At 44.0% G+C, this 144,179-nt stretch overlaps 1 protein-coding gene and 1 long non-coding RNA gene across 5 annotated transcripts; one reads left to right on the forward strand and one right to left on the reverse strand.

Annotated features, from left to right (window-relative positions):
- Positions 1–5,245: 5,245 nt before the first annotated feature.
- On the reverse strand, positions 5,246–74,458 carry bub1b (BUB1 mitotic checkpoint serine/threonine kinase B). Of its 4 annotated transcripts, none has more exons than XM_033026792.1 (25): positions 74,407–74,458; positions 59,120–59,286; positions 56,627–56,686; positions 54,882–55,026; positions 52,856–53,052; positions 51,658–51,833; positions 50,147–50,340; positions 46,512–46,618; positions 45,610–45,830; positions 40,860–40,978; positions 37,840–38,054; positions 36,827–36,879; positions 35,704–35,820; positions 33,767–33,901; positions 32,827–32,941; positions 32,062–32,164; positions 30,805–31,064; positions 27,626–27,795; positions 23,640–23,771; positions 18,549–18,649; positions 16,285–16,446; positions 13,050–13,192; positions 12,231–12,402; positions 7,320–7,426; positions 5,246–5,513 (listed from the first exon to the last, which is right to left on the reverse strand). In XM_033026792.1, exons 2-25 carry the CDS (start codon positions 59,251–59,253, stop codon positions 5,387–5,389), a joined length of 3,465 nt encoding a protein of 1,154 aa, XP_032882683.1. In that variant the 5' UTR covers positions 59,254–59,286; positions 74,407–74,458; the 3' UTR covers positions 5,246–5,386. The 4 variants fall into 4 exon arrangements, with proteins under 4 accessions (XP_032882683.1, XP_032882682.1, XP_032882685.1 ...); XM_033026791.1 differs by having other exon boundaries at positions 59,120–59,288; positions 74,366–74,454; XM_033026794.1 differs by having other exon boundaries at positions 74,322–74,444.
- A 54,843-nt stretch (positions 74,459–129,301) lies between these two features.
- On the forward strand, positions 129,302–137,970 carry LOC116977317. Its single transcript, XR_004413173.1, has 3 exons — positions 129,302–129,428; positions 137,459–137,462; positions 137,958–137,970. It is a non-coding gene; the product is annotated as an uncharacterized LOC116977317 (long non-coding RNA).
- The last annotated feature ends 6,209 nt before the right edge of the window (positions 137,971–144,179 follow it).

The raw sequence follows: 144,179 nt of genomic DNA on the forward strand, positions 1-144,179 counted from the left end.
AAGCACACTGCGTAACCCACGGTGCAGAGACCTCATCCAATGTATTGTTATACTTTACAGTCTGCTCCTTCAAGTCAACTTGCAGGAAGTAGTCTTTCATTTTGTCCATTTGGATGCAATACCATCTAAATTATTCACAGTTCTTTGGTGAGATTTCTTCCTATTGATTTACCCCTGTAGTTTTATATGTTAACTAGACCAAGTGCAGACTGGTCCCACAATGCAAGATTCCACCACTCACCCGTTCCCAAACGCAATATTGCACCACTCAAACATAGCCCCCAACTGCGCAGACCCGGCTCATTTCTCCTCACCCCCCCCCCTTCAATCCCAAGGGAGGGAAGGGAGAGGGGTAGAGCGAGGGAGGGGGGAATAGAGGGAGGGGTAGAGGTGGGGGAGGGTGGTAGTGAAGGTAGATAAGGAGGGGGCATATCCCTCCTCCAACACCTCCCCCCATCCTCCCTCTACCACCCCACTCCCCGACCCATCTCCCGCCTCTTAATTTCCCTCATCCTCCTCCCCTCACTCCCATTCCCTGCCCCAGGACCTATTCGGGTCATAGAGCAGCGCCATGGCCTGGAACTCAGCCTGGTTCTCGTACTCGGACCGGCCCTGGCTGTAGACTCCAGCCGTCAGCTCGGCCGCCACCTAGGCTCCAGTGTAGGCCCCAACTTCATCTCCAGGCTCGTCCTTGGTTCCAACGGCGGCTTATTTCTCGGCCCCGATCATGGCCCCATCCCCGGCTCATTCCAGCTCGAGCACAGGCTCGGCTCCAGCCAGGGCCCGCAGCACCACCCTGTGTCGGGCGCCGGCAGCCACCGCCATGAGCGCTGGTGTGTCCCGCCCTGCCTTGCAAGTGCATTGTGACGTCACTCTGGGTTTTTTTCCCGAAATGGGTGAGTTTTTAATTTTTTAAAGAGTAATAGCATCGGAAATATGACGGGAAGATGTTTATCGCCACAACGGGAAAAATGTGAGTAGGAGATGTGAAAATGGGAAGGCTGCGGCCTAGCGTTTGGAAGAAGATAGCAAAAGTAGATTGACACATGGTCAGCACAAACAGAAAAGTTTTACTTTTTGGAAGAGTTTAGTATTATAGAGATTTGATTGTCAGGTGGCACAATGGTAGAGTTTCTGCCTTTCAGACCACGGGTGCTGTCTGTAGTTTGTATGTTCTTCCCGTGACCTGCGTGGGTTTACTCTGGAGCTCTGGTTTCCTCCCAAACTTCAAAGATGTACAGGTTTATAGACTAATTGGCTTGGTAAAATTGTCCCAAGTGTACCATAGTGGTAGTATGTGGGGATCACTGGTCGGTGTGGACTCAGTGGACCGAAGGGCCTGTTGTCTCTGAACTAAAAAGAAATGTAAAAATTATATAACCTCAACGATGATTCTAGAGCCTTTACTTAATCAAACATAGTGGAGACATAGTAAATTGCCCTTAGTTTGTAGGGATTGGGTGAAAAAGTAGAATAACAGAACTTGTGCGAAGGGATGGCAAAGGTGGGGATTCAGTCGGCTGAAGGGCTTATTTGTTTGTTGTATCTCTAAAGTTCCTCTGCCCAAAATGTGCAAATCATGGAGACAGCTCATTTTGGCAGATAAAATTCAATTGTTCCTGAGCCAAAAGAGATAAATTGTTGTCTCTGTTGAGAACAAATCCCTGAGCTTGGTAGAACCTTTGTCTAATGCCACCAACACTAAGTTCGCTTGAGTGTGAGAGAGCAGTGTATTGAAAAACAAAAATACTTCTGTGAAACTGATAATCCAGCATCTAATCATTCAGAGATCTGTATGGTTTACAATCTAGCTCATTTGTTAGTCCAGAGTACAAGCAGGATGTATCCAGGATCTGATGTGCAGTCTGGGCTGAGTTTGCAATACTTAAAGTCAGGACCACAAGGAAATTTGCAGCCAGAACCATGGTGGTGTTTTCCCCCTTTTAAACTCAGTGGGTCTACTGGAAAATGTATGCTACTGTATAACGTAAAAAATGAAGTGCATGTGGGTATTAATAGGAGTAATATCCAAGTCCAGAACGTCTTCTAGGTCCAGCACTGCCAAATTCCCACAGTGCCCGATTCCAACTTTCACTTTGGTTCACTCTACAAGGAATACAAAATACTTAGTTTACTATATCCCAGTAAATTGTATTGTATTGTATTGTATTCAAATTTATTGTCATTGTCTCAGTTAGAGACAACGAAATGAATTTCCCTTACAGGCAGTATCATGAAAATAAAAATAAATAAATAATAATAAATAATAAAACATATTAAAAATAAAATAGAATTAAAAAAAAAGCACAAACACTGAAAGTCCACGACACAACATAACACAGTGGCACCAAGGTGAGGAAGGCACCATAGTCCAGCCAGCCTCCCCTCCGTTCTTCCCAGATGTCCACTCGTGTTCGAGGCCTTCCTAGCACCTGCAGTCGCCGCCCCGGGTGGCCCGATGTTCAGGCCCCCACGCCGGGCCGGTGGAACGCCGACGCCGAACCCCGACGGCGAACATCCTCCTCCTCAGCGGCCCGGACCTCCTGATCAGCCGCCTCCCACAGCCGTAGTCCGCAGCTCCCGAGTCCGCAGCTCCCGTGTCCGCAGGCCGAGCCGGGCGGAGTCGCAAGACCCCGCGTTGTTGATCAGCGCCGCCCGCGTTGGGAGCTCCGCAAACCGCAGCTCCATGATGTCGGTGCAGCAGGTCCAGCACTCCGGGCTCCAGACGGCGACCCCCGGTAAGGCATCACCAGCCTCGTGATGTTACAGCGCTGTCCTGCCGCTGCTGGAGCTCTGGTCGCAGGAAAGGCCATGCCAATCCAGTAGGTAGGTAAACCAAGCCTGAGGACCGTCTTTAATAAATAGAAGGTTGACAACTCTCTACAACATTTCCAATTAGATGGCTGACGAATACAAGGGCCATTATAAATCTAATACTTTTTTTTTTGTTGGTGGGTAGAATCTGTAATAGACTTCTTGGGGCTAGAGGAATCAAGGGGTGTGGGGAGAAGGCAGGAACGGGGCACTGATTGTGGATGATCAGCCATGATCACATTGAATGGCAGTGCTGGCTCAAATGGCCTACTCCTGCACCTATTGTCTATGTCTCAGGGAATTATCTGTGCCATAAGTGGTCGTCTGTCAGTTATCACACTCTCTTGACACAATTTAGTTACTTTCAGCAAGAGTAAAATTGAAGAGCATTTTTGTTTTTAACGCAGGGTAAAACCATGGCTTGAGAGTCGACATTCATCACTGTAATGGCACTTGGCTTTTGACTTGACAATCCTGGATGTCAAATGGTTATTTTTATGGTGCTTTTTATTGGCACATGTGCAAAGTGCAAATGCAGAGTGAAATTATTTTCTTACAAAGTATTCCCATTTTCAATTAATGATTCTGGTAGTGGGCAGTGTTTTGTCAGAGAAATCCCCAAACAGGAACCATGGGTAGGTTATCACGTTAATGAACACAAGACAATGTTGCCTGAATACAACCATGATCTGGCTTCAAAAATGCGATGAAACCACCTCTGCCTCCCATTCTCATTCAATCTATTTAACAATTTCAGTACAATTACTGAAAATCCAATTCAAGCCTTCATTGCCTGTGCACCCAACTACTTAATACTCATTTAGAACAGGAGAGTGCTTGGATGTAAAAGGATAAGCAATTTCGTACTCCTGCCAGTTTTTAGGGATACAGTATGGAAAACAGGCCCCTCTGCCCACCAAATCCTTGCTGTCTCAGAGGGCGGTGGAGGCTTTCAAGAGAGAGCTGGATAGGGCTCTTAAAGATAGCGGAGTCAGGGGATATGGCGAGAAGGCAGGAACGGGGTACTGATTGGGGATGATCAGCCATGATCCCATCCCAGTGCTGGCTCGAAGGGCCGAATGGCCTACTCCTGCACCTATTGTCTATTGGTCAGCAGTCATCCTGCAAGGACAATTTACAGAGGCCAATTAACCTACAAACCCGTACGTCTTTATAATATGGGAGGAAACTGGAGCACCTGGAGGAAGCCCACAGTCACAGGGAGGATCTACAAACTCCACCCAAACAGCAGCTATAGTCGGGCTAGAACCCAGGTCTCTGACGCTGTGAGTCAGCAACTCTACCGCTGTGCCAGTGCTGCCTTGCTTTCATCCTTCATAAACATTAATGAATCCAAACTCTTGATTTGAATCCATATTCACAAGAGACTTACAATTTCATATTTAATTTCCTTCAGCTCTATAATCCTCTAATATCTGGAATGTCTCCAAATCTAACACTGCCCTGATATTAATTGCCCTCTCACTGGTAGGGGTTGGATTAATTGACTGACTTTAGGCCCTCAATTTACCTGTCCAAATATCTCCTTAAACAGCAGTCATTTTTTGTTGCATATTTCTTATTTACTGTGCATTGTTTACTGAAAATGGCAAAATACTTCATAGAACAGTATAGCAGATTCAGTTTCTTCTAATTCACTTTCATATTTAGCTAGGCTTCTCAGTCATTGGAGATGGGGATGTTCTTAGTCACATCCCCTTATCAGCAATTACATTTCTCACCACCATTCATAAATAGGTGCAAGAGAACTAGACAGCTTTGATCTGATGCATGTGTAAACAGCATGGTCTGCAGCTTAAAAATATTTGGCCTCATCAGAGAGGCATCTCATTACATATATACACATAAAACTGGCATGCCACTTTAATTGTTGATAATAGTGGAAATTAGGTTCAGCCTTTGGTAGAATACAACGTTACTGTTTTAGCATGGGTTATTGCTATGTCAAACTACTGGACTTGGCGATCGAGTGGACTACAGTGCTGCAGTCTCTCTCGAAAACTAAAAGGGATGGAAAAGATGACTAATATGGCTTGTGAGGACATCAAAATCCTGCCAAAGAGCATGGAGGGTTTAAAGGCCTTTTCCATTTTCATGTTATTTTGTTCACATTTAGATACCTTTCAAGGGTCAAGAGTGTTCTCCCCAATATGCTGCATCACATAAGTATTTCTAACATTGAAAAATAGCAGGTGCTTTTTGGGACATTTGCTTTAAAAAAACATGGTTAATGTATACTTTGCGTCATTAACTTACGTAGCAGTTGAGGAAAGCAATAATATTATGGAAACACGACAGTTACAAATTTGTTAGGAAAAGGAGCCAAGGTTGGACAATGGTATCAAGTTTGTTCTTTATCAACTAACAGCACTGCTGGAAGGGATCTTAAGTTAGGAAAGGATCACAGTTCACTGGAAAAAAATGTAAGCTTATTTATTAAACAAAAATTTACATAGGACATTTATTCAGTATTAAAATGGAAAATAACAGGATCCTGAATTTATTTTAAAATATTCCTCATTCACTTGGCATCAGGTTCTGTATGAATGTATCATTCCTCAATGGCTTCCCTCATAATCTGTTGCAATTCCTTCAGGATCGACATTGAAGACGCATTTCCTGCATTTAGAATCTTTTCAAAGAAACAGCTCCATAACTCCATGTACAGCAGTTCCATTCTGGAGAAATGTAAAAAACAGTTTATACTCAAATATTTCACAGATGTGGAAACATTTAGCCAACAAACCACCTAGTAATAATAATTGTAATGCAGGGAACATGGGAACCTGCAGGTTGTACAGGTGCAGCCAAATAGCTTTCATTCAGCTGGGAAGATACACCAAGTCTGAAGGGTTCCGTCCCAAAACATCTCCTATCCATGTTCTCCACAGATGCTGCCTGAGCCGCTGTTATTCTCATACTTTGTTTGTGCCTTTTGCAAACCAGCATCTGCAGTTCCTCGTTTCTATCATAATTCAACATCTCATCTGCAAGGTGGAACATTCTGACAGTGTGATCTTGCTGCCTTTTTACCGAAATATGCCTGGATTACATGTTTGAAGATCTGGACTGGGGCTCCAACATTCAACCTACCACTCAAAATAAGAATTATCTATAACACCTGACTGGTACATTGAAGCAAAGTCAGGAACCGAGCATAAACATCTTCAGGCAAAAAGCACCAAGGCACTGACCAGAAACACAGATGTGAGACAATGGATACAAGCTCAATCCAGCAAATCACTTGTACATGGGTAGCATTTCTGATCGCCATTGTACTACATGGTAGCAAAGGCAGAAGGATATAGCATGGAAGAATAGGTCTTTCACATCCAGGCCAGTCAAGAGGTCTATGCATGCTTGCCTCATTTGCTTATGTTTGGCTCGTATTCCTCAAAAACTTTCTCATCTCAAGTATTTGCCCAAATGCAATTTAAGCATTGTAAAGGTAATTGTGCCCATCCCTACAGCTTCCCCTACCATCCTCTGTGAAAAATGTTTCACGTCAAAGCCCATGCCATCTAGTTTCAAAGCCTGGCCAGCCACCTTATCTATTCTCCTCATGACATTACATACCTTTAAGGTCACCCTTCAAATTCTTAGGACAGGGAAAAGTCCTAACCTAACAATTCAAACCATCCTGTTCTCACCTAACAGCTAACAATGATTCCTTTATCATCGTTACTTTTTTGCATTTCTTTCATTCTTTTTTCTATCTCTCTACATCACCATCTTTATCTCTTGTTTCCCTTTCTCCTGACTCAGTCTGAAGGGTCTTGACCCAAAATATCACCTATTCCTTTTCTCCAGAGATACTGTCTGACCTGCTAAGTTACTCCAGCTTCGTGTCCACCCCTCCTGTTCTAGTATAATTGGAAATATCTTTAACACCATTTCCAGCTTAATGATATTCTTCTATGTCAGTGCGATCGGAACTGCTCACAATACTCCAGGTGTGGTCTCACCAACATCATTATGCCCCAACGTCAGTACTCAAAATCCTGACCACGAGGGAAAGCATGCCAAACATCACCTTCACCACTGTCTGGTTGTGGCACCACTTTCATGGAACTATGTATATAGGTCTCTGGTCTACAGAACTAACAAAGGGCCTAGCATTTATTGTGCAGATCCTGCCCAGTTTTACTTATCAAAACACAAATGCCAGTTAAATTCTATCTGGCATTTCTTGGCCCACATCCCCATTTCATCTGCATCCTATTGCAATCTCGTTTCACCTTCGTGTTATCCACTAAACCCTCATCTTAGGTGTCACCTGTAAGGTTATTGACAACAATCCATGCAGCACACCACTGATCACAGGCTCAGGTCTCAGATTCATGGCAATGATGTGATAGAAGTTATTAGATGCAGCAGTGAGAGGTGGCATAAAAGGTGTGGTGAAAAAAATTGAAAGATATGCTCAATTAAGACAACTTTGCACTAACATTTGACGATGTAAAAAGCAATATCACTGAAAATACCTGTAAGATGTGGGGCTGAGAATCCACAATGAATCCTCCTTGTAAACATCTAGATGCTCTCCAAAAAGCAGAAAATGCATCGTGTCTGCAATCCCAAGGAGATCAACCTGGAGTAGTCAAAGTAGAAATTAGAGCACATTTGATTGCATGATGGTTTCTCACATGCTGCATGTTTCTACTTTCAACTTTAAGCAAAAAAACAAGGTCAGTAACTGCATTTTATTCAGCTTTGCATCATTTAATAATCATTATAATTCCAAATTACTTTCAAATCTGAATATTTAGTATCACCTTGCTAATCACAAAAAGTAACATAGAAGGCATCATTTACATGTACTTTCCAAGAGTGACTAAGTGTTGACAGAAGAAATTGCTGAATGGTCACAAGCATGTTTACGTTGAAGGAAGACCTGATAGAAGTATATAAAATTATGAGAGGTATAGATAAGGCAGACAGTCAGAACCTTCTTTCCAGGATAGAAATGTCAAAGACTAAAGGGCAGAGCTTTAAGGTGAGAAGGCAAAAACGTAAAAACCCGAGATGTTCAGGGCAAGTTTTTTTATACTGAGGGTGGTGGTTGCCTGGAACGCACTGCCAGGGTGGTGAGTGAGGCAGATATGATAGTAGCATTTAAGAGGCTTTTGGATAGGCACATGTATATGTAGGGAGTGGATCATAATAATAATAATGGATGGGATTTATATAGCGCCTTTCTAATACTCAAGGCGCTTTACATCGCATTATTCATTCACTCCTCAGTCACACTCGGTGGTGGTAAGCTACTTCTGTAGCCACAGCTGCCCTGGGGCAGACTGACGGAAGCGTGGCTGCCAATCTGCGCCTACGGCCCCTCCGACCACCACCAATCACTCACACACATTCACACACAGGCAAAGGTGGGTGAAGTGTCTTGCCCAAGGACACGACAGTATGCACTCCAAGCGGGATTCGAACCGGCTACCTTCCGGTCGCCAGCCGAACACTTAGCCCATTGTGCCATCTGTCGTCCCAAATGTGCAGGAGGATGAGATTAGTTTATCTTGGCATCATGTTCAGCACAAACATTGTGGTTCAAAAGGCCTGTTCTTGTGCTGTACTGTTCTTTGTAACATTTAGTTAGCTGCACCAATGTTAGATGTCACATTCCAAATAAGTGCATATTTATCAATGACAAATACTATTTTGGGGGCAGTCTAGCAGATTAGGCCAAAGGCCACTTACTCCCGATTTGAAGCAGAAAAATCAACTTTGCTAAAAAATGGAATCTTAATCAAGTACAACACCAGACTATCAACCCGTTAATTTTCCATTTTCATCCACCACTATCTTCCCTGAGTTTAAATATCCAATTGTGAATTGTAACTGTCCTTTTATAGGGTTGCTGAGATAAGAGGCCGTTTGTGATCTGTAATTATATGTTATCACTGAAAATACCTCGTCAATGAGAGCTTATCATTGAAAAGGTTGGACTGGGAATAGTGAAGAAGTATAAATGGAAAGGTTTAAAGGAGGCAGCCAAGTCCACAGATGGATAAACACGAAATCCACAATGACAACAGCTATAGCTCTTGTTATGTCCACTCCAATCAGACCTGATCTCACTTGTGGAGAGAGAGTTAAAAGCCCCTTCATCATAATTATCTGATGGCAAAGGATTTTCAATCTGAAACAATCTTAAAGCCCTGTCCCACGGTATGAGTTTATTCCAAGAGCTCTCCCGAGTTTGCCTTGATTCGAACTCGGAGATTTACGGTAATGGCCACTCGTCGGTACTCGGGGCTCTCGTGGACATTTTTCAACATGTTGAAAAATCTTCACGAGTCTTCCCGTGCTTACCTGCCATTAGCGAGTCTTCCTGAGTACCAGTGTAAATTATGTTATTATTGAACTCTGCAGCCACGCAGCATTTCACACCCGCTAGAACAGGATATGAAGTTATCCTTTTATCACATCCAAACTGTGCTTATCAGCAATCGCCTGCTGTAAACCCAGGTAGCTTTGTACCACTGCCAGAAGAAGGATGTGACCATGATTGTGTATTGCTTGTAGAAGCCACTGCCACTCCCCGGCTGGACTTAAGAGTCATCCAATTGATAATCCTGACCTGGTCCTATTTACTGATGGCTCTTCACACTGACCTAGCAATGACAGATTATTGGCAGGATATGTGGTGATCACATTGGAGGCATATGCTTTACCATCCGGAACGTCTGCTCAGGCAGCTGAGCTATATGCCCTGACTCGTGCCTGCATATTGGCAAAAGACAAAAGTGCTAATGAGGTTGTTCATGACTTTGGGCAGTTATGGAAAAATAGCGGATTCATCACATTAACAGGAAAGACTATTAAACATGATAAACTGGTCTTAAATTTACTGGATGCTATCCAATTGCCACAGCAAATCTCAGTTATTAAATACAAGGCTCATACATCATCGGATGATGATGTATTAAAGGGAAACAGATCAGCTGATTATGTAGCCAAACAGATTGCCCTCAGGCAAACCCCGCAATTACAAGCGTTTAAAACTAAGTCTGCAGCACAAAGAAAGCTCCCAGTTAGCATTGATGTAACCCAGTTACAGGATGCCCAGAGCCTTGCATCACTCCAGCAAAACAATTCCTGCAGTAAAGTAGGGTGTTATCAAGACCCCACTGTCTGGGTCCATCATGATGGTTGGGTAGTTTGTCCCAGGAACCTATTTTTGTCCCATGGACAGGCTGACATGGGAAAAGAGGAGATGGCACACACATTGTCCCAACAATGGTATGCACCAGGTATAACAGTCATAATTGATAAAGTTGCAAGAACATGTCTGGTGTGTCAACAAAATAATCGAGGGAAGACGCCTACACAATTTGATGACCTACCACAACCCGAAATATCTTTTGAGAATTTGCAAATTTATTTTGTACATATGTCCGCAGCAAAGGGTTTTAAGTACATTCTGGTCATAGTTGATATGCTCTCCAGATGGGTGGATGCACACCCCACTAGGATGGATGTGCAAGGACGGCAGTCAATATTTTAATGAAAGAAATAATACCTAGATTTGGGATACCCATGGGAATAAACAGTGACAGAGGAACTCATTTCACCAGTAAATTAGTTCAGAACTTGTCAAAGGCTCTTGGGTTCAAGTGGAAATACACATACCATATCAACCACAGTCCTCGGGGATGGTAAAAAAGGTAAATGAGAAAATAAAAGCTACTTTGGCCAACGTATGCCAGCAAAATAGGTAGTTGTGGCCAGGCACCCTGCCCGTAGTGATGTCCTGAGAGATAAGAAAAATAGAAACACGGGCCTAACACCTCACGAGATATTGATGGGGCGACCTATGACACCAGGAACCCGACCCCTGATGACTCCCGAGAAGGTAGCCCTGTTATGGAATGATGAAAAATCCTTAAGATATGCTCAAGCCACGTGTGAAACAGTTCATAAAATCTATGAGAAAGTTAACCAGGCGCAGGTCCCTCCGGCAAAAGGAAATATGTACTTGTTTAAACCAGAAGATCACGTTTATGTGTGAGCAATGAATAAAGATTTTTCTCTTCTAGGTGGAAAGGACCATATTTGTCTGGGTGCTGCTAACCACATGAACAACACAAAAGTAAAAGTAAAAGAAAAACCCAATTGGATACATGCCACCAGATGTAAACTGCAGTACTCAGACGGAACCCTCGAGGAGGAGGAAACGCAAGAACCGTATAATTTTAGTGATAACATGATGATAGTGTCAAAATGTAGACATATTCTTTATTAACTATCTTTGTAGTATGAAATACTTAAGAATATATTAACATTATATGGGATCATAGAGGACATGAGAGTGAAGAGAGGCATTCAGATAGATACTAGAAACAGGATGGAGGTAGAAGTTGGAGTATGAAATTCAACTAACAACTTTCACACAGAACACAGTGAACTTGTAGCGAAAGGAAAACAAGCTTCCTTATCAGATTTGAATGTTGGGTTTGTGCCCATATCCCTACGCATGCTGAAGAAGGTATCCCTTTGCGAGCTCAAGGACGGGTTCCAACCAAATTATAATCGGACACTGTATGCTCTACATTTTTGCAACTGATTAATGAGAGAAAATATTAAAATCCTTTCTTACTATAATATAAGTGTTGATCACAAAGATCAACAAGGAGGGAACTGTGGAAGAAAATATTAATATCCTTTCTTACTTAATTTTGATTGGAATTGAACAAGGTAACAAAAGGGTGTTTGGATGTGACAATTGGCATCTCTCATTGACCAGGTGTAGAAGAGGTTTGTGGGAATCGGCAAAGTAAGATTAGACGTATTACCTTCTTGTCTAGGAATGTGTTGAAGGGTGGATGGTAAATGTAAACATGAAATAGTAGACGGAGATAAGGAAGTTTGTTTCTCTCTCTTCTAGACCGCCCGCGCCCCCAACCGCTAGTAGCATAGATACGTTGCAGTAAATGGGAAACTTATGATTGGCTCGGAGAGGGGATGATGGCACGGCCCGCCTAAAAGGTTAAATAGTATAATGTCAAGATGCCCTTGTATTATGTTTGACTTGTATTAACCATCTGTTGTTGAATAAGATTGACAGAAACAAAAAGTATGTTATGACTAATGAAATAATTGGTATCTATGTAGTAGATAGTATATTTTCGTATAGTTGTACCTAACAAAAAAAAAGTTGTTTACTGCACAGTATAATAGTCGACTAAATCGGCTGTGAAGTCAAAGAGCTGGTGAGCAATTAACTGCCGCCATCTCTCCATGTTATCATGCAATAGAGTCTCTTGAAGCAAACCTGCAAAGTCTCCGCTTTTCATTTTCCTTTAATTTCCCTCTAAATTAATTTCTTCCACATATTGAGAAGTGTTTTCCATCAAGAGTGTTGGTCAGTTCCATAGGCAGCTTACCTGATAGGCACTGGTGCACTCCAAAGCAAGCTCCCTATTGGGCAATGAATGAACTGTCGGAAACCCTGCAAAGGTGGCAACGTCAGACTGCAGCCTCAAGTCCACACTGTGTGTGAAGTCCATGAGCTTTACTAAACTGTTGCCGTTGGGCCATATGGAGGTATTATTATGGCTAGGGAGGAAGAGAGATTAAATAGATCAGTCTCCAAAACAAAAAGATATACTCAAGAGAATCCAATGTCCCAGGTGCACTCAAAAAGTATGAATGCAGCATTAAATTCAAATTTGTTACATGGTTAGTAATTCTACTTTAGAACAAACATTACTATTTACCACAATCACATACAAATTAATTTATCATGGCAATTGTTTGCAAAGTAATGTTATGTTCAAAACATGCACAGCACAGCAACATCCAACAGGCAAGCCATGTGCTCCAACTAATTAGCTGTTAACATTAAAAGCACAAGGACATCTCAGTGATGACCATCAAAATCAAGCTAATTTCAGCTTCAGGTGTTAAACAGAAATCAGCACAGAGGATAGATGACCAGGATGACCACCAGCTGAATCCAAAAGCATTCATCTATAGCGTGTATACAACAGATAAGGAAGACTGCAGCTGTCTGCTTTTAGTGCATAGCTCTGGGTTGTTTATAGCCTCAATCTGCTGTTGACCTAACACCCAGATTCCAGAATTGGCTGTTCCATAATAAACTCTCAAAAATGAAACTACTCATTTCAGAATCCAACTATGCCTTAAATGATAGATATTAATTATTCTGCCATAAACTTTGTATCAAAGAACATTTAACTAACCAGGTGTACAGAAAGAGTGTTTCTGGTGCTATGCATCCATGAACTATTTCAGCTGAGTGCATCTGTTCCACTAGCGCCAGTAGATCAAGTGTTAAAAGCATAACAAGTGGTTCTGGTACAGATTCCCAAATCTGAGATATATCCTGTAAAAGGGAGGAAAAGAATATTAGATACTGGGTGTGTTTAATCTCTTGCAAAACACAGAGGTGAATAAATCTCCAGGGTGTGGTTGGGATTGATCCCAGGTTGTTAAGAGGCAAGAGAGGAGATTGTAGGGGTCTCGACAATGATCTTTGTATCCTCTCTAGCTGCAGCCATGGTCCCAGAAAATTTGGGTGTAACCAACGTTGTTCCTTTGTTCAAGAAGGGAACTAGAAATAACCTAGGAAATTATAGGCGGGTGATCATTTGTCATTGGCAAGCAAGCTATCAGAGAGGATTCTTCCAGATAGGAAGAGAATACAATAATTAATGATGATCAGCTTTCCTTTGTCTACAATTCATCATAACCTACTAACTACAAGTTTTGACGCATTGAGTAAGTTGGGTTCTTGCTTTTTAAAACCTTGATTGGGCCACATTTGGAGAATTTTTGCCCCATTACAAGGAGGATGTTGAGGATTTGCAGAGGGTGCAAAAGAGATTTATCAGAATATTGTATGGAAACGAGGTATTAGCTGAGGAGGTTGGACAAACTTGGATTGTCCTCTGGAGCACAGTGGTGCATAAAATTACAAGGAGCATAGATAAGGTAGACAGACAGAACCATTCTTCTTGTAGAAATATCAAACACTGGAGAGAATATCTTTAAAAGGTCAGAGCGGGAAAATTTAAAGGGGATGTGCAGGGATTTTCTTTTTTTAGTTTTACACACACACACACACTATGCTAGATGTGGTGGTGAAAGCAGATATAATAGTGGTGGTTAGAGGCTTTTTAGAAGGCACGTGGGTATGCAGGGAACCGAGGAATGTGGATCAAGAGCAGGCTGAGGAAATTATCTTTGATCCTGTTTGGCAGACATTGTGGAACAAAGGACCTGTTCCAATGCTATATTGAACATGTTCAAATTATGTTCCAATCATAATTACTTGTGTTAAGAAAACTTCAAGCATATAAAGTCAGTCCAGAAAGTTCAAGTAAAATTTCCATTAAATAATTTCCACAAAGCACCAGCAATTCAGTATATATACACCTGAAGAAGCGTTTCGGAATGAAACATTGCCTATTTCCTTCACTCCATAGATGCTGCCTCACCCGCTGAGTTTCTCCAGCATTTTTGTCTACATTCAGTATATAATGTTATTTTGAAATCAAGACCTTTCACATGGAACCACTATTACGTAGGATATAGATTTGGGTATTATGATGAAGATAGACACAAAAAGCTGGATTAACTCAGCGGGACAGGCAGCATCTCTGAAGAGAAGGAACGGGTGATGTTTCGGGTCGAGACCCTTCTTTGGACGCGACCAGAAACGTCACCCATTCCTTTTCTCCAGAGATGCTGCCTGTCCCGCTACGTTACTCCAGCTTTTTGGTTTGGTTTAAACCAGCATCTGCAGTTCCTTCCTACACATGATATTATGATGATTTTCCTTGCCTCCTCTGAACCATTGGAAAGCATGACAAAATAAGTTAACTGTAGATGCTGGAAACTGGAATAAAAAGGGTAACTTGCTGGAGGAGCTCAGATGCAAGGTCTCAATCTAAAACATTGACCATCTCTTTATTTCCAGATACTCCCTACCCCACTGAATTCCTACAGCAGTTTTTTGCTTGGGAAACATGATAGGCGAAGTTCAGTCATGGCTCGATAGATCTGGCAATCATCCTCCATGATAGCCACATGCAATGATAGAGAAATCCCCTATAGAGATAAAACACTGGGAAGAGGTAACAACAGTCCAATGTATCTAGGCTCCCAGCCCCTACAAGTGGAACTAGCTCAATCAACATGTCACAAGCGATCCAAAATCATTCTGCACGTAGTGTGGCAATTAAGCATCTGGTGTTTGCCACAAGTAGGTCATAAGAAATTTAAAAGGTTAAATCAATGAAGGGAGCTACATTGAATCACCCAAAATAATGTTGGAAGTGTGGAAGATGCAGTTTGATGGACATTGACATCACTTTGCGAACCCTTTGACAGCCATCTTATGCCAAACCCTTCGTGGTATTATTGACCTCCAGACACATAGACCACAATCAGCAAGGATAGGCGAGAAAATATCCTCCACAATAATTGTCACAAAGCAGTATTCTCAGGTCCTTACTGTACTCTCAAACTACTCACAAATCTAGGACCAAATTCTGCTCCAACTCCATTTACAAACTTTGCAGGTGACACTGCCATAGATGATCAGATCTCAAAACACCAAAGAGCCAGTGTACAGGAAAAAGATGGAAAGCTAGGGAACTCATCATCAAGGCAACAATTTTTCCCTCAATGTCATTAAAACAAAGGAGCTGGTCAGGACTTCAAGAAGCAGGGTTGTGTGCAGGTCCCAGTTTCTATTAATGTTAAAGTGGAGATGGTTGTGATCTATAAATTCCAACATGTAAATATGACCAACAATTTGCCCTAGTTCAACCACATTGCGTGACTCCAGGGGAGCCAACACCTCAGCTGCCTGAGAAGGCTGTGGAAATTCATCACTTCTCTCATGACTCCTTCCAATTTCTACCGATGCACCACAGAAGGCATCCTATCCAGATGCATCAAGGCTTGGTATGGCAACTGCTCTGTCCAACAGAAAATTGCACAGAGCTGTCAAAGCTGCTTTAGAAAAGCAGATGACATAATAAAGGACCACACACTCTGGCCATTATATCTTCAACTGCCTCTCGTTGGGTAGAAGATACAAAAGCTTGGAAGCATAAACCACCAGATACAAGAACTGTTTGTTCCCAGTTCAAGAAATCAGAGAGCTTTCTATGCTCGGAATGAAGTCCCGTTCTTCCAGTCTACCATGTTGCAACCATTGCACTTGTTTTAATCTACACTTCCTCCGCAGCAATAACACTGTTCTACACTGCTTATTTTCTCATTTGCTCTACCTGGCGTACTCATCTCCAGTATGACTTGCCTGGAGAGCACATAAAAGTTGTTCGCTGTATTTCAATACAAATAACAATAAACCAATAGCAAAACATTGCTTTCAAGAACAGAATCAGAATGTGAGAAATGGAGTCCAATTTCTCAGGTGTTCTGCTTTGCGAACTTCACGCTTACCTTTATTGTTCTGCTGCCCTTGTCCTGATCCACAGTCACACAACAATTGTCAAACAAGTAGCAACACTGATTATGACCAAAATATTTATTAAACTGGGAGCCGAGACGCATTTTGAGCTGTTGATTGATGTAGAAGTCCCAGGGCAGTCTGTAAGGGTTTACCTGTTTGAAAGAAAATATTCCAGACACTAGTTTCTTATGCGATATAAAACATGCAAGGATAGCAAGAATTACAAAAAGTATCCAAAACTCTATCTGCATTCTAATTTTCAGCAATCATGCTCACTAAATCATTCTACATCTCGGTGCCAAATTCAGGAACAGAGCAAGTTGTACACAGCAAGAGTTCAATTCTGACGCCGGAATTTGTATATTCTCCCCTTTGACCGTGCGAGTTTGCTCTGGATGCTTTGTTTCACCCACATTCTCAAAACATGCAAATCGACACATTAATTGTTCACTGTAAATTGCCCTTATGAGTCTGTGAATGGTAGAATTTGCGATGAGTTAGAGAACATGGGGATAATAATAATAATATAGGATTCATGCAGGATTAGTGTGCAATGGGCAGTTGTTGGTCGGAGTGGACGGTGGGCCAAAGGGCAAGTTTCTGTGCTATATTTATATTCAACTACACACCTTAAAACCTAATCCTTTAATCTAACTTTTGACCATTTTACAATAAATACTACCAACATAATAAGGCAAAATACTGTTGACGCTGGAAATAACTTGCAAAGGAAAGAAACAAAATTAACTTTTCATTAGGACCTTGCATATCTTGCTGTTTCCTGAAGTCTTTCTCGAATCACCTCAAGACAGTACCATATGGAAAAGTACTATATAAATGCAACTTATTAGGTGGAACCCACAATCATACTGGATTATCTTCACTTAATTAAAATCTTCAGATGCCCTGCCCTTCAGTATCAACCTGCCCAAACTAAAAAAGCCATGTTCCATTTTCCCCCAATGCAGGACCTTGCTTTCCCAGAAGCAACTTTATAAATCCAGTCAATATTTGCCTCAGTGACAAATCCAATAATCCTAGGAATTTTAAGATATTCCATCTAGTATGCTCCCCTCCGCTTTAAAAAAAACCTTATAAAGTAGTTCTTCACCCCATTTGTGTTTCCTCCATGTGCCCACCTAATGCCTCTGTGCTCAAGAGGCTTTTTTATGAAATGGATGCAGAAAGATGAAGTACTGCTTTGGCACCACAAGTTTAGTTCCAGATGATTAAAAAAAATGGTGCAGTACAAAATAATTCATAACCAAATTTTAGCTACAGAGACACAAATGAAGAAAGTCTGAATCAGATTCTCCATAACAGGATCTGGAAAGCTCCTCCTCAGCCTATTTGTTGTGAACTCAAGGTGTTAATACGTATAGGGAAAATAATTTTAAACTGTTATATTTGATTGGTATTAAAGTCCAATTTCTAAAAACGAATGCTGGTTCAAGGCCAAGTGCCATGTTGGCACAGTGCTTATTCTCTTGGTACAGGGGTTGGACAGGCTAGATGCAGGAAGATTGCTCCCGATGTTGGGGAAGTCCAGGACAAGGGGTCACAGCTTAAGGATAAGGGGGAAATCCTTTAAAACCGAGATGAGAAGAACTTTTTTCACACAGAGAGTGGTGAATCTCTGGAACTCCCTGCCACAGAGGGTAGTCGAGGCCAGTTCATTGGCTATATTTAAGAGGGAGTTAGATGTGGCCCTTGTGGCTAAGGGGATCAGAGGGTATGGAGAGAAGGCAGGTACGGGATACTGAGTTGGATGATCAGCCATGATCATATTGAAGGGCCGAATGGCCTACTCCTGCACCTAATTTCTATGTTTCTATGATGCAAACACCAGGGGGATTAAAGCCTCAAAGGATTTCATTTTCAGCTGTCGACCAATTGTCAGTAGAATCTGAAATAGCATTTACATTTTAAAATTTGTAGTAGGAACATTACTGGTTCAGGCGACAGAAATTATTTAATTTATCTATCAATTTATTTCTTCAACCTGCAATACACAAGTTATTTTTAGAATTGCAGCACCAACCCCACTACCCACATTCCAAAAAGCAGGTTAGCAGCTAATGCAACATGGTAGCAGTCGTCTTTAATACAAAATTTAAGATAATGCTCCTTGCAGTGACTTCCCGAGCGTGCGTGTGCGCATGTGTCTTGCAAAGTGCGTGCGTGCATCTTGCAAAGTACCTGAAACGACCTTAAATACATATGCAGTAATTCATCTGTTTGATGGGCTCCCTACCTTTATAATAGCTTTAGAGAAGGTCAGGCTTGCATCCATTCCATAGAATATCCGGCACTGTTCATGCTCAGCCGCTTGCTTAATGTTAAAAGTTTGTGAACCTATTCGGAGAAAAACATGAATTTGTATCTTCAGAGTCTTTCAAAATGAATGAAGTACTTCAAATATTGTCAATATTGCAATGTACAGTGCATTCAGAAAGTATTCAGACCCCTTCACTTTTTCCACATTGTTACGTTACAGCCTTATTCTAAAATTGATTAAATTATTTTTATTTTTAATCAATCTTCACCCAATTGCCCATAATAAAAAAAGCAACAGATGTTTAGAAATTTTTGCAAACTAATTAAAAAATAACTGAAATATCATATTTACATAAGTATTCAGACCCTTTACTCAGTACTTTGTTGAGGCACCTTTGGCAGCGATTACAGCCTCAAGTCTTGGGTATGATGCTACAAGCTTGGTACACCTGTATTTGGGTGATTTCTCCCATTCTTCTCTGCAGAACCTCTCAAGCTCTGTCAGGTTGGATGGGGAGCATCGATGCACAGCTATTTTCAGGTCCCTCCAGAGATGTTTAATCGGGTTCAAGTCTGGGATCTGGCTGGGCCACTCAAGGACATTCACAGACTTGTCACGAAGCCACTCCTGCGTTGTTTTGGCTATGTGCTTAGGGTCATTGTCCTGTTGGAAGGTGAACCTCCGCCCCAGTCCGAGGTCCAGAACACTCTGGAGCAGGTTTTCATCAAGGTCAGAGTGACCATCGGGTTCTTGGTCCCTGACCAAGGCCCTTCTCCCGTGATTGCTCAGTTGGCCGGGCAGCCAGCTCTATGAAGAGTCCTGGTGGTTCCAAAGTTCTTCCATTTAAGAATGACGGAGGCCACTGTGCTCTTCGGGACCTGCATTGCTGCAGAAATTCTTTTATACCCTTCCCCAGATGTGTGTCTCGACACAATCCTGTCTCGGAGGTCTGAGGACAATTCTTTCGTCTTCATGGCTTGGTTTGAGCTCTGACATGCACTGTCAAGTGTGGGACCTTATATGGACAGGTGTGTGCCTTTCCAAATCATGTTCAATCAATTTAATTTACCACTGGTGGACTCCAATCAAGTTGTAGAAACATCTCAAGGATGATCAATGGAAACAGGATGAACCCAAGCTCAATTTTGAGTGTCATAACAAAGGGTCTGAATACTTATGTAAATGTGATATTCAGTTATTTCTTTTTAATTACTTTGCAGAAATTTCTAAACACCTGTTTACACTTCTTCATTCTGGGGTATTATGTGTAGATTGATGATAAAAAAAAAAGAATTTAATCAATTTTAAAATAAGGCTGTAACATAACAAAATGTGGAAAAAGTGAAAGGGTCTGAATATTTTCTGAATTCACTGTAGATGCTGTTGTCAATTTATTGTCCAGTCTACATCAACAACAGTGACAGCAAATTCTCCAAAAATTGAGTAATTGACAAATCTGTCTGATAGGGAGTAAATATCTGCTATGATACCTCATGGAAGATCGTGCCACAAACTGTTTCAAGAGTTAATACAGCACCGAAAACAACAATCTTGCTCTCAACATTACCAAGACCATAGTGCAGATTGACAACTTCAAGAAGGGAAAGCCAAGAAACCACGCACCTGTCTTCATCGGCCTGAGAGATTCAACAGCTTCAAATTCTGGTGCGTACACATCTCTGATGATCTATCCTGGTGCTAGCACATTGATGCAATCACAAAGAAAGCTCACCTGTGCCTCTACTTCTTCAGAACCGTGACGAGATTTGGTATGTCACTGGCTGCTCTATTGAACTTCTACAGGTGTAGATAGAGAGCAGTGATTGGTTGCATCATGGCATGGCTTGGTGATGGACATCATCCGATCCATCGTAGGTATGGATCTCCCCACTACTGAAGGGATCTACAAGAAGCGTGCCTTAAAAAGGCAGCTAATATCTAAGACTGAAACTACCCCATTCATGCTCGCGTTTCACTGCTATCATTGGGAAGGTTGCACCACAACATGAGAACTGGTTCATGAACAGCACCTTCCCATCAACCATCCAGTTCTTGAACTATCCTGCACAACCCTACATCAGAACTGAACTACTACGAATTGCATACTTAAGGCTGCACTGCACACTTTAGCTTGCACTATTATGATCTAATATTCTTAGAATAACCATTATATATTTGTGTTGTTTCATTTAAATTGAATGTAAAGCTGTAACATTGTTCTCGTACCAGTGCATATGACAAATACTCTGGACTCTTGATATTGCCGCAAGGTTTGTCCATCTGATGAACAGATTGTTGGTTACAAGAATATCCTCCAAACATTTTGTCGGGGAAGGAGTAAGCTCGAGTCTTTCCTACTATTTCCATGGCAATCACATCTCAACAAAAGACCGCATCAATTCGTACCCTGGAGTTGAACTGACCCAGGAGGACCTACAGATACAGATCAAGATTTCCTGTTCTCCAACATCACCCCACCCCCTCCCTCCTTTCTCCCCCAGGTCAATAGAGGTCTTCCTCAGAGTCATGCATCGTTAAGAGGGTTTACAGCATATGCGCTGACAATCACTTCACGCTGGCACCATCTTACCACGAGCCAAACGATCATATGACATTCATTACTTCTAGAGGGAGAAGTTGCTGTGATGCTGGGCTAGCTTGTTCTCAATAGAGAAGCCCTCAATGAAGACAATGTTCCTTTTTCAGTTTGCACCTCCAGGTGTATCCACAGCCTTGTCCTTTAAACAGGCCCATCACATACCTTCACTGTCTCATTCCAAATGGTCGTGTCCTGATCAAGGCTATGAAAGCAGAGTACTGTTCAAATCTGACAGTTGGAATTTTTTTATTGTGGGTCCTAACATTTCTAGTGTCAAACTTAATTTTGTGAAATAGAGGTTGCCAATGTAGGATTTCTTAGGTAAAGATGTTGGCACCAGGTATCACAGGCTTTGCTGCATGGCATTTAATGATCATGCTCACAGTAAGACCCATCAAGCAGATACACCTCTTATAAGCACGAGATAAGACAAAGCAGCCTTTCCCCACTGCCTACACCACTTTGCTTCTCATCCCGCTTATCCATACTCCTAGTGCACAATTCCCAGACCCAAACAGTGCAATACTGAACACTTGGACAAAGTATTTGCAGCTTACTCTGTAAAAATGCAACAAACAGTTGCATTTGCAACAAACGAGTTGAACAGGTACTTTGGATCTGTCTTCACTGAGGAAGACACAAATAATCTCCCAGATGTATTCGAAACCAGAGGACTTCGGGTGACGGAGGAAGTGACGGAAATCCACATTAGGCAGAAAATGGTGTTGGGTAGACTGATGGGACTGAAGACTGACAAATCCCCAGGGCCTGATGGTACCCATCCCAGGGTACTTAAGGAAGTGGCTCTAGAAATCGTGGACGAATTGGTGATCATTTTCCAATGTTCTATAGATTCAGGATCAGTTCCTGTGGATTGGAAGGTAGCTAATGTTAACCCACTTTTTAAGAAAGGAGGGAGAGAGAAAAATGGGAATTACAGACCAACTAGCCTCACATCACTGATGGGGAGGATGCTGGAGTCAATTATAAAAGATGAAATAGCGGCACATTTGGATAGCAGTAACAGGATCGGTCCGAGTCAACATGGATTTACGAAGGGGAAATCATGCTTGCCTAACCGTCTGGAATTTTTTGAGGATGTAACTAGGAAAATGGACAAGGGAGAGCCAGTGGACGTAGTGTACCTGGACTTTCAGAAAGCCTTTGATAAGGTCCCACGTAGGAGAATAGTGGGCAAAATTAGAGCACATGGTATTGGGGGCAAGGTACTGATATGGATAGAAAATTGGTTGGCAGACAGGAAACAAAGAGTGGGGATTAACGGGTCCCTTTCAGAATGGCAGGCAGTGACTAGTGGGGTACCGCAAGGCTTGGTGCTGGGACCGCAACTATTTACAATATACATTAATGAATTAGATGAAGGGATTAAGAGTAACATTAGCAAATTTGCAGATGACACAAAGCAGGGTGGCAGTGTGAACTGTGAGGAGGATGCTGTGAGGATGCAGGGTGACTTGGACAGGTTGGGTGAGTGGGCAGATGCAGTTGAATGTGGATAAATGCGACGTTATCCACTTTGGCGGCAAGAACAGGAAGGCAGATTATTATCTGAATGGTGTCAAATTAGGAAAAGGGAAAGTACAACGGGATCTGGGTGTTCTGGTTCATCAGACTGGTTCATCAGTCACTGAAAGTAAGCATTCAGGTGCAGCAGGCCTTCATAACAAGAAAGTGTTGGCCTTCATAACAAGAGGAGTTGCATTTAGGAGCAAAGAGGTCCTTCTGCAGTTGTACAGGGCCCTAGTGAGACCACACCTGGAGTATTGTGTGCAGTTTTGGTCTCCAAATTTGAGGAAGGACATTCTTGCTATTGAGGGGTGCAGCGTAGGTTTACGGGATTAATTCCCGGGATGGAGGGACTGTCATATGTTGAAAGAATGGAACGACTGGGCTTGTATACACTGGAATTTAGAAGGATGAGAGGATATCTTATTGAAACATTAGATTATTAAGGGATTAGACAAGCTAGAGGCAGGAAACATGTTCCCGGTGTTGGGGGAGTCCAGAACCAACCTGGGGCCACAGTTTAAGAATAAGGGGCAGGCCATTTATAACGTAGATGAGGAAAAACCTTTACACCCAGAGAGTTGTGAATCTATGGAATTCTCTGCCTCAGAAGGCAGTGGAGGCCAATTCTTTGGATGCTTTCAAGCGAGCTCTTAAAGATATGGGGAGAAAGCAGGAACGGGGTACTGATTGTGGATGATCATCCATGATCATAGGGAATGGCAGTGCTAGCTCGAATGGGCCGAATGGCCTACTCCTGCACCTATTGCCTAAAATTTGGGAGAAAAATTCAACGTTTGCCCAACATCAGTTGCAAAATCCTTCCACTCAGTTTGGACCTACTGACACCAAATGCTTCATAATTTTATCATTCTCTCAACTTATGTTCCTTCAAAAAGTACTTCAAAACAAAACAATGGATGTGAAAAGCATAAACTTACCCAGAATCAGCTCACTATCATCTTCAAGAACAGGTAGAGCGCCATTCTGAACGTAGAAGTCTTGGAATGAACTTAAAGGTGTAGGAAGGGACAATAAAAGCTGATTCCGCACTTCTATATCCCAAGGATAATCTAGAAATTAATCAGACACCAGATAGATGAAAAGACACCCTATCCCATGTCAGAGCATAAACTGTGCTGCATACAGTAATTATATATTGAGGCAAACTGCACAAATGTTGGGATTGTGCAATTCAGGAAAAAATATTTACTCACCCCAACATATGCCACTAGCACCATTTTAGCTTTTTCTAATTCAATGATTTTTCAAGGTTTTGCCATTGCTGCCATTTATTGCCAATACATAAGAACTCTGGAGAAAGTGCATGTGAACTAGTTTCTTCAACTGCTGCAGATCTTCTGATAACGGTATTCCTACTGTGCTATTGGGCAGCAAGCTTCAACATTTACACTCTGTAATGATGAAGGACCAGCAACATTTCTGAATTGCAATCATGTGCAACTTGGAGAGAAAATCAGCTGGGGAAGTATTTCTATGTACCTGCTGCCCTTGTCCACCTTGGATGAGGTGTATGCAGCATAGCTCAGCCGAATAATTTCTGCGCATTTTATAGATTGCTTGCATTAGACACCTTAGGCCAGGAAGTCGATGCTTAGACTGGTGGATTTGGTACAATCAAGCAGTCTGCATTATCGTGGATTATGTCAAGCATTGAGTTGCTGGAACTAGTCATGTAGGAATCACAAGGAAACTCCCCACAAAAAAAAGCCAGTCTCCAACATATTTTTGCAGTCAGTGTGAGGTCTGGTCCAGTCGAGTTTGATCAATGGTTGCCCAATGCTTGGCAATGTTGTGGCAAAAATGTCAAAAAGGCAGCTCGCCAGCATCTTCTCCAGAGCCACATTAACCCAAGGCACCAATTCCCCTACCTCCTTCTAACTTACCGGCTTACTGGATCATTTATCATATTGTGTGATTCTAAAAAGCCAATCTAAAATTACAAGTTATTAACAAAATTACCTCCAAAATTCTGGAACATCAGCACCAAATTTCCACGCATAACTTTCTGTACACTTTTACTATTCTCTTATTCCCATCAAAAAATGAATGGTTTCACTATTAAACTGAAGAGCACTTAATTACTCTATATGTGCAGCAATCACAAACCCTTAACTACATTTCTTGTATTATATTAAGTTTATTTCTGGAACCGTCCATCAAAAACTATGGAAGAACGTATAACGGTTACAAGTTCAGTTACTATCACAAAGGATGAGGGAACAGAAAGAGTCGAAGGACCAAAGGCCATGTCCCGATGCAGCAATCTACAATCAAAGAAATAGTTGGAGAAGCTTGATTTACTCAAGCCAACAAAGCATGGTTTCATGAAAATTTAGTCTTGTTTGAAAAATGTGTTGGGAGTTGTTTGAGTAGTCAGGGATGAGAGTGCAATGTAATGGAATTGGATCTTCACATAAAAGACAGGTTCACTAAATAACAGATCGTGTTATTGGGGAACATGGATTAGAATAGATTGATAATTGGTTTGGGAACCAAAGATATTTGGAATAAAAGGGTTTTTATCAGGTTCTAAAGATCTAACGAGTGGAATGCCTTAAGCATCAGTTCTTGACTCTCAATTAATTACAACTTCTATTAAAGACGTGTAGGATGGGGCAGAGTACAAGGTATCCAATGCCGATGACACCAAAAAAGGTGGGAGATATTTGGATGAGGTGATATTTGGACTTTGCAACTGGATATTGAGTGGGTGGACACAAACTTGGCAAGTGGAGCTCAGTGTGAGAAAGCACGAGGTCATGCACTTTGGTAAGTGGAATTTCAAAGGCAGACCTAATTAAATGGAAAAGATTACAGAAGAGCAAAGTACAATCACTCTCTTCACATTGTGTTTTTGATTTTCTGTTTTTGGGCTGAATTCTGTTTTTAGTTTGTGTCTCTGTGATGTCTTTATTATTTATTTTACTCTGATGTTTATATTCCTGTTAATCTATGTAAGGTGTCCTTGAGATGTCTGAAAGGCGCCCAACAAATAAAATTTATTATTATTATTATTAATCATGCACAAAATAACAAAAAATTAATTGGCAAGTGCAGCAAGTGGTTACAAAGGTGAATGGCATGAAGGCTTTTATTACAAGAATAATTTAGAAATAGGGGAGCAAAGTTACAATTGTGCTGAGTACTAAGCCCCACCTGGAGTATTGGGCACAATTTTGCTCCCTTTATTTAAGTAAGGATGTACTGGGATTGAAGGTGATCAACAGAGTTTCACTAAGCCAATTTCAGAGATGAGAATGTTTGTCTTATCATGAGTGGCCAAAGAAATTAAATTTACATTCTGTTGTTTAGGATAATGAGGCACAGTAATGGAAGATCTAAGCAAAACTTAAAAGATCCTTGGGGCAGGACTGAGCAGTTACAGATGTTTCCAGAAATCGGGGAACCTCAAATGAGATGGGGTGACAGATACAAGATTATGCAGTGGTCATTTAAAACTGAGATGTGTATGAACTTCTTGCAAAGGACGATGGATCTCTGAAATTTTACACCCCAGATGGTTGCGGAGATTAGATTATTGGAGACGTATACACAGGAAATAGACAGTGTTTTTGAAAGATGAGAATTATGGGCTATGGGGAAACTGCAACAGAAGAGATACGGTCTGGAGCAGATCAACCATATAATCATATTAATTGGGAGGACGAGGGGGCAAGTAGCTTATTCATGTTTCCTCTATTCTTATGGTCTCATTTGTAATTCCAAACAATTCCAGATAAAAGTAGCTCTTTACCATTGATGTGTCTGGCAAAACATTTTACATAACAAATGCCTGGGAGTTGGTATATACTCAATGAGCCAAATGGTCTGTCGTAAAGAAATAAGGAAACAGAGTTAATGGTGGAATATTCTCCATTTGCAAGTGCTGGCAGAGCATAAATAAATCTAGCTCTCTAACATCCAATACAACCCATCAACCACCCTAAACATTCTTCCCTTTATCACCAGCACGTCATAATTGCAGTTTTATTTACAAAATGCATTGCAGTTACTCATTCAAGCGACTGACAGCACTTTCCAAACCCACAAGTTCTAACACAAAGGGCAAAGACAGCAGGATCATGGAAATGTCGCAACCTGGAGGCTCTTCATATTGCTATACTATCCTACTAACCAGATAACAAGTAAATTCTGACCATCTACTCCCAGCGTACTTACAAAAAAATCTTAGTTTTGCTATTCAATCCACACCCCACCCAAACTTCAGCTACTTTATGGAGGATAGTTCAAGGACTTCAACAGGTTGGTGAACAAATGTGAGCAATTATGTTGGACTAACTTTTTACTCCAAATAACAGCAGTACAATTTTCTAGTTTCCAACAAATTGGATCATTGCTGGGTCTAATCCTGGAACTCCTTACTCAGTGCCGTGGGAGTACTTTCATCAGAGCAACTGCAATGGTTTAAGATGGTGACTTACCATAATATTCTGAAGTATACCTTGCATGTTTCTCCCTGTGTCTATATGGGTTGTTTCTTGTAGATACAAGGAACTGCAGATGCTGGTTTCCAAAAAAAATGTGTTGGAGTAACTCAGCGGGTCAGGCAGCATCGCTGGAGGGCATGGACAGGTGACGTTTCGGGTTGGGACCCTTCTTCCGAGATGCTGCCTGACCCGCTGAGTTACTCCAGCACTGTGTACTTTTTTTTGTTTTCATTCCCAGTCAATATCCAACGTTAACTAGTGGATGTTTTATGCAGTTTCTGTTGAAGATCAGCATCCTGGATTAATTCACCAGTTTCAGCATTTGAAAACCCATATTAAAGTCTATGTCAAAGTTAATCCTGCTCAGTGACGTTAAGCACAACAACTGAGCAGGTATCCTGCCAACTGTATTAACCAATAAACCCCAAGACTGAAAACAGTAAGAAAAGTCATACCAGAGATGGAATTCACGTAGAAGACCTCAGAAGAATTCAATTGGCCTGGCTCAGATTTTTCAAAGACATTCAAATCACTCATCGCACAAAGTGTACCCACTGAAATGGTGGAACCTGAAGAGGTGGTGGTCGCAGAAGATAGACCATCTTCGCTTGCCTCTTGAATTGGACTGTAGCACAAACACATTCAAATATCAGATCAATTAAAACAATATTGACTAAACCACCTTAGTACATCAAGAATATCCATTCTATACATATTCTTAGATATTTGATCCCCACTGCCATGGGAAGGAATTTACTATATTTGAATTATTTGCAACAAAACAATCATGGGAAATGAGATAACAAGTAAATTCTGACCATCTACATTGTAAGCGTACTTTTAAAAAGTCTTAGTTTTGCTATTCAATCCACACCCCACCCAAACCTCAGCTACTTTATGGAGGATAGTTCAAGGACTTCAACAGGTTGGTGAACAAATGTGAGCAATTATGTTGGAGTAACTTTTTACTCCAAATAACAGCAGTGTAATTTTCTAGTTTCCAACAAATTGGATAAAAATAGCAATTATGTTGGTGGCAAGAGGATCACATATGGAGTCTACAAGGAACCTTGTAGCCTGCTTCTTTGCTTGTGATAAACAAATGCTTGGACTTAGATGGGCAGCAATTAAAATTGGTTGTTACATATAAAAATATAAAGGAAAAGTGTGGATGAGCTTGTAGCTTTTAGAAATTGCTCAGTACAATGTTGTGGGCATTACAGAGACATGGCTGAAAGAGGATTGGAGCTGGGAGCTGAATATCCAAGGTTACATGTCCTATCGAAAACAGATAGGGGTGGGGGAGCTCTGCTGTTAAGGAACTGAAATTTGGTCCTTAGCAATAGGTGATATAGAGGATGTTGAGTCCTTGTGGGTAGAGCTAAGAAAGGGTAAAAAAATCCTGATGCGAGTTATTTACAGGCTACTGAGCAGTAGCCAGGATATAGGGTACAGGTTATATCAGGAGATACAATCAGCATGTAAGAAAGGCAATGTTATGGTTGTTATGAAGGATTTCAATATGAAGGTAAACTGGGAAAATCAGGTTGTTACTGGACCCCAAGAGAGGAAATTTGTAGAGATGCTACGAAATGCTTTCGGAGAGCAGCTTGTAATGGGGCCTACCAGGGAAAAAATAAATTCTGGATTTAGTGTTTAAGAAGGAACTGCAGATGCTGGAAAATCGAAGGTGGACAAAAGTGCTGGAGAAATTCAGTGGGTGCAGCAGCATCTATGGAGCGAAGGAAATAGGCAACGTTTCAAGCCAAAACCCTTCTTCAGACCCGGCTGAAGAAGGGTTTCGGCCCGAAATGTTGCCTATTTCCTTCGCTCCATAAATTCTGGATTTAGTGTTGTGTAATGAACCAGATTTGATTAGGGAGCTTAAGGGAAAGGAACCACTAGGAGATACTGATCATAATATAAGATTCAACCTTCAATTGGAGAAGGAGAAGATGAAATCAGATGTGTCAATATTACAGCTGAGGAAAGGTGACTACAGAGGCATGAGGAGCTAGCAAGTTAATTGGAAAGGGACCTTAGCAGGAATGACGGTGAAACAGCAATGGCAGGAATTGTTCTGAATAATTCAGAAGACACAGAATCTTCTCATTCAAAAGAGGAAGAAAGATTCTAGGGGGTACATGAGGTGACTGTGGCTGACAAAAGTCAAAGACTGCATGAAACTAAAAGAGAAGGCATACAACATGGGAAATTCATGGGAAGCTTTTTAAAAAGAACAAAAGGTAACTGGAAAGGCAATACAGGGAGAAAGGATGAAATATGAAGGTAAGATAGCCAATAAGAGGATAGCAATAATTTCTTCAGATATATAAAGAGCGAGAAAGAGGCAAAAGCATATGTTGGACCACTGGGAAATGATGCAGGAGAAGTGATAATGGGGAATAATGAAATGGCAGAGGAATTGAATCTTTTTTTTGCATCAGTCTTCACAGTGGAGGATATCACCAACGCCTGAAATTCATGAGAATCATGGGGTGGAAGTTAGTGAAGTGGCTATTACTAAGGAGAAGGTGCTTGGGAAGCTGAAAGGGCTGAAGGTGAACAAGTTACCTGGAGCAGATACACTGCACCCCAGGGTTCCGAAAGAGGTGGCTTTAGAGATTGTGGAGGGATTAGTAGTGATCTTTCCAAAGTCAGTCAGGAGTGGTCCCAGACGATTGGAAAATTGCAATTACTCCGCCATTCAAGAAGTGAGCAAAGCAGAAGAATGCAAACCATAGGCCGGTTAGCCTGACTCCAGTGGTTGGTAAGATTTTAGAGCCCATTATAAAGGATGAGGATTTTGAGTACTTAGAAGTTCATGATAGTACATGAATAGGAAAGGTTTAGGCAGATATGGACCAAACGAGGGCCAATAGGTCTAGCTTAGATGAGGCATCTTGATTTCTGTGGGGCACTGTTCTCTCACTTGTTACCCTCTTTCCTTCATAAAAATGCTTCTTAGTCCCCTAAATTCCTCCGGGGATAAACGATCCCAGCTGCCCAATTCCTAGTCCATGCCACCTCCTCTTCACATCCCTTTGCACAAAACCTACTTAAATCTACTTTTGCAAGTTTGTGTCCAATACCATCAAAATTGGCCTTGCCCCAATTTAGAACTTAATTTGTGAACCAGCCCTGTACTATCCATAATTATTTTAAAGTTGTAGAACTGTTGCTCTTCCCAATTTCCTATGAATGGGTAAAACGTTGCCCTTTTCCTTGTAGGGACCTCTACATATTGGCTCAGGAAGCTTTCTTGAACGCATCTGACAAATTCCACCCCGTCTAAGACCTTGACACCATGACAGTCCATAGTGTAGAGTTGATGATAAAGTGGAATATCATAGGACATGTGTGAATGGGCGATCCAGGGATTGACTCTGCGTGCTGAAGGATCCGTTTCCATGCTATATCTTTCAATTCAATATACAAACCTGCTGCAGAAAATAGTCAGTCACCTAATGGAATGCCAAAAAATGTTCCTTCAAATGCATTAAATTTCCAAATATGTTTAACAAAATTTTTAACCCCAGTCTCAATAAAACTGTCACTGGTAGTAATAATTAGTCAGATGTATAGCATCAACTAAAATGGTCAGAGAGCTAGTTGCCATAAAGCAAAATGTTACCTCAGTTTTTTCTTATGCAGGGGCTGGTCATACATAGATTCCTTGAAGAGTGACAGTGAATTTAGATTAGTCCGAGAAGAATCAGAGATCCATTTGATTGACGTGTCTCCATTCAGAGGATCTTGATGAAAAGGAGTAGAGACCAGATGTGCTCCTCTTGAGAAGTCACAGGCATTTTCAGGAAATGGGCCTAGTGTTTTGTTTGGATAATCATTGCTCTCAAAATGATCAGTTAAGGGTTCCATAACATCCAAATCATCCTTTTAAATGAAGGAAAAAAACAAAAAACCATAAGGTTAAATGACATTCAAACAAATGCCCAGATACTCCAAATGCAATTAAATCACATTTAAAATCTGCTATGGTATAGCATTGACTATTCTAAATAGGAGAAAAATGCTGATGAAGCAAAGAACTGCAGATGCTGGTTTATACGGAAGATAGATACAAAATGCAGGAGTAATTCAGCAGGTCAGGCAGCATCTTTGGAGACTGAAGGAGGGTCCCGATCTGAAACGTCACCAATCCATTTTCTACAGGGATGCTGGCTGACCTGCTGAGTTACTCCAGCAAAGTGTATCTTTGGAAAATACTGCTACTCAATTCCAAAGCAGTATTGCAGAATGAACGCAATTTCCTGAAATTTAAAGCAAACAAATCCTCACTTGCACTGCTACATCAATAATGCAGCGCATTAAGGAATAACAAAATCTTCAAGATCTAGAGCTGCTGTAAGTGTAAAAAGTTAGCAAGCATAGAATGCAATACTTAGCTAAATACTGGCTGAAGATAATAAATCTATAATATCTATTCACTTTTGTTAATGCGGGCTTGTGTAAAGTTACTCAATGAATCCCTCAAATTCTATTCTCAGTCCTGCAGATCTTATTGTGCTTTGAATATTACTAAAGAGGCTGCTTCTGCATACAAACCAAAACATTGCCTTATATAAAAAAATCACCCCACTAGTTTTTAAAATTAGTTCAATTCTATGCTTTCTGGTTACCAATGGTAAACGTTTCTCATTGGAGTTTCTATTTACATTCAAAATCCACAATTTTGAGCATTTTAACCCTCTGCCGCGAGGATTTTCAACTAGTTTAAATCTTGTGCGTTTTTTATTATCGTAGTAACTGGGGAAAAAAAATGGCATTCTTATTTTGCCTCAGAGATCCAAATTTAGGGAGAACCAAATTGATATTTGAAATAAAATGTTGATATTAAACTCAATGTTAAATGGTGGTGCATGTCACTTACAACTTCAGCAACACAGGTTTCCTCAGTTGGAATGTCCTTGGAAGGCACAAGGATTCCTGAAAGTGGCCATCGAGGTTTGGACTTCAAGTAATCAGCAGGTGGCCTTAAACAGCAAGAGGTGAAATCATAATCCCATTCTGGACATTTGAATTTTTGACTGATTTAAATTGCTAAAATCAGTTCTATAGTCTCCTATTGAAGAAGCAAACTGTTAAAACACTTAAAAAATGAACAAGCAAAATAATAAAAAGTTATTTGCCAGTGATTGAATTTATCCAACAGAACAGAGGTAGTTCAGATTAGATCTCAGTGCCAAGTCAGTTCATCTCAACCAATACACCAGTGGAAACACTGGCCACTTATTAACTTATTGAAGGATGAATGGGAAAAGAAAAAACATACAGCTGATGTCCAGAACTGTAAATAACGGTCTTCTCACCACCAGTAGGTGGTTACAAAGATGATAGAAATATGCACATGGCTTAATGAAAAATACAAATATGTGGTTGCTGCAACTGTACGTGCTTGGTGAGACTAAATGGTTCTTCTGCAAATCAAGAAAGGTAGCATTCTATGCGTATAAGAAAATTTGAAAGCATTAAAAATGTGGAGCAGAAATAATATTGCAATTATCAGTAAGGATTGAAAGCAACTTTGTGCTCATCATATCGAGCATTTTTTGCAAAATTAGTGATAAAGGCATACGATTAAAACCACAAAAAAAATTTGAACATCTATGTTGCTACAATCTGCACAGAAACATACTTGTTCTCCTGGTCTTCAACATCTGAAATCTCATTAAAAATATTGAACGGTAATGTTGGCAACCCAAAGAATGAAGGAATCTGCTTCGGAACCAAGCTTGGATCATGTTTGTCAGCTGCAAAGAGAAATGCCACTTCATTACATCCCTGTCATGCTGTTGAAAGTATATTAGTATACATTTGCTAAAGTAAAGGTAGCGGTCGCTGCAAGAACATTTCTTAGGAAAGATTCATTGCAGCCTCTTCAGGTATAACAAACTTTAACTGATAGGGATCAATATGAATCTACAAGTTTTCTATGTGGTACACATTCACTAAACTCGTATCAGAATTAGAAATCATAATGGTTCAGCCTCTGTTTACTCAGTGATGTTTCTTGAGGTCACTTTAAATTCACAGATGTCCAGTTTCCTATGTTCTCTCTAAACATACTAGGGGTGGGATGGGGCACTAAACACAGAAAGAAAGACTACCGTTTAATAAGTGTGTTGGGATATTGATCAGAAAAAGAATCCAATGGCTCATAAGATCTTCCAGTCCATCAAAGTCAAAGGCATACTGATTTAATGAAGTTTTATTGCAATCATAACTAAGCTAATAGAGGCCTTTCAAGCACAATAAGACTTTAAAATGTATCATGCAGCTATGTGAAACTTAGTTTAGATTAAAGAAGCATGACAAACTCCCTCTGAAAAAAAAATGTTTTGCCCGATTCCACAGCAAAATAGTTTCCTTTGAACCTAATCATAGCAGATGGTAGACGGAATTGAAATTTCAATATTTCTACTCAGGTGGTAAATAACAGAAGACTTGTGTTACTTCAGCTCAGAACAGGTACCAGGGAAATTGTCCCAAAAGAGATTATAAGATTACAACTCAAAGTACTGGTTAACAATTAAAAACAAGATATTACCAATACTGCCATAATTCTGAATTCTCACCATTTTTCATAAACTGAACTTCAAATGCCTGGTCATCGCTACAGACACCAGACACAGCACCCAAATTCCCGGACTCATTTATATCATTCCATTGCGAGCAATTAACTGGTGTGCAGAACATACCGTTTATGACATCTGCAATAGAAAATGCAATTTTAATTTTAAAAATAGACCCGTTCTCTTGTTTTTATTCCACATTTGGAAAGCAATGTTCAAACATACACAATGCTTATGACTGAATTTCCCAAGCAGAGACTGCTGGCAATGGTCGTGGTACATAAAATATGCTTTCTCCAAATGTAGAAAACTAATTTTATGGACCCAGATGAAATAAACCGTCTAATGTGGGATCTCCAATAACATACAAGGCTTGAGAAGTTCCACAATAGGCGTTGCCATCTGTAAAGCAAACTATCGACAGTTTCTAATGTTTCTGAATTTTAAGGCATTCCAAAGCACAAAGAGGCACTACTCTAAACAAATAATGTTATCTTCCCATGCATCCCTCCCATTCAGTACAGATGAATGGATAAACAGATGCTAAGTGTCTGTAGGGATCAGTCTACAGCCTGAAGATACACACAAAATATTGGAATAACTCAGTGAGACAGGCAGCATCTCTAGAGGGAAGGAATGGGTGAAGGAAACATCACCCATTCCTTCTCTCCAGAGATGCTACCTGTCCCGCTGAGTTACTCCAGCATGGAGTCAATTTTTAAATTTAAACCAGCATCTGCAGTTTCTTCCTACACATACTCAGTTTACAGCCTCATCAGTCTAAATGCCTGCAAGCCTCCGCTTTGTCATCGGACTCTTACAACAAATCTGGTAGTACACGCCTGTTGAAAATGGCAAGTTTAGCACATCTATATTAGTGCACAAATCCAGAAGTGTGCAAGTACTTATTTAGAAAAAAAATGACAGCAGTTCTGACAAATCCAGTCCTAGGAAATACTGAAGTTTGAAGCTCAACCATCAGTCGGTGCTGTTGCTACGGCTCAGCCTAGGTCTCCGGGTTCAATCCTGACGTCTGATGCTGTCATCTCCATGGCTTGCATTTAAATTCTAAATAACTAGAATTTTAAATGTATATTCTGCATCATGATCAACTGTGATTATACCTTAATCATCATATAGGTATGTGATCAAAGAAATTCAACACCCAGTCAAAGATTCACAAGGATCATTTAGGATCTGGATTAAAAATGTGTCAATCTACACAAGACTGGTCATTTGTATTGGAGTATTGTGTATCAGGACAGGGATAAGGCTGCAAACAAGTTAATTGGGTTGAATTATGAGAGAATATAGTACCATTAATACGTCAAGATAAAGAGGGAGATCTCTTATCTTAAATCTACATGTAGATGGGTAGACGACAGTGCAGTGGCACAGCAGTGAAGCTGCGGCCTCAAAGTGCCAGAGATCTGCGTTTGATCCCGACTACGGCTGCTATCTGTGCGGAGTTTGTACGTTTTCCCTGTGACTGTGTGGGTTTTCTCCGGGTGCTTTGATTTCCTCCCACATTCCCATGTGTTGGTTAATTGGCTTCTGTAAATTCCCCCTAGTGTGTTGGATGCAAATGTGGGTTAATATACAGGTTAATAATATCAGCGACCACCAGGGACTCAGTGAACCAAAGGGCCTGCTTCCACACAGCACACTAGAAAAAATAAACTGTCACCTATCCACTTTTAGGAACAATAGTCAGGCTAATATATTTTAGAAATAAAGAACATGAACAATCTGCCTGCATTCCGAGCCCAGATTGAGGGGTGAATGGGACAATATTTGACAGTGCTCTTCCCTTCAAATTTGTATTAACTAACAGATCATTGCATCCAGATCACCAGATTCAGCTAGTGTTTAATATTCAACACTACCAAACCAAGCCCAAATAAAATAACTACATTAAGTGATGCAGCCATTGCTCTTACCTAGAGCTTCCTTGGTGCAGACGGTCGGGGATGGCTGTACATGTAGTAAACTATAATTAGCCGACAAATTCTGTACCTCCAAAGCATTTGGTTGACCACTTTCCATGCGGCCCCCATCTGTTAATCAAACAGCAAATTTAATGAATAGCTCAGAGGAAATCAAAGGTAGATTAAAACTATACAATGCTTTCTGCAAGCAGTCTGCACCAGTATGAATATTGTAATGGCCATCCACATCCTTTATTATTAATTCAAAATTAAATCAATGTATGCACCAAAAGAAAATTCTTGAACGTGAAAGGCCATTAATGCCAGGGAATTAATGGGCTAGATTATGTCAGATCCAGCTTGTTGACAAATATGCTATTGTAAATTTGAATTACATTAACTTCACCACTGACCTCCACCTTGCCCGTCATTTTAACAGTGAACAGTATGAACATTGATTTCTCCAATTTTACACCAATTTGCACTTATCTTTTCCAATGAGGCAGGAAAGAACCTGACCATTTTAGTTTCCAGGAAACGGCAGCGCTGGCCGCCAATAGTCACCGCAGTGGCCGGCGACATACATCAACTGTATGTCTGGGACCAGCGCTCGGGGCTCATGTTCTTGGTGGACACCAGGTTGGAGGCCAGCGTATTGCTCCCATCTGGACCCGACCTGCATGCTGGTAAGTGGGCCCCCCCCCCCCCATTAACTGCTGCGAATGGCAGTTCAATCCGCACATAAGGAGTCCGCACAGTTCCCGTCATTTTGGCGAGTGCCATTTCACCTGGCCATTCATCATCGTGGACGTGGCCCAGCCGCTGCTGGGCGCAGATACCTTGCAAGCGCAGTCGCTCCTCGTGGACGTGAGGGGCCAACGTTTTTTTTTTGTTTTTTTTAAAGATACTTAGCCATAATTAAAATGAAGTTGCTGAAAGCATTTCTGATCATATGCTTGCATCCATCAAATAAAGTTCATCATTTAGAGGGGGAGATTTAGCATGATTCTAACGTCAACAGCTTCTCACCACCCAATGACCTCCTGAAGCAGCCAGGCTAAATTCAGGTAAACAGCTTGCTTGCGTCAAAATGGTGAACACTAACAAGAACAGGACAAAATTTAAAAAATGTTACCTGTACAATTTGAAAGATTCAGATTTTTCTTTCTCATCTCAGCTCGATTTAACCTATCAAAGACAGTGGGTCAACAAAGATCAGTATGTAAATACAACACTGAGTTGAGAAATCCAATTGCATTTATTATTCTACACATGACCCTGTGTTATGGTCATTCGGGTAAAATAAATTCTCCTGCACAGAACACACAAATTTGAGATGCAGATTAAAATGTATGCATGGAATTTATGTAAAAAGTAAAACAAGGTCCATTTTTCTTTGACTTGCATGTCATGATTCATGCAGAGATGAGATGGATTTGCAGTATGGAAAAAAAAAAATCACAATACAGACCAGTGTCTACGAATGCAATCTCTCTCCCCCCCCACCTACCTTCAACACTAACACTAGGGTAAACTGAAAGCTCTTAATTTGTGTTCATATATGCTTTGGGATGTTTATGTTATGTCCAAGTGTCATCAAAATCAAGCTTCCATTTGGAGAGAACAAGATGGCTACCAATGTCTAGCTACCATGTTCTCCCTTTCCAACGGGCAGCTTGATTCTATAACACTATGACATAACAAAAACATCCCGAGGCAGTTCACAGGATTGTTGATCACCTTCCAAGTTACCATTACCAGTTTGATGTGACTGTCAGCATCAAATAACAGAACTCACAAATTCCCACATAATAACATACTGCCCTTGGATGTGTCGAATGGCAAGTAGTAAATAACATGTAGGTAACATTTACTAAGGCTGCTTTGGAGGCCAAGACATTGGGCATTTTTAAAGTGGAGATTGATTAGTAAGGGCAGCAAAGGTCACGGGGAGAAGGGTGGAGAATGGGGTTGGGGGGGTAAATAAATCAGCCATGATTAAATGGCAGAGCAAATCTGATGGGCCTAATGGCCTAACTCTGCTCCTAGATCTTATGGAAATTAAAAAAATTATGTAAAACAAAATTACAACTGCTAACTTCACCAAGCAGGACTGAAATTGGGTGGAAAAGAGCTCAAAGTACTTACCCATCTTTGCAAGAATCTTCAGCTTTCATTTCTGGTATGTTGGGCAGTGTGCCAAAATCCACTGAATTTGTTACATTACCAGCTACTTGGTTCTGAAGATCCAGGCTTGCAGAGCAGGAATCATCAGTGAAAACATTTGTATCTGTGTCGGATTGAGGTTGAGCTGCCAAAACAGATACATTCATGGGCACCTGGGTTTGAACGTCAGACTTGTTCTTTGAAAAAAATGGAAGGCATTTACACAATTATACGTTGGGATTGCGAAAGTCAGCCCAATTCAAACAGAAAGAAAAATCATTAGTGACAAGAATTTCAATTAAGTTAGTGCTCAAGTGGTCTAGTGCCAGAACATTTAGGAACTTAACCATAACATTGACTAATCTCCCTGTACCACGCCCATTGGTGGTCAAAGGCTCACACATCAAACAATGCCAAAACAAACAATGCAGGCTTTTAAAATTTGTCTACTTTTAATCATCCCACATTGGCCTATATAAAGATTGCCCAAAAATCATCCCGATTTGTACCCGAGGTATACTGTCATTCAGCAATTAAAACCATTTTAATACTTTTTGTATTTGCCAGTTAAACAAAGTGAATACTCACACCCATTATTACTACAACTACAACAATGTCCAGTGACATATTATACAGAAATAGCTTAATGGTAGGAAATACTGATGTGGAAGGTTGTTTGTCAGACTGGAGGCCTGTGACCAATGGTGCACCTCAGGGATGGTGGAGTCTTCTTCTTTTTGCGTACGCCGTGCACAGCCTAAAGTTGTAGGACAACTTGTTCTATTTGATCTTATTTGATTGTGCATTCGTCGAAACAGGGCGGACCACGTGAAGGTTGCAATCTCCCACCCCAATGCTGCAGTAACTCAGCGGGACAGGCAGCATCTCTGGAGAAGGAATGGGTGAGGTTTCGGGTCGAGTCCCTTCTTCAAGAAACGTCACCCATTCTTCTCTCCAGAGATGCTGCCTGTCCTGCTGAGTTACTCCAGCATTTTGTGTCTGTCTTCGATTTAAACCAGCATCTGCAGTTCTTTCCTACACATCTATAGCAATAATATGGATGAGAATGTATGGCATTATAAGTAAGCTTGCAGGTGACACTAAAATAGGCAGCTTCGTTAGCAATGAAGATGGTTATCAAGAATCACCATGTGATCGTAATCAGCTGAGCAAGTAGGCCGAGGAACTCATTAAATGTGAATATCAAATAAATGGGATGTCAAACCAGGACAGTACCTTCACAGTAAATGGTAAGGTCCTGAGGAGTGTTGTAGACCAGTGGAATCTAGCAGTACAAGTACATAGGCGCCTGATCGAGGTGTTGCAGGTAGGTTGTGAAGACGGCTTTTAACTTGAGTCAGGAAAATTAGTATAATAACAATAAATTTTATTTATGGGCGCCTTTCAAGAGTCTCAAGGACATCTTACAAAAAATTTAAGCAGGTAGAGGAATTGCGGATCAGTTGGGGGAGGGAGTTCCAGAGCCTGGGAGCCTGGGAGCTGCCCTGGAGAAGGCTGTCCCCAAAACTGTGGAGGTTGGACTTGTGGATGGAGAGGAGACCGGCTGATGTGGATCTGAGGGACCGTGAGGGTTGGTAGGGGGAGAGGAGGTCAGTGAGATATGGGGGGGGCAGATGGTGGAGGGCTTTGTAGGTGAGGATCAGGATTTTGTAGGTGATCCGGTGGGAGATGGGAAGCCAGTGAAGTTGTTTGAGGACTGGAGTGATGTGATGCCAGGATTTGGTGTGGGTGATGAGTCGGGCGGCTGCGTTCTGGACCAGTTGGAGTCGGTTGATGTAGGTGGAGCTGATGCCAAGGAGAAGTGAGTTGCAATAGTCCAGTCGGGAGGAGATGAAGGCATGGATGAGTCTTTCAGCAGCGGGAGGTGTGAGAGAGGGTCTGAGTTTGGCGATGTTGCAGAGATGAAAGAAGGAGGTTTTAATGACATGGCGGATGTTAGGTTCAAGGGAGAGGGTGGAATCAAAGATCACAACAAGGTTGCGGGCCTGGGGAGATGGGGAGACAGTGGTGCCGTCGATGGTGAGAGTGGGGTTATTGATTTTGCTGAGTGTGGCTTTGGAGCCTATGAGGAGGAATTCGGTCTTATCGCTGTTGAGTTTGAGGAAGTTATGTTGCATCCTGGTTTTTATAGCTGACAAACAGGAGTTGATATGGGAGAGGGGGGGTTGTGGGGGGATTTGGTGCCGAGGTAGATCTGGGTGTCATCGGCGTAACAGTGGAAGTCCAGGTTGAAGTGGCGGAGTATCTGACCAAGGGGGAGGATGTAGATGATGAAGAGGAGGGGGCTGAGTACGGAGCCTTGGGGAACGCCTTGAGTGACTGTGGCTGTAGCAGAAAGCTGGGGCATTGTGTGACAGTAGTACAACAGTGGTCAATTTTGGTCACCCTGCTATAAGATACCATTAAGCTGGAAATGTTTCCAGGACTCAACAGCTTGTGCTGTATGGAGGTTGGACAAGCTAGGATGCTATCCTATGGAACACACGAGCCCAAGGGGTAATCGGAGAGGTGAACAGACATTGACAAGTTGGATGGAAGGGCCATCTGTCTGCAACAGAAGTGAATTTGAATCACTCATTTTACCTCACTTCCGAATTGAATAAAATAATTTAATTCTTACAAATCTACATTGAGATGTAGCATTGCGATTAAGGCAGTGATTTTAATAAGTAAGCAGTTGTGTTCATTTTTAAGTCAAAATGTATCCATCAAAGTCAATTTGCAGTGTTGCTGGGATTGAGAGACTCCTGTATAAGAGTCTGTACAAGAAAAATGTTAAGTCCAAAACCTGATTTGTTAAAATTGTACACGACCTAATGATGCAAAGTCTTCTGGCAGTCTAAATTTTACAATACGGGAATTGGAGTGTTGAATTAAGCCAAACTAATTTAAATTAAATGTATTTAGCTGCTTATTATTTTCCCATCAGTCACAACTGGAAACCTTTTTTTAAATTATGATTTTTACGCTAATGGACAAACCTGTTGGGCTTCAAGTTGGAGACGCTCTTGATGTTCCTTTATCCTCTTCATATTGATATGGATTAATTGTTCAATCTCCTCTTTTTCCTTTTTTAACTTCAACAACTTTTGCTCCTGTTCTGGAAACAAATACAAGGTAGAGTTGACAAGAGGGAATGTGTAATCTTTCCTGTAATGGGGCAATCGGAACTGTGTGCAATATTCCAAATGTGGACTAAGTCTTATAGAGCTGCATTATGACTCCTATACATAATAGGCCAACCAATGAAGGTGAGCATACAATATGCCTTCTTTACCACTCTATCTACATGTGCCACTTTCAAGGAGCTATGGACCTCAGCTCCAAGAACACTTTGCTGTGAAAGATCTTGCACACAACCGTATACCCTTCCCTTATATCTCTAAAAGTACATCATCTCACATTTGTTCACATTAAACTTCATCTGTCATTTCTCCACCATTTCTGTAGTTGATCTATATCCCACTGTCTAATTTAAGTTGCTGACCTCAGGATCAGCAACTCCAGCATTTTTTGTGTCATCTGAAAACTTACTAATTTACCATTCTGCATTTATGTCTAAGTCACTTGTATACATCAACCCAGCCTTCCGAGTTAAGAAAATCTGGCTTCATGCCCAGAGTGGACTTCACTTTTCTGCCATCTTCTCAAATGCTGCTCTTCGCAACATGGAGGTCTTCAAGCAAGAGCCAAGCTCTCAACAACACAATGTGAATCACATAGGCAAAACAAATATTTCTGATGATATTTCAGAATAGTCCTTCAGTGGTGTTATCGATAAAATTTAATGACCCCAAAAGGCACTATCCTTGTTGGCTCTGGCTGCACCCATACTCTGCTGCACAAAAGAGCCTGGAGAGCTGATTGTTCTTATCCTCAAACTGCCACTCCTCTACAGTGGCACAAGAAACATGGCAGGAAACACCATTTACTCAAGAATAAAAGGAGACATGCAAGCATTGGAAAGCAAGCACTGACAAATTTCACCTAGGTAGACACAAAATGCTGGAGTAACTCAGCGGGACAGGCAGCATCTCTGAAGAGAAGGAATGGGTGACGTTTCAGGCCGAGACCCTTCTTCAGACAAATTTATTTCCTAGACAAATTTCACCTGTTCACAGACCAGTCAGACCATCTATCTAGCTAACTTCTATCTATTATATATTAAAAGTCTGTGGCTGCCGCCGTCCGTCCGGCTGCCTTTCTGCCTCTTGATTCGTTCCATCGTGTGATGTCACAATGCCCAATACTCGCAGATGTCCAATTGGAATCGATCCATTTACATATGCCTTTGCACCAGCCCCAGCCCCTGGTGAACGTTCCATCGTGTGATGTCACAATGCCCAAAGACATTCTTGCCATAGAGGGAGTACAGAGAAGGTTAACCAGACTGATTCCTGCGATGTCAGGACTTTCATATGAAGAAAGACTGGATAGACTCGGTTTGTACTCGCTAGAATTTAGAAGATTGAGGGGGGATCTTATAGAATCTTATGTTTCTATTTCCCTCTCCTCACCCCTCTCCCTCTCACACCCATCCCTCTCTCCCCCCCACCCCCCTTCATTCTCTACCCCACCCAACCCCATTCCCTCTCCCCCCACCCCCTACCCCTCTGTCCCTCTTCCACCACTCCCCCTACCCCTCCCTCCCCACTCTTCCACTTCTCTCCCCCCTTCCCCATCCACTCTCCCTCCCCACTCGTTCCCCCCTCCCCCACATCTCTCTCCCCACCCCCCTCTCTCACCCCCTACCCCGCTCTCCTTTCCCTCCCAAATCTGTCCCGTTTCCTCCTCTCCCCTCCCTCCCCTCTTCTCACCCCCCCCTCCCCCCACCTGTGTGTTTGGGGGGTGGTTAATGTGAGTGTGATGCCGCAGCACCCCCCCCCCCCGCAAACGCCATTGGGGAAACAGACCCAATGGGTCTGCACTTGGCCTAGTTATATATTAAAACTGTGTGCCTGCTGGCGTCCGGCTTCCGTCCGTCTGCCGGCCGCCTTTCTTCCTTTGATTCCTTGCTACTCCGAAACCAGATGCAGAATCGCCAAGATCTTTTCAATTTCGGTAGAGATTTCACTTTTCTTTCAGTATCCGCTCCTGATTACATTTCGTCGTGTTTATGTACACATTTTTAATCAAATCCTTCTCCCCCCCCCCCCCCCAAATTTCAAAAGAAAACTGGCTTCTCACCCATAGAAGCAGCCCCAGCCCCAGGTGAACGTTCCATTGTGTGATGTCACAATGCCCAATGTTCACATATGTCCAATCGGAATGGATTCATTTACATATGCCTTTGCAGGAGCCCCAACCCCTGGTGAACGTTCCATCGTGTGATGTCACAATGCCCAATGCTCAAAGAGATTCTTGCCATAGAGGGAGTACAGAGAAGGTTCACCAGACTGATTCTTGGGATGTCAGGACTTTCATATGAATAAAGACTGGATAGACTCGGCTTGTACTCGCTAGATTTTAGAAGATTGAGGGGGGATCTTATAGAAACTTACAAAATTCTTAAGGGGTTGGACAGGTTAGATGCAGGAAGATTGTTCCAGATGTTGGGGAAGTCCAGAACAAGGGGTCACATTTTAAGGATAAGGGGGAAATCCTTTAGGACCGAGATGAGAAACACATTTTTCACACAGAGAGTGGTGAATCTCTGGAAATCTCTGCCACAGAAGGCAGTTGAGGCCAGTTCATTGGCTATATTTAAGAGGGAGTTAGATGTGGCCCTTGTGGCTAAAGGGATCAGGGGGTATGGAGAGAAGGCAGGTACAGGATACTGAGTTGGATGATCAGCCATGATCATATTGAATGGTGGTGCAGGCTCGAAGGGCCGAATGGCCTACTCCTGCACTTAATTTCTATGTTTCCCTCTCCTCACCCATCCCTCTCTCCCCCACCCCCCTTCCCTCTCTACCCCACCCCCTTTCCCCCGTCCCTCTTCCACCACTCCCCCTACCCCTCCCTCCCCACTCTTCCACTTCTCTCCCCTTACCCCACCCCTCTCCCTCCCCCCTCTTGTCCCCTGCCTTCCCCTCTCCCCCTCTTCCACCACCCCTCCCTCGCTCCCCACTCTTCCACTTCTCTCCTCCCCCTCTCCCTCCCCCACCCCCTTCACCCCACCCCTTCCCTCTCTCCCCCCGCCCCATCCCTCTTCCATCACTCCCCCTACCCCTCTCCTCCTCCCTCCCCACTCCTCTCCCCCTTCCCCTCCACTCTCTCTCCCTCCCTACTCTTTCCCCTCTCCCCCACCCCTCCCTCCTCCCCCACATCTCTCTCCCCATCTCTCACCCCCTACCCCGCTCTCCTTTCCCTCCCAAATCTGTCCCGTTTCCTCCTCCTCCTCCCTCCCCTCTTCTCACCCCTCCCCCCACCTGTGTGTTTGGGGGGTGGTTAATGTGAGTGTGATGCCGCAGCCCCCCCCCCCCGCATACGCCGTTGGGGAAACAGACCCAACGGGTCTGCACTTGGTCTAGTTTATTACATAAAAATCTGTGGCTGCCGCCGTCCGTCCGGCTGCATTTCTGCCTTTTGATTCGTTCCATCGTGTGATGTCACAATGCCCAATGCTCGCAGATGTCCAATCGGAATGGATCCATTTACATATGCCTTTGCACCAGCCCCAGCCCCTGGTGAACGTTCCATCGTGTGATGTCACAATGCCCAATGCCCAAAGACATTCTTGCCATAGAGGGAGTACAGAGAAGGTTAACCAGACTGATTCCTGGGATGTCAGGACTTTCATGTGAAGAAAGACTGGATAGACTCGGTTTGTACTCGTTAGAATTTAGAAGATTGAGGGGGGATCTTATAGAATCTTATGTATCTGTTTCCCTCTCCCTCTCCCACCCATCCCTCTCTCCACCACCCCCCTCTGTCCCTCTTCCACCACTCCCCCTACCCCTCCCCACTCTTCCACTTCTCTCCCCCTTCCCCCTCCACTCTCCCTTCCCACTCTTTCCCCTCTCCCCCCCACCCCTTCCCTCCCCCACATCTCTATCCCCATCCCCCTCTCTCACCCCCTACCCCACTCTCCTTTCCTTCCCAAATCTGTCCCGTTTCCTCCTCCTCCCCTCTTCTCACCCCCCCTCCCCCCACCTGTGTGTTTGGGGGGTGGTTAATGTGAGTGTGATGCCGCAGGCCCCCCCCCCCCCAAACGCCGTTGGGGAAACAGACCCAACGGGTCTGCACTTGGTCCAGTTGTTCTTTTAAAAGCACAGCAATTGAAGTGCGCACACTACTGTGGGATAGAATTTCAATCCCAAATTGCAAGATTGCAATTTAAGACTGGTGCAAATCCAGTGCATCCTACAAGCAAAAATTCACAAGGCATGGGATTTAATTCAGAAAAGAAAAAAAAAAATCAAGCAGTATTGATCTTTTTTTTACATATACAAGCCAATCACTCTGCAGATCAAAAGCTTGTTGGAGAAAATCAAGTTATGTTGGCAATTACTTAAACAGGGAGTGACAACAGCAGGAAAGAATGTAAATTCTTGGCTCAGTGGGGGTTGCTTATCTTTTTTTTAATTTACGTATCTGAATCCGACTTCCTGTGGTTCCGCTGGGATTTAAACTCTTTTCTACATCATTAGTCGAGACCTCTGGATTATCAATTCACAAAGTCACTACAGCATCTCAACGTCATAAAAAGTTGAAAAAGTAGTAAAAAACTTTATGATAATTCAAGTCGTCAGTAAATTTACAATTAAGAATGAGTCAAAACAACAATACCTTTATCAACAGATTTATATTTCTTTTTGATATCTTCTGCTCTCAGCTCTTCAAAAGAAAACTCACGTAATCCACCATAGACCTGGTCTTTTGAATACATAGATACCACCTTTTCTTCTTTGCAGTTTTCTATCTGAACTCTGGATAATGGATTTGCCTCTTTGCTGGGTTTCCGTGCACTCAACACTGGAGTGAACAAGGGCTCAATCTTACAAGGAGTCCTGTAATAGATCAAAATTTAGGGATAATATCTATTTCAACCAACCGTAAATAGTGACATTTTGAAATGGCTTTCCCTGGGAAGCCACCTTTTTTTAAATACAGGAAACTAGTAAAGCAGATTTTGTTCACAAATATTCTTCCTATGCGAAAGCTACATCGAAGGAACAGCTACACCAGCTGATGAAGACATTACTATTGATACACTACATAATCAATGCATCAAAAAGCAATTTAAGATTGTAAAGATATCACAGCCAAATAAGTTTAACACATCAAGAGACAAATCCAATCAAGTTTTAAAAAATATACTAAAATAACATTAAAAGGCTGGAATTAGAAGACGGATTTATATTTTGTTCTCATATCTCTCGATTCAAACTGAATTTCCATTAGGGATTACACAGCCATTATAGCATGTCCCATAATCTCAAGAAGTTTCAATAACTTAAACTTACGCATTTCTCTCCAAGAATGCCCAGTCTGGTGGAAAATAACTCGTATTTAGTTATCCCTGGGTTCCAGCATGTTGCTTATCTCCTAAACTATGTTCAACCTCAAGGAAACATTTTTATTCCTTGGCATTAGCAAACTTTTGCGATTCAACCCAAACTTGTGTGATCAGTATTCCCCTCTTCAGGATTTAAACAATCTTAAAATGATAGTCACTAGCTTACACATACATTGGTTCCACATGAGCAGATTCCTCCTCAAAAAGCTTGAAGTCAGGTTTGCTGGCTGACAAAAGCGCAGAAAAGGGAACTGAAGGCGCGTTGGAACGTCGAGGCATCTAATGCAAAAACCAAGAAAACATAAATTGAATGCTTTTAAAAATCAATTGAAGAAAATCTTTGCTAGATGTATTCAGGCATGAGACAGGAAAAAAATGTAAATAGAGGAAGAGAGATGGAAGTCCAGGCAGCATTGCCCCCTGGTAGGATTCCAAGGGTTAAGAATTGTACCTTGAAATTACACGGTTTTCTTGCCTGTTTACCCTTAATTCCCCACTCACACAGAACCTCTCATTGCTCACACTCACAGGGACCCCCCACTCCCTTACCTTTGCTCACACCCACAGCGACCCCCCCACCCCCTTACCTTTGCTCACACTCATAGGGACCCCCTCACTGCTCACACACACACAGGGAACCCCTCACTGCTCACACTCACAGGGATGTCCCCTCACCTTTACTCAAACTCAGAGACTACCCCCTCTGCTCACCAGTGGGCTGGGAAAGGCCGGGGCTCGGCTGCAGGGCCGGGGCCTTGGCGGTGTCAATAAGCGTTTTAAACCAAGTAGAGGGAGTGTGTGTCAGTTGTGCTGGAGGAACTCAGCGGGCTAGGCGGCATCTGTGGAGGGAATGGATTAGGAGTCGTTTCTGGGCCAGGGTTCTTCTTCAAAAGAAAGGAACTGAAGGTGCAGTGGTCTTCAAACTCCAGCATTTTGTGTCTATTCACAAGTACTCTATCTCTGTGGAATATAGACCCCATGGAGGCGTCATATGGAATTATATAACGCGGTCACAGGGAGAACGTACAAACTCCGTACAGACAGCAAACCTAGTCAGAATCAAACCCAGGTCTCTGGTGCTGTAACTCTACCGTTGCACCACTGTGCCGCCAAAACTATATGCCAAACTTGAAAGTGCTGAAAAAGTTGCTGAAACAAGTTGCTATGAATCTATGTGTAGGAAGGAACTGCAGATGCTGGTTTAAACTGAATATAGAAACACAAAATCTGGAGGGACAGATTGCATCTTGGAGAGAAGATCTCAACCTGTAACGTCACCACATCGTTTTCTCCAGAGACGCTGTCTGTTCCGCTGAGTTACTCCAACTTGGTCTATCTTTGCTATGAATCTATTCAGTTTCCTCCAGTTTTAGCAAGTATTGGACAATACTTTTATTTATATGTAAATCTTCAGAACCATTTTTTCCCCCAAATGGATATAAAAGCTCAATAATCATTTATACACTATTAATGCTTGTAAGTTTGATCCAAAATATTCCAAAGATGTATGGCCTGTTTTTAAAAATGCACCTGATGTGTAGGGAGTGATTGAGAAAGTGGGAAAACTTGGGACAAGTGTGAACTGTTGATTGATGGTTGGCATGGACTCAGTGGGTCTGTTTCTATGCTGTATCTCTAAATAAAACTATCTTAATAACCCTGTAGAATTTGAAATGGTCATGCTAACTTGCAATGAAGCATGAAATTAGTCACCAGATTAGAAAAAGCATCTTGAGACAGTAAAAAATCCCCCTTCCTCTTATTACCATATCAGAAATAATAATCCTACCCATACAATGACTAAAAATGCCTAAACCAATTCAGCTGTAAATTGTGAAATCCAATAACCGATTGTGACTGGGAGAATAAAAATATAAATATTGATTTTGAGACACATCTGACAAGAACAACAAGATAGTTGTTTTTCCACCTTTATTTGTTCTTAGGTCGGATTAAAAATAAATAGGACTGACCAGAGCTCATGAATTCTATTTCCATTCCTATATACTACATATACATTATCATTAACATTTGCCACTAGCTTCTAATTAATATTAGCAACCTATTGTTGTAGTAGTTGTTGTAGACTGCACATGTTCCTTCCTGAATCATAAGGAGAAATTAGCCTCATATTTTGCCATAAAACTAAGAAATATTGTACCCGTGTAGTCTTCTCTGGATGAGTATGTACATAAATTGATGTCAAATGGCAACATTTGAACAACATTATTTTGTTCTCTTTCGGTGTGGCGCTGCACTCTGAGAACTACGCTCTATGATCTTTGCTGAGAACAAAGCTGGCAAAGCATTGTTTCTCTTTTACAATATGTATGATGCACATATTTAGGTCCTGGTTTTCAATCACTGATGTGACATCTGGTCAGAGTTGGAAACAGCAGCTATTGAAAACATACACCCATAATCACTATGGATAATTGTAAACGACATCTGCGCCGCCGCATTTACGAACGCTTCATACAATAAAGCTGATATAAGGTACATTGGGTGGGTATCGATTAATTCTAGACAACAGATTAAAAAAATAATCTAACCCCATTAATTCACTCAGGTTGTATTATGATGTGCTCTACTGTATGAAGTGCACAGCAAAACTTGCACGTCCAGAGTGGTCTATCATGTTGTTTCGCCACAAATTTATTTTAAAAGCAAAACATAAAGTGCTGGAGAACTCAGCAGGTCAGGCTGGATCTATGGAGGGTCCGAAGAAGGGTCTCGACCCAAAACGTCACCTATTCCTTCTCTGCAGAGATGCTGTCTGACCCGCTGAGTTACTCCAGCATTTTGTGTCTATCTTTGGAGGGAATGGCTAGGCGACGTTTAGGGTCGGGTCCCTTCTTCGGACATTTTTAAGGGTTGGGAAAGATCGAAAATTTCAGGTACTTAAATATGTTGTTACGAATATAACTAGTAGTGTGGGAGAAAATTCCATGAGCCACAATTGACATAAATACCCAAAAGTAGAAAGTAAGTGTGTAAAAAAATAGATATTACTAGCTTTGTAGTCTCCTTATACCAATCAAACGGCAAATTCAAACTTTTATATTTTGAAAATGGGCGAAGCAAAATGTAGCATGTTCTCTAGAAAGGCTTATCCTAAAATAATTGATCTGAAGCGTGTGATTTTCAGTCAGGACGTCTGTATCATTCAGTCAGTGAGTTGTAGATGTAGATGTGGACCAGATGACGGTAATCACGAGCACATCAAGATAGCGCGAAAAATTACCCATGAAGTACTACGGCTTTTTTGCCGAGTGGAGTTTCTTGCTCCGCTCTATGATCTTTGCCTCGCTCCACCAGGCCCGCCTTGTCCTGCTCCCGAATGTCTCCCTCCACCAGTCACCGCTCTATCCTCAATCCCTCGTCCGATCAGCGCCCTCGACCATCAGTCCCGCCCCCACAGCGATTTAAAGAGATTTAGATTTTTATTTAACAAATTTCAAAATCAGCGGGTCCTCGAAGAAATCTCATGTCTGTGTATTACAAGATTTTCTTTAAAAATAAATACAATTCACAAACTCAGCAGAAAGAGGTCATTACAGTGATATGTTTGGACAGAAACAGCCAAAAGAAAGAACGTTCTCAAAAGAGCAATTCCACCTTTACCCAATAATTTTAAACTGGTAGTGATATTAATTGCCTTTTGGTTTCTCAAAAGCATGCAATGGGTATTCAATCCAGTCTTTGGATTGGACACCAGAATGCTATTGAACCAAAAGGCAATTAATATCAATACCAGTTTAAAATTTTGCACAACTGCATCCTCACTCACTTCATTGAAATACATACCCCCAAAGAATTCCACTGTCCTGGTTTGATTTCATTCTCCTTTGCAGAAGTTGCAGGAAGTGTGGACCATTGTTCGTCTGTTAACCTTGGATGGTCTGAAGGCTGGTTGCTCAATTGGTTTTCATTGAATACTTCAAATGTGCCATTCTGATCTTGACTGGAAACCACATGCTGCCCAAACCCTTGCCTTTGTGCTGAAAAGTAAAGTTCATGCTTACAAAGTGGCAAACTAAGTTCTACACTAGCAGAACATACCCTCATCAACTCATTTTCTCTGCATTCGAAACACAACATTTAGTGCAACAGGAAACAGATATTACAAGAGCAGATTAGAAACTTTTTTGCAAACAGTGTTTAGGCCACCGCTAAGGACTGTGACCAAATCAGGGTATTACATCGACACAGAATGTCAAGGCCTCCGCAAGGCCAATACCAGAATATTGCCAGATATCAGTATAGTAATACAGACCAAAGAGGTGGGTGGAATTGAGATAAAGGTTAATGTCTTTGAGAGGTTTAAGGATTTTGGCAACATTACAGAGAAGTGGCAGAGGTGCTTAGTATGACGATAAGGTAGATGGGCAATTGAGAGCACAATTTAAGTCATTCTGAAGGGAAAGGAATGCCTTTTGAAAATATATTTAGTGTTGCCAGATATGTTGACCAAAATATGAAAGATGGGTGCATAGTAACTGCAAAAGTATAAAAAAAATGACGAGCGCTACATCAAACAATCCCCCCCCTCCCCCCCCCCAATCCACTAAACAATTTATTCAATCCTGTGTAACTAAGATGATCCCAATCAGCAAAAGCAAAACTTCCAAGGGATCAGTTTCAGAAACCATTTTGAGATTTCAAAACAGCAGCTTCAGAGCTGCTACCTCACTGCTGAAGCAACTTGGGTTCAGTCCTGACCTCCAGACCGGTGGAATTTGCATTCTTTCTGTAGCCACATGCGTTTCCCTTGGGTGCTCCAGTGTCTTTGCACATCTCAAAGATGTTGGGATTGGTAAGTTAACAAAGAGTGAGGGAGAAAAAGACAAAGGAAAATTGAGGAAGTTGTGGGGAAAAAAAGTTAATGGAAATGGGCATGTGATGACCAACATTGAATTGGAAAGCTGAAGAGCCCACTCCGGTGCTGTACATCCCAAATGACCCCCACGCCAGAATTAAAAAGGGCATTCCTCCAACATGAAAAAACATTACAACAAGGATGGTGGGTCACGACCATCAGACAGGATGAAGGATGCAAGGGGCAGAGAGAGAAAGAAAAATCCATTCGAGAGATAGAGATAATCCAATTTTATGACGACGTGCTGTTTTCAGTTATGTTACAATCGACAAATTACTGCCCAGCTGCCCATCAGGTCAAGCAACTAGTTCAAAATATCAGAGACAAAATTTGGCTCTCCATCATATCCTCAACCCCACTTCACCTTTCTTCTCTACAATGCCCACTGCAAGTGTTAATGTCATATTACACAGATCCATTCAGCAGAAAACAAACCTACATATCATAGAACTTCCAATCCTGTTGACTGGTGCCAAGACTTTTTTTCGTCCACTGCGTTTTAGTTCTCCAAGAGTTGTTCTTTGCGATTGAACAGGCTCAGGATCTAATACTTCATTTGATCCTCCTTCATTTATGGCAGCCACAACTTGCCTACATATTCGCGATTGAAAAGATCTTAGAAAAAAAGAACAAAAGGGAATTAAAGGAATGGCAGATAATTTAAATAAATGTTGTGTCAATCTTCACAAGCTTCCTGGAAATAGGACAGAATTTCCACAATTTCATGCCCTTATAGAGGAAAGAAAGCAAATGGAACAATAACACAGTTGGCTTGGCTACAGTAGGAAAAATAATAAAATCAACTAACTATTAACAGGGCACTTCGAAAAATACCAAAATTGGCAGTCAATATTGATTTATCAAAGGGAGAAAAAAAGTTTTTTTTTAAACTTGAAATAATCAGCATTCACTGAGAGGAATAAGTGGATGAGCTGCACTGAGACTTTCAGGTCTTTGATTAGATGCCAACAGAATATATATTGTGTGGCAAAGCAGGTACAAGTGCTTACTCGTTTTCATTTGTTTGCTTGAAATTAGATTACCAATGACAAAATAGCAGGCAATCTGCACCAACTCATGGAAGGATGCAGAGGGTAATGGTGGAAGGTTGTTTCTCATCCTTAATAAGAACCTGAGGAGTAACCTATACACACAAAGGGTGTTGGGTATATGGAACGAGGAGGTAGTCGAGCCTGGCACCATCGTGACATTCCCCAAACATTTAAATAGATACATGGAGAGGACAGGGTTAGAGGGATATGGGCCAAATGCAGGCAGGTGGGACTAGTGTAGATGGAACATGTTGGCCGGTGGGCAAGTATGGCTGAAGGACCAGTTTCCACGCTCTAAGACTTATTAAAATTACGCCATTATTTACTACAATGGGTTTTCCAAATCAATTTGGGCCTGTAATTTAACCCCAGTTTTTAATATTTTGATAATGTATTATTAACAATTAAGACTATTCCAGGACAGAAGCGATAAACTTTGTAACTTTGATTTAGTTGTACTTAAAGTTGATACATATTTTCACTGATGTAAATAATTAATAAGGGGTTTGCCTGAATTATAAAAACATACCAATGAGTTAAAATAAAAACAAAATTTCAAGTCCTAGATATACAACAAGCAGTTACCTAAGATGGTGCTGCAATTTTTCACGGGGTTCAGCCTGGAGTCGAATCCCTTCTTGCAAGGCAGCCTCTGCCTTTCTATTGTTCCCTAGAAGCTCGTATTGTTCAGCCCAGGAAATATAAAGAACAGCATGTGTGACACCGATTCCTTTGCTTGTCAAGAAATCAAAGACTTCCAGTGGATCAGTACAGTAATCAATCTAGAAGATATTAATTGTAAAAGCTGGGAATCAATTTTGGAAATTGCAGGTAAAGCATTATATAAATAATTGATGAGGCAATGATTCAGCTAGTGCTTCCTGTGCACACCTCAACAAAGGCCATGAAGACTGCATGCAATTCTCCTTTTATTAGCACTCCTTGGTTCTACAAGATAAGGCATTTTACCACTTTCAAAATCCATTCAATTACACATTTTCAAAGAAAGGACATGTTCTGGATCTTTCATGACGTACATTGGCTCCACACTTGAAGCTCAAAACCATCCAGGCAAAGCAGCCCTCTTTATAGACACTCCCATTCACCATGAGCTTTCACTCCTTCACCATCAGTATACTATAATTGCAGTGCATATCATCTTCAAAATAGAATCACACACCAAGGGAACTAATAGTGCATTGCAGATCTTGCACTAGTGCCAGCAAGGACAAAGGCTGCAGGCACATGGCAGCAACACCAAACACAATTCTCCTCCATTATAATCACCTTGATTTAGGAATATATCATGGTCCTTCACCATTGTTGAATCTCAACAATCTAATCAAAAGAGGACAGCAAGGATGGACTGTGGTACTGGCCTTGCTATTGACACCTATATCCCATGTAAAAAAAAAACCATGAAGGGGCAAAACAACTGGTTTAAATAAGTGATAGCGTTGCCATGATCTTTGAAGTTCTCGATTAAAGAATTGTTTTTTTAGAATTAAATAGCCAAGACTTATTTATAGTCCGCACTCAGCTTCAACATGATCTTCATTTATATACTGGAAGATTGATGGCACTCAATGGCAAGCAAGCCCATGTTTCTATTAACGTGAGCAAACAAGAGAAAGTTAGCATTAGGGAAAAGTTGACTAAAAAGTAACTGTGAGTAAGTTTACATTAAAACAAGAACCTAAGAAATAAAAGATCAAGCATGCCAACATTCAATTTTCAACCTAATCACTTCCTTTGATTATTTGCAAGAATTGGAAATTTACAAATTTTCCTCATCTTAATCTTAAATAATCGATTCCCCTATCCACCGCCGAGTTCAACACCTCCGGGATGCGGAGTGGAGCGGGCGGCGCCGACTTCAACATCGGGAGCCTGGGAGCTCCAAACCGGCGCGGCCTTGTCGGCTTCGGAAACCACGGTCTTCGGTAAGGAAGCGGCCGTTCCAGGTGGCCCAACCGCTGAGAGGACTCTCCCGATGCCAGGGCAACAGCACCCGGCGAGAACGGCCAGGAACATCGGGCCTCCGTAGAGGCAATAGCGGAGGCCTCAATAGGACTGACTTTGGGAGAACTGGGGATGGGGACTGGACATTGTGCCTTCCCCCACAGTGGTAACCATTGTGGGGGGATGATTTTTGTGTGTACGTGATTATTTTAGTTTGTGTCCAAGATGGCTGTCGGAAGGGAGAGTGTACGCTGGCGCGGTTTAGCTGCTGCTGCTCTCTCTTCACATTGTGTTTTTGATTTTTTTGTCTTTGGATCGAATTCTGTCTTTAATTTGTGATGTCTTTATTATTTATTTTATTCCGATTATATGTTTTTTACTCTTGTTAAATTCTGTAAGGTGTCCTTGAGACTTTTGAAAGGCGCCCACAAATAAAATGTATTATTATTATAATTGGATTCTCCAGCCCCAGGTAAATGCCTTCAAACATGTATTCTGCTTTAACATCACCCCATCAAAAGTACTAAATATTACTGACCTTCACTATATAGCACACATTACAGGAGCAAACAACATTCATAACTGAGTAACAAATAGGACAGATGTAAAAGTCATAGAAGACAGCAAGTAATTTAATAAATGCACTTACAAATTTTAGCCAGTGACAAAGGTACCGTAGATCGCTGTAGTATTGGTCATTCTTTAGGAAGGTTCTTACACTTCTCTCCAACAATGCGGAGAGATTACTATCTGTTCCACCATGTGGATACACCTGTTCTGTCCATTTAAGGTACCTGTTTCAATGAAAATAAGTCAAAAGTATTTAGTTGGTACAATAGAAAGACAGCTTCAGAGTTTTAGCACCCCACAAATTTTCACAAAAAAATCCCATTCAGAACAAGTAACTTTAGTGCCATTAGGCTCATACCCTTTGGTTGAGTTACCCAAATCTCCCCATTCCATTAAAAAAAAAATCTATTTTCTTCACGGTTGTTTCAATAAACAAGTATTCATCTTTCCTTTCAATCTCTACTTTCATACATCAAAAGAACTCCATCTTTTGATACCCTCTCTTCTCCTTTGTACAAGAACACTGTATCTTGAAAATCATTTAGTTCCATTGTTACATTTACCAATTTTATTCTAATCTACGTATCTGCAATTAAGTTTTTTTTTTTTTTTTAAATATAAACACTTGATGGCTGAGCACCTCAAGGCTGCGTGCTCAGCCCCCTGCTGTACTCACTCTATACTCATGACTGCGTAGCCGGTCATAGTGCGAACTCCATCATCAAGTTCGCTGACGACACCACTGTCGTGGGACGTATCACTGATGGGGATGAGTCCGAGTATAGAAGAGAGATTGAGCAACTGTCCATATGGTGCCAGCACAATAACCTGGCCCTCAACACCAGCAAAACCAAGGAACTGATTGTGGACTTTGGAAGGAGTAGGATGGGGACCCACAGTCCCGTTTATATCAACGGATCAATGGTTGAAAGGGTCAAGAGCTTCAAATTCCTGGGCATGCACATCTCTGAAGATCTTTCCTGGTTCGAGAATACTGATGCAATTATCAAGAAAGCACATCAGCGCCTCTACTTCCTGAGAAGATTACGGAGAGTCGGTTTGTCAAGGAGGACTCTCTCTAACTTCTACAGGTGCACAGTAGAGAGCATGCTGGCTTGGTGCATCGTGGCTTGGTTCGGCAACTTGAGCACCCTGGAGAGGAAGAGACTACAAAAAGTAGTAAACACTGCCCAGTCCATCATCGGCTCTGACCTTCCTTCCATCGAGGGGATTTAGTCACTGCCTCAAAAAGGCTGGCAGTATCATCAAAGACCCACACCATCCTGGCCACACACTCATCTCCCTGCTACCATCAGGTAAAAGGTACAGGAGCCTGAAGACTGCAACGACCAGGTTCAGGAGTAGCTACTTCCCCACAGCCATCAGGCTATTAAACCTGGCTCGGACAAAACTCTGAACATTAATAACCCATTATTTGTTATTTGCACTTTATCAGTTTATTTATTCATGTGTTTTGTAGTCAATGCCTATTATGTTCTGTGTGCTGAAGCAAAGCAAGAATTTCATTGTCCTATCAGGGACACATGACAATAAACTTGAACTTGAACTTGATTGTTTGAATGTTTTCATATCAGCACCTTAAAATATTCCCCTTTTCTCCTAACCAAACTTTTTTTTGTTTCCAGCGCCAATCAAGTGTACACATTTTCTAACTCTGCTTTTTTCCCCCAATCACTATTCAATTTTACAATGGACAAGCTGAATCTTTCATTACTACTTCTTAGAAGTATCTTTGCAAATTTCGCTCAAAATTTGCTGACCTTCAACAAATAACCCAAGATCAACACAATCAAATCTACTTACCTATCCCAAACATCTAGAGGGTCGTTCCCAGCATAAGAACGGATTTCTGTCTCAAAGGCCCTGAAAAATAAACATGATCCAACAGTGAGCCTTCTACTACAAAGGACATTTGTCACATACACCAAATGGCGCAGTGAAATTTGAGTTACCATGCAGCACACAAATAAGATAAACACAACACTATAGAATTTAACATAGAACATGAAAACATCCCCCCACAGCAGAATCAACATTTCCCACTGTGAGGAAAGGCAACAAAGTCCAGTCATCTTCATCTTCCTCCCGTTCACCCATGGTCGGGACCTATCGAGGTCTCCACAGTCGCCGCAACGGCGGCCTGATGTTTCAGGTCCTAACATTAGTATTTATAAATATTACAATACTAGTATTTACATTGCAATACTAACATTAGTATTTATTAATATTAGCAAAGAAATATGGGCTGCTGCCAAATTATGGTACACTGTGTTTGGAGACTCTCTTGCAGAATGGCAAAGCCCAAGTCATTCATTGCCTGCTTTCACAGAAGGAATTGAATTATATAGCTCCTGAAAACCCATCAATTCCATAAATTCCACCCGTTTGAGGAGTAAATTTTAAACTTCCAAACTGATATAGTGAAGCAGCTGTCAGAACAGGGAAGCTGTTCAAACTGATGAAGGACAAGTCGAATGTCCTCACTACAGCAGAATTAACTGGGCCAGGCATGTAGGATGCTGGTTTACACCAAAGATAGACACAAAATGCTGGAGTAACTCAGGACAGGCAGCAGCTCTGGAGAGAAGGAATGGGTGACATTACGGGTTGAGACCCTTCTTCAGACTGAAGGGCCTCGACCCGAAACATCACCCATTCCTTCTCATGTGAACCTACAGGTTAGCGATATTACACAAGCTCATTGATCAGTGATTTGACATAATAGAAACACTCGCTGAATAAAAGCTCAGTTTCCTGCTTAGACCTTATTTAGAGGATTGCTTTCAAAGTCTTGCCCAGACTTTTCAGACTCAGACTTTAAAAGGGGAAAGCAGTACCCATCTACCTTCCATTCAGTTTGTCATGCCAAGAGAATTATGAAATTCTGGAAGGTCACAACAGAGGTATAACTAACACCCATCCCTTCCCCACGCCGCAATCAGATAGCTATTACAGCAATAAATCCACCTGCTGGGCAGCTATAACCCAGCCTAGCAGTTAGCAAGCAGCACTTGGACAGGTAGAGCTGCTACCTCACGCACCAGAAACCCAGGTTTGATCCTGATATCAGGTGCTATCCTTATGGAGTTTGCACGTTATCCCCATGACCACGTTGAGTTCCTCCCACAAATCCAAAGATGTGTGGGTTTATAGCTTAATTGACTTCTAAAATTTCCCTTTACTATTAACTGCCCACTTAGAACCAAGTTCCTAACTACAAATATGCAAGTATGAATAAGCAATCAGGAAGCGGCTCCCAACCCAAAATATCATCCGATCATTTCCACCCACAGATTGGTTCTCTTCCAAGAATATCTCTTGTCAATTTTAGAATAAACTTGATCCAAAGAACTTGAATCACATAAGTGTTTGTAAAAGAACCACAAGGATGTTTTCATTGAAGACAAATTCCAATATAAATTTCATCATGAAAAGAAAATGAATTACAAGAATAATTTGGGTTGACACCAAGAACGTGATGACCTTTAATTTGTCACCAATGGCCAAATGAACACAAGTATCCTTCAGCAAAAGTAAGCAACTGGGCTTCCCAAAGTGGTCGACGGTTACCTTCAGTGTTACGCAATGGAGTATGTTCTCAACATCAATTCAAAATCCACCCACCTAGAACCCTGGTTTGAAGCATATTTCCATTGCACGATAATTAGAAAATGATTACCGTTCTCTGAATCATATACCTCTCAAAAACAATTCCTTACTTCAAGATGAGACATGTAGATTTAAAAAACTGCATAGCACAACTCAAAGATTTAAGTATAAATGTGCTCCTCCTAATCAAACTGCACACTTAGACTTAAGATAGACACAAAATGCTGGATTAACTCAGCGGTTCAGGCAGTGTCTCTGGAGAAGGAGGTGGCGACGTTTTGGCTCAGGACCCTTCTTCGGACTTGACCCAAAATGTCTCCCTCCTTTTCACCAAAGATGCTGCCTGACCTGCTGAGTGATTTCAGCATTTTGTGTCTATCTTCGGTGTAAACCAGCATCCGCAGTTCCTTCCTACACAAACACACCCATACTTCCCGTTATTGTATAACAATATTAAATGACATTCAATCAATGGGCAGACAAAGATGGTGCTGACAATTCAAACACCACAAATCCTAGTAGTTAGGATACTCATACTAACTTCAGGGCCTTCTAATTTTCAGGGTAGTTCACATGTTCCACTTTTAACACTGATCATGGACTCAGTCTTATCAAGACCTGGCACCAAAATACTCAAGTATAGTGCTCTAGTACACAATTGTGAATCCTGCAGACAGTACTACTTACCAAAACTGATCCTTAATACTGATCTGACTTTGGCCTTCATGCTGTGCAAGTACATCTTTCAGTGTGCCCACATCTCTGCCTTGCTTCAAAGGCTGAACATTCTCCTTACTCAGCTCCCACTCTGCCTCCGCCATTTTGAAGGATGTATCACCTTCTCAAACAAAACCCTGCAAAAGAAACACACAATTTTCTGCCCTCAGTCTTCAGTTTTAATTTAAAACAAAATAAAAAGGCCAAACGCTTTTAATACATGATGAGGAATGGTTTAATGTAAATCTTTAACAAAAAAGTAACATTAATTTCCACATTCATGCACGTCAAGTTAGCCAAAAGAGATCACATGTATTATAAGAATTTGCTATTTGGTTTGAATGAAATTATTTTTTACAGTGATTGAAATCTGGAATGTACTACTGGAAAGGATGGAAGCCGATTCAAAACCATTTAAAATCTATTTATCTATATACTAGACCAAGTGCAGACCCGTAGAGTCTGTTCCCTCAACGTGCGGTGGGGGGCGGGGCGGCATGCGGTGTCACACACATTAACCATCCCCACACACACACTAACTAGCCCCCCCGCACACACGCCAACTACCCCCTTTGTTTACATAAAACTCTGATCTTGGATGTGTGATGTGTGATGTTCGTGTGCGATTCACATCTCCTCGAAAACACGATGCGCTAACGGTGAATTTTTTACATACTCCGATAGAGATTTACGCGGTGATGTCAAAAATCGCCTTATCTGAAAAACTTCATGCATTATTTCTCGAGTTATTTATGTAAATGTTCCAAAATTTCAAATAACTTAGAAAATAAATGAGCCGATGACGTCACAATGAGTCAGCTTGCACACTGTCTTCCAAGCACAGTCTGCTGCGTACTGTTTTCCGCGCACAGCCTGCTGCGCAGTTTTCAAGGCACAGTGAGTTATGTCACCCCCCCCCCCTTCCCGACTCGCAGTCATTTGGTCGCCGCCCGCTCGCCGTGGGCCCCGCAGCCCGCTCGCATGGCTCCCCCTCTGTCTCTCCCCCGTCCTCCCTACCCCCCCTCTCCCACTGTGTGTGTGTGTGGTTAGTGTGTGTGGTGGTTAATGTGTGTGTGACGCCCCCCCCCCCCCGAAACGTGTCCCACTTGGTCTAGTATTATACTAAAGCTCTTCCCTTTGTTCTCGTATCTGTGTGTATGCAGGGTTGTGTTTGCTTTCTTTTAATCTCCTTAATTTGTATCTTCTCCCAAACGCTAGGCCACCGCCTTCCCATTTTCACACATGCTACTCACATTTTTTCCGCCGGCCGAATAAATGTCTTACCGTCACATTTCAATCTATATTTAACAAGTTACTAACAGCTTCAAAATATTAAAGTTTTCAATGTTATCATTTTGAAGAAGAAAAATTCCGACTGCCGTCACAATCAACTCGCGAGGCACGACGGGACACTCCGCACGTGAGGGGGACTCAAGCGCTCCAAACACAAAAAAAAAATCAATCCATCGCTAGTCGGGTCCTCGGGTCGACACCAACCCGCGGCCTCGCTAGTCGGCGTCCTCGGGTTGGTGGTTAAGCTGCTGCCACAGGCCAAGCCCTGCGACTGGGCCTGGGATGGAGCAGAGCCTGGAGCTGGAGTAAGGGCCGAGCTCTGGGCTTGGCATGGGGCCGTGACCGGTGCCGAAAAAGAATCCGCCGGTTGAACCAAGGACGTGACGGGGTCAGGGACGAGCCCGGAGCTGAAGTCGGGCCTGGACTGGAGACCATGCGGCAGCCAAGCTGACGGCTGCAGTATACAGCTAGGGGTGGGATGAGTACGAGAACCAGGCCGAGTTCCAGGCCCTGACGCTGCTCTACGGCCTGGTAGGTGATGCGGCGGGGAAAGGGAGTGAGAAGAGGAGGATGAGGGAAATGAGGAGGGAGATGGGGTGGGGTCTCTACCCCCTCCCTCTCTACTTCCCTCACTCCCTACCCCCTCTCTACCACTTCCCTCTCTCTACCCCCCTCCCTCTGCCCCCCATTCCTTTCCGCACCTGCCCCCGCCTTTGTCCCCCCCTCCCTCCCTCTCGGCCACCACTCCCTCTCTACACCACCCGCCCCCCCCCCCCCCTCTCTAGGGAGTGGTGAGTATTGGGACCTGTGGGTGAGTGGTGGATTATTGCATTTGGGGACCAACCCTCCCCTGTGACGCCGCAATCCCCCTACCCCTCAATCTCTACCCCTCTTCCCCCTCCCCCACACCCTCCGGCCGCTCCTGCGCAGTTGGGGCTATGTGCGAGTGGATAGGGTGGGGAATGGAGGAAGGGCGAATGAATAATATTAATATATCAAGGAGGGGGGATTAATGTGTGTGTGTGTGTGTGTGGGGTGGTTAGTGTGCGTGTGTGTGATGCCGCAGACCGCGCCCACCCCCTCCCCCCTCCGCAACCGAGAGACCAGGTCAAAGCCGAACTGGACACGATGGTGGCATTTGGAGTCATCATCTGTTTCATAACACACAGACTTAAGTGTCCTCAATGGTGGCTGCTACAAAGAGAAATAAACAGGAGATTTGTATATGTATTAATCTGAGGGAACTGAACACAGCACTCAAAATGCCCCATCACTCCAAGCGTACAGTGGAGGAGGTAGCTGCCCACATGGGTGATCCAACGGTATTCTCTGTATTAGACACCAAGAGCTCCTTCATGCGTACCACCTTCAGCACTGCTTTCAGCTGCTACAGATTTTTGCGCATTCCATTTGGTATCAGTTCAGCCAGTGAAGTGTTTCAGAACTCCATGGAGCAACTGTTTGACAGATACCCTTGCGCGATCATTGTGGACGATATAATTGTTAGTGACAAAGACATGGAACAACATGATGCCAACTTGAAGAAGGTACTCGAGCGTGCCAGGGAAGTGAACTTAAAACTGAATCCCCAAAAATGTCAGTTCTGTGTTAACCAGGTGAGCTACGTGTGGCATATTTTCCACGGCTGATGGTCTCAAGGCGGATCCTTCTAAGTCTGTGGCTGTTAGCGAAATGTCCACACCCACTGATGTTGCAGGCCTGCAGAAATTTCTGGGCATGGTTAATTACCTCGGAAAATTTGTTCCCAACTTCAGTGAGATCTCAGCTCCCTTGCAGCAGCTTACTCACACAGACACTGCCTGGACATGGCACGAACAGCAGCAACATGCTTTTGACAATTTTAAACGTCAGATGTCGTGCCCACCGACCCTGGCTTATTGCGATGTCAATCGACCTGTTACTTTGACCTGTGACGCATCCCAGTACGTCCTCTGTGCAACATGAGCAGCCTGTTGCTTATGCTTCCAGGACGATGACGGACACGGAGACGAGGTATGCTCAGATCGAGAATTACTGGCAGTGGTCTTTGCACATTTTTGGCAAGGCTGTTATCATAGAGACTGACCACCAACCTTTGGTTACCATTTTAAACAAGCAGGCACGGCTGCAGAGAATGATGCTGCAGCTCCAGAAGTACGATATCTCTGTCACTTACAAGCAGGGTAAGCGCATGTATCTGGCTGACACCTTATCCCGTGCTCCCAGGAGGTCGAGCGCCCAGAACACATCAGAAATGGACACTTGATTTCACTTCCTTCACAACTGGATACTTTGGTGGTTCGCACGACAGAAGATGCCACCCTGCAGATGCTCGCCTCAGTCATCAATCACGGATGGCCTGGCAACCAGCATTCGCTTCCGCTTACTTCTCTGTCCGAGACGAACTGGCCATCGAAGGTGGGGTTATCAAAAAAGGGCCACAAGGCAGTGATCCCGGCTTCTCTCCAACAGAAGTGCTTTGACGCGGTACACAGATGTCATCCTAGTTCTGAAGCTACGGTGCAACGAGCAAAGAGCATGTTTTTCTGGCCTGCCATGTCAGATTATATACAGCAGAGGGTGCACATCAACAGAAAGTGCCACTTTTGCAGCACCCAGCTCCTGACTTGCAGTGGTCTATGGTAGCTACTGGCATTTTCGACTGGCGTGGCAACCAATACTTGGTTCCTGGTTGACTCTTACTCCAGGTGGTTTGAGATCGATCTGCTTCTGCTGCGGCGGTTGTCAAGAAACTTGCGAGGCAATTTTCGGTCCATGGGGTACATCAAACACTCACGTCTGATAATGGTGGCCAATTCACAAGCCAGCGTTTCAAGGACTTTGCAAAGGAATGGGATTTTAAGCACATCACCAGCAGTCCAAAGTACCCCCAGTAAAACGGGCTGGCTGAGCGAGCTGTCCGCAGTGCAAAGGAGCTCACGGAGAAGCCCAGCAGGGCCGGGTCTGACGTGTTCTTGGATCTTCTCAATCTCTGCAACATTCCACGTGATCCCATACTCGGTTCGCCAGCTCAGCAACATCTCCAGACAGACCAGGGCTACGCTTCCAGTCTCGAAGCAGCTGCTCCAGCCACAAGTCTGCGAACCCCAGGTGGTTCGGGCGCGCCTGCAGCGTGAAAAACTGACGCAGAAGGGGTACTTAAACCGTTCTAGTTGTCCTCTTAAACCATTGTCGGAGAGCCAGGTGGTCCTTCTCCAAACCCAGAAGGGGTATGACCAAATGGGCATGGTCAAGGAGGTGTGTCCGGAACCAAAGTCTTATTTGATTCAAAGGTACACAAAAAAGCTGGAGAAACTCAGCGGGTGCAGCAGCATCTATGGAGCGAAGGAAATAGGCAACGTTTCGGGCCGAAACCCTTCCTCAGACTGATAGGGGGTGGCGGGGAGAAGGAAGGAAAAAGGAGGAGGAGTCCGAGGGCTGGGGGATGGGAGGAGGCAGCCCAAGGGCTAAGGAAGGGGAGGAGACAGCAAGGGCTAACAAAATTGGGAGAATTCAATGTTCAAGCCCGCAGGCTGCAGACTCCCCAAGCAGAATATAAGGTGCTGTTCCTCTAATTTCCAGTGTTGCTCGCTCTGGCCATCGAGGAGACCCAGGGCAGAGAGGTCGGATTCGGAGTGGGAGGGGGAGTTGAAGTGCTGAGCCACCGGGAGGTCAGGTAGGTTCTTGCGGACCGAGAGGAGGTGTTAGGCGAAACTTATTTGATTCAATCTGGCAGACGAAACAGACGACAAATTCTGTCAGTAAATGAGCCGGTGCCATTGAGGCAGGTTCAGTATGATTATGCAGATGACGTGATATGGACAGAGGATGGAAACTATTATCTGAATGGACATGTGACAGCAAACGGCGTGCAGTTCTGGGATCAGGACTTTGTTCCTATAACTGCAAAAGGACTGCCAATGGGGCTGGTGCCAATGATGAAGTCCCCTGTGAAGCATGTCGACAAATCCCCTGCGAAACCTGTGCTGGTTGAGTCGTCGCCTGCTAAGAAACTCCCGATGGAGGCCGTGCCTGTGGCGACATCTCCTGTGAGGGGTACGGCTGAAGGCCTATACCGTACACTAGCAGGACGGGTCAGCAAGCCTGTGGCTAGATACGGGGATTATGTCTGGATGCAGATCTTGGACTAATATAACCGACGTTACTTATATTACTTGCAACATATCCTCCATTGCTTTACTGTTGATGATAGTTAATATTTATAGCTTTATATACATATTACTTCTGCATGCTTTATGTTTGCCCTTTGGGCAAAAGCCTAAGAAGGGGGATGTAGATCAAACAGTATTGCTGATTTGATCAGTCTGGTTTTGCTGCTGATGACCCGTTCCATAATCCATGTCAGATTTTCCACACCACCGCCACCTGGTGGCATGTGGGCAGCCATGCTAGTTAGTTCTACTTACAACTCGAAGCCTACAGTACTCATTTCGATGGTCTTTGTATGTATTCTAATTAAAGTATTTATTATGATATAATGACTCTGTATCAATAGTACTTTGCACAATAATGACCAGTCTGAAGAAGGGACTTGACCCGAAATGTCACCCATTCCCTTCTCTCCAGAGATGCTGCCTGTCCAGCTTTTTGTGTCTATATTCGTACATCCAAGTTGGGGCTGCATGCATTTACCACCCACTGCAAATTTCAGTTAGAACTCTGGCACTTGTGACAAAGTAAACTGCGTTTTTGAATATCACAGTAGCACCTTTTTTTTGAGTGACTAAATATGAGTGGGCACTAAGCAGAACAAATCTTCCATTGTCCTAGGATTCAACTATTGTTTTACTGATGAACTACTTTCAAATAATTCAATAATTTAACCTCTAAATGAAAGAACTATTCACATTTCTTGGTTCAATACAAAGACAAAAACGTATCTCCAGACCATTACAATATACACTTGACATTGATGCAGTGAAGAATAAGTAATCTTTGAGACCACATTAGCCTATTAGTTGTTCAGAAATTAAAATTCCATGTACCATTTAAAAAAACTGTAGAACATTCTCTTTGATTATCCATGAATGCTCGTTGTTCTGACCAGGGAACCAGGTCACTCAGAGATACTGAAGTTGTCAATATGAAGGTCTTTATCCATCATGACAGAGATTCACTTGGAAACCCTCTCAGTGAAATCACCCCAAACTCAAAGTACATCAAGTTTTTATACTTTTGAGGATTAAGATACTATCAGGTAACTCACTATACTTTCAATAGCTACAAGACATTGGTTACTTCAATATTTTGAGTCTGACAAATAGTTTCATTGAATTATATCAGACCACATTTTACTGACAAGACACCTCTGCATGTTCAAACACCTTTGCTTGGATATATACATACGTGCAATGTGCCAAGTGATAAAATAAGTGGCATCTGGAAGCTTTATCAATCTCGTATCAAAATGATATAAAACAATTGAATGTGTGATACCTGGTTTAATGTGGGCCAATTACATAAGGTAGTTCTGCTATAAAGCAACAGCTGCATTCCAAAGAAATTTCACTTTACAGAAAAGTTATAAAAACTATTGTCAATAGGGTTAGCTGGGTTTAGCGGCTAAAATTTTCAAAAAAAAAATAAACGTTAAAAAAAAAATTAGCCAACAAGAAATGTTCATACGCGCACTCTGCACCCCAAACCTGTGCGCTCATTATTGAACCTCCCTTATACAATGACAGACCCATGCCAACCAGCACAATACATCTACATCCAAAGATGGATCTGAACCAAATAGATGCACAGAATCTCTTGCCCAAAGTAGGGGAATCGAGAACCAGAGGATATTTGTTCAAGGTGAAGGAGAAAAGATTTGATAGGAAACTGAGGGGTAACATATTCACAAAAAGGGTGGTGGGTGTATGGAACAAGTTGCCAGAGTAGTTGGGGCTGGGACTATCCCAATGTTTAAGCAACAGCTAGACAGGTACATGGTTAGGACCAGTTTGGAGGGATATGGACCAAACACAGGCAGATGGGACTAGTGCAACTGGGACATGTTGGCTGGTGTTGGCAAGTTGGAACGAAGGGCCCGTTTCCACACTCTATGACTCTAAAAGAGTCTTCACCAATTTAAATTCAACAGGTTTAAAATAATTTTTGTTATTGCAAGCTAAAAACACAAAAGGTCGCACAACTGTTTTGTTTTTGCAAGCCTCGTTTTTTTCTGCATGTCATTTGCCAAAGTAAATTTTTAGGTTCCACTTGTTCCAGATCTAAATTAAATTTGACCCACATTTGCCAATTTAGCCCAAACTATGTAGTTTATCTCTCACATTAAATCTATTTAGTGTTATGGAAACATTTTGTTGCAGAACTGCTTGTACCCCTATGTCTCATGGCCATGCAAACCATGTCTTGAACAGCAAGCCTTCTGCTGTGGGCCAGAACCTTGCGCTCTGTGGACAGTATGTTTACAAAGCCGTCTGTGTAAATTTCTGTAGGTGGGTTCTAATATGAATTAATGCCTGCAACTAATTCCTTAGCTTCTCATATTCCTCCAACTCTTATCCCACAATTTCTTCAGCAAGGCAATTTTTTTTTTTTTTTTTTTAAGAAGAGAACAAAAAGGGCTGTATATCCAATCCTAATTACAGTCAAAGAACTACTCGCATGAAGTGTTTTATTTTGACCAAGCAATTCACAAAGTTGCCAAACTGGCTGTTAAACGCATTATTTTCAAAAAACATTTCTCAATACCCCCCCATCTCATCCAAAAGGATAGACACAATTCCTCAGTCCAACCTCAACACTAATATAATAAATTCCAACTCACACATAAGTGCCCTAACAAAATCTGAGGAAGACCGTAGCAGGAATGGCAATTCCGCAAATCATGAGCCTGTGCAAACTCTCAAGGAGCTGATTAAAAGTGCTGTTAGAGCCAACAAAAATGTTCACGCACTGTATCCCAAACTTGTGCCCTCATTATTGAACCTCTTGTATACAATGACAGACCTGTGCCAACCAGCACAATACATCTACATCCAAAGATGGATCTGAACCAAAATCTTCCACAATAATTCCCAACACGGGCACCGTGCAATAGTTCTCCCTCTTTTAGACATTCTATGGTCAAATTCTGCGGTGCACAACCTTTTATCCGAAAGCCTTGGGACCAGACACTTTTCGTAATTCGGAATTTGTCAGCCTTCGGAATGGAAAATATTTAGCGTAGATTTTAATGGCTGGCTCAGTGGTAGAGTGCTCGGCTCATATCCGCAAGGTCGCGAGTTTGCGCCTTGATCCCGGCAGTTCCTCAGTCGCGGGTTTGAGTCTTCAATGTAGTTTTTTCTTGCAGAATAAATGTCTGTATGAAATGCAGTGTGTTGAATGAATTCCTGAATTTGTAAATGTGACCGCAGCATTGAATCGCCTCTCGCACTCATGTCACCCTAGCGGGGCTACATGCCCTTAGGCGACATTTTCACACTCTTATATCCGTGTGCAGCAGAGGCGACGTGCGTTTGGCGCCAAACGTGAGCTTTGGTGTGCAGACGACATCCTGGAAAAAATGTCCGGTTTCTTCCAGGTAGGCGATGTACCCTCCCGGGCAATATACCCTCCACTTCTCTTTTATGAAGGGGATTTAGTTCCCCTTTCTTCCAGGACCGACCGGAGGTTCCGCTGTCACCTCTGCGGGCCACCCCCGGTGAACGCTCACTCAACTTTGTCTTGGGATTCCTACTCTCCCGCGCAATGTACCCTCACCGTCTCTTTTATGAATGGGGATTTAGTTCCCCTTTCTTCCAGGACCGACCGGAGGTTCCGCTGTCACCTCTGTGGGCCGCCCTCGGTGAACGTCCTGTCTCCCTGTCCCTGGGATAGTAGGGGGCGATCAAACAGCACAATACCCCCCTCCCCCTCCAACTCCAGAGGAATCCGCTCCCCGATGGGCCGCTACGGCGACAAGTGGCAGTTCGCCCACAGCCCGAGCTGCGCGACCCCAAGAACAAGACGTACCTTGCACACCATCAGCTTCTGCCCATACGGGGAGCGTGTTCCTCTGTAGTTGGAGCGGGGCTGGGCTGGAGTTGCTGATCTGGGATCTCCGTGCTTGCAGTGGGCCTGGGGGTCGGTGTCCCGATGAGGGGGCACAGCTCGGGCTGTGGGCGAACTGCCACTTGTCGCCGTAGCGGCCCATCGGGGAACGGCTTCTGGTGGTCCTGACGTCTCCGGCCAGTTTGCAGTTTTCCTCTGGAGTTGGAACGGGGCTGGGATCTCTGGGATCTCCGTGCTTGCAGTGGGCCTGGGGGTCGGTGTCCCGTTGGTCCTGACGTCTCCGGTAACTGGCACTGACCTGCTGGCATTGCCGACGTGAAGACAGTGCAAAGCCCCCGCGCCGGTGCAATGGGCGGGGAGCTGGAGAGGGGAGGGAAGGGGTCACACACATGGCCGGGAAGCAGAGGGGTGTAGGTGGGGTGAAACTGAAGGGAGCGACAATCTGCTGCTGCCTGCCCACTGAGTTAAAAAGTTCCCACGCAAGACTCACGATACACTGTGTATCGTGAGTCTACTGTGGGAACTTTTTAACTCAGCGGGCAGGCAGCAGCATATTGTCAATTATTAACCCTCCCGCGCAATATACCCTCACCTTCTCTTTTATGAATGGGGATTTAGTTCCCCTTTCATCGAGGACCAACCGGAGGTTCCGCTGTCACCTCTGCGGGCCGCCCTCGGTGAACGTTTTCAAGGACCTTTCTTCAAGGACCGAAAAAATGTCCGCTATTCGGAGGTTTTCGTTATTTGGATCTTCGGATAAAAGGTTGTGCACCAGTATAACTCCATTTACATGTTTGCAGACAACACTATTATAGTGGGACACATTAAGTTGGAGTGACTGAGCAGGTCAGGCAACATCTCCGGAGAAAAGGAATAGGTGATGTTTCAGGTTGAGACCCTTCTTTACTCTGAAGGGTCTCGACCCAAAACGTCACTTATTCTCCAGAGATATTGTCTGACCCGCTGAGTTACTCCAGCTTTTTGTGTTTAAACCAACAGCTGCAGTTTCTTCCTACACTATTATAGTGGGCCAGATTTCAAACCATGACAGACAGAAGAGGAGAAACATAGACAATAGGTGCAGGAGTAGGCCATTCGAGCCAGTAAAGACATTTAATGTGATCATGGCTGATCATCCACAATCAGTACCCCGTTCCTGCCTCCTCCCCACACCCCTTGATTCCGCTAGCCCCAAAAAGCTCTATATAACTCTCTTTTAAATGCAACTGTGTGAAAAACTTTTTCCTCATCTCAGTTCTAAGTGGCCTGCCATTTATTCTTAAACTGTGGCCTCTGTTTCTGGACTCCCCCAACACCGGGAACATGTTTCCTGCATCTAGCGCGTCCAATCCCTTGATAATGTTATGTGTTTCTTGAAGATCCCCTCTAATCCTAAATTCCAGTAACACAAGCCCAGTTGCTCCATTCTTTCATCATATGCCATTCCCGCCATCACGGGAATTAACCTTGTGAACCTACGCTACACTCCCTCAATAGCAAGAATGTCTTTCCTCAAATTAGGAGACCAAAACTGCACACAATATTCCAGGTTTGTTCTCACCAGGGCCCTGTACAACTGCAGGACCTCTTTGCTCCTATACTCAACTCCTCTCGTTATGAAGGCCAACATGCCATTAGCTTTCTTCACTGCCTGTTGTACCTGCATGCTTACTTTCAGTGACTGATGTACAAGGACACCCAGGTCTCGTACTTCCCCTTATCCTAACCTGACATCATTCAGATAATAATCTGACTTCCTGTTCTTGCCACCAAAGTGGATAACCTCATATTTACCCACATTATACTGAATCTGCCTACTCACCCAACCTGTCCAAGTCACCCTGCATCCTCATAGCATCTTCTTCACAGTTCAGTGTCATGCAGCTTTGTCTCATCTGCAAATTTGTTAATGTTATTTTTAATTCCATCATCTAAATCATATAATGTAAATTGCAGCGGTCCCAGCACCAAGCCTCGTGGCACCCAACTAGTCACTGCCTGCCATTCTGAAAGGGACCCGTTAATCCCTGCTCTTTGTTTCCTGCCTGCCAGCCAGTTTTCTATCCATGTCAATACCCTACCGCCAATACCATGTGCTCTAATTTTGCCCACAAATCTCCTATGTGGGACCTTATCAAATGCATTCTGAAAGTCCAGGTACACTGCATCCATTGGCTCTCCCTTGTCCATTTTACTTGCTACATCCTCATAAATTTCCAGAAGATTTGTCAAGCATGATTTCCCCATCGTAAATCCATGCTGACTTGGACCGATCCTGTTACTGCTATCCAAATGCACCGCTATTACAATAATCGACTCCAGCATCTTCCCCAACACTGATGTCAGGCTAATTCTCTGCATTCTCACTCCCTCCTTTCTTGAAAAGTGGGATAACATTAGCTACCCTCCAATCTACAGGAATTAATCCAGAATCTAAGAACAATGGAGTTAGAGAGATTAGTAGCATGGTATCAAGACAACAACCTCTCCCTCAATATCAGCAAGAGCTAGTCAGTCTTCAGGAAGCAGGCTGTAACACATAACCCAGTCTGCATCGATCATGCCGAGGTGGAAATGGTTGATACCGTCCAAGTTTATTGGTGTAAACATCGGCCTAAACATTGTCCTACTCCAACCATTTTGACACTATGGCCAAGAATGCGCATCAACGCTTCTACTTCTTCAGAAATTCAGCATGTCTCCAATGACTTTTACCAACTTCCAGACTCATGATTAAAAACATGCTACCCGTATTCCTTACAGCTTGAGCTTGGTATGGCAATTGCTATGCACAAGACCATTTGAAATTGTAAAGTTTCATGAATACAGGTCATTCCCCATTGCACAAACCAGCCATACCCACTCCTCGACCCCACAAATATATTTCATGCGGCCTCAGGAAAGCAGTCAACATATTCAAGATCCACACACCAGTCATTTTCTCCACCCAACCTCTCGCCACTCCTGTAGAGCTGAAGATACAAAAGCTTGAAAGCGCATACTAGCAGTCATGAACACCTTCTTTCCCGCAGTATGTTAAAGTATCTTTTAAATCACATAATTGTACCACAATCACTTATTTTCCACTGATATCAGACTCTTGAACAGACCTTTCATATGCTAGGAATGAATTCCCAACATACCAAAATATCTAGTTACATACCTTTTAATCTACCACTTTTAATTTACACTTTCTCTTTATCTGTAATTCTACATTCTGCACTGTTAATTTGTTTCTTTTTCACTACATACTGTACTGATGTATGATATAATTTGCCTGGACAGCATCAAAACAAAACCTTTTCACTGTACCATAGTACTGGTCTTTGAATGTGGGAGAAAGCCAACAATGGCAATGTGCAGTTGATGGCATTGTGGGGAGAATAAAATACAATTAGAGTAGGAATCGTGAAAATGGGTGCTTGATGGTCAGAGACAAAAAAAATGCAAATGTCATTCAAGTACACTGGAAGCGAGGAATGAATCCAGGTCACCCGAGCTGTGAAACAGCAGCTGCACAACTGGAAGTATTGGTTTATTATTGTAATGTGCAGAGATACAATGAAAAGCTTTGTTTTGCTCGCAATCCAGATACAGCACACTATGACTACTATCAAACCACTAGGAAGCATCAGACATGAGTTATCAGTTTAGTTGGATTAAGCTCAGTGAGCATATGGTGGATCTTGTGAGCAAGACAAGTTCAGAGCAAGAGACGGGGCACAGTGGCAGAGTTGCTGCCTTATAGCGCCAGAGATCTGGGGTCGATCCTGACTACAGTGTTGTCTGTACAGAGTTTGTATGTTCTCCCTGCGCCTGAATAGGTTTTCTCCCACTCTCCAAAGATGTACACATTTATAGGTTAATCGGCTTCGATAAAATTCGAATGTATGATAAAATTGTCCTTGGTTAGTTTGTCGATAGTTGATTGCCGCTTACCCAAGGGCCTGATTACAGGCTGTGTCTCTAAAGTATAAGTCTAAATCAACAATAATTTCTGGTTCTGACCAGTGGTAAGCATTTGGTCTGGCATAAAAGGGGAAAGGGAGACAAGCAGCAAAAGCAAAGGGTTACAGTTCTAATCTCAAGTCCAGGTGTTGGTACAAATAAAAGATTGTCACCCCAACTGAGCATTATGTCCACATGGGTGGGACACTGAACAAAGATGACCATTTCAGACCAGTCTCATCCAACATATATTGCCCAGAACGCACTGGACAGCAATTCAAATTAGGTAATCTGCCAAATTTTGTACTTCCAGGCTCAGAGATGCTGATATGTTAGGCTGTCAGATAAGGTCAATAAAATAGTTGACCATAGTATACCAGATAGGGAAGTGGAGCAATGAATAAAAATGTTGTCGACTCTTTTACTGGCTTTATGGAAGTTATATTACTATGAAATGAACAGCAAATGCTGTATTACTCAGATAAATCAGCTTCTGATAAGTCAAGTCAAGTCCATTCGTCACATACACATATGAGATGTGCAGTGAAATGAAAAGTGGCAATGCTCGCGGACTTTGTGCAAAAAGACAAACAAACAAACAACCAAACAAACTATAAACACACACATATTCTGAAGAAGGGTTTCGGCCCGAAACATCGCCTATTTCCTTCGCTCCATAGATGCTGCTGCACCCGCTGAGTTTCCCCAGCAATTTTGTGTACCTTCTTATAAACACACACATATTCTTTTACATATTAAATATTGGAAGTAAAAACGTTCAGTAAAGTTAGTCCCTGGTGAGATTTAGTCCGAATGGCCTCTGGGAAGAAACTCCTTCTCAACCTCTCCGTTCTCACAGCGTGGCAACGGAGGCGTTTGCCTGACCGTAGCAGCTGGAACAGTCCGTTGCATGGGTTGAAGGGGTCTCCCATGATTTTATTGGCTCTGGAGTTGCACCTCCTGATGTATAGTTCCTGCAGGGGGGGCAAGTGAAGTTCCCATAGTGCGCCGAACGCACTACTCTCTGCAGAGCCTTCTTGTCCTGGGCAGAGCAATTCCCAAACCAGATGGTAATATTTCCGGACAAGATACTTTCCACCGCCACTGCGTAGAAGCACTGGAGGATCCTCGGAGAAACTCTGAATTTCCTCAATTGCCTGAGGTGGTAAAGGCGCTGCCTTGCCTTACTCACGAGTGCTGCAGCGTGTGATGTCCATGTCATATCTTCAGAGATGTGGACTCCCAGATATTTAAAACAGCTCACCCTATCCACAGGATCCCCATTTATCCTCAATGGTGTGTACATTTCGTATTTTATACAAGTCACATTTTGGCTCAAATCTTATTACACATTCACAGAGATTCACATCGCAGTGGGCATCAGCGGCAAAGCTTATTCACCAACAATAGTTTGCTTTATTTACTTTAGAAGAGGCAAGACTTTCTCACATCCCTAATTCTCATACAAGTAAGGTGAATATCTAGGGAAATAGACTAAAGGCAATGGGTAAACAAATCAAAAAACAACCAACCTTACGTCGTTCTGGAACCAAGGATCTTTCCTCGCGCAACCCAACCCCTCACACCCCCTCTAGCCTTTAAACACACATCCCCACTCAACCCCCCCCCCCCCCCCCCACACACAACCCATCTTCCTCCATCAAGCCCCCTCACACCCCCTTCCTCCACCTCCTCAAGCCCCCCCCCCCTTATCCTCTGCACACACCCTTCGCCCTCTCCTCACACACACACATCACCCTCAGTCATTCTAAACTCCCGTCTCCAAGCCGCCGCTTCTCTAGACCGCGACGCGCCTCCACCCCCCATGTCTACTCCCTCCGTGTCTGTCTACTTCCCGTCTCTATCCCCGACTCCCCGTGTTTACTCCCCACGTCCCCGTGTTCACCTCCACGTCCCCGTGTTTACTCCCCACGTCCCCGTGTTTACTCCCCACGTCCCCGTGTTCACCGGTCCCACGTCCCCGTGTTCACCTCCACGTCCCCGTGTTCACCCCCCTCACCTCCACGTCCCAGTGTTTACTCCCCACGCGTCTGTGCCGCCGCCTCCTACTCTTGATTTGAATCCCAACCGCCACGTCCGCGCCCCTTCACCCATTGGCCGCCGGCGCGACGGTTCCGCCAACTGGAACAGCTTCAAATGCTTTGACCACAACGGCGATCCATTTTATTTATGGCAACGATGCTGTCCAAGATTATAAACATTGCCTGAAAATGTCACGCACTTAAAACGCTTTTTTAAAATTTCGGATGCCACCAACAGGCGGCTGTGACCTCGCTGGAGGGGTCAGTGCGCGCAATGCACCCTGGGATTTGTAGTTCCCACAAAGATGCTATATAGGATCCGCTATGGGGTGATTTCACGAAAATAGAGCATACAATAAGGCTACCTGTGCCCTATTGGGTTCTTCCTGAACTGTTTATTGAGCTTGCTTTTCTTCAGGAAAAAGATAAGCGTGAGGTGACTCCAAGAATAGTGGAATATCTTAATTCAATCAGTGAGAGCACTTTGATTGTTTTTACAGATGGATCTAAAGATCCAGTTAGTGGGAGAGCTGGGTTTGGAGTGTATGTGGAGCAGCTTGGGTTGAAGATTGGCCGGCGCATTTCTGATGGAAGCTCTGTTCTCACGACATTGTTAAAGATGTGCCTTGAGTATTTCTGCCATTCAATGCACAGTCTGTCTTGTCACCTAATATTCTACTGCTGGTGTATCCAGAGAGCTATCCCTTAACACTGTAACAAAAGAGGTATATTTTGGGTGTCTGGGTTATCTCAGAAGCTTCTAAACCAGCCATATGAATTGCTTTGTCACAGCAAAGGTGTTTGAGTATTCAGAGTATCTTGACAGTCACAGTGTACTCCCATTGTAAATATGTATTTCTGCAAAGTGATCTAGCTACACTCAAAATGTTGAGATTAAGTAGGTAATTATAGCTGTTGAATCATTTCCGGTTGTCTTAGTACTTAAAATATTAAAACTTGATGTATTTTGAGTTTGGAGATTCAACTGAGAGGTTCTCCAAGAAAATGTCTGCTTCTCCTGATGAATAAAGATCTTTTATTTCAAGCAGCTTTGTGGCTCTGAATTGTTATGTTCATTAGTTACAACTATGTAAATCTTAAAGAACAGAATTGATCAAACCTCTCACATGGTAATCGTTTGGTGTTATGCTGGACCTCACAGAACTTCAGGTACAAGTCTACAGCTGCTTCCAGTAATTCCAACTCTGGATCCTGCTGGATTTTGGAAACCCATATCCCAGTAGCCGCCTTGATCTCCTTGGATATTTTTGTGGAGCTCAAAAAAGCAATATTCATGTTCCACTGAATCTTCGATTGCCTGACCTAGCTCAGAGCTTTCAGAAACACAGTCATGGAGTCGTACAGCATGGAAACAGGCCCCTTTGGCCCAACTTGCCCATGCCGACCGCCTAATCGTCTCTTGTCCCACCCGCCTGCGTTTAGCTGATATCCCTCTAAGCCTTTCCTTTCCATGTACATGTCTGAATGTTTCTTAAGTGTTGTGATAGTAAATGCCTCAACTACCACCTCTGGCAGCTATTTCCATATACCAACAACCCTTTGTGTAAAAAAAAGATGTCCATCAGGTGCCCATTAAATCTTTCTCCCTCATCTTAAACATATGTTCTCTTGTTCTTGATTCCCCTACTCTGGGGCAAAGACTGTGCATTTACCCTATCCCTCTCATGATCTTGTATATCCCGAAGAGAACATCCTACAACCTCCTGCGCTCCAAGGAATAAAATTCTAGCCTGCTCAACGTCTCCTCGCCTTGCACGTTCAATCATGCCTCGTATGTTCACAGTCTGTATTAGTTGAGAATAAGATGCGCGAGGAGATGGTTATTCCTGTGAACCCAAAGAGAACATACCTTCAATATATTCAATGATTCAATGATACTTTATTGTCACCTGTACCAAAGTGCAGAGAAATGCTTTATTTTGCATACAACCTGGTAAAATCATGTAGCAGACCTAATCTAGACAGTACACAAATGTCGCCATGTTTTGGCATCGACAAAGTTACCAAACAGTCCTATCTAACCTTGGTGCTCAATTGCTTAACACTGTTAAAATTATGCAGTGTAAAATTGAAAATTAACTGAACCTTGAATGATCCAGGAAAACAGCTATTTCTAGTAGATTTGCATCAGGCAGGAAAATTTAACTCTGGGTGCAATTTATCTTTGTATACCTGACATGATTTTTGAGCCAGTTGCATAATGGATGACGTCATTGCCAAGTGCAAAGCTCATTTTGCAGTATTGCATACTCTCAATTGAAGGAAGGTCGGCGAGCCCCCAACGGGCAAAAGAAACGCTTCAAGGACAACATCAAGAACAGTCTGAAGAAATTCCACATCACATCAAGCAACTTGGAGCACATTGCACTGGACAGGCGCTCCTGGAGGAAATCCGTGCAGGAAGGAGCTGCACTTAACGAAATGTAACCAAGCCGTGCCACAGAGACAAAGCGACAGCATCGTAAGGAGAAAGAGAAGGGGGCTCGGCGACTACCAACCACCGTCAGTCTCCACTGCCCATGTTCCACCAAGGTGTGTGGATCACGGATTGGCCTCTACAGACATCTGCAGACCCACAAGTAGATGACCCTATGGAGAGGACAGTCATACCCGTTTCGAGTGACCGCCGATGATGATGATGATTGCAGAAGGAAAAACTTGCCCTGCAAGTCAAGAGTGTTTAATTGTCATAAGTACCAGGAATGCAACAATTAAATTCTACTTGCTGCAGCTTTATGGGCTCATTAATACAATAACACAACAAATAAATATACAATAATAAATAACGCAATAAATTAATCATTGCTAATATTGACATAATAATGCAAAATGGAAGTATGTAGTGAAACCAAAAAGAAAATCGATAGTAGATCGTTGCTGAGGTTGGGTTATGCTTTAGTGTTGTGCAGTGTGGTTGCTGGGAAGAAGTTGATGGTTGGTGGGAAGAAGTTGCTCTTGATCCTGCATGCCACGGTTCTCAGGGTCCTGTGCCTTCTTCCCAATGGTAGCAGCAGATGAGAGCATGGCCCGGGTGGTGTGAGTCTTTGATGATATTAGCTGCGTTTTTGAGGCAGCACCTGTAGAAACAATTTGCTGGTGGGGAGGTCAATACCTGTGATGGATAGGGCAATGTCTAGAATAGAATAGAATACGTTTATTGTCATTGCACAATACTGTGCAACAAAATTCCATTTCATCTCCTTCGGTTTAAAAAGAACAAAACACAACAGCCATTGACTCACATATACACAAAATCAGTAAAGAAAATAATAAATAGGTATTAAAAATATTTTAAAAGAATATTGCGCATTATCTTGCACCTCGAATTATAATGTGCTTCCCCAGTGTTCTATGTTAGAATTAAGTTCTTTTATCGCACATGGGTAGAAACTATTTTTTAGTCTACCGGTGCGAGCCTTCAGAGACCTGTATCGCCTCCCAGAGGGTAGCAGAGTGGAAAGGTTGTTGGCAGGGTGGGATGTGTCCTGCTTGATGGTTGTGGCCCGGCTCAAGCATCGGGCCCTGTATATGTCATCCAGGGAGGGCAGTTTAGTGTTTGTGATGCTCTGTGCAGTTTTAATAACTCTCTGCAGCGCCCTCCTCTCAGCCACAGTGCAGCTAGCAAACCACACCAGGATGCCATAGGAGAGGATACTTTCCAAGGCGCACCGGTAGAAGGACAGCAGCAGCGACTATGAAACGTTTGTTCTCCGCAGAGACCGCAGGAAATACAGCCGCTGCTGTGACTTCTTCACAAGAGTGACGGTGTTCATTTGCCATTTGAGGTCCTGGGAGATGTATATTCCCAGGAACTTAAAGTCAGTGACTCTCTCCACCATGTCTCCTTTGATGTAGAGAGGAGCAGGTTCCTCTCTCCTCCTCCTGAAGTCAATAACCAGTTCTTTTGTTTTTGTTGGGTTGAGTACCAGGCTATTTTTAGTGCACCAGAGTCAGTTTTTGGACTTCATCTCTGTAGGCAGACTCGTCGTTGTTATTTATCAGCCCCACCACAGTCGTGTCATCTGCAAACTTGATGATCCGGTTTGTGCTGTGTGTTGGTGTGCAGTCATGGGTGTATATTGTGTATAAGATAGGACTCAGCACACAACCTTGTGGCGCTCCTGTGCTGAGCGTCAGGACTGGGGAGTAATTGGACCCCATCCTGACAGTCTGTGGACGATCTGTTAAGAAGTCCTTGATCCATCTGCATGTGTTGGCATTAACACCCAGGTCAGACAGTTTGTCCACCATTCTGCTGGGAATTCTGCACCATTCTACCACCTTCTGCAGCCTCCTTCATCATGGGCGTTCAAGTTACAGAACCAGGCCATGATGCAACCAGTCAGTATGTCCTCTACCGTACAACTGTAGAAATTTGATAGAGCATTGGGTGACGTACTGACTGTCCTCAGTCTTCTGAGGAAGTAGAGGCCTTGATGAAATTTCTTTGCGATTGCAACAATGTGCTGATCGGAGGACAGATCTTTGGAGATATACCACCAAGGAATGTGAAGCTGTTTACTCCACAGTCGTCCCATCGATGAAGACTGGTTTGTGAATTTCCTCTGCTGAAGTCCACATTCAACTCCATGGTCCTGTTAATGTTGAGAGCAAGTTTGTTATTCTGGCACCATTCACTCAGATTAACAATCTCCCTCCTATACTCTGACTCATGGTTACCCATGTTTTTCATCTAACAGCAGAGTCTAAAGATGGTGTTGGAGCCGTGTCTGACTACACAGACATGGGAACAGAGAGAGTGGAGCAGGGGACTGTGCACACAGCCTTGAGGTGCTCTTGTGTTGATGGTCATTCAAGGAGAAAGTGTTATTGCCAGTTTCTACTTATTATTGGGTATAAACGAGTTTGGTATTCCAAAAAACGCAAGGAATCATGGGATTTGTCAAAGATTATTCACCATAAAGAAAAAGCAAATGAAGCACTGGCTGAATAAACTGTGTATATATTCTTATCTTTATTCATAATTTATGTGTAAAAATATATTTAATCTGAGGAACGGGGGTGCCAGGTAGTGGGAGAGCAGGAGTAACAGTGAGAGAGAGAGAGAGAGAGGGCGACAGGGGAGAGACTGGACCGACGAAGAGACATTCTTGACTGCTGCGCGCACAGACCAGCGGCTCATTAGCAGCCAGGATCGAACCCTGGTCCCCGGTGCCACAAACGCTGCCGAACCGCCACTGGACCGCCCCGTCTCGCCCCGCCCGGGGGGCAGCCGGAGACGTCCGGAGTGATCCCGAACTGACAGGACACCGGCCCACAGCCAGCCTAGAGAAGAAGCGCCAACCCCAGCTTAACTCCACTTGTCCCGCCAGGCCAACCGACAGCCTCGGACCGACGGGACACCGGCGGCCCCAGGCCCACAGCCAGCACGGAGAAGGAGTGGCAACTCCAGCCCAAACCTGCTCCAACTTCAACTCCCGAGGAACCCGCTCCCCGACGGGCCGGGGACCCGGGTCTGATCCACCTCCCCCCACCTGGCAAGAGCTGAGCGCCAGCCATCAACGGGGATGCACACAAAGCGCTGCAGCAACTCAGCGGGACAGTAACATCCCCGGAGAAAAGGAATGGGTGACCCTTCTCTAGAGATGTTGCCTGACCCACTGAGCCACCGCAGCACCACGTGTGCATCCCCGCTGATGACCGGCGCTCGGCCCCCACCGGCACCGAGGGAGCCAATCAACAGCCACTGGACAAGGCGAGTGGCACAGCCGATGGTGCCGGAGCAGAGCCGAGCTGGAGCCCGCACCTCCCCCCCCTCCCCCCCCTCCCCCCCCCTCCCCCCCCCCTCCCCCCCCCGCTCCGCTTGCATGCCCGGGTTGGTGCCCCACAGCCCAGGGCCACCCCTGGACACCTCTGGCTGCCCCGGACAAGGACAGGACACCCAGGAGGGGACGGCCCAGCAGCAACGCAACAGCGCCCAGCAGCGCCGGGGACCCGGGCACAACCCCGACCCATGCAGCAGCACGATCTCGCTCACATACCAAAGCATAAAGCAATAAAAACGATAAAATCATCGTAGCTTTGTATAAAGGAACAATAAATACGCCTAATTCATAGCTTGGAAGCCATATTTTCTTACCTAGAAGAATCAAAGCTGGAAAATACGGATGAAATGAAGGTCTATATGTACACAGCTGCTCTGCTTCCAACAATGTTTATGGTGATTGACCTATGACCTGGGCATGCGCAGTCGGAATACCGAACTCGCTTATTCCCAGGGCATATTGTTTGCTTTGTATTGGGACTTTGGTAAGGTAAGTCCTTTCTGGCCTTCCACATAAAGTACCACCTCTCAAGACGCAGGCCCTGAACCCCAAGGCCCTCTAATTTCTCAATGGTCTGACATTCTTGACACTATTCCCCGATAACCAAGCTACTCCTGACCCGCGATGATCTCAACCCATTACCCGTCTTGCTCAGATGCAAGAATTGATGTGGTCCAGGCCTGAGTTAGCATCTTCATGGTACCCAATGAAGGCCCTGCCTATCCGCCTGCCCTCACATACACCTCTTTCCAACCATCACTCTTGTCTTTTAGCGAATTGATGATCCCAGTCCTTGGCCCCCAACTCCTCAGGCCATTATGTTTGCCCCAAAGCCATTATTCTGATAGTTGGCCCCTGGTTTTATGTCACCAACCCCTTTTAGATGTGCAGTACTTAATAGGCATGACTCTAGTGTTTGCTACTATTGTTGATTGGCTGTACAGAATTTGATAGCTCTTATTTGACATATAGCAAGTTCTTGTTTCATTTCAGAACCACATTGGAATACGTGCTTTAAATTCTTACATTACATCAAAGAATGAGCTTTAAAAAATCTTTATTGGCTCCCAGGTACATACTGAGGTTACAAAAGGCATTAGGGTGATATACGATTTCCTTTTTATTTTCTAATCTCGCTCTATCTAATAGAATGGTATGAATTGTGAAATGCTTTGTGGATATTATAGTGGATATAAGATTTGAGTGGAGAAGGCTGATGGCCAAATGGATGAAGGAGATTTTGTACTGTGTGTTTGTTGTGCATGAGGTAGCTTTATGGATTTGAAGTTCCCATTGCTTTCTGAAATTGTTATAATAGTTACTGGGGTTTCACGGTTTTAAGTACACTTTTAATTTGGAGTTCCCATTTATGTCTGAAATCTTTATTGTAGTTGCTGGAGTTTCATGGTTTTAAGCAGGATTTTATTTAAGTGGGTCTTTTATTGTCACCAGTACTGAGGTACAGTGAATGACTTTGTTTTACATTTTATCTAAATAGATCAGATATGCCATGCATAAATGCAAGTAAGGTTTTCGTTATTCCGGTTTCGAGACATATGACTGTAAAACATTCTCGACTTGATTCTTGACTCTTGACCCCTCCTTCATCTTTACTGACAAGTAGAAGCAAAGATACTAGAGCAAGATCTATGATCTTTGGGTAGAAGCTTTCCAAACTATTCAGCAGGGGGCAGTGTTAACTAGAATTAAGAAACAGTTTTTGTTTTCATTAAGCAGATCAATCCCTTGCTTGCGTGGTCCAGTAGGGAGCAGCATTAATCTACGTGTATTTTCACAGAACACAATTGCCACCTGCAACTCCTCGAGTGGAAAATGGAAAAGAGGTGGAAAATGACTTCTGTGTCTGGTCAGAGAATTTCTGCAACTTGATACCACCCGTTTAAGTTACTGCCATTCGGCAGACTTAGACCTCAAGAGCTCAGCGGGCCAAATCTGCCAACTCTCTCATAGACCCTGTACACAGCTGCTGCACTATTAGTTTTAGATCAGTTGTTGGATTGGTGGCTATTGTTATGGTCCAGCAAAATGGTTAACTCCTTCCCTCCTGCTCACTATAATACTGCCATGCAGCACAGGAACAGGCTCTTTCTGCCCACCATGTCCATACCGGCCAGCAAGCACTCATCCATACTAATGCCATTTAGGTTTAGGTTCATTTTAGTCATGTGTACTAAGGTACTGTTTAAAATTTTGTTTTGCATGCTATCCAATCAGGTCAGATACCACTATACATAAATGCAATCAAGCCAAACTCAAGTACAATGGGTGGAGTGAAGGAGTGCAGATTATAGTTAAAAGAACAAAAGGACACAAAGTGCTGGATAACTCAGCAGAACAGGCAGCATCTCTGGAGAACATGAATTGGTGATGTTTCAGGTCGAGACCTGCAGACTGAAGAAGTGTCTTGATCCAAAACGTCACCTATCCATGTTCTCCAGTCATGCTGCCTTACTGTCCTTTTTTGTGCATTGACCAGCATCTGCAGTTCTTTGTTTCTGTAGAATATAGTTCTCAGCATTACAACAGATCCAGAGACAAATTCTAATGTCCGCAAAGAGGGAGAGGAGAATCAGATTGTACCAACCTTGGGTCTGCAGCCTTCCATGCCGATTGAATTGTCCTCAAATGCTTGTGTTTGGTCTCTTTACGTGTTTCCACTGATTTTCAGTCACAATGGATCTGTGGCTTTGCTCAAGGACAAGAGGGACAATTACAAGCTCTGGCAGACAATTCACTCATTAGGTGCCAAATAGTCAAGCTCTTTCCCAATACCTGAAAGTTCCTAAATAATTTTGTGTGTTACCAATGGAGGAGCATTGCATCCACATTGAGCAACATTGGAACAGAGAAAGAAACCAAGGAGAGATCATGAAAAGCCGCTCTGGGTGGCACAATGGCGCAGCGGTATAGCTGCTGCCTCGCAGTGCAAAAGACCCGGGTTCATTTGGAGTTCCTGGTCTCTATGTGGGGTTTGTACATTCTCCTTGGGACTGCGTGGGTTTTCTCCTGGTGCTCTGATTTCCACCCACATTGCAAACACATGCAGGTTTGTAGGTCAATTGGCTTCTGTAAATTGTCCCAAGTGTGCAGGATATAGAACTGGTGTACATGTGATCGATGGTGGGCCAAAGGGCCTGTTTCCACACTGTATCTCCAAACTACACTAAACCAAAAAAAACAAAAATACTGCAGATGCTGGAAATCTTAAATAAAAAAAGAAAATGCCACAAACAATCAGCGCGTCAGGCAGCATCAATGGAAAGAGAAACAGTTAATATTTTAGGTTCTGGATCCTCCATTGAAACTGGGAAAGAGAAAAAAATAGTTAATATGGGTAGCAGAGAAGCTGGGGGAAGGTGAATAGTGAAATTGACAGATTGGAATCATATTGAATAACATTTTCTGTTTACGTAGTACATTGGAAAGTACAACACAAGAACAGGCCCTTCAGCCCACAATGTCGGCGCTAACCATGATGCCAAGATGAACTAGTCTCATTTACTTGCACATTATTCATATCCCTCTAATACCTGCACATCTATGTGCCTATCCTCTTAAATGGCACAATCATATCTGACTTCACCACCACCCCCTGACTGCACGTACCAGGCACCACCACCTCTGAATAAAATAACTTGCCTCACACATCTATCTATACATAACTAAAGCTCTGATCTCGTGCTCTTCCGGTTTGCACGGTTTTTCTATTTGCACAAAAATGGTACGCGATAATTCTATGTTTTTTTGCCAGCTCACTCACCGTTCTCCTGTGCTGCGAGTGCACCAAGTTTCGTTCCGATCGGTCGTCTAATGTAAAAGTTAGCAAGGTTTAAAAATCATAAAAACCGCACGTGCGCAGATCGATCTCTCCTGCCAGTCAGCGCCTGTGCGGATTGGTCTCTTATCCTGTAACTCCACGGGACGTCCGCCCCTTCCTGCGCCATCGTGTCTTTACTGGAGCTGAGGGGGGCTAGTGGAGGTCTCCAACCGGACACAGTTTTCGGAGGGACCGGAAGCGACCTGGCCCGGCGCGGGAGATGTCGCCAAACGGAAAGCAGTGAATCTGATCCCGGCAGAGGAGAGCATCCAGCGCCCGCTGTGAGTCCCAAACGCACCGCCAACGTAACGCCCGCAGCTCCAGCCCCTTCCCCTCTGGTCCTCCTCTCTGGCTCCTGCCCCCTCCCCCGTGATACCCCGCTCTCCCCCATGGCTCTTCCCCCATCTTTTCTCCGAGCTCTTCCCGCCACCCAAACTAACCTGTTTTTTTTCTTTCCCAGTTCTACTAAAGGGTCCTGACTATCTCTCTCATCACAGATACTGCCTGGCCTGCTAAATGTTTGTGGCATTTTCTCTTCATTTCATCTTCTTGATTTACATTTACTTTGGAATTCATTGCCAGGATTGAAAAAAGGTCTCGACCCGAAACGTCACCCATTCCTTCTCTCCAGAGATGCTGCCTGTCCTGCTAAACTAGTCCAGTATTTAGTGTTTCTCTTCCAGGAATGCCAGCTTGTAAAATGTTTTCATCTGCTCTCCAACAGGACCTGCTTAGTATTTCCAACAATTCCTGTTTTTTATTAAAGGACATGAGATGTTATTTGCATTGTTAAAATGATGATGAACGGAATACACAACACCTCATATTTCGCTTGGGCAGCTTATACCACACCAGTATGAACATTGACTTCTCTAACTTCAAACTCTCCATCCCTCCACCTTCCCAGTTCTTTGACCAGTCTGACCCTGATGACATTTTATCTGACCCTGATTACTTGTCACCTTCTCCTAGCTAACAATGATCTATTCTATATTTCCCTTGAACTATATCTCTTTTGATGTCTCATTTTCACACCTCACCCTTCCTTATCTCTGTGCCTCCCTTTCCCCTGACTTTTAGTCTGATGAAGGGTTTCGACCTGAAACTTCACCCAGTCCTTCTATCCAGAGATGCTGCCTGTCCCGCTGAGTGACTCCAGCATTTTGTGTCTATCTCTAGGATGCCAGAACAGTCCGGCCATCTTATGCTCCGTTCCCACAAGGTCAGTCATGACCAGAGTAGCAATCTATGCTATGGATAAAAAGATTGAGGACCCCAGTATGTACTTTATAAACTGCACAAAATCCAGCAGAGCTTTTCAGTGCATGAGGGTGTGCCCTGATGCTAGAGACACTACCATTTGAATGAGCTATTAAAATGAAGGCCTGCTTGGCCATTCAGGTGCATGTAAAGGAATCCATGGTCCTATTTCAAATAAAGTCAGGTAGCGTTCCACTGGGCATTCGCCAATATTCATTTTTCAACTAACATCACTGAAATGTATTTTCTAATCCCCAATTAATTTCTGTTATAATGTAATAACAAAGGAACTGGTTTATAACAGAGATAGACACAAAATGCTGGAGTAACTCAGTGGGTCTGGCAGCATCTCTGGCAAAAATGGATTGGCGATGTAAGAATGGATAATGCTGGAAATACTAAAGGGCCTGTGCCACTTTCACGACCTAATTCACGACCTTTTTTACTCGTGGACATTTTTCATCAGGCTAGAAAAAAGACCCCGACCTACTTGATGCCACGAGTACCTACGACTAGCATCAGGGCCTGCTACGACCCACCTACAACCTCCTACGACCTCGTGACGACCATGCTACGAGTATGAGTCAAGGGCAAACTCGGCAGAGGTCGTGAATTAGGTCGTAAAAGTGGTATAGGCCCTTTAGCAGGTTAGACAGCATATATAAAGAAAAAAGAGAAAACATTTCAGGGCAATGAATTTCCAATGACAAAATCTCATTGTTCTAGTTCATATGTTCTGGTTCATCTGTATGTTATAAAGAAACACTCTTGATCTGAAGCGTTGCCTGTTTCTCTCTCCACTGGTGCTTACTACCTGTGTGTTGTTGCAGCATTCTCAGCTTTCAATTTCAGCATCTTCAAGCATTTGCCTTTTGATTACAATCAAAATGCACTGCGCTTGTTGCTCCCAAGGTGAGGTGTTCTTTAGAGAACGGGGGTACCCCTCTTCTATCACAGATGAGGCCCTACCCACATGTCTCCTCTGTATCCCATAGTTCTACTCTTGCTCCCCCTCCCCCCCAGTCGCAACAGGGACAGAGTCCCCCTAGTCCTCACCTTTTACTCCATCAGCCGTCACATACAGCACATAATCTTTCGACATTTTCGTCACCTCCAATGGGATCCCACCACTAGGCACATCTTCCCATCTCCACCCCTTTCTGCTTCCCATAGTGACTGTTCCCTCCCTGGTTCGCTCATCCCTTCCCACCCAAACCACTCCCTCTCCTGGAACTTTCCCCTGCAACCGCAGGAGATGCAACACCTGTCCTTACACCTCCCCCCTCAACTACATCCAGGGACCCCATCAGGTGAGGCAGAGGTTCACTTTACCTCCTCCATCCTCATCTACTGTATCTGCTGTTATCAGTGTGAGCTCCTATATTTCGGTGAGACCAAGCGCAGACTGGGCGATCATTTCACTGAATACCTACGCTCAGTCCGTCTTAGAGTCAGAATCATAGAGTGATACACCGTGGAAACAGGCCCTTGGGCCCAACTTGCTCACACTGGCGACATGTCCCAGCTACACTAGTCCCACCTGCCTATATCCCTCCAAACTTGTCCTATCCATGTACCGGTCTAACTGTTTCTTAAATGTTGGGATAGTCCCTGGCTCAACCTCTCCTTATAGCTCAGACCCTCTAGTCTTGACAACATCCTTGCAAATCCTCTCTGTACTCTTTCCAGCTTGACAGTATCTTTCCTATAACATGGTGCCCAGAACACAGCCGTGGCCTACACAATCTCCCATATGGCAAAACATTTTAACTCCCCTTCCCATTCCCACACTGACTTTTCTGACCTCGGCCTCCTCCACTGGCAGAGTGAGGCCACATGCAAATTGAAGGAACAGCACCACATATTTCTCTTGGGCAGCTTACAACCCAACGGTATGAATGTTGATTCCTTTAATTTCAAGTAAACCCTGCATTTCCTCACTACCCCCCCCCACCTTAACCATTCTACTAGTTCCACTGTTCACATCCCTGCATCCTTTCATTATCACTTCTTCCCAGCCAACAATGGACCATATGCATTAGACATAAAAATGCAAGTCTTCTTTGCGTAAAAATGTGTTCGGCTGGCAACCGGAAGGTAGCCGGTTCGAATCCCGCTTGGAGTGCATACTGTCGTTGTGTCCTTGGGCAAGACACTTCACCCACCTTTGCCTGTGTGTGAATGTGTGTGAATGTGTGTGAGTGATTGGTGGTGGTCGGAGGGGCCGTAGGCGCAGATTGGCAGCCACGCTTCCGTCAGTCTGCCCCAGGGCAGCTGTGGCTACAGAAGTAGCTTACCACCACCGAGTGTGACTGAGGAGTGAATGAATAATGCGATGTAAAGCGCCTTGAGTATTAGAAAGGCGCTATATAAATCCCATCCATTATTATTATTATTATTAAAAATGAGAGGTAGAGAAGCAGAGCCCTTTAACAAAGTGTTTCAGAACATAAGGCCCACGCAGCTGAAGAAATGGCTGGGCACGTGATATTTGTAGTGTGGTTATTGCTTTAAGTCAGTCACCCTTTAAGAACTGGGTCATATCACTAAATGCACCCTGGTCTGCAATAATGTTTACAGAACTTTCTAGAGACAATCTGTGAATAAACCTTGGCTAAAGTTGGGTATTATTTGAGCACGTTGTTTCCACCGTGTATCGACTTGCACACTCTGCAGGTTAAGAACTAAATCAACACACATTTACTGCCAATGAGGATGATGTGTTTAAGGATCCCAGTCATTAAAAATGATTAAGTCGTCTAGGTTGACCACATGACTGTATTGCAAGAGTGAATCTGAGAAGCTCATGATTAATTGGAGCAAGTCTGAGGTGCAGACTTGAGAATGTGGGAACAAAATTAGTGCCTACTGAAACTCTTTGTGTATAAAAAGGTAAGCCTAGTAACTGCCAAAGTGGGAGACAAGACAAAATGGCAGTCCACTCCCAGACCATGATGTGAGAAATCTCAGTAGTTATTAAAAATATAGGACTCAGTTACACATTAAAGATGAGAGTCAACGCAAAATGGTGGAGGAAATCAACAGGACAGGCAACATCTCTGGAGAGAAGGAATGGGCGACGTTTCAGGTCGAGACCTTGAAGAAGGGTCTCGACTCGAAACATCATCCATTCCTTCTCTCCAGAGATGCTGCCTGTCCTGTTGAGTTCCTCCAGCACTTTGTGTCTATCTTCGGTTTAAACCAGCATCTGCAGCTCTCCCCCCCCACCCCCCATCAGTCTGAAGAAGGGTTTCGGCCCGAAACGTCGTCTATTTCCTTCGCTCCATAGATGCTGCTGCACCCGCTGAGTTTCTCCAGCATTTTTGTGTACCTTCCTACACAATCTGTGCGAGAGTGCCTGAAACAAGGGCATATGCTAATACAAGAAGATAATGCTGATGGTCGGAACAGGCCCAGATACCTATGTGACTTTAGCAAACATGTTTACAACCCATTGATTGATCAGCCATTGTCCCATTTGGGAGTGGGGACACGAGAGACTGATGAAATGTCACATTTAAATTCATTACCCTCAGTTCTTTGACTGCTCTTGAGTGCTCCAATTAGAATTTGGTATGTGAAGGGTTAACATCAATTTGGTGATTCTGGGCACAATCTCGATATTCTGCTGACCCCAGCTTATACAAAGGGCAGGCTGCAGCTGGGAATTAGGTTTCAAGCCCAGGGGCAGGACATGTGTAGACAGACAGAGAAAACAATGCAGGCCTTGTAATTCATTTTTTTCATTAATCATTAGAGACCCACTGTCGCTAAAAATAACACAGCAGAATTTTCAGTTTATTCTGACCAACACTGTTAACCCTATCAATTCCATCAGAGTAACCCATACCAAGCCCTTCTTTGCCTGCAATCCTACCAGTTAAGCAACACCTTGTTTCAAATTTCCTATCCTTGTTTTCAAATGCCTTACTGACATCACCTCTCACTTTTCTTTGTGACCTTTTCCAGCCATATAATTTGCCAATATATCTCTGCAGACAGACACAAAATACTGGAGTAACTCAGCAGGACAGCTTCTGGAGAGAAGGAATGGGTGACATTTCGGGTTGAGCCCCTTCTTCAGACTGCGAGTCAGGAGAGAGGGAAATTGGAGATGTGGAACGGTACAAAGAGAACGTAAGGTGTGAAAAGGACAGATCAAAGTAGACATTATCAAGGAAATATAGAATGATTCATTGTTGGCTGAGGGGAAGCTGACAACGAGGCATACAATCAGTAAAATTAATCAGGAGGACAGTGAAACTAGTCGAGAACTACGGTGGGGGAGGGACGGATAGAGAGGGGATGCAAGGGTTACTTGAGGTTAGAAAAATCAATATTCATATCACTGGATTGTAAGCAAAATATTTCCCTCTTTCTCTGCAGTCACAGGTGGAACATACAAACCCCGTACAGACAGCACTCGTATCAGGATCGAACCTGGGACGCTGGTGCTGTAAGGTAGTTGCTCCACCATTGCGCACTATGCCACCCGGGTAGGTGATTGAGTCAGGACCCTTCTTCAGACTTTTTACCTATCCAAATATTATATTAGCTACCTACCTGAATACCATATTCTGTGGCTTAGTGCCAAATGTTATTTAATAAATCTCTTGTGGATCACCTTGGGGTGTTTTACTATAATGGTGGTTATTACTGTTGAAACTTTTGATTTATCATTCTGCAGTTGCAATTTGTTCTCCAGTGCTAAGTCCAATGGCCAATGTTTCCATGAATGAAGGGAGCCAAAGTGGGGTCCATCCAGTGTTTTTTTACAGTCATCTAAGCAAATCCACTTTCCAGCAGAAATCACAGGAATGTGCACCTCTATTTTACTATCGACAACATGCCTGAGATCATTACTTTTGAAGCATCTGTTGGATGATTGGAAACATAACAACTAATCTGTGTGTAAGAAGGTCCCATAAATAACTCAGTGATCATCAGATATTCTTTTTTTTGTAAAATTGCATTAGGGTTAAATATTGGCCACAATATCTGGAAAAAAATCTCACCTCATCATCAACATTTATTAATCATGAAAATGCAGAAGCATTGTCATCGACCTACAAAGTGCAATAGGCTATAGATTGATCTCTACAGCTTTCAGGGTGTCAAACATAGGTCCTACATTCCAAAAAAAAGTGGATAGAAAACAGAACTGCAGGTGCTAGTTTATGCCAAAGAAAGAAACAAAGTGCTGGAGTAACTCAGCAGCTCAGGCAACTTCTCTGGAGAAAATGATGGGTGACGTTTCAGGTTGGGAGCCTCCTGAAGAAGTCTGAATAAAGGCCCCAACCAGAGATGTCACCTATTCCTTTCCACCAGAGATGCTACCTGAGTTACTCCAATATTTTGGGTCTATCTTCAGAATAAACCAGCATCTGCAGTTCCTTCCTACAGTCTCATTATTAACCTCTCTTATACAATGACAGACCCAAGCCAACCAGTACAATACATCTGCATCCAAAGATGAATCTGAACCAAAATCCTTCACAATAATTCCCATCACTAGTACCGTGGAACTCTGCGTTCTCCCATTATAGGGAGTTTGGTCTCTTTACCATACTCCCTATAAACACATTATTCTGTGGTCAAATTCTGCTATAACTCCATTTACAAGTTTGCATCTCTGGAGTAAAAGGATGGGTAACGTTTTGGGTTGGGACCCTACTGACCAAAAACATCACTCATCCTTTTTCTCCAGAGATGCTGCCTGACCAGCTGAGTTAGTTCAGCACTTTGTGTCTATCTTTGCAGGCTGTTCAGTCTGATCTCAGTAGTATAAGAAGCACCGTAGTCAATTATAAAGACCTTTGCTAAAAGTTCCACTTAAGAGGTAAATGTGCAAAAGTAAAGCACATGGGGTTGAGGACAAGATACTTGCATTCATTGAAAACCGGTTAACAAGCAGGAAGAATAAAGTAGGAATAAATGAGTTGTTTTAAGGGTGGCAGGCAGTGAATAGTGGAGTTACAGAGGGATCATACCTGGGTCCCGGTGAATCACTACATGTCTCAATCGTTTCTGTGAGGAACAAAATGCAATATTTCTAAGTTTTCCAATTGCATGAAACTGGGTGGAATCATAGTTTTACAGAAACATAGAAAATAGTTGCAGGAAGAGGCCATTTGGCCCTACGAGCCAGCACCGCCATTCACTGTGATCATGGCTGATCATCCACAATTACTAATCCGTGCCTGCCTTCTCCCCATATCCCTTGATTCTGCTAGCCTCTAGAGCTCTATCTAACTTTCTTTTAAATTCACCCAGTGAATTGGCCTCTACTGCCTTCTGTGGCAGAGAATTCCACAAATTCACAATTCTCTGGGTGAAAAAGTTTTTCTCACCTCAGTTTTAAATGCCCCCGCCCCTTTATTCTTAGACTGTGGCCCCTGGTTCTGGACTCCCCCAACATTGGGAACATTTTTCCTCCATTTAGCTTGTCCAGTCCTTTTATAATTTTATATGCTTCTATAAGATTTCTTCTCATCCTTCTAAATTCCAGTGTACACAAGCCCAGTCTTTCCAATCTTTCCTCATTTGACAGTCCCGCCATCCCGGGGATTAACCTCGTGAACCTACGCTGCACTGTCTCAATAGCAAGGATGCCCTTCCTCAAATTAGGAGACCAGAACTGCACACAATACTCCAGATGTGGTCTCACAAGGGCCCTGTACAACTGCAGGACCTCTTTTCTCCTATACTCAAATCCTCTCGTTATGAAGGCCAACATGCTTTCTTCACTGCCTGCTGTACCTGCATGTTTACTTTCAGTGACTGGTGTACAAGGACACCCAGGTCTCGTTGCACTTCCCTTTTTCCTAATCAGACACAATTGAGATTCAATTCAATTCAACTTTATTGTCATTGCACAAATACAAGTATAGGTACAACGAAATGCAGTTTAGCGTCTGGTCATAGTCATAGTGCAAGATAGTAGAAGTAAAAATATAAATACAAAGTTGGCATACAATAAAAGTTAAAAACAAAATACTGGTTAACAATGTGTGGATTGTGGATGTATTAAAACTGATACATAAGCAGATAACTGTATACAAGTGGGAGAGTCTAAGGATGGCTAGCGTCGGGACTCCGAGTTCAGCAGTGTAATGGTGTTGTTGAAAAAGCTGTTCCTCAGCCTGCTTGTGCGAGACCTGAGGCTCCTGTACCGCCTCCCTGATGGGAGGAGGGCAAACAGTCCATGGTTAGGGTGAGAGAGGTCCTTGATGATTTTCCCGGCCCGTCTCAGACACCGTTTTCGGTGGAGGACATCCATGGCAGGGAGCGGGGCACCGATGATGAGCTGAGCGGTTTTCACCACCCGTTGCAGTGCCTTCCTGTTAGCTGCGGTGCAACTGCTGTACCATACCGTGAGGTGGTCAGGATGCTTTCGATGGTACAGCGGTAAAAGTTGGAGAGGATCTGGGGGGACAGGTGAGCTTTCTTGAGCCTCCTCAGAAAGTAAAGGCGCTGCTGCGCCTTTTTGATCAATTTGGTGGTATTGAGGGACCAGGACAGATCCTCTGAGATGTGTACCCCGAGGAATTTGTAGTTGGAGACGCGCTCCACCTCAGTCCCGTTTATGTGGATGGGGGTATGTCTGCCCCCTCTGTTCTTCCTGAAGTCAACAATTATTTATTTCGTCTTCTTAGAGTTGAGGACGAGGTTATTATTGGCACACCAGGCTGCCAGGTTCTGGACCTCCTCCCTATAGGCTGATTTGTTGTTGTCGCTGATCAGTCCTACCACCGTGGTGTCATCGGCAAATTTTATGATGGCGTTGGAGCCATACTTAGGGATGCAGTCATGGGTGAAGAGGGAGTAAAGGAGAGGGCTGAGCACACAGCCCTGTGGCACGCCGGTGTTCAGTGTTAGAGTGGAGGAGGTGAGGTTGTTGATCCTAACAGACTGTGGTCTGTTGGTGAGGAAATCCAGTGTCCAATTGCAGAGGGAGGTGGTGATGCCAAGTCCGCTGAGTTTGGTGATCAAGCTGGCGGGGATGACAGTATTAAATGCGGAGCTGAAGTTGAAGAAGAACAACCTGATGTAGGAGTTGTTGTTGTCCAGGTGGGTCAGGGCAGAGTGTAGGGCCGCAGATATGGCGTCCTCTGTAGACCTGTTGGTCCGGTAGGCAAACTGGTGGGGGTCCAGTGTGGGGGGGAGGTTGGCTTTGAGGTGAGCCAAGATCAGCCGCTCAAAGCAGATAATCAAAGAGATAATAATTTCCCTCCGTTTTCTTGCCGCCAAAGTGGATAACATCACATTTATCTACATTATACTGCATCTGCCACGCATCTGTCCACTCACTCAACCTGTCCAAGTCACCCTGCAACCTCCTCGCATCCTCTTTGCAGTTCACACTGCCACCCACCTTTGTGTCATCTGCAAATTTGCTAGTGTTACTTTTAATCACATCATCTAAATCATTGTTATATATTGTAAATAGTTGTGGCCCCAGCACCGAGCCTCACGACACTTCAATTGCCACCACCTGCCATTCTGACAGGGACCTGTTTATTCCTACTCTTTGTTTCAAGTCTGCCAACCAATTCTCTATCCATGTCAATACCCTACCCCCATTACCATGTGCTCTAATTTTGCCCACTAATCTGCTGTGTGGGACTTTATCAAAGGCTTCTGAAAATCCAGATACACTACGTCCACTGGCTCTCCTTCATCCATTTCACTTGTCACATCCTCGAAAAATTCCAGAAGATTAGTCAAGCAGGATTTCCCCTTCATAAATCCATGCTGACTTGGACCAATCTTTTTACTGCTATCCAAAAGCGCCGTTATTACTTCTTTAATAATTGACTCCATTATCTTCACCATCACTGATGTCAGGCTAACTGGTCAATAATCCCCCTGTTTTCTCTCTTGCTCCTTTCTTGAAAAGTGGGATAATATTAGGTACCCTCCAATCCACAGACTGATCCTGAATCTACAGAACATTGGAAAATGATTACCAATGCATCCACGATTTCAACCTGTATTGCCTTTTTTGTTACCTTTTGTTGTCCTTTGAAAGTTTCCCAATCCTCTGGTTTCCCACTAGTCTTTGTTATGTTATACACCTTTTCTTTTAGTTATCTTCCATCCCTAACTCCCCTTGTCAGCCACGGTTGCCACTTACTTTCTTCCTCTTTGGAATGAAATGATCCTGCATCTTCTGGATTATGTTCAGAAATTCCTGCCATTGTTGTTCCACTGTCATTTCTGCTAGGATCTTTTTGCAGTCAGCTCCAGTCACCTTGGCCAGCTCCTCTCTCATGCCTTCATAGTCCCCTTTGTTCAACTGCAACACTGACACTTCTGATTTAACCTTCTCCCTCTCAAATTGCAGATTAAAGTTATCATATTATGGTCACTATCCCCTAGTAGTTCCTTTACCTTGAGTTTCCTTATTAAATCTGGTTCATTAGACAACAGTAAATCTAGAATTGCCTTCTCTCTGGTAGACTCCAGTACAAGCTGCTCTAAGAATCCATCTCGGAGGCACTCTACAAACTCCCTTTCGTGTGGTCCAGACCAACCTGATTTCCCCAGTCTACCTGCATATTGAAATCTCCCATAACCTCAGTGGCATTATGGAAAATACAAAGAGGATTCTAGGCTATGTAGGGAAGTTGAATGAATGGTCAAATATATGGTAGATTTGGCATATAATGGATTTGGGTATAGTTTAGCATTTTGATTGGGAAAACACAAGGGCAAATCATTTTTCAGAGATAATAGATTGGGAAATGATGATATACTAAGGGATCTAGATATATCTCGCAACAGTCAATGGAAGCAAACATGAAGGTGTAGCTAACAGTTACAAAGGTAAATGGGATGTTGGACTTTATTTCAAGAGGTTTTGGGTAAATGAGCAAGGATATCTTCTGATCATTATGTAGTACCTGGTGGGGCCACACCTGGAATATTGTGTGCAATTCTGACCTCCTGACCTAAGAAAATATATACTTGTCTTAGAAGGAATGCAGCAAAGGTTCATACTACTGATTCCTGTAATGATGGTTGTCTTATGCGGAAATATTGGATCGACTAGACCCATATTCACTCGAATTTAAAAGAACAAAGAGAACTCGTTGAAATGTCCAAAATGCCAATAGGTTTGATACATACAGAACATTTCCTCTACGTAGGCGGTTTGGAACCACGGGTCCAGGATATGGGTTAAGATTTTTATGTGAAGAATCTGTTTCACTCAGAGGGTGGTGAATTGGTGGAATTCTATAGCACAGAAACCGCTGGAGGCTAAGTCGATGAATATATTTAAGAAGGAAATAGACTTCTAAACACAAAAGGCAAGAAGCATTTTGAGGAGAGATCTGCTCTCTGCTCCAACATTTTGTTGCCTATTTAGAGATAGAATCACCATGATCATGTCGAACAGTAGAGCAGGCTTGAAAGGCTGAATGGCTTAATTCTTCTCCTAATTTTCTGTTTCATCATGGAAAGTTTAACATTACCCAGAGAGGGCAACTTAAATATGATTCCTCCACAAGGGTGGTTCTGAGTATCAACCAAGATCTTGAGAGTGTTGGACTCATGATTCCCTGGTCGAGAAGGAAGAGTGCAGCTGACATGAAAAGATCTAACTAATGTAATCTATTCCGAATCTCTTACTCTTCCCAATGACTGAATCAAAGGAAAGGTAGAGATAGGAACAGCTTGTTGGCTGTTGGAGTTAAACAACGTGGAAACAGCCCCTTCGGCCCAACATGCCCACGCCGACCAACATGCCCCATCTACACCAGTCACACCTGCCTGCTTTTGTACCATATCCCTCTATATCTATCCTATCCATGTACCTGTCCAAATTTTTCTTAAATGTCGTGATAGTACCTGCCTCAACTATCTCCTCCGGCAGCTTATTCCATACACCCACCACCCTTTGTGTAAAAATGTTACCCCTCAGGTTCCTATTAAATCTTTCCCCCCTCACCTTAAACCTATGTCCTCTGGTTCTCTTTTCCCATATTCTGTGTATTTACCTGATCTATTCCTCACATGATTTTGTACACATCTATAAGATCAACCCTCATCCTCCTGTGCTCCAAGGAATTGAGTTGCAACCTACTCAACCTCTCCCTAGAGCTCAGTCCCTCGAGTCCTGGCAACATCCTGGTAAATCTTCGAACCCTTTCGAGCTTGACAACATTTTTGCTAGAACGTGGTGACCAAAACTGAACATAATGCTCTAAATGTGGCCTCACCGATGACTTATATAACTGTAACATGACCTCCCAATTTCTATACTCATTCTGAGCCCTTCAACTAGAAAGCACAATCTTTGTGTATTTTAGGGATTCGGCCCATCTCCGCTAAAGACCAACGACTTTGAAATGTGGTGACAATGGTAAAGTTTGATATCCAGTAAATAATTGTCAGATAGCTAAGGTTCCAGAAACAGCAATGTGATCATGACCAGACATCTATGATAAGTGAAGTTGTTTAAGACATAAATATTGACTAGGATAACAGGGAAAAGATTTTTGCTGCTATCAGAATAATTCCATGGGATCACTCATGACCAGGTGAGAGGATAAATAAAACCTCAGTTTCTCATCTGAAAGACAGCATCTCTGACGGTACATTAGCCACGGAGATCCAGCCTCGATTTTGTGCTCAAGTTTCCAGAGTGGAATTGAACAAACAGCTTCTTAACTGAGAGTTGTAAGAGCTGCCACTGAGCCAGGTCTGCATTTCTCTTGGTAACTAACAACTATAATTGTGCTGGTGGGTCCACTTAGAAATGAATAGGATGTTGCCATTTCTTTACCTTCACTTTTTAGATTGGGAATCTATGCATCTGTTTGATTCAGGCCTGGAGGGGTTGGCAGCAATTAAAAGAAACAGCTGGAGCAAAGTTGGCCTTTGATGTTGATTTTTCTTAGCTGCCTAAATAGCTCCACTTTATTGTTTATCCCTTTTTTTCCCTCTCTCTCTCTCTGTCTCTCTATCTCTCTCTCTCTCTCTCTCTCTCATGACTGTGTGTAAATGACGGAGCATGGTTGAAATGCCTGTTCTTCTATAAGTAATTAACAGCAAGCCATTCACTCTTGAGGGTTGATCCTGTGCTCCCATGGCATTCAGACAGCTTGAAGGGCAATATTTGCAGAGCATGAATTTGTGTCGATTCCATACCAAAGACAAGGTGCAGAGAAGACTAAAATATATTTTATTCCTAACCTCTCTTTCCTGCCAGCAGTAGTAACTAAGAATAAAGTCTGCCCTTTGGCCCTGACTTTGTTTGATGTAGTTGGATTTCCCGTGCATGTGAACTAAAATCTCCATCCTTCAAATGACCACAATGACATTGCTCTTTTGCAATGTGCACGTTTGGCCTCTTGCGCAACTCCATTTTCTATTTTCCAATATGATACGATACGATGCAATAGAACTTAATTTATCCCAGGAGGAAAATTGGTCAAATATTAGTAGTTAGCAATCAGCAATATTAGCAGTTCCTCTCTCTACCACCAAAGCAAAAGCTCCAAAATTATTCCTCAATGTCCCTGTTGTCTCTTTCTCTTTTCTAAAACAATCTTCATTGTTGTTTAATAATGCCACATCAATATAGAGTCAAGGTTTGTTGGCTGATAGAGTCATACAGGCCCTTCGGCCCAATTTGCCCACACCGACCAACATGTCCCATCTACAGTAGTCCTACCTGCCGGCCCATATCCCTCTAAACCTGTCCTATCCATGTACCTGTCTAATGGTTTTTTAAACATTGCAATAGTCCCTGCCTCAACTACCTCCTCTGGTAGCTTGTTCCATACACCCACCGCCCATTGTGTGAAAAAGTTACTCCTCAGATTCTTGATAAATCATTCCCCCTTCACCTTAAACTTCCGTCAGCTGGTTCTCCATTCCCCTACTCTGGGCAAGATACTCTGTGTGTCTTCCTGATAGATTCCTCTCATGATTTTATACACCTCTATCAGATCATCCCTCATCCTCCTGCGCTCCACGGAATAGAGTCCCAGCATACGCAACCCCTCCCTATAGTTCAGACCCTCGAGTCCTGGTAACAAGCTCGTAAATCATCTCTGTATCCTTTTACACTTCATGTCATCGTTCCAATAACATGGTGCCCAGAACTAAACACAATACACTACTTGCAGCCTCTCACCATTATCTTATAACTGTATTATTTCAGTGCAATGATTATTTCATTGTAGGTACGTTGAACGTGGAAGTTTTTCGAAGTGGTTTCATACTTTTCCTGAAATGAATGCCCAGTCTAGCCACAGAAGATTATGAATATTCTTCGGGTTTTAACTTGAGCTGTGAATCAGGAATTTCCTTGGAGGATTTAACGCTATAGTCATGGATTACCTGTATTTATTGCATTGCACATTGTCCACCACCTGGACTTATTGCATACTTTGGAACTTTTTCACAACTGGTACCATTGAGCATTGCATAAATAGAGTATGTACTTGTCTGTCTGGCACCAGCATGTGAGTGGGTTGTATGGTGCTTTGGTCTCAAACACTGATCAGCCACTTCACAGTGAGGGCAAAGTCTCTTCTTCCATTTCAAAAGGATTCATTTTCGGCTTCATTTTCTGAATGAGACTGCACAATCCCACGGTCAACTATGATCATAACAGTGGCGCAGCAGTAGAGTTGCTGCTTTTCAGACCCGTGTTCGATCCTGATGATGTCTGTCTGTACGGAGTTTGTACATTCTCTCTGTGACCACATGCGGTTTTCTCCGGGCGCTCCGGTATCCTCCCATACTCCAATGATGAACAGGTTTGTAGGTTAATTGGCTTGGTAAAATTGTAAATTGCCCTTAGCGTGTGTCGGATAGTGTTAGTGTGCGGGGATCGCTGGTCGGCGCGGACTCATTGGGCCGAAGGGCCTGTTTCCGTGATCTACCTCTCAACTAAACTTAACTAACTTTTGGTCCCCCCTCAGCCTTCTAAACTCCAGCGAGTAGAAGCCCAGTGCCGCCAAACGCTCATCATATGTCCTGCCCCTCCACTCTTCTAGCTTTCTTTTCCCCCACTGCTGCAATCAGTCAACCAAAAGGTCCCGACCCAAAATGATACGTATCCATGTTCTCGTGGGATGCTGCCTCATCCGCTGAGTTTCTCCAGCTTTTTGTACCTTTCCTCAATACTGCTTAGCAAGACTACTGCTTGCCCTTTTTTCAGTCTTCAGCACACTCATTGAGTCATCTGACACTGGTGGAATAACAGGAAGTTTACACAATCTTTATTCAAGGAGATCAGTCGGGACACATCAGGTAATTAAAGGTCAGTGACTCAAACATCAATGGTTGGGAAATTACCGTAAAAAAAATATGTGGAATAGGATTAATCCACACTTGGAGAGATTAACCACAGTTTTGTTAAGGGGACACCCAATCTGATTAATTTGATTGAAAATTTTAAAGATGTAACAATGGGGATAGTGTGCTTGATGTAATCGACATGGATTGGGGTAATGCCTCTGGCAACGTCTAACATGGGAGACTGGTGTAAAAGGTAAGAATCCTTGCAATGCAGGACAATTTCGAAAATTGAATCTGAAAATAACTTGGTGATCGGAGGCAGGGGGAAATGGTTAAGGGTTATTTTTGCAATTGAACGCCTGTCGGCAGTGGTGAACTACAGGGAACTGCGTTACGACCTGCGTGCGGATAGCGTATACAAAGTAATTTGGGTGTGAATGTAGGAGGAATGATTAGTAAATTTGCAGATTACTTGAAAGTTGGTTGTGTGCTGATAGTGAGGAAGATAATCTTCAACCACAGAATGATAATGATGGGTTGATAAAATGGACAGTGCAGTGTCGAATGGAAGGGTCAGCTGAAAATGTGAGGTGATACTTTTTGGGAGGACACAAAAGAGTAAGACATCCGCGATGAATGGCAGGGCCCTGGGGAGTACCGAGGAACAGAGAGACTTTGGTTTACATTGAAAGATCCCTGAAGATAGCAGCACAGATAGATAAGGTCACTAAACAGCTTTCATTGTCCGGGGCATAGAATATAAGAGCAAGGTTATAGTTCAATTATATAAAACATTAGTTAGGAGTACTCTGCTGAGTTCTGGTCACTCCACTATAGGAAATAAATTATTTGAATGAAGGGGGGATTCACCAGAACATTGGCTGGGATGAGAGTGTTTCAGTTATGTGGAGAGATTGAACAATTGTTTTCCTTGGAGCAGAGAAAGCTGAGGTGGGACCTGATTGAGGAATAGTCAGAGGGTGGTGAATCTGTGGAATTCATTGCCACAGATACAGGCGGCACAGTGGTAGAGTTGCCTTACAGCGCCAGACACCTGAGTTTGATCCTTACTATGGGTACGGTCTGTACGGAGTTTGTACATTCTCCATGTGACCATGTGGGTTTTCTCCGAGTGTTCTGATTTATTCCCACACTCCAAAGATGTGCAGGTTTGTAGGTTAATTGGCTTTGGTAAAATAATTGTAAAGTGTCCCTAGTGTGTAGGTCAGTGCTAATGTACCAGGTAATCGCTGGTTGGTGCCGACTCTGTGGGCCGAAGGGCCTCTTTCTGCATTCTATCTCTAAAGTCTAAAGTAAAGTCTAAAGACAGTTGTGGAGGCTTAGTAATTTGAGTATTTTTAAAGCAGAGATTGACAGATTCTTGATTAGGAAGGGTGTCAAAGGGAGAAGGCAGGAGAATGGGGTTGCGGGGGAACGATAGATCAGTGATGATTGAAAGTGCGGAGTAGATTCGAAGGGCTGAATGGCCTAATTCTGCTCCCGTGACTCATGAATGTCTGAACTAATGAATAGAAAATCACAGGGTAGATAAAATGGTAGTAAATGAGAAGTTTTCCCTCTTAGTAAAGATATACGTAAGCAAAAGGCATAAGTGGTAGGTGTTATGGAGAGAATCCGGGCAAGATTGTTTTCATCCAGAGGATGGATGGAACACACTAGATGAGAAGTTAATGAAGACAGGTACTTTCACAAGCCTTGAATATTTAGACCAGCACTTGAAACACCATGGCATAGAAAATTAAGGTTGAGTACTGGAAAATGTGATTAGCATTGATCAGCACGTGATCTAGCATGGCCACAATGGTTATGTGTGGTATTATACTGCGCAGCACAGAGGAGAGATATTTTGTGGTCAGTGACACACTTCCTGCAGCTACAAAGTATTGCTGCTATCCTCAAGGCATGTGTCAGGAATGCAACTTGCCTGATAAATGCATTTTTCATAACATATTAATCTTGCCACCATACAGAGCAATAAGCTTCATAATGGGGATAAAACCCCAGCACCAACCAAAACATCCACTCCCTACTCCACAAATGGACAGTGGTTGCAGTATGTTCCATTTACACTCCCTCAGTACTGCCCCTTCACAGTGAGACACTCCCTCAGTACTGGCCCTCCGACAGTATGAAGATTACTTCCCATTGCTTTCTTGATTGGAAGTACGTGTTGACCTTACTATCATAGCCACCTTCTCTGTATGAAGTAAAGCAGGGCTGCCAACTCTCACGCTTTGAGCGTGAGAATCACGCCCTCAAGCAAATTCTCACGCCCTCACGCTGATCAGAAATTTCTCACGCTCTGTGGTGAGAAATTCCGTGATCAACGAAAATGTCAAAACTCGGATAAACTGCATGGTCCGCGGGTGTTGGAGAGCCGGGGCTGAAGGAGGGATGGGAGCAGAACCAGCGGCGGGAACAGATGCGGGGAGCCGGGACTGGTGAGTGTTTGCCGGGGCTGCGAGTCGCTCGCTGCAGCTCTGGCCATGGAGCACTCCGGACAGTGCAAGTCCTGGGCGTCGGAGGCGTCGGAAGCGTTGTGCCGCTGCCGCTGCCGCTAGAGTCTCTGTGCCGAAGGGACAGACTCTCAAAGGCGGAGGCGGAGAGAGAGGGGAAGGAAACAGGGAGACAGTGGGGAGAGAGAGAGAGGGGTGAGAGGAGAGAGAGGGGAGAGACAGAGGGGGAGTGGAGAGAGAGAAGAGGGGGAGGGGAGAGAGAGGGAGAGAGGGAAGAGGAAGAAAGAGGGAAGAGAGAGGGGTGGAGAGGGAGGAGAGGGTTGGAGAGAATGGGAGAGAGAAGGGAAGAGAGAGGGGTGGTAAAAGAGGGAGAGAGGGGGGGAAAAAGAGAAACGGGGGAAAGAGAGAGATAGGGGGGCAAAGAAAAAGAGGAGATAGAGACAGAGGAGAAGAGAGAGGGGAGGAGAGGGCAAGGGGAAAGAGTGGAGGTGGGAGGGAGAAATGGGGGGGAGAGGAGGAGAGAGAGAGGGGAAGAGAGAGAGGTGAGAGGGGAGAGTGTGGAGAGGGAGAGAGAGGGGGAGATAGAGAGGGAGGGAGAAAGAGAGGTTGGGGGGAAGCGAGGGGGAGAGAGAGGAGAGAGAGAGAGGGGGGGGAGAGAGTTGGGGAAAGAGGGGAGAGATAGGGGAAAGAGAGGGGAGAGAGAGGGGGGAGAGAGAGGAGAGAGGGGACAAGAGAGAGGGGGAAGAGTAAGGTGGGAGGAGGAGGGGGGAAAGAGAGGGGAGAGAGGGGGAGAGCGAGAGAGGGGGGAGAGAGAAGAGCGGGAAGGGGAGAGAGTGAGAGGGGGAGACAGGGGAGAGAGAGGGGGTGAGAGGAGAGACAGAGAGGGAGAGAGGAGAGAGAGAGAGAGAGAGGGGAAAGAGAGGGGGAGGGGAGAGATAGAGGGGGAGAGAGAAAGGGGGGTTGAGAGGAGAGAGAGCGGAAGAGAGAGGGGAGAGAGAGAGACTCTCTGTGCCGAATTCGCCCAGGTGACCGGCATGGATCAGGCTGTGGCTCGGTGCATCCTGAAGGACAACCAGTGGCTGCTGGAAGTAAGTACCAAGCACTGGGTAGAAACGGTGGAAGGTGGTGGACTTCAAATAGGGGTGGTTGGTGAAAGCATCCTGCTTGCCGGCTAGATTTTCACTTACTGTAACTGCAGGAAAAATGTTCCCGATGTTGGGGGCGTTCAGAACCAGGGGTCACAGTTTAAGAATAAAGGGGGGTGGGGGTAGTTAGGACTGAGATGAGGACAAACTTTCTTCACGTAGAGAGTTGTGAATCTGTGGAATTCTCTGCCATAGAAGGCAGTGCAGGCCAATTCACTGGATGTTTTCAAGAGAGAGTTACATTTAGTTCTTGGGGCTAACGACGTCAAGGGATATGGGGAAAAACAGGAAAGAGCTACTGATTTTAGATGAATAGCCATGATCATATTAAATGGCAGTGCAGGCTCGAAGGGCGGATGGCCTATTCCTGCACCTATTTTCTATGTTTCTATGCTTGAGTATATGGCAATAAAACTCGACCACTTTATTTTGAAGCATTCATGCATGGTGGAGGTATAATGTAGTCATAGAGTGAGACAGTGTGAAAACAGGCCCTTCGGCGCAACTTGCCCACACCCGCCAACATGTCCCAGCTACACTACCTGCTTTTGGTCCATACCTCCAAACCTATCCTATCCATGTATCAGTCTAACTTTTTCTTAAATGTTGGGATGGTCCCTGCCTCAACTACCTCCTCTGGCAGCTTGTTCCATACACCCATCACCCTTTGTGTGGCTAAAGTTACCCCTTAAAAAGTTACCTCTTAAAAACACTTCATATAAAAAACATTGAAATCATACTTCTACAGTGCACTAAAACATGATTTAATACATCAAATTTCAAAAGGTTCCTACCCTGGGAGGGGGGACACCCTTCTTCCACACCCTCTCCCCACTCAGTTGCTCCACTCCCTCACCGGGTACCCCCAAGGCCAGTGATCAGTGATCGTTCAGCCTCCCCCTTTCAAAAATGCTTCAATCCAATTTAAAGCATATATATTGCATTCAAGTGTAAGTTAAAAGACTCGCTACAGTATGCACCATATTGCACAATTTCAAGCTGAAAAATGCAAATGGTCCATACCAATGGGAGGGAGCCCATTGGCAACCCCCCCCCCACCCGGTCGCGATGCTCCCTCGGGCTTGGTCATCCTTTTTATTTAGGTGGAAAATATCCTTCACTTTGTAATAGCGTTTTAAATAGATGCTAACTGCACCTTGGTTATGTGTGGTATACCCTCCCTCCCGGACACTCCTTCCCCCAGTAAAATTGCACTACTGCTACTGTTTGTACATATATATATTTTATTGCTCATTATTCTATGTTCGCTCTTCTGGGTGAGATGCTAACTGTTGTCTCTGTACTGTACACTGCACAATGACAATAAAGATTGAATCTGAATCTGAATCTGAATATCATCGTACAGAAGGATTTGGTTTAAATCATTCTGCATCCAGTTATCCAGTTCTGCACAGCTGTAGAAGAATCTCTCTGTTACAAGTAGCTCAATGAAACTGGTCTTGCCCTCAACTCTAAGAATAAATTTCTGATCCTTTGGGGGGTTAATCTGCTTGCAGCTCTTCCCAGATCCTGTGAGGAGGCAACCATTCCCAAGGGAATATGAAGTCCGCCCTTTGCCCCGTGGGTTCGGAGCTGTGTTTACACAGCTGAAATGTTGCTCATTCAGCTGGCTGTCAAATGGTCTATTGTTTCCCTGTGTTGGACAGAGGTTGAAGTGCTATTGGCCTTGATTCAGTGTAATTTTATCAGTCACATTGCTCCACATTGTCAGGTTTTGGGCAGTGTAACAGAGTGTAGATTGATTTGCTCATATGTTTTTCTAAAGGCTAATCTGACTACAGCATTAGAGGTTGCAGTGGACCCTATTAGTTTACTGTGTAAATCTGGCAAATGTAAAACAGGGCAAGTGGTAGTGCATGTGATGATGGCTTTTAGGGGGAGGGCCTGGTGCCATTAGGATGCACCAGAGGTGGGGCGCATATACATTGCAGCTCCATGTAAATCTAGATGGGTCAGATTAAGTGGAAAATAAGACACAAAGTGCTGGAGTAACTCAGCCGATCATGCAGCATCTCAACATTACCGGGACACAAAGCATCTCAGCCTCTGCAGGAAATAAAGATGGCCGGGCAAGGAGAGGAGAGGTGTTTAAGATGGAACTGCAGATGCTGGAAAATCGAAGGTACACAAAAATGCTGGAGAAACTCAGCGGGTGCAGCAGCATCTGTGGAGAGAAGGACATAGGCAACGTTTCGGGCCGACTATCTCCTTCGCTCCATAGATGATGCTGCTGCGCCTGCTGTGTTTCTCCAGCATTTTTGTGTACCTAAGGAGAGGAGAGGGACCTCTGTTCGCGGGAACTGCTCCAGTACATCGAGCGTGCGGGTCGACCGAACTTTGCACTTTGAATAATGGCGCCTGCATGTGTAATATCTGCAGAAATAATTTCATCGAGCAGTTGCATACGTGACAAATAACGCACCATTGAACCATCGAGAACATGGATATGTGATGATTCAGGTCAGGACCCTTCTCAGGTTCCTTGTTTCCTCAGATTAAGTGGATTTTGCTGCCAACCTAGATGCTGCTACTGCTGTTGTTTCTGCATCTTCTTAGACAGTCCATTGGGATTGAGGACGACTTGCTTCCACACCAATTTCATAGATTCTGAGGCGGCGAATGAGGCCTATCTGGAAATCTGAGTTTTCTACAGATGTGGCTGGGGGTGCCTGGTGGGGTGGGGAGGGGGTGAATGGGTAATTTGTGAGGTACAGAGCAATTTCTGCTATTTCCGCGTCGTTTCTGTGTATTCCTGGTGCGTGCACCATCCCTAATGCTTCTGCGCCAGTTTGAGTTGTCATGGGGCAGCCATTGCCAAGAGTCCGTGGGAATGTTGTTACGTAAGTCATTGCCTATTTCCTTCTTTTACTAAACTTGCACCTGTCAACTCAGCAATCAGTCGTAATCATAGAGACATACAGCGTGAAAGCATGCCCTTTGGTCCAACTTGCCTACGCCGACCAACATGCCCCATCAATGGTGAAAGCATACACAAGAATCTGCAGATGCTGGAGTCTTGAGCAAAACACAAATTGTTGGAGCAACTCAGCGGGTCAGGCAGCATCTGGAGGAGGGGATGCACAGATGACATTTTGGGTTGGGTCTCCTCTTCAGACTGAAGAGTAATATGGGTTGAAGAAGCAAGATGGGTATGTCTATTTGAGCTGCAAATCGACCATGATCTAACCATATGGTTGAATAGATTTATGGTCCTGTACATTTCTCCTACATACAAAACTATGCCGACTATCCCTAGTTAGCCCTTGTCCATCTAAATGCATGCATATCTTATCCATGCATGTAGATCTTATCCAGAATGTTGACAGGACTCAAGGGGACTGAGTTATAGGGAGAGATTGAGCGGGCTAGGGCTTTATTCCTTGGAGGGCAGGAGGATAAGGGGTGATCTTATACTGGTGTACAAAATCATGAGAGGAACAGATAGAGTAAACGCACAGAGTCTTTCTTCCAGAGCATGGGAAACGAGAGCCAGAGGATATGGGTTTAAGGTGTGGGGGGGAAAGATTTAATGGGAACCTGAGAGGTCATTTTCTTTTACACAAAGGGCAGTGGGTGTATGGAAAAAGCTGCCGGAGGAGGTAGTTGAGGTTGGGACTATCCCAATGTTTAAGAAACAGTTAGACAGGTACATGGATAGGATAGGTCTAGAGGGATATGGGTGAAAAGCAAGTTGGGCCGAAGGGCCTGTTTCCACGCTGTATGACTATGACTCTAGGAGGGAGATATCCAAGATATGCATTCCAATTTACCCGTTCTTAAAGGCGTACACACATAGCACTTTAAAGGATAACCATGTGTGCTCAATAATCTATTACCCATATTTCTTTTATATCATTATTGAGGAACGTGTACTTCTGCTGACCCATTCCTCTTCTCTCTTGCACATGCCCTTACAAGATGTACATTTGTCTACTTCCAATGATGCTGCTTAGTAACTTTGGCTGGTGACTAAAACCCTGCCCTCCATTAACACGGTGGTGCAGCTGTAGAGTTGCTGCCTTACAGCGCCCGAGATCCGAGTTTGAACCCGACTAAGGCTGTTGTCTGTACGGTGTTTGTACGTTATCCCCATGACCGCGGGGGTTTTCTCAGAGAACTTTGGTTTCCTCCCACACTCCAAAGCCATAAAGTAAAGTATAAAGTATAAAGTATCCTTTATTGCCAATCAAACTCGTTAGTTTGAACGAAATTACATACCTTGCAGTCATGACGGAGAATAAAATAACAGAACACACAATGAACACAGTTTAACATCCACCACAGTGAGTCTACCAGGCACCCCCTCACTGTGATGGAAGGCAAAAGTTTTAAGGCCCTTGTCTCATCCTTCCTTGTTCTGCCTCTGTGTTGAGGCGATCCAGGCTTTCGATGTTGGGCCCCCCCGCCGGGTGATGGTAAGTCCCTCGACCGAATCCGAGCTCCGCGAACGGGCCGGTTCAAACTCCGCGGCCTGGGGCGGACAAAGATGCCACCCACCAGTCCAGCAGACGAAGCTGTAGTTGCGGGAGCTCCGGAGAATCGGTCACCAATCTGGGACCTGCGAGCTCCCGATGTTGTCGTCCACTGGGCCCGCGGCCGAAGCCTCCGAGGCTCCGAAGTCGGGCCGCCGCCGCAGCGCCACCACAGCCCCGAAGTCGGCCAGCTTCACGATGGTGAGTCCTGGCTCTGCCTCCGGAGCCTTGAGGTCGGTTCCACGATTAGGCCTCAGCGCAGACGGAGACGGAGATACGACAAAGAAAAGGTCGCATCCCCCCGAAGGAAGAGACTAAAACACGTTTCCCCTGCCCCCCACACATACACAACTAAAAAACTAAAAATAAACTAAAACATACGTCCAAGAAGACAAAAGAAAACAAAAAAAAAAGAAAAAGACAGACGGACTGCAGGCGAGCTGCGACTGCTTGGGCAGCGGCGTCACTTCCGGTCACAGTTTTGTAAGTTAATTCGCTTGGATTTGTATACTTGGTATAAGTGTAAATTGTCCCTAGTGTGTGTGTAGCCTTGTGTCAATGTGCGGGGATCACTGGTCGGTGCAGACTCAATGGGCTGTGCTGTATCTCTAAAAAACTTAAGAGAAAGTCTATTCCAGCCTAAATGTTTATTCTCTTTTACAGCCTTTACAAAATGCAAAATTAGCAATGACAGATCTCACAGGAATAAAGTGTGTCGTCAATTTGATTTTCACAACACACCATTTTATAGAGAAGGAAAGCCAATTTTCCTTGACAGAAGATGAGTTGCAGAATTATTACAAGGTTCATTTTTAACGAGAATGAGTCAATTTCCTTAACTCCACAATATTGACGAACACGTCATCCAGTTAAAAAAACTTTGAAACTTTGTTGGTGCCAGAAATGTAACAACTTTTTGTACACTGTCAAGAGTCAATAGTGTTTTATTGCCCTATGTCCTAGATAGCACAATACATCCCTTCAATGGTGGGGAGGTCAGAGCCGGTGAAGGACTGGGCAGTGGTCACAACTTTTTGCAGCCTGTTTCGCTCCTGGGCGATCTAGTTGCTGAACCAGGCTGTGATGCAACCAGTCAATATGCTTTCTATGTGCACCTGTAGAGGTTCAAGAGAATCCTCTGACATACCGAATATGTTTCAATAAGATCCTCTCTCATCCTTTTAAATTCCAGTGTATACGAGCCCAGTCGCTCCATTCTTTCATCATATGACAGCCCTGCCATCCCAGGAATTAACCTCATGAGCCTACGCTGCACTCCCTCAATAGCAAAAATGTCCTTCCTCGAATTAGGAGACCAAAACTGCACACAATACTCCAGGTATGGTCTCACCAGGGCCCCGAACAACAGCAGAAGGACCTCTTTGATCCTATACTCAACTCCTCTCATTATGAAGGCCAACATGCCATTAGCTTTCTTCACTGCCTGCTGTACCTGCATGCTTACTTGTTGCTGGAGTAAAGACTGCTTGGGTAGTTTACAACCTCAGATTACATTTGGGTGGTTTTCAAACCAATGGTATGAACATTCAAGTGTGTAGGAAGGAACTTCAGATACTGGTTTAGACATCATTTTACACAAAACGCTGGAGTAACTCATAGGGACAGGCAGTGCTATTTCTTCTATCCAGAGATGCTGCCTGTATCGCTGAGTTACTCCAGCATTTTATATCTATCTTCGGTATGAACATTAAATTCACCAATTTAGGTCATCTCTAACAACCCCCCCCCCCCTCCTTTTTCTTACCCACTGCTTCCTTTCTATTTCCTGTCTCCCCCACACCCCTGTGCCCCATCTCGACTCACACCTAATTCTCTCCTTAACCTCCTCCTCCAACTACTTCCCTTCCTCTGGCTTCATAATTTGCAACTCTTCAGTCCCTTTGTCTCACACCTTATTTTTTCATCTTAGTTTACAATTTACAATTATACCAATTAGCCTACAAACCTGTATGTCTTTGGAGTGTGGGAGGAAACCGGAGCACCCAGAGACAACCCACGGAGGTCATGGGGAGAACATCTAAACTCCGTACACGCAAGCACCTGTAGTCAGGATCGAACCCGGGATCTGGTGCTGTAAGTAGCAATGTTACAAAATTTTGAGATTTTTAAAATCAAGTCTGTAATTTATCCCATCAGATAAAGCATAAAAATAAGTTTAATTTGACACCTAATTCACTTTCATATCTCAAGTATTTAAAAGGTATGGCCATTTTCATACTCGGAAATGAGCATCTTGTTCCCTATTGATTTTCTATGGACATAACAAAAAAGCTGTGATCGTGAACAGTCAAAAGCCCATAACTTTCTTAAAAATTAAGAGAACTGAATGAAATTTTCAGTTATCATAGATTGAAGCATTCTGAAACAAATATAAAATAATCTTACTTGGATGACCTGAAATTAAAGCATATAATTAGTTAGTTACCTAATTGTAGCTAATTTCAGACTTCAATTACTAGATCTAAACATCTATCCATTTCTTAATAAATGATTAACATTTTTAAATAGCCTAAATGTCCAAATAATATTCACAAATAATTCACAATAAAACATGATTTTTAAATCTAATTTACATTAATTGATAGACCAAATGGAAGGAATTTAGTGTTCAATTTCTGTAAATAAATGCCCATTTTAAATCAGCTTTCCAGTGGGTCCCTGTGGAACGTGCTGGTTTGGAACGTTCACATTGCGGTAGATTTGTGCCCCAAATGCCCAGAAAAATACTGCGGGATATAATGGGCCCAAAATGAGCTGCTCGCAATATTAAACTTTGTATAAAGGGATCTTAAGAAGCCCTTTTTAATGTAAAAATATACAACCTACCTTCAATTATTTGCTCTATGAGACCCTGCGGTTGCTGGTGGTCGCGGGTTTAGAGATTGATTTTTAAACTACTATAACTATTATACGAGGCCTTTAAAACTAACAATAGCTTTTGCGACGGGGTCTTTCAGCGATTTTTCGTTAATAATGAACTAGGCTGAACATCTTCGATTTGAACAGCCTAGAGAAAATCGCGTTTTAAACCCGCCCCCCTCTAAACGGCGCCAAAATCGCGCACACCCGCAGCGGCAGATTTTCAACGACGCTTCAGGTACGCTTTGCAACATACCTACTGTAAGGCAGCATCTCTACTGCTGCACCACTGTGCCACCCTCTAGCCATCTGCCTCACATAGCCAATTGCCTGTCTTCACCTATTACCTGCCATGCTTTGTCCAGCCCCTCCCCTCTTCTAGCTTTCTTCACTCCCCCTCCGCCCTCCCACCCGCCCAATCAATCTGAAAAAGGTCCCGTCCTGGAACATCATCTATCCATGATGATGGTGATGATACTATATTAAGACCTATACCTGGGCACAGTCAAAATCTTTGTTTTGCATACAATCCAGTAAAATCATACTATAGATAAGCACAATCAAAGATAAGTACAAGGTGCAACAATTGTAGTGTAGTAAACTTCACAGAAGCATTACATAAAAAGTCGATACATTTCCGATGCCAACAAAGTTTGAACGTTCTTAAGAGTCCCATCTTATCTTGACCTTTCTTGTCCGTTGTCCTGGCAGCACTAATCCTCGCCTCCGCCCACCGCCATCTTGAAAAGCGGCGTCTGTCTGCCATCACTGTCCTCCTCACCGGTTCCCGGTCTCGGGATTGAGCAGGAAATGAGCCATAGACGACTCCAGGTATGGACCCCCTGGTTCTGCGGTAGAGATCCAGGCCTGCTGTTGAGGTATGGCCGTGGTTGGCTGGAAGCCTCTGCCACCCCAGGAGTCAAAACATAGGGGGCATGGGATGTAATGTCATCTTTTCAGAAACAAAGTTGCGTGGTATCGTATCAGTGGCTAGAAAATATAGAGGATGCTGAACTCTCAGTTCAGTTTAGGTTATTGTCACGTGTACCGAGGTACAGTGATTAGATTTTAGATACCCTTTATTGTCATTCAGACCGAAGTCTGAACGAAATTGAAGCAGTCATACATACAATACAATACAATAAAAAACAACAATAAACACATATTAACATCCACCACAGTGAGTCCACCCAACATCTCCTCACTGTGATGGAGGCAAAAGTCTTAGGTCTCCAGTCTCTTCCCTCCTCTTCTCCCTCTGCACTGAGGCGATACCCCCCGGGCGATGTTACAACTGTCCCGCGGCCCGGGGTGGTCGAAGCTGCTGCCCACCAGTCCTGCTGACGCAGCCGCTGGCCCGCGGCCGAACCCCGGACTCAGGCCACTGCCGCCAGAACACCGTCCCAGCCACCGGAGCACCGTTCCAGCCCCGAGCCGGATCGCCCTCACGTGAGTACCGTTACCATCTCAGCCTCACGCCAGGCCGCCCCGACTGGGCGCCGCTCCTCCCTCGGGCTGGGCCGCCCCGGCATGGGCGCCGCTCCTCCCTCGGGCTGGGCCACCCGACTGGGCACCGCTTCTCCCTCGGGCTGCGCCGTCCCAACATGGGTGCCGCTCCTCCCTCGGGCTAGGAGCGCCGTACCTCCCCGAGCTCGGCCACTCCGACGGGAGCACCGTTCCTTCCTCGGGCCGGCCGTCCTCACGGGAGCATCACAGCCCTCACGAAAGCACTGTTCCAGCCCCGAGCCGGGCCGTCCTCACGGGAGCGAGCCCAGTGCGAGTCCTGGCGGGCTCTGCCTCCTGAGCCTCGAGGTCGCCAGCTCCGCCATTAGGCCTCAGCGCAGACGGAGGCAGAGAAGGGGAATACGACAAAAAAGTCGCATTCCCCCGCAGGGAGAGACAGCAAGCCCCGTTTCAACCCCCCCCCCCCCAAAACAGAAACTAAAAACCAAAACTAGACTAACCAAAACGAAAATAAACAACACAAAAAACACAAAACAAACAGGACTGCCGGAGAGCCGCTGCAGCCAGAGCCGCGCCGCCACTAGGTAGGAGTGATAAGGTGTTGTTGAGTGTACAAGTGTGTGCATGTGTGTATGTGTGTGCAAGTATGTGCTTAGCAGCTTTTCCTGCCGCTTTGGCAAAATCTATGGAGAGAAAATCACCAACTTAACTTCACAGGTTGATGGCCCTTTCAGTGGGGGTCACTGACTATGTTGAAATAGCTAAGTACTTGAGTGATTTCAGTTTATTGTTAGGCAGGGTAGACAAGGTGCATTGTCTCTTGAATTACTTTGCCTGCTTGTTCTCTGCAGGTTGTATGCATTTATGCCCACCAACACTATCACCCAGTTCCTTTCCTCTCTTTCCATTAATCTCCCATCCCACCCTACTCTATGTCCTCTATTCCCCCCTTATCCCCCCCACCCCGCCCTCGTTCCCCTCCCCTCAGTCCCCTTCCACTCAAATCCTGCCCTCTGGCTTTACATTTTACTCTTTAATCCTCCTTTCTTATCTGACACTCCATGGTCTCCATTTCACTTCTAGCCTTTGTCACTATCTCCAATTATCCTATCTCCTATCTCCAAGCACTGCTCCTCACCGGTAACCACCTGTCATTTGCCAGGCTTTGCCCCGTCCCTTTACCAGCTTTCTCCTCCCACTCCATCAATCTGAACAAACCAAAACATTGCCTCTCCATTTCCCTCCGCAGATGCCACCTGACCCACCTGTTCCTCCAATGCTGTGTTTTTTGCACAGTTTTCCAGCAACTGCAGTGCTTTCTGTCTCCAATGTACCGCCCAATCCTCTTCTTTACAAATGGTCCTTGGGTATCAAGGTTGACCTGCTTGCTCTCTAGTTCAGGAGGCTGGTGATGCCAATGTGGAACTCATAGTTTCTGCCACGGGTGTTTGATGGGCTGAGAGGGAGATTACTTTGAGAGATGGTGTGCTCCTAATATTCACACTGGAGTTCTACATGTTGCCAACAAAGAGACTTGTATTTTGATGCCATCCCAAATGCCTCTTGTCATCTTTGATTAGTTATCTGCAAGTGATCAACTTTAGGGTACTTCAACTTTAGGGTACTTCACAAGTTATAGGAGGAGAATGAGACCATTCAGCCCATCGAGTCTACTCCACCATCCAATCATGGCACATCCTGCCTCCTCATCCCATTTTCCTGCCTTCTCCCCATAATCCTTGACACCTGTTCTAATCAAGAATTTGTCTATCTCTGCCTTAAAATATCTACTGACTTGCCCTCCACAGCCCTCTGTGACAATGAGTTCCACAGATTAACTACCCTCTGACTCAAAAAGTTCCTCCCCCTTTTTAAAAGAGCACCCTTGAATTCTGAGGCTATGAGCTCTAGTCCTAGACTATCCCACCAGTGGAAACATCCTTTCCACATCTGAAGAAGGGTTTCGGCCCGAAACGTTGTCTCTTTCCTTCGCTCCATAGATGCTGCTGCACCCGCTGAGTTTCTCCAGCACTTTTGTCTACCTTCCACTCTATCTTTGCCTTTCATTTTTCTGTAAGTTTCAATGAAGTCCCCCCTCAACCTTCTAGGCTCCAGCGAGTAGAGGCCCAGTGCTGTCAAATGCTAGTGGGATCTGGTACTGGGATCAATGTTCTGGGGTTAGCGAGTTATGCTCAGTCTAAAATTTTCCTTCTGGGTCCGAGGAGCACATGAGGGGCAGGCTTTTCCAGCATGTTCAGTAGGGCACTCATTGGGCCTTGGATGCTACTGAATCTTGCAGAGATCTCACAACCTTCTGCATCCTTGACCATTGGAATAGTCACTGTGCGGACCAACTGGCGGGAGTTTTTACGGACATTTTCAACCTCTCACTTCTGAGGTCTGAGGTCCCCACCTGCTTTAAAAGGGCATCAATTATACCGGTGCCCAAGAAGAGTAAGGTGACGTGCCTCAATGACTATCGACCAGTGGCACTAACGCCGGTGGTGATGAAGTGCTTTGAGAGGTTGATCATGGAGCAAATCAACTCCTACCTCGACAAAAACCTGGACCCACTGCAGTTCGCGTACCGCCACAACAGATCAACGGTGGATGCGATCTCGCTGGCCCTCCACTCCGCACTGGACCACTTGGACAACAAAAACTCATATGTCAGGCTGTTATTCATTGATTACAGCTCGGCATTTAACACAATCATCCCTTCCAAACTGGTTACCAAACTCGCAGAACTGGGTCTCTGCGCATCCCTCTGCAACTGGATCCTCGACTTCCTCGTCCACAGACCACAGTCTGTTCGTATTGGTGGAAATGTGTCAGCCTCGAGAACAATCAGCACGGGAGCACCTCAAGGCTGCGTGCTCAGCCCCCTGCTGTACTCACTCTATACCCATGACTGCGTAGCGAACCACAGTGCGAACTCCATCATCAAGTTCGCTGACGACACCACTATTGTGGGGCATATCACTGATGGGGATGAGTCAGAGTACAGAAGAGAGATCGAGCAACTGTCCATATGGTGCCAGCGCAATAACCTGGCCCTCAACACCAGCAAAACCAAGGAACTGATTGTGGACTTTGGAAGGAGTAGGAGGGGGACCCACAGCCCCATTTATATCAATGGTTGAAAGGGTCAAGAACTTCAAATTCCTGGGCGTGCACATCTCTGAAGATCTTTCCTGGTCCGAGAACACTAACGCAATTATCAAAAAAGCTCATCAGCGCCTCTACTTCCTGAGAAGATTACGGAGAGTCGGATTGTCAAGGAAGACTCTCTCTAACTTCTACAGGTGCACAGTCGAGAGCATGCTGACCGGTTGCATCGTGGCTTGGTTCGGCAATTTGAGCGCCCTGGAGAGGAAAAGACTACAAAAAGTAATAAACACTGTCCATCATCGGCTCTGACCTTCCTTCCATCGAGGGAATTTATCGCAGTCGCTGCCTCAAAAAGGCTGGCAGTATCATCAAAGACCCACACCATCCTGGCCACACACTCATCTCCCTGCTACCTTCAGGTAGAAGGTACAGGAGCCTGAAGACTGCAACAACCAGGTTCAGGAATAGCTACTTCCCCTCAGCCATCAGGCTATTAAACCTGGCTCGGACAAAACTCTGATTATTAACAACCACTTTCTGTTATTTGCACTTTACCAGTTTATTTATTCATGTGTGTATATATTTATATCATGGTATATGGACACATTTATCTGTTTTGTAGTAAATGCCTACTATTTTCTGTGTGCTTAAGCAAAGCAAGAATTTCATTGTCCTATACAGGGACACATGACAATAAACTCACTTGAACTTGTTATTCTGAGCTGCAGGAGAGGCATGTTGCTTTCCAATGCTGGCTCCAAGTTCCTTTCCTATGTCATTGTTTAAATTGTCATCCCAGAGATTTAAAAGCACAGCTTTTAAACTTGCATCCCAGTGCTGTTGTGAGGAGGTGCTGCATTATCATTGGTACCATCTTTGGAATTAGATCAATGATCCGTTCATTATTATTTTCTCTTAAAGCTTATTTTCTTAAAGTTTAAAGGCATTGCATAAATTGCTCTGTGAAAATGTGGATTAATGTTCAACATCTGTGCAATTTGTGTTCGACACAACGAAGAGCGTGTGCCATTTTATAGAATAGATTTTGTCCATGTGCGATAAGACAGTTAGTTGGTAGCAAGCTGGGAGCCCATTTTACACACTTCTTCTCATTTATATTTTCACCGGGCAATCCCAATGCAGCTGTTGTCTGTTCCAACTAAATTTCAAACGTCCCTGAATAGCCACATCCTGATAAATCCAATAATTATTTGACAAGAAGTATTATGTTTCAATAAACTTTGCTGAGTGCTGGAAATCTGATCATTTCAGAACGCTTTAAAGTTCTATCATAATTTTGGTTTAGTGTTATTCTTGGACTGGATCTCTGTGTGTAAAGTGGATGTGGTTTAACAAAGCAGAACTTTACCATCAGCTATTTGCATATCAAAAGTTGATATATTGGGTTAACTCTTCATTCATCGAACAAAGTCAGACATTTATTTTGAGAAGAAGACAAAGTAATAATCCATAGACTATTACATTTTCTTTGCACAGATCATAGACAACAGTTTTTAACTAGATAGCTATTTCAGAACTTTACTACCAAAAAAAGCCAAATCTTCAGCTCAGTGTTGTATCTAGGCTTTTCTTTATATAAATATCACTGAAGATGCACCTCTAGTTCTTCAAAGGAACAATCTTTAGATCTTCTATTCAGATATTGGCAGGTTCTTCATTAGTAAAGGGCCTGTCCCACTTACGTGTCCTTGGCACGCAATTTACGCGACCTCTTTGTCTCGTTGAAGCGCACGGGGCGGGTCCCACTGAGAAGCGCGGAGGGGTATGTAATTGTGCGCGATATCGCGCGGCGCTCCGAAATTTGTAGCGAAAAAAATCTTCGCACGCTAACGGCCTGTCGCGTAACTGACGGCCAAAGTGGGACAGGCCCAAGACCCTGGCACGACACAACGTCTCACCTCCAACAGCAGCAGAAGTAGGCAAACGATCGCCGAACTCGTCCTGGGGCTCACAGCCGCTGCGGATCCGGTCCACCCCCACTTCTACTTCCCAGAGCGGGGCCAAGAAAATTGAAGATAGACACAAAATGTTAGAGTAACTCAGCAGGACCGGCAGCATCTCTGGAGAGAAGCAATGGGTGACGTTTCGGGTCAAGACCCTTCTTTCAACATGAAGAAGAGTCTCGATACGAAACATCACCCATTCCTTCTCTCCAGAGATGCTGCCGGTCCTGCTGAGTTACTCCAGCATTTTGTGTCTATTTTCAAATGACGTCACGCGCTTCAGACGGCTGTGCGAATGCATGATCGCGTGCAACCTTCGCGCCTCAACGCGACCACGAGGTCGCGTAATTAGCGTGCCAAGGACACGTAAGTGGGACAGGGGCTTAAGGGCATCCAGGGTTATGGGAAGAAGGCGGGAGAATGAGGTTGAGAGGGAAAGATAGATTAGCCATGGTTAAATATCAGAGTAGACTAGATGGGCTGAATGGCCTACTTCTGCTCCGATGACTTATGAACATGAACTTCCCGAAACATAATTTTGCTCCTGTGTTAAACATTCCGGCAGTCCCATATTAAGTGAAGAATGGTAACGAAAATTGCATCACGTACATCAGCATGATGTGTATGTCAAGAGTGCAATTGTCATATGTGCCTATAATAGAACCGTGACATTCCCACTTGCTACACCTTAAAAGGCCCTGTGTAACTCAGCGGGTCAAGCAACATCCCTGGAGAACAGGGATAGGTGACATTTGGCGTCAGGACCCTTCCTCAGAGTCTGATTTAAGATTTGTAGTTACATCCTAGGTTTGAGCAGTCTGAAGATTCTGAAGAATGGTTCAATTTGTCAGATGTGACAGGGTGCAGTGAAATTCATTTTTATATACAGTTCAGTAGAAGCATCACTATACATAAGCACGGAGATCTGATTTTGGGTCCCGATATGAAACATCATCCATCCATGTTCTTCAGTGATGCTGCCTAATCCGCTGAATTACTGCCGCATTTTGTGTCCTTCCATTGAAATAGTCACCTGAAATCATTTCTTGGATGTTCTAGTCATTTAACTTTACCATGCACTGATCTGCCACATTGGGCGTTGTGGAGGTTGCAGAGGGCTGACACATACAATGTCTGCAACCCAGAAATCAGTGGGTTAATATATGATGAGCAGTAACCTTGACTGCACTGGGCCTGTTCTCACTGGAGTTTTGAAGGATGAGGGGGATCTCATTGAAACTTACTGATTGTGAAAGGTTTGGATATAGTGGATGTGGAGAGGATGTTTCCACTAGTGGGAGAGTCTAGGACTAGAGGTCATAGGAAGGAGATGAGGAGCAAATTTCTTTATACAGAGGGTGGTGAATCTGTGGAATTCTTTGGCGGCCAATGGATATTTTTAAGGCAGAGATTGATAGATTCTTGATTGGTACCGGTTTCAGGAGTTACGGGGGGAATGGGATTAGGAGGGAGAGATTGATCAGCCATGATTGGATGGCGAGTAGACTTCATTGGACGAATGGCCTAATTCTATTCCTATCACTTATGACCTTATGACCTTTCCTCTACATTATTTTACTCATCTTTCTGTTTATTTTAATTGTGGTCGTGCCCTTGGCGGAGTTTTGCGAGCATGGGTTAACTGTGCTGACTTCATGCTCCATTTTGTAAACACTGCTCAAACCTTGGATGTAGCATACATTTTAAACCAGCATATAATTCAGATAACTTGGTGATTCAATAAGGCTTTTGAAATTATATGACGATAAAAAGTACTTGGATTAAAGTTGAGAACTATACAGAAATACATTAAAAATGCACTCCTTGCCTGTAGACATATTGTAGATTCTTTGATGTAATTAAACCATGGAACTATGTTTCATAACTTTAAAGCAACTAAAATTAAAATTTAATTTAATATTTCAATTTAAACGAGCATAACTTAATAAGGGTTTCTTTAGCTCATGACGCAATAAAATACATCAATTAAGGTTGAAAAGAATACAAAAATACACCAATGATCACAAACCATGTGTTGCAAGCACTTAAAGGCCTGTCCCACTTGGCGATTTTTTCGGCGACTGCCGGCATCATTGACTGACATATCAGGTCACCGAAAAAGTCGCGGTGTGATGCGGCGTGACGCGGCGTGATGACGTGCGGTGTTTCCTCAAGTGCCGTAACTTTTTTTTGTCGCCGCTGGATTTTGAAATGTTCAAAATCTTTTGGGGACCCTGATACTTCAGTCAATGACGTCGGCAGTCGCCGAAAAAATCGCCAAGTAGGAAAGGTCCTTTACCTCTCACAGCTTTGAGAATGCTTCTGCAGGGTTCTTAGGAGGACAAGTCACTAGATTCTGTCTGCTCTTTGCAGGGCCAGGACTGTGAGAAGTGGCCTCAGAGGGTCAGAAGCTAGATGTATGTAGAAACAAGGAACTGCTGATGCTGGTTTGCAAAAATAGAAACTAGGTGCTGGGGTAAGTCAGTGGGTTTGGCAGCAATTCTGGGGATTCTTGATTAGTACGGGTGTCAGAGGTTATGGGGAGAAGGCAGGAGAATGTAGTTTGGAGGGAGAGAATTAGGCCATTCAGCTCATCACGTCTACTCAGCCATGATTGAATGGCAGAGTAGACTTGATGGGCTGAATGGCCTAATTCTACTCCAATAACTTACGACCTTATGACATTATGAATATTGATAAGTGGCGTTTCGGGGGTGGGAGGCTTCTTCAGAGTGATTGTGGTGTGGGAGGGGGTGTGGGGAGGGGTAAGAAAGCTGGAAGAGAGGAGGGGCAAGACAAATCCGGGCAAGTGTTATGTGGATGCAGGTGAATGGGATTTTGGATAGGCAGATGGTTGGACAAAGGCCAGAAATGAAAAGACTAAAGGCATGAGATAAGGATAGAAGAGATGCGAATAGTGAAGCTAGAGGCAGGAGTATAGGTTGAAGGGGAGAGGGGGGGGAGAAATGGGTGTGAGTGCAGGTGGGATACGGGGGGGGTGAAAAGGAGAGGGGTGGGGGGGCGGTGGAGGGAAGGCTGCGTTTGATAAATTACCTAAATTCGGAGAACTCAATGTTCATACCATTGGGCTGTAAGTTACTGACGCAAAACATGAGGTACTGTTCCTATTGTTTACATGTGGCTTTGCTTTGGCGATGGTGGAGGCCCGGGACAGTGGACACATGCCAAAGAGGTGTGGGCACGTAGGTCAATTGGCCTTTTCTAGCGGTCCAATGTCCACTCTTGCCTCTCTTTTACTCTTTATGTAACTGAAGAAACTTCTGCTATCCTATTTTATACTATTGGCTAGCACTTCCTTAATATTTCTTTTTTCTCCCTGTTGTCTGTTTAGTTACCTTCTGTTGGTCTTTAAAAGCTTCCCAATCCTTTCTCACAATTGTCAGCCCACTGCAATGTTTCAGTGCAAAATCTTTGAAAGTCATGGCACCTACAGGGATCACCCAGACATTAGTGGATGCCCACCAAATAAAGTGCGGAAACTAAATGAGTAGCAATTTAAATGCATCAGTTTAGTTCAATTTAGTTTAGTTTAGAGATAGAGCGCGGAAACAGGCCCTTCGGCCCACTGAGTCCGCGCCGACCAGCGATGTCCGCACATTAACACTATCCCACACACACTAGGGACAATTTACACTTTAACCAAGCCAATTAATTTACAGGCCTGTACGTCTTTGGAGTGTGGGAGGAAACTGAAAACTTCGGGGACAACCCACGCGGTCACGGGGAGAACGTACAAACTCCGTACAGACAGCACCTGTAGTCGGGATCGAACCCGGGTCTCTGCCGCTGCAAGCGCTGTAAGGCAGCAACTCTACCGCGGCGCCACCGTGCCACCCGAAGTGCCTGGGTTAACATCCAAACCAGAGTATGAATTGTTATTTAATTATCTAAATTAATTCTGCTTACCATGGACTCACAATCTCAGTTAACCTCATCCCCGTCTCCCAATCCCCATTTAAAGATTGCTGGGTGCATTACATTTTATGGACTGGCTTCTATTTGTGAGAGAGGAAGTGAGGAATTTTACATTGTTTTTTTAACCTGCGGTTCCTGTATTTTGCAAGATTTTTCACTGCATTGAGCTATCATACATAGGATTACATAGCCTTTTCCAGTCTATTGTTTACTCATGTTTTCTTTAGGTCTGAGGAGACTCCTGATCCTTGTTTTATTTTTAACAAGGCAGACCTTCTGCATTAAAACAGCAGCTTTTATGTAATAGCGTGTGAGATTAACACAAACATGTCTGATTTGGCATATTCGTGGAGATTTCATTACATAATCAACCAGTCACGTGACATTGCTCTGGCAATGCTGAATCACATGACATTTGATCATAGGCCATTTTCTCACCAGATTTTGTTGCGTTTACCTCAGTTATATAGGGCTAACCCAACAACCCTTGCATAAATATCCTACATTTAGCTTCATCCACTGATGAATAGCATCATAAGTAAATCTTAGAGAGATCACAGGTATTTAAAGATACATTCCTTTAAAACATTGTAATATTATTTTAATTGAAAAACACATAGATACACATGAAACACCAATAATATAAATAAGCTCTTACTAAAGTTTTTGTATGGTATTTTGGCATTTTACAAGGCAAAAGAAGGCTTGTGAAAGCCACGAATACGATAAATAAATGCAAAAGAAAAACAATGTGCTGTAAATCTTGTTTGCATAAATATCCTAAATTTTGCTTTATGCTATGATGAATAGCATCATTTTTAAATCATAGAGAGAACAATGGTATTTAAAGATACATTCCTTGAAAACATTGTATTTCTGTAATTTTTTTATTGAAAAAACATGAAGTAACTGTTACAGATTCACCAAAAAACAACAGCAATATAATTAAGCTGTAACTAACGTTTTTGTCTGACGTTTTGACATTTTACAAGGCAAAAGAAAACTTGTGAAAGCTACAAATAAAACAAATAAATGTACAAGAAAAGCAATAAATGCTGGAAACTCTCAGTGGCTTAGACCCCATGTGAATAGAGCGAAGAACATTTCAATTAGGTGGAAGACCCTTCAATGGAAAAGATAAAGTGAAAAGAAGGTAGTTTTAAGTTGCATAGAGGGTGGCAGAGAAAGGTAAAAGTTCTACATATAAGATGTGAAGAAAGTTCTCGACCCGAAACGTCATCCAGAGATGCTACCTCCAGCATTTGTGTCTATCTTCAATATGAAAAGTTGGCTTTGCTGCTGTTTCCACAGCTGCTGCCTGACTTGCTGAGTATTTCCAGCAGTTTCTGTTTTTATTTCAGATTTCCAGCTTCTGATTTATTTTTTAGAAATTTCCAAAACTGAATGCAAACTCAGTTAAATTAACAGAACTTCATATCAGGGAACTCTCTGGTTTTGCCCCAGTATCTTATGATTATTGCAAAACCAAAAGCACGATTTTCTGAGTTTTAACCCTTTCTTGTACATCCATAAAGTCATGGTCATACAACGTGGAAACAGGCCCTTCGGTCCAACCTGCCCACGCCGACCAACATGTCCCATCTACACTCGTCCCACCTACCTGAGTTTTACAATGTTTTCAAGGAAGTGTATCGTTAAATACCAGTGTTCTCTCTATGATTTACATCGTATCCATGTACTTGTCTAAATGTTTCTTAAACAAGCCCCCTTTTAGTATATAGTTCTGTTCTATGTGCCCGCTCCACATTTTAGTTGCCATACTACTCTTCAAGCAGAATGGCTACTAAGTATCCATGTTTGAGAACAGAATTGAGGCAGCTCAACATTTCTTGGAAGCATTTTCTCCAACACAGCCTTGCGAGATGAATTTCTATGTTACCTCTGAAAAGGACACAAAGTGCTGGAGTAACTCAGTGGGTCAGGCAGCATCTGTGGAGGGAATGGATTGGCGACTCTTTGGATCGGTACCCTTCTTTGGACTGATTGTGGCTTCCCATGTATTCACCTCATTACCAACTTGATCTTTCCTACTTGAAACAATCCTGACCCAAAACGTTATCTATCCATGTCCTTCAGTGATGCTGTTACTCCAGCACTCGGTGTATTATTCAAGATTCCATCATCTGCAGTTCCCATGTATAGGAAGCCTTCTTCATTCAGACTTCTCTGTTAGCACTGATTATTTTTTTGCCCTTTAAGCACATCAGGCAATGAAAACTATGACAAGTGGTGACCTTGCAAGTTCCCTGCCCTCCACTCTGCAAGGCCTTCAACACTAGTCTATCTGCTACAGTATATCTCACTTATCTTTCTTTCCCAGACCTGGCCCCTATCTAATTTACAGCACCCTTTTGACATTAAGCAGAAGTGATGACCTTTTCTTTTTAGAGGTCATGTTTCCTACATTCATTTTTCAACAGATTTGTTCTCCCAAGGACAAACAATTCCAGTTAAAATTCTCGAGGGTTCTCTCAGGCCAGCCAGTAAAACACCTTGACCCGAAACGTCACCCATTCCTTCTCTCCAGAGATGCCGCCTGTCCCGCTGAGTTACTCCAGCATTTTGTGCCTTCGGTTTAAACCAGCATCTGCAGTTCCTCCCTACACATGGCTTTATTTAAACTCTGCTGAATAACAAATTTACCAGCAGCTAGTCAAACGCATTGGAAGGTAAAATAAACCAAGCCACAGGTTGGAATTGTCAGTAAAATCTAAATGTTGCATTCAGAAGGCTGAGGTATTTGCTTAGTTTTTCACTTGGTTGCTTAATTAAATATTCAGTTGACAATGTGTTTGGCTCAGCAGGTTACATATATCATTGTTTTCGCTATGATTACACACTCCTTCCTTTTCCCCATCTCCACGTCCCATTGCCTCCACCGTGCAACTCACAGTCCCTTTTGGTTCTTGATGCAGTCTATTCACTCAAGCCAGAATCCACCAGTCCTAGTTTTAGAGATACAGCATGGATACAGGCTGTTTGGCCTAGAGTTCATGCCGACCATCGATTTCCCCTTCATACTATTTCTATGTTATCCCACTTTGCCATCCACTCCCTAGGGGTCAAGGAAAGAGCATTCACGTCGCGGCCCTGTTTCCACCAATCTTTCCACCACCACGCACAAGAAGCGACAAGACAGACACCATTGTCTGCAGATGCCGAGAAGTGTGTTCTACTCTGGCTGAACAACTTCTAATCTTGTGTGTGGACTCGATAAGAAGAAGATCCACTCCCTACAAACTAGCGGCAATTTACAGAGGCCCAATTAACCTACAAACCCACACATCGCTGTGGGAGAGAACTGGGCAACCCAGGGGAAACCCATGCGGTCACAGAGAGAACGTGCAAATTCCACACAGACAGCACCCAAGGTCAGTATTGACCCTGGGTCACTGAGTTGAATCGAATACTGAATAGAAGTGAAATTCTTCGCTTGCATACTGTGCCAAAATATGCAAATAATCATCCATAAAGGATCCTTACAAAGTTACAAATTCCCCCACCTCCCTTTCATCCCCCTCTCCCTCACGGCGATTCCCCCCCCCCCCCCCCCCCCCTCCACCCGCCAGATCCCCATTGTCCATTGTTCTTCCTCGTGACCGTCCTATTGACACTGTGATGCAGCAGCTCTGCCAGATCAGGTTACATATATCTGTACTGCCCTGTGCTGTTCTCAACAATAACCCCACTCTCACCATCGACGGCACCACTGTCTCCCCATCTCCCCAGGCCCGCAACCTTGGCGTGATCTTTGATTCCACCCTCTCCCTTGAGCCGCACATCCGCCATGTCATTAAAACCTCCTTCTTTCATCTCCGCAACATCGCCAAACTCAGACCCTCTCTCACACCTCCCGCTGCTGAAAGACTCATCCATGCCTTCATCTCCTCCCGACTGGACTACTGCAACTCACTTCTCCTTGGCATCAGCTCCACCTACATCAACCGACTCCAACTGGTCCAGAACGCAGCCGCCCGACTCATCACCCACACCAAATCCTGGCATCACATCACTCCAGTCCTCAAACAACTTCACTGGCTTCCCATCTCCTACCGGATCACCTACAAAATCCTGGTCCTCACCTACAAAGCCCTCCACCATCTGGCCCCCCCCATATCTCACTGACCTCCTCTCCCCCTACCAACCCTCACGGTCCCTCAGATCCACATCAGCCGGTCTCCTCTCCATCCACAAGTCCAACCTCCGCAGTTTTGGGGACAGAGCCTTCTCCAGGGCAGCTCCCAGGCTCTGGAACTCCCTCCCCCAACTGATCCGCAATTCCGTGTCCCTCACCATCTTCCAGTCCCGCCTCAAGACCCATCTCTTCACCACTGCCTATCCTTAGCCCCACGTCCCCGTCCCTTTTCATCTGTGCATTAATTGCCTCATACTGTGTTTTGTATTGAATTCTGTCTTTACTTTATGTACTAGTCATGTCTCTACTATTTATTTCATTCCCCTTACATGTTTTTCCTCTACATGCTCAATTTTTGTAAGGTGTCCTTGAGACTCTTGAAAGGCGCCCATAAATAAAATTTATTATTATTATTATTAACTTCCCGCTTCCCAGTGTTCCTCTTTTTAGTTGCTAAAGGGCCTGTCCCACTTAGGCGATTTTTTAGGCGACTGTCATAGTCGTAGCAGGTCACCGAAAAACCGGTGACTGGACCCCCCCTATGACAATGTCTACGACAAGCTACAACATCCTAGTCGACGTCTAGCTACGGCAAGCAACCGACAACCGGCGACCCATTAGGACGTCCACCTACGACAACACCTACGACAACTCACGACCACACAGGCGACAACCTACGATAACCAAAGTCAACCTACGTCCACCCGCGACAAGCTACGACAATTCAGTTGCCGGTACCTGTCACGGGTTGTCGTAGGTTGATGTGGGTAGTCTCCAATGGAATTCACTGAAGTCAGCACCGGCGACAACCTACGTCATCCTGGCGACAACCTACGACAGCACCTACGTCAGGAGAAATCAAGCTACGCTCATTGGCCTCAAACCCACTGTCGCCAAAATTTTTTGAACATGTTGAAAATCCAGCGGTGACCAGAAAGACGCTACAACTCTATGGGCGACTGAGGAGACTACTCACGACCATACGGGCGGCACCCCGGCAACCATGTGGCGACAGCCTAGTCGCCTCTCGTCACCTAAAAAATAGCCTAAGTGGGACAGGCCCTTAACATTGAACCCAAGAACAGGCTCTTCGGCCCATGATGTCAGTGCTGAACATGATGTCAAGACTACCTCTTATCTGCCTGCACATAATCCATATCCCCCCATTCCTTGCATTTAAATATGTCCATCCATTTAAGCCTCTTAAATGCCACTATTGTATCTCCCTCAAGCACCCTCCCTCCCCCCGGCAGTGCATTCCAGGCATCCTCCACCCTCTAAAACCTGGCAAGTGATAAGCGAAAATAGACACAAAGAGCTGGAGTAACTCAGTGGGCCAGGCGGCATCTCTTGAGAAAGTGGATAGGTAACATTTCAGGTTGGGAGTCTTCTTCAGAATGATTGTGGTGTGGGAAGAGGGGGGGAGAAACTGGAAGAAAAAACCTCGACAGATCGGGGGCAGCAGCAGATGACGTCAGGCTAGGGGGTTCCCTGATAGGCTGATTATTGGCTAGGGTTGTGTGAGACCAAGAGGGATACATCATTGTGAACTGTGGTGTTGATTAACCAACTTTCTGTGGAGGAAGAGGGGGCATGCGGGGGGGTGGGGGGGTGGGGGGTGGGAAGGAGTGTTTGTACGTTACCTAAAATTAGCCAATTCAACATTCATGCAGTAACATTGTGTTTTAAGCTGCCCAAGCAAAATATGAGGTGTCGTTCCTCTAATTTGCCTGTGGCCTTGCTCTGGCAATGGAGTTGGCCCAGGACAGAATGGCTGGTATGGGAAAGGGAAGAGGAGTGAAAGCGTCGGCAACCAGGAGATCCAGCAGGGTCCAGCTTGGTGGACCGAGCGTAAGTGCTCAGCGAAACGGCCATCAAATCTAGGCTTTGTCTCCCCGATGTGCAGGAGCCCACGTTCGGAACACCAGATGCTGTAGATGAGGTTCGAGGAGGTGCACATGAAGAAGTGATAAGTGAATGCAAATGAAGATAGTCAGAGTGCAGCCACATGCAAACAGGTGGAATAACACACTGCCTATCCTTGTCCTCCACAGATGGTATGGTATGGTATGGTATGGTATGGCTTGGTATGGTTGGGTATGGTATTTTATTTATCACATGTATCAAGGTACAGTGAAATTAATTTTTGTATACAGTTCAGTACAAGTATCACTAAACATAAGCATTTAGATACTAGATAAATATCTCAGATACAGTATAAGTGTACATAGCAGTAGTACACTGAGACAATATACAGTCGACAGTTTGGCGTCATTTCCAAGTGTGTAGGAAGGAACTACAGATGGTAGTTCAAACTGAAGATAGGCACAAAAAGCTGGAGTAACTCAGTGGGACAGGCAGCATCTCTGGAGAGAAGGAATTGGTGACATTTCGGGTCGAGACTCTTGGCCTAACAACGAGGATCGGGCGGCCTTTTCCCGGAGACGCGCCCGGGGCTTCAGCGGCGGACGCAGCGTGGACTCTCGGCGTGGAGCGGGCGAGCCCTCACTGGAGCTCGCTGGAGGGGAACGCTCCGTTTCGCTGGCCCGCGGCAGCCGACAGCCTGAAGCCGCGGTCTGGAGAGTTTCAGCTGGCGCGGCGTCTGCAGCCCGGGATCCCTCGTGCGGGACCCAGGAGAAGAAGGAGCTTCCACCACCGGCCCTGCGGCCAACTTCTACCGCGGGTCCGGCGTGGACTTAACATCACCCCTGGAGGGGAGCTTCTACTGCCGGCCCTGTGGTCTGCGGTGCTTCTGGCTGAGGAGGGGACTTTAAATCTTTGACCGCCGGCCTGCGGCCTACACCAACCTAAACCCGCGGTCTCCGGTGAGGAAGAGCCGATCCTGGACTGACTCTGGACTCTGGTCCCGACCACGGGGGGAAATGGAGGAGGACTGGCCAAATTTTGTGCCTTCCACCACAGTGATAAATGCTGTGGTGGATGTTTGTGTTACATTTTTATTGTGTATTGTGTGTTCTTTATCATTGTACCGCTGCTGACAAATTCATTTCACTTGCACTTTATGTGCAATGTGATGAATAAAACTGATTGATTGATTGATTGATTGATTGATTGATTGATTGATTGATTGATTGATTGATTGATTGATTGATTGATTCTTCAGACCATTTCCAAGTCCCAGTTGTTGTAAGTGCAGGGTTCTTGACCTGACCATGAGGGTCTGTCGTCCTGGTGGCGTTGCAGGGTAGGCCTGGCTAAGATGCTGCCTGACCTGCTGAGTTACTCCAGCACTTTGTGTTTTATTCAGGATTCCAGCATCTGCAGTTCCATGTGCCTGCAGGGAAATCTCAGCCGTGGAGAATTCCGCTGCGTGTCTCGTGAAACAATGTTTTATAAAGTAGCCTATCATCTGACTGATCATGAGAGGTGCCTCATAAATTCCATGTTGTCCCTTCCAGCCTTTGCATATCTACCGCAGCTATCTGCAGAGTCCTTCTGATCTGCAGCCAAGAGTTCACACGTGACTTATTTATGTAGTGGTTTTCAAGCACTCAGGACATCCCAAAGTGCGTCACAGCAAATAAATAATTTTAAATCATAACAAATGTTGCCGTGCCTCCAAATGCAACATCCCACGCTCACTAAACAAGCTCACAAAAGGGTGGCAGCTTGATTGGGAAGTTTGCTTCCTTACTCCAAAGCAGGAGGACGCCTTTCAGCCCATTTGGTCCATACTATCACATAGCAGAACAGTTCCCCTCAGATTTCCCTGTGAATCGCAGGCCTACCCACTCCACTGATACTTTTGCCACAAACCTATGAGTTAAGCCCCTGTCCCACTTAGGAGACCTAAACAGCAACCTCTGGTGACCTTGCCTGCCACCCAAAAAAAATCAAGGTCGAGGTGACCTGCAACCTCCTACCACCTCCCACGCATATGTTGAAAACCTCCCTTGACTATGAAGAAAACCGGCTTCGACTAGACCTGCGACTAAAAAATTATCGATTTTTAAAACGGCGACCTATTTTTAGTTGAGGCCGGTTTTAATCATGATGAATAAATAACAGCAACCTAGATGAAGCCTCGACCACGCGGAAACCACTTTTGACCATTAGGGAGAGTGACCAAAACCTTCAGTGACCTCGTGGAAACCTGGGGTGGTGGGAAAGGTCACCAGAGGTTGCTGTTTAGGTCTCCTAAGTGGGACAGGGGCTTTACAGTTTAATTTACCAGCATATCTTTGGGATGTGGGAGGACACAGCACTTGATGGAGATCTACACAGTGAGATGGAAAACATGCAAAATCCAGACAGCTGCCAAAGTCATGTTCATACCCAGGTCCCTGGAGCCCTGAGGTAGGAACACAAACAAGCTTTGTTGCCGAAGATCATTTTAATACAAATGGAAACCGTTCTGGTCGTTGATGAAAAAATGAACAAATGGCGGCACAGTGGCGCAGTGGTCGAGTTGCAGCCATGCAAGGCCGGAGCCCTGGGTTCAATCCCGACTGTGGGTGCTATGTACGGAGTTTGTATGTTCTCCCAGTGACAGCATGGGTTATCCCCCAGATCTTTGGTTTCCTCCCTCACTCCAGAGATGTACAGGTTTGTAGGTTAATTGGCTTGGTGTAAATGTAAATTGTCCCTAGTGTGGGTAGGGTAGTGTCAATGTGTGGAGATCACTGGTCGGTGCGGACTCAGAAGGGCCTGTTTCCACTCTGTATCCCTAAACTAAACTAAACTAAACTAAACTAAACTAAACTAAACTAAACTAAACTAAACTAAACTAAACTAAACTAAACTAAACTAAATATAAACTCTATGGTGAAATGCTCAGAGGCAAGTGCCTAGAAGTCTACCCCATATATTAGTAGGGATGAACATGTCATATTGCTGCAGACGCAACGGTGCCCTGTCTGAAATGTGTACAATAGAATTATTTTTTTGTAAACTGTTTGCTCTACTCTTTGATTATACTCACATAAACTTGAAGGTGTCTTCATTTATGCCGTTTAGTTTGAAGACTATGCAAATAGAGGCTCAGCTATTTACACGCAACACCTTGAAGTGTCTTTCTGTGCCCAACCTTTTGTATTGTATTGTATTGTATTCAAATTTATTGTCATTGTCTCAGTTAGAGACAACGAAATGAATTTCCCTTACAGGCAGTATCATAAAAAATAAATAAATAATAATAAATAATAAAACATGAAAAATAAAATAGAATTTTAAAAAAAAAAGCACAAACACTGAAAGTCCACGACACAACATAACACAGTGGCACCAAGGTGAGGAAGGCACCATAGTCCAGCCAGCCTCCCCTCCGTTCTTCCCAGATGTTCACTCGTGGTCGAGGCCTTCCGAGCACCCGCAGTCGCCGCCGCAGTTCGAGCCAGCACCACCATTCAATGTGATCATAGCTGATCATCCACAATCATTACCCCGTTCCTGCCTTCTCCCCATATCCCTTGACTCTGCTATCTTTAAGAGCTCTGTCTAGCTCTCTTTTGAAAGCATCCAGAGAACCAGCCTCCACCGTCCTCTGAGGCACCTTCCTCTGAGGCTGATCATCCACAATCATTACCCCATTCATGCCTTCTCCCCATATCCCCTGACTCCGCTATCTTTAAGAGCCCTATCTATACCTCTGGATAGAAGGAATGGGTGATGTTTCTTCAGTCTGAAGAAGGGTCTCGACCCGAAATGGCAGAGTCTGAAGATGGGTTTTGACTTGAAACTTCACCCATTCCTTCACTCCAGAGATGCTGTCTGTCCTGCTGAGTTACTCCAGCACTTTGAGTCCTTTTTAGTGGCAACAGAGAAATTGATTGTGTGTTGGGGCAAGAGAGGAGAGACAGGACAAACCGTGGCAGGTAGTAGGTGGATACAGGCGAAGGGCTGAAGAGTTGCAAATTGTGATGCCAGAGAGGGAAGGGGGAGGAGAGAAACAATTGCAAGTCCTGATGATGTTTGCAACTGATGATAGTTGATAGATCTTAAATGGCAGCCAGGCACAGTGCCATCTGTTTAGGTGAGATGATACAGGTGGATGCATGGTGAATAGAATCGGGAGTTGGAAGGAGTTGGTACACAGGCAAGGCCGCAATTTAGCATCTTATTTATCAATATGAACCTTTGTTCCTGCAAGAGGCTCAAGAAAGCTCACCTGTCCCCGCAGATCCTGTCCAACTTTTACCGCTGTACCATCGAAAGCATCTTGGCCACCTGCTTCACGCTATGGTACAGCAGCTGCACCTCAGCTGACAGGAAGGCACTGCAACGGGTGGTGAAAACCGCTCAGCACATCATCGGTGCCCCGCTCCCTGCCATGGATGCCCTCCACCGAAAACGGTGTCTGAGACGGGCCGGGAAAATCATCAAGGACCTCTCTCACCCTAACCATGGACTGTTTGCCCTCCTCCCATCAGGGAGGCGGTACAGGAGCCTCAGGTCTCGCACAAGCAGGCTGAGGAACAGCTTTGTCAACAACACCATTACACTGCTGAACTCGGAGTCCCGACGCTAGCCATCCTTAGACTCTCCCACTTGTATACAGTTATCTGCCTATGTATCAGTTTTAATTCATCCACAATCCACACATTGTTAACCAGTATTTTTTTTTTTTTAACTTTTATTGTATGCCAACTTTGTATTTATATTTTTACTTCTACTATCTTGCACTATGACTATGACCAGACGCTAAACTGCATTTCGTTGTACCTATACCTGTATTTGTGCAATGACAATAAAGTTGAATTGAATTTAATTGAATATGCTTAAGGGCCTGTCCCACTTTCACAACCTAATTCACGACCTTTTTTACTCGTGGACATTTTTCATCAGGCTAGAAAAACACCCCGACCTACTTGATGCCACGAGTACCTACGACTAGCATCACGACCTACCTCCAACCTCCTACGACCTCGTGACGACCATGCTGCGAGAATGAGTCAAGGGCAAACTCGGCAGTGGTCGTGAATTAGGTCGTGAAAGTGGGACAGGCCCTTTACACTTCCTGGAGTAAGACGTTCGAGATTCAAGAGAGTTTATTGTCATGTGTCCCAGATAGGACAATGAAATTCTTGCTTTGCTTCAGCACAACCGAATATAGAAGTCGTGAAGCTACAACCTTACGGCACTGAACTGCAAAAGCTATCCTGTAAACCACAAATAGATACGGTGGCTCGGCGCTTGCATCAGAACTGAGTGGCGGGGTTTGAGAAAGGGATACCAGACACTGTGTTCGTGACTTTGCCAGCTCACGTAACATTGTGCCGCTGACATTAAGTGTTCACAGCCCATTGTCAGGCAAGAGATGATGCTGTACATTTGTTTAGTTAATTGCTCATTTTGTTCACAATGTGTTTCCCAGAGTCAGGGATTATAGAGTATGCATGAATGCCGAGAAACAATGGCACACTCCCTGTTGCATCCTGATGGTAATCGGCACCAGTTAATCATGCTCAAGTCAAACGATGCTCCTTCTGTCAACACCTTCACTCAACAGATAACAAAAAACCTGAAGGTGTTGTTTTCATATGGGATGGACTCAGAATCACAGTTGCAGTGCTCCTCACATGGAGTTGCATTCAAATGTAGTTTCATCTCGTGCAGGAGGTGGCCTTTCGGCCCATTGTTTCTTTGCCAGCTCTTTCAAAAATTAGTCTAATTTCCTTGACAGACACAAAGTGCTGGAGTAACTCCAGAGAAAAAGGATGGGTGACGTTTCAAGTCGGGACCTATCTTCAGAGGTCACCCATCCTTTTTTACCAAAGACAGTGCCTGACCTGCTGAATTTCTCCAGCACTTTGTGTCAGCCATCCTTTTACTCCAGAGATGCTGCCTGACCCGATGAGTTACTCCAGCACTTTGTGTCTGTCTTCGGTGTATACCAGCATCTGCAGTTCCTTTCCATCCATCCTTTTTCTTCAGAGATGCTGCCTGATCCGCTGAGTTACTCCAGCACTTTGAGTCTATCTTCGGTGTAAACCAGCCTCTGCGGTTCCTTCCCACACAGTCTCATTTCTTTGTTCCTTTCTCACAGCCACGCATGTTTTCCTTCTTCTTTAAAGTTATCGAACAGAAATGTGTACAATGCTCCTCCTAAAACCAATGGTTTATAACTGTAAGAAAGGATATGCTAACATTGAAACACCATGATTATGCCTCCCCCAACTCAGAGTGAAGCCAAACGCAAATTAGAGGAACAGCCCCTCATATTTCGCTTGGGCTGCTTACAACCTAGCGGTATGAATATTGATTTCTCTAACTGCAAACAACCCATGCATCGCCCCTCTCCGTCCTCCCCCACTCTAGTCGTCGTATTAGTTTCACTGTCGTCCTGTTGAGTTTCACTGTTTGTATAACTCGTTATCACCTTCCCCACTGCCAACAATGGACCATTGTGGGCTCCACCTTTCCTTGATCATCGTTGCTTTTTGCATATCTTTGTTCTATGTTACTTCTATATCTTTCGTTTCCCTCTGCGCAGATTCTCAGTCGGAAGAAAGATCTTGACCCGAAACATCACCTATTCCTTTTTCTCCAGAGATGCTGCCTGACCCGCTGAAGTCGCTGCAGCATTTTACGTCCCACTTTCGTTTTCACTGTATTAAAACACAATTTTGCGAAATTAATGTTCAAAGGTGAGGTACATGGTACCCACTATTATATGTGTGAGTTGAATGCAAGTGACTCAGGATAAACTACTTTCCATCTACTGTGCAAGTAACCAGTGTTTTCACGTGTGACCATTGACACTTGGTGTTTACGGTCAGTTGTAGTTGGGGGACTTCAAAGCTGAGCCTGATCCTGCCTTTGTTCAACATATCCCCCTTGGGGTTCCTGGACGGCAGCAGATTATGATGCAGCTTTCCTTTCTTGTATTGCCATGGGCCAAAAGACCAGTCGGATCATTTGACCACAGCCTTGGTCAAAATCAATTAGAGATGAACTCAGAAGTGAAAACCTGGGACCTTTATAACCCGCAGGATTCAGCTAATAAACTAAAAAGCAATGCGAAAGGCTTTCAAAAGTTGCAGCATCAAGCGGAAACAAGAGGTTATGGAGGAGGCTATAAGCAAAGCTCAATAAAGCTTGGATTGGCAGTGTCTGTTGCAGTTACAGACTTCGAGATTTATAATGGTAAAATCTGAGGGGAAGGCTAAGCTTATGAGCAATACAGAATCATGTATTGTCTTTCTGCTGACTGGATAGCACGCAACAAAAGATTTTCACTTTTATTTACACGTGACAATAAACTAAACTGTGCAAAATGTAAGCGACCTTTTTAATATACAGTTTATCGTGGCTTTTACACTTGTGAAATATTATCAGTGTGGTAATTACAGAGGCAGAATTAATTCATCTGTCATTAAAAACCCAAATATATTCTCATTATAGCATTCAATGTTTTTTAAATGATTGTTCTTTCCACTCCTGAAATTATTTTCTAACTTCCATGTCATATCTCAGGTGTCTTTCCTCCAGACCAGAAAATCTAAATTGATGCAATATTTTCTTATAGTTAGTTTTTGGATACAGAACATCCCTTTAGATCTTCTCTGCACATTTTCTTAAGCTTATATTGAGGCAGCGCCATACGGTGGCTCAGTGGTTGAGTTGCTGCCTTACAGCACTAGAGACGCGGGTTCGATCCTGACTACGGGTGCTGTCTGTACGGAGTTTGTACGTTCTGCCCGTGACTTGCATGGTTTTCTTCGGGATCTCCGGTTTCCTCCCACACTCCAAAGTCGTACAGGTTTGTTAGCTTGGTATAATTGTAAATTGTCCCTAGTGTGTGTAGATAGTGTTAATGTGCAGGGATCACTGGTTGGTGCGGACTCGGTGAGCCGACGGGCCTGTTTACATCCTGTATCTCTAAACTAAATCTAAAACTTATAGTGAGATGCGGCAAAGATCAGGAGCTGGAGTCAAAAGTGGTCCTTATACCAGAAAGTGGAGGGCATTCATGTTTCTGTTCCTCATCGTGAATCTTGGTGACCAAAACTAGGTACAATAAGTGTGGACCTCTATATAATAGACCGGAGCTCTATATAATTTGATCAGGAAGAAATTGTACCTATACAAATCAATATTCTATTGGCTTTGTTGATAGTTGTCTACATTGGTTGAACATAATGGCGTCGCAGGCAGACAGGGTGGTCAAAAAGGCTTTCGGCACTTTGGCCTTCATCAGTCAGAGTATTGAGCATAGAAGTTGGGGGGGTCACGTTGCAGTTGTATGTGACATTAGTGAGTGAGGCCACATTTAGAGTATTATGTTCAGTTTTGGGCACCATGTTATGGGAATGATGTTGTCAAGCTGGAAAGGGTGCTGAGAAGATTTACGAGGATGTTGCCAGGACACAAGGGCCTGAGCTACAGGGAGAGGTTGAGCAGAGTAGGACTCTATTCCTTGGAGCACAGGAGGATGAGGGGTGATCTTATAGAGGCGTACAGAATCATGAGTGGAATAGATCGGGTAAACGCACAGAGTCTCTTGCCCAGAGAAAGGGAATCGACAATCAGAGGACATAGGTTTTAGGTGAGTGGGGAAAGATTTAATAGGAACCTGAGGGGCCAGATCTTTTGCCCTCAGTGAATTATAGTGGAACCTCAGGTCTAGCGCACATTTTTAGCCAGGCTCAGATCTCTATTCTTCAAATACTTTTAATTGAATGGAATAAAATATGCCTTGATGATTGAAGGACAGAACTGGCAGGACATTGGGCTCAATAGAATCTCCCTTCTTTTTTCTGTTGTTGATGGCATTATCTCGCAATGCGAACGTCCATTAAATGAAAATTTGACTTTTGATCTCCTGAATATGCGCTAAACTTTGTTGTGGAGTCCATGTAAACAAGGGATTAGATAACCTCACCCAACATCATCAATCAGCCACCAATAGTCATGTAACAGTAGCTATCCAACAAACAAAAATAATCTCTCACGAAGGGCCATGTTTATATCCAGTATGGTGGCTAACGTTTTAGCCCGGGTTTTCTGCAATTTTATTCTTTCAGGAACTTGCCTCAATCTGTCACTGAAGATTCCTTCAAGACATGTCAGACCAAATTTGCCTTTCATTCCTCCAGTTTTCAAAGCAGGTTGCATTTAGTTAGAACGTGACTTGGAATTAATCATAATCATAAGGAAGGCTCGTATACAAGCAAACCCTTCATGGTGAATCTCTCCATCTTTAGATTTTAGACTTTAGAGATACAGTGTGAAAAGACTTGGTGCCAACCAATGAACACCCCCTACACTACCACTATACTACACGCTAAGGATAATTTACAATTTACAGGGGCCAATTAACCTACAAACCTGTACATCTCTGAAGTGTGAATGGAAACCGAAGCACCTGGTGAAAACCCACGCAGTCACAGTCGGAACGTACAAACTCCACACAGACAGCACCCTGGTTTCCTGCGCTTCTTTTGCTCTATAAGGTGCTGGCAAGGCCGCATTTGGAATATTGTGAGCAATTTTGGGCACCATATCTGAGGAAGAATGAGTTGGCTCTGAAGAGGGTCCAGAGGAGGTTCGCAAGAATTATCCCAGGAATTAATAGGTTAATCTATGATGAACGTTGTCGGCACTGGGTCTGTACTTGCTGGAGTTTAGATGAATGGTGGTGACCTCATTGAAACATACAGAATAGTGAAAGGATGTGGAGAGAATGTTTCCACTAGTGGGAGAGTCTAGGACTAGAGGTCATGGCCTCAAAATTAGAGGACGTCCTTTTAGGGAGGAGATGAGGAGCTTTTCTTTAGTCAGAGGGTGGTGAATCTGTGGAATTTTTTGCCACAGAAGGATGTAGAGGCCAAGTCAGTGGATATTTTTAAGGCAGAGATAGATCGATTCTTGATTAGTACAGGTCTCAGAGGTTATGGGGAGAAGGCCGGAGAATGGGGTTAGGAGGGAGAAATAGATCAGCCATGATTGAATGGCGGGGTAGACTTGATGGACCAAATGGCCTAATTCTACTCCTATCCCATGACCTTAAATTTCACATTGTTAGGATGCCAATGTTTGATATAGGGGATTGAGAGTTCAAGCGAGTTTATTTGCATATGGACTGGGATCAGAACAATGAAATTGTTACTTGCTGTAGCTTTACAGTCACATTAAATGCAATGATACAGCATATAGATACGTAATAATTCAGCAGTTTTTCTAGGTAAGTCAGATCATGAGCATCTAAGCCAAAGTACCCAATGCTACCTCAGTTGTGCAAAGCACATAGTTCGGTGCTGAGGTAGGGTTGTGGTTAGGGATGAGCAAGGTGATTCAAGAGTCTGATGGTTGACTGAAGAACCTGCAGGTAATAGTTCTCAGGCTCCTATACCTGGTAACTACAAGATGAAAGTATGGCCAGGATGGTGCGGATATTTGATGCTGTTTAGCTGAATTTCTGAGGCAGCGCTTCTCCTGTAGATCTTTTCGATGTTGGAGAGGTCAATACCCGTGATGGACCAGTCGATGTCCACCAATTTCTATAGCTTCCTTTGTTCTTGAGCGTTCAATTTACCAAACCAGGCTAAGAGGCTCCTTCTCTCTGTGTCTCCCTCTCCCCGATTCTTAGTCTGAAGAAGGGTCTCTACTTGAAACATCACCCATTCCTTCTATCCAGAGATGCTGCCTGTCTCTCTGAGTTACTCCAGCATTTTGTGTCTCTCTTCGGTGTAAACCAGCATCTGCAGTTTCTTCCTACACGATTCAACCAGTCAGTACGATCTCCACAGTACATCTGTAGAGGTTTGATAGAGTATTCAGTTTTCTTCTTCTGAAGCCCTTTGCTCCTCTACGGAGCATAGGCCATTGACAAATGTCCTCCACCTCACTTAGTTGTTGGCAGTTCTTTTGAGATCTCCCCAGTTGAGCCCACTCTCAGACATTTCTGGCTGGACACCTCTTCTCCAGTTCCTCTTTTCCCTTTTCCTTGGGGGTTCCATTTCAGGGCTTGCCGGGTGATGTTTGCGGCAGGTTTCCTGAGGGTGTGTCCAATCCAACTCCATTTTCTCCTTCGAATGTTGTCTCTCCACCAGATGTTAAGTATTCTCCTATGGCAGGTGGTAATGAATGTTAACACCTGCCAGACTATTCAGTGACAAGCCCCCAAACTTCTGAGGAAGTAGAGCATTGATGAGCTTTCTTTGTGATTGCATCAAAGTGCTGGGCCCAGGACAGGTCATCAGAGATGTGTACATCCATGAGCATGTCCAGGAACTTGAAGCCATCAACTCTCCACTGCCATCCCACTAATGATGACAGTTGTACGGCCCCTCGGCTCTGACTTATCGTTACCCATTATTTATTTAACAATTGTGGTATCGGCGGCAAATTTAAAGATGGCATTGTCGCTGTGTCTGGCTACACAGTCATAGGGATGAGGAATGTAGAGCAGAGGATTGAGCAGACACCTTGAGGTACCCTTATGTTTATGATCATTGAGGAGGAGCTGTTTATTTTAGAGATACAGCATTGCCGACCCGAAGAAGAGTCTCGACCCGAAACGTCACCTACTCCTTTTCTTCAGAGACGTTGTCTGACCCACTGAGTTACTCCAGTTTTTTGTGTCTAATTATGGAAACTGGCCCTTCAGCCCACCGAGTCCATGTTGACCAACGATCACCCGTTCACACTAGTTCCATGTTATCCCACTTTTGTGCCCACTCCCATCTCCCACCGGATCACCTACAAAATCCTGGTCCTCACCTACAAAGCCCTCCACCATCTGCCCCCCCCCCCCCCCCCATATCTCACTGACCTCCTCTCCCCCTACCAACCCTCACGGTCCCTCAGATCCACATCAGCCGGTCTCCTCTCCATCCACAAGTCCAACCTCCGCAGTTTTGGGGACAGAGCCTCCTCCAGGGCAGCTCCCAGGCTCTGGAACTCCCTCCCCCAACTGATCCACAATTCCATGTCCCTCACCATCTTCCAGTCCCGCCTCAAGACCCATCTCTTCACCTCTGCCTATCCTTAGCCCCACGTCCCCGTCCCTTTTCATCTGTGCATTAATTGCCTCATACTGTGTTTTGTATTGAATTCTGTCTTTACTTTGTGTACTAGTCATGTCTCTACTATTTATTTCATTCCCCTTACATGTTTTTCCTCTACATGCTCAATTTTTGTAAGGTGTCCTTGAGACTCTTGAAAGGCGCCCATAAATAAAATTTATTATTATTATTATTACACAATACAGGCAATTTACAGAGGCCAATTAACCTGCAAACCCGCTCACTTTGGGATGTGAGAGGAAGCTGGAGCACCGGGAGGAAACCCACAGTCAAAGGGAGATCGTGCAAACTCCACTCAGACAGCACCCGAGATATGAACAAAACCTGGCGCTGTGAGACATTGGCTCTACCAGCTACTGTACATCACTGTGCCACCCTATAAAAGCTACTCGAGTGCTGTTGCCAATTGGTATTTAGTGTCGTCGTTGATGAGGATCCAGTTGCATAGACTCGAGCAGAGACCCAATTCCGTGAACGTGGATTCCCAACTAGACTAGAGCCAGGTCCTATTGTTGGTAGTAACAAGGCTACTGACACCATTTTGAATATATTACCACCTCAATAACACCAATTACTTAACTTAAGGTCACCAGCTAAAGCAACATTTCAGTACATTTGAGTAGCCACATACTTGACGTGAAACGAAGTGACAAATGATTGGTAACTTATATCTCATTCATACCTAATTGTCACATGTACGTCATGATAACAACACATTTACATTGTGTCGATAATATAGCAAATTCTCACAAAATGTCAAAACGATATACTGACACTAAGCCCTCAAATTAATATTTGAATCGGAAGGTAAGTGTCTCAAGAGAACATTGCCACAGTAGGTGAGAGGAGAAAAAGGCTGAAAGGATTAGGGAAGAAACTCCTGAGCTTAAGGCCTGGGCTGTGAAGCCTTGGCTACCAATGAATGAGCAATGTAAATCAGGATAGGCACAAAATGCTGGAGTAACTCAACGAGACAGGCAGCATCTCTGGATAGAAGGAATGGGTGACGTTTCAGGTCTAGACCCTTCTTCAAACCAAGACTGCAATCAGACAGAACTGGTGGCCTAGAGACATCTTTAGACTTTTATGCATTAGACTTTAGAGATACAGCGTGGAAACAGGTCCTTCGACCCACCGAGTGTGTGAGGATATCGGAGCACCTGTTGAAAACCAACGTGGTCACAGGGAGAACGTACAGTACAAACTCTGTACAGACAGTACCTGTAGTCAGAAGGTAGACAAAAATGCTGGAGAAACTCAGCGGGTGAGGCAGCATCTATGGAACGAAGGAATAGGTGACGTTTTGGGTTGAGACCCTTCTTCACACCTGTAGTCAGGATCGAACCCGGGTTTTCGGCATTGTAAGGTAGCAACTCTACCGCTACGCCACTGTGCTGCCCCCTATTTTTGAAATGTCATCTCTTGCTTATCTACCCGAGGGCCAAATTCATCTTGGAGGGGTGTAGGAGAATAATAGATTACAGAAGTAGATGGTGGTGAGGCTATGAAGAGTTTTGATTACAAGGATAAGAATTTTAAAGTTACGAGGGTAGGTAAGTGATTACTGTATTAGGGTAATAATGGGTAACCAGGAGTGCTTTTCCTCTTTGATCTTCTCAGCTGATCAAATTCAGCTCATCATCACATGGGCAAGTGCGTTTACGAAGGCCCCTGTCTTCAATCCGAGGCTTTAACTAGGATTTTAGATGCAATCTCAACTAAAAGCTGGTACGTTAGATAGCAAAGTAGTGGGGGACTTCTAGCAGGTATCAGGTAGCAGTCCCAGCTAAAACCTCCTGACGCAAATTTGAATTATGCAGTGGGAAGGTATGCAAGTATTAAATATGTAGCAAATCTTGTTCAACAAGTTTTTCACCGTACATCGGTACATGTGACAATAATAAACTAAACTAAACTAAACAACCTTTGAAGAAAAGACACAAATTGCTGGAGTAACTCAACGGGTCAGGCAGCATCCCTGGAGAACGTGGATAGGTGAAGTTTCAGTATATAGATACAAGATAAGGGAATATCAGAGTTAAAGTAAGAAATGTTACTGTGGGAAAAGAGATTTAAAAGTGTGGAGCAATTGTTTAGCACCTGTATTTACTATAATGCCTATGGTTAAGAATGCATTTCATTACTGACAAATTCTTACTTTTTCCTAGTTTAGAGACACAGCACGGAAACAGGCCCTTTGGACTACAGAGTCCATCCCGATCAGCGATCACCCCGTGAACCCCATGAACTACCACTATCCTACACACTAGGGACAATTTACAGAAGCCAATTAGCCTTTAAACCTGCATGTCGTTGGAGTGTTGGGAGGAAACCGGACCTCTTGGAGAAAACCCACGCGGTCACAGAGGGAACGTACAAACTCCATATAGACAGCACCCACAGTCAGAATCAAACACGGGACACTGGTGCTGTAAGGCAGCAACTCTACTGCTGTTCCATGTGCTGCCTGGAAATGCTCTGGAATATCCTAAAGTTGTGAATGCACCTTATAATAAATAGCAGGCTTTTACTCTTCAATATTGATCTTGCTGAATCCAGTGCGTTTATTTTAATGTTGCGGCTGCCAAACCGAAAATTTACATTGAGAAACTTTGGCATCACTTCACTGCAAACCAACTACAATGACATCCTGTGTAGGAAGGATCTGCAGATGCTGGTTTAAACCGAAGATAGACCTGAAGATGGGTCTCGACCCAAAACATCACCCATTCCTTCTCTCCAGAGATGCTGCCTGGCACGCTGAGTTACTCCAGCATTTTGTGTCTATCTTCACCGACATCCTGTTGGACATCAGTGTCATTTTTGGTCAGTTAATCATTCAGCTGTAACATAGAGCGAGCTTATCTCATCAACTTGAGCCAGATTCAAGTTTGTCCAGTGATTCAGGCAATTAATCAATCGCTATCTTACAAAATTAGTATGTTTCTTACATTCACTTTGTGCTTATAGCCCCATGTTATCTGTTGTCTTTGCAGCTTATCTCTGCTCATTCTCTCTGGTTGTTCAGTGCAAGATTGATAATGATGTCACCTTTATGTTTATCATCTGACTGCATTCTTTCCCACTTCCCTGCTGTTTCTTAAAGTTAGTCAAGCTCTGCGGACCGAGCCTTTAGCATGAGGTCACCTTGTGTGAGCAACCATGGCGTGAGCCAGAGATTCCTCGGGGAGAAGGTAATTCTATTTGCAACTTTTCACCGCACTGCTTCATTCATGCCAAAGGACATTCTTGCCATTGAAATTCACTGCAGGACACCTGCACGAGCCTGCGATTAGGTTACCTCAGCCATCTCCTAATGGGGTTCCAACAAAGTGTAGCATAGCCAAGGAATTCCTTAAAGTGCTCATCTTTCAAATAGCAACAAATAACCAGATGAGAGACACAAAGTGTTGGAGTAACTCAGCGGGTCAGACAGCATCCCTGGAGAAAAGGAGTAGGTGACGTTTCGGTTGTGACCTATCTTCAGACGGGGATTAATTCCTGAGGACGGAAATCTTCCACGGGATTGCTTTGAGCTTGAATATTGCAAGTGGGAAGTGCATATCAGCATTGCCATCTCCAACATCCTCCCATTAGACTTTAGACTTCAGAGATACAGCACAGAAACAGGCCCTTCGGCCCATCAAGATCGCGCCGACCAGCGATCACCCATGTGTACTAACACTCTACACACTTGGGGTAATTTACAATTTTAAAGTGTATTACAATTTGCAATTTTTACCGAAGCCAATTAACCTACAAACCTGCGCATGGAGGAACCACAGATGCCTGGTTTACACCGAAGATAGACACAAAATGCTGGAGTAACTCAGCGGGTCAGGCAGCGTCTCTTGGGAAATGGAATAGGTGACGTTTCAGGTCAAGACCTTTCTTCAGTCGTGCACGTCTTTGGAGTGTGGGAGGAAACCGGAGCACCCGGAGAAAACCCATGCGGTCACGGGGAGAATATACATAGTCCATACAGGCAGCATCTGACGTCAGGATCAAACCCAGCCCTTTTCTATTTTTCCCTTCCTTTTTAAGACTGCTGTCCTGGCTAATAATTAGCTCTCAACCAACAGTTTTAAAAGACATGGTTATTTATTCATTACTTCTTATGGGATTTGGCTGCCTTGATTACTTTATTGTAACAATGACTGAACAATAACATTATTTGTGCACAAACACTTAGAGCAAGAGAAGGCCACCTGGTCCCTCAAGTCTACTCTGTCATTCATCAAGTTCCTACCTATCTGGTAACCTTTCACCTCCTGTACATCCCTGGCCATAAAACACCCTGACACTGACAGAGGTCATCAAATGGTCATGGTAGATGCCCTAGCGTTACTTTAATCTGTTAAAAAAGCATGACTCAGCGAAGGTCTCCACAGGTAACATCTCTTATGTTGAATAGGGTCATCTGTGATGGGTTAAATGGCCTACTGTGCTCGACCTTGTGACTCCGACCCGACCGCCGGGACTTCAACCAGTCGCTCCGCGCCGGCTTCTCCATTGGCCGCAGCGCCCTGTGGGGCGAGACCTCCTCTGTCGACTAACTGCAGCGGGTGAATCGGGCCTGCTTGCTCGGACTATGCTGGTGGTAGTTTGGAAATGACTTCTTCAGACTAGCCCTACTGTGGTCCCCAGCTATGCTGTGGAAGGTTGTGCGTTATGCCCTTTGGTATTTGTTGACCTGCGGCAGTCATACTGATGGGGGTGAAAGGGATGGCACTTCACTGGTAGATGTTCCAGGTGGAAGAGGTGTTGGATATGACTGCTATGTCTGAGCACCACGAAGAGTTTACCGATGATGAATGAATGAATGAATGAATGAACCATGTTCCTTGCACAAACTCAAATTAGAGGGAAGAACATGGTAGCTAGTTCTCAGACAGGGTTGCCAGGCAATCAAAACTGGGGAAAAAACAAATTGCTGAATGATCT

Source organism: Amblyraja radiata, chromosome 9 (genome assembly GCF_010909765.2).
Source record: "Amblyraja radiata isolate CabotCenter1 chromosome 9, sAmbRad1.1.pri, whole genome shotgun sequence".
Lineage (NCBI taxonomy): Eukaryota > Metazoa > Chordata > Chondrichthyes > Rajiformes > Rajidae > Amblyraja > Amblyraja radiata.

Excerpts from the sequence above, each read along its gene's own strand:
- bub1b (XM_033026792.1), bottom strand. The coding sequence starts at position 59,253 with ATGGCGGAGGCAGAGTGGGAGCTGAGTAAGGAGAATGTTCAGCCTTTG. Across the intron at positions 46,619-50,146 it reads GACAGTGGAATTCTTTGGGG|ATGCCTCGACGTTCCAACGC; the intron begins GTATGTATTTCA and ends TTTTTGCATTAG. Across the intron at positions 16,447-18,548 it reads TCTCTAAAGCTATTATAAAG|GTAAACCCTTACAGACTGCC; the intron begins GTAGGGAGCCCA and ends TCTTTCAAACAG.